The sequence below is a fragment of the Theropithecus gelada genome, chromosome 11 (genome assembly GCF_003255815.1).
Source record: "Theropithecus gelada isolate Dixy chromosome 11, Tgel_1.0, whole genome shotgun sequence".
Lineage (NCBI taxonomy): Eukaryota > Metazoa > Chordata > Mammalia > Primates > Cercopithecidae > Theropithecus > Theropithecus gelada.
In genome coordinates, this window is record NC_037679.1 from 38,722,243 (window position 1) to 38,838,882 (window position 116,640).

At 38.0% G+C, this 116,640-nt stretch overlaps 1 protein-coding gene across 1 annotated transcript; it reads right to left on the minus strand.

Moving 5' to 3' along the window:
* Nucleotides 1-8,302: 8,302 nt before the first annotated feature.
* PAWR (pro-apoptotic WT1 regulator) lies at nt 8,303-97,288 on the minus strand. Its single transcript, XM_025400854.1, has 7 exons — nt 97,071-97,288; nt 95,912-96,574; nt 44,329-44,460; nt 35,915-35,949; nt 16,883-17,030; nt 14,409-14,513; nt 8,303-9,522 (listed from the first exon to the last, which is right to left on the minus strand). The coding sequence occupies exons 2-7, from the start codon at nt 96,425-96,427 to the stop codon at nt 9,436-9,438; spliced, it is 1,023 nt and encodes a 340-aa protein (XP_025256639.1). The 5' UTR covers nt 96,428-96,574; nt 97,071-97,288; the 3' UTR covers nt 8,303-9,435.
* Nucleotides 97,289-116,640: the final 19,352 nt, after the last annotated feature.

A 116,640-nucleotide genomic window follows, 5' to 3' on the forward strand; every position in this document is an offset into this window, starting at 1 on the left:
GATGGTTATCAGGTTTTAATTGTCTGCAAAAGAAGGTAACTCTTAATTCCAAGTCCTGGAAAGGAAATATACAAGATGAGATTGGAACCTCTTATGACAGAAAACAAGGAAGTTATTGATAACCAAAATGATACAGGAACCAACTTACAGAGGCTTCCACTGGCCAAAGATGAGACAATTTGGACATAAAAAGTAATTACTGCAATGGAGGAAAGCTCATGAAATAAAAAACTCATTACTTACCTTTGGAGGTTACTAAGGCTATAGCCCATTATTATAAAATTGGTAAAGAATCAGTATGATTTTATCTTTCTTGTATTTTAGGGAAACCAAGCAGTTGATGAGAAGTTTCTCTAAAGAACTCCAACTACTCATGTAAATGAATCACAGAATTGGAAAACTATCAATTTGCAATACCTAAACATATAACAGATGTGAGCAATAATCATCAATGTTTGCTAAAATTATTACACAAAAGGTTGATGGGGAGTTTTCAAACAGAGCAGATTCAGATAACATTCAGATGCTTATCTTAATCTGCTTATCAATCTTAACATCATTAAAAATGAGACAACCAGACATTATGTGTCCTCTGATGTAATTCAGTTGGAAGCACTCACCACTTATTGAATCTAATAAAGGTTCTACATCTAACAATTAGCAGAAAATAGAGGTTGATAGAGGGATACATTAATACCACAGATACAGTGACATTCAGAATGTGGGAAATTCTGTAGAGCAAATGATCTAACTTCTTCAATTTGAAAAATGGTCTAAGAATGGCGAAGAAGGAATAATTTATAGGTCAAAAAAGACGCGAAAGACACACTAATAAAATGCAATAGGTGACCCTCATTTGAATTCTTAACCAACACTGAAAGGACAACTTTAGAGGCATCTGGAGGAAATCTGAATACAAAGTATTAGATGATGTGACAGTCATAAGAAAAATGGACCTCTCAGATCTCCAACTTTAGGGTGGGTAATTGACTGGCAGTTCCAGTCACTGTGGTCTGAATCCACCATGGTATTCAGCTGAGGGCACACGTCCTACTGGCTGCTCCGTGCCAACAAATGAGCATTGCAGGATTACAATGGCACGCCCATTACTACAAGATGTGAGACTGCTCAGTAGTGGGCACATTTGGTTTGAGGACTCCCAAACAGCCTTGTTAAAACTTTTTTAGAACTACTGCTGTAGTTTGGTTTGACCTCCTCCGAATCTCATGTTGAAATTTTATTCCCAACATTGGAGATAGGGCCTAGTGGCAGGTGTCTCGGTCATGGTTGCAGATGCTTCATAAAGAGCTTGGTGCCATGCTCAAGGTAATGAGTTCTCACTCTATAGTTCATGAGAGCTGGTTGTTTAAGTGCTAAGGCCTCCTTTTCTCACTCTCTTCCATCCTCTCTTGCCATGTGACACGGTGGCTCCCTTCCTCTTCTACTGTGAGTGGAAGCGGCCTGAAGCCCTCACTCAAGTGTTGGTTGGGGTCAAATAATTTGTATTTCTAACAGGTTTCTAAGTGAAGTCAATGCTACTAGTGTCAGAAACACACTTTAAGAACCACTGGCAAAACATTTAATAAGACAATTCCATGATAAAAGTATATCATAGCATAAAACCACAAAACTGTGCAAAGACTAGTTTTATGATACAATGTCATCTTACCAATCTGTACACTCCACAAGTTTTTAAAAATTAACATATAAAGCACCTAACACAGCCCTGCACATACGGCTACTGAATTACTAATGTTATTATGCTATAAGTTATGGTTAAAGTTGTGCTCAAATTGTTACCTGAGACACTTTGCTTCATTGAAACTATATTGATTTTTGGCCAGGCGCGGTGGCTCACGCCTGTAATCCCAGCACTTTCGGAGGCCGAGGCAGGCGGATTGCCAGGTCAGGAGATCGAGACCATTCTGGCTAACACTGTGAAACGCCGTCTCTACTAAAAATACAAAAAATTAGCCGGGTGTGGTGGCGGGCGCCTGTAGTCCCAGCTACTTGGGAGGCTGAGGCAGGAGAATGGCGTGAACCCCAGAGGCGGAGCTTGCAGTGAGCCGAGATCATGCCACTGTACTCCAGCCTGAGTGATACTGTGAGACTCTGTCTCAAAAAATAAAAAAAACTATATTGATTTTTATTTTTTATTTGAGTCTCGACCTCCCAGGCTCAAGCAATCCTTCCCCCTCAGCCTACCAAGCAGCAGGGACTACAGGTGCATGCCATCTTGCCCAGCTCATTTATTTTTTTGTACAGATGGTATAACCCTGTGTTATCCCGTTGGCATTACAGGCATGAGCCACTGCACCTAGCCAGGTATATTGGTTTTAAAAGGGTTACAAGAAACAAGATGCACTTTTAGGCCTCCTATAATCCTGCATTTCTAAAGTATCCATTTATTCATCTCATTAAAATTTTCACTGATTTAAACAACAGTTAATATGAACAGATCGACATAATTTTACTTTAAATTAATGTTGTTTATTGTCCTAAGCCATCCATACACAAAACGTTTAAAGTGTTATGGAAGGCTAACAGTTTTTCAGCTTTTCTTAATACTATCAGATGAATGTATTCTTACCAAACATGATTTACACATTTTTCAAATGTGGATTTCTTAGGCCTTTGACTGACAGCTTTAGGCTTTTGCACTACACAAAGAAAAATACACCTTTCTATTCATTTCTTAATAATGTGTTTCCATAAAGCTAAAATGTCCACTGATGACATCATATACGTTTGGTTAATCACAGCAAATAGTTCACATTTTAAAGGAATGCCGATATTTGGATAGAAGCCTCTAACAATGTAAATATTGCAAATTTCAAGTTCCATAATATGTCTAAACAGGGATAGCAACTGATTATATGTGGATTAACAATAGTGAATAACTGAGCACATTTTAACGTGAACAACATACACAGCAGTCAAAACTTACTGTTTTTCCTATGTGTAAAGTAAAAATTCAATCTATCTTTAACTGGCTCACATTGTTTTCATGTTGTTCAACTATTTGAAACAAAGAGCTTTTTCCTTTCTTTAAAAGGATTTTGATTCAGTCATTAACAGATTTTTTAAAGTGACAGTAAAATTATGCATTTGGTCCAGGATTAAGAGGGAAGTTTTACTTGCTAGTTTCCTTTTTATCTGGTTAGACATCAGAATAAAATGAATGGACTGTAAAGGCTCTTATAACCAGTCTCTCTCTTTAATATGAAGGTCCACTATTACATAATTCTTTACAAGGCTTGACCAGGAATGAAATGTAACCTCTTTTAAAAATGAAGAAAAACTGAAAGAATAAGATTAAGCAAATATGTGGGTAGTTTACAGCTGCTGATAGAACTGTGTGCACACGTGCATGCATGCATAAACACAAAGTGAATCTAGAAGGGAAAAAAACAGAGCTTGATGAAGTCTAAGATGAAAGGTTCCAGTTTCATTTGATTATGAGACCTTGGAAAAATTTACTGGCTTGCTAGTGAAATACGTTCTTACACACGGACTTGAAGCGTTTATCTAAATAGACTGACTCAAGGATGCTTTTTCTCGTTAGACTTGTATGACATTACTGAGATTAATTTAGAGTTCTAGAAGTAGAGAAGACTGATTAGCTTGTGCCTGTGTATCTGTGTATGAAGAATAACAAATTAAGACAAAAGGTTATGTAAACCATTTACTAAAAAAGTCTAAATTTTTATATTTCTAGGCCCTACTTATCTTTTACAAACTTTGAAGGACCTGAAATTCTTTGGACACCATCAGATTTAGTTTATAATAGTTACGATTTTGAATTAAGAAATTATTCACGTAGTTTTAAAACACAATAGAATTTTCAGTCAGGCTGAACTTTTGTGCACTTCCTCATTTATTCGAGAAACCCCACCATTAATGTATTTAGACCTTAACATGATGGCTTTGAGTCTTAAATCATTGTCCACCTAAAATAATACACCAAATAAAGATTTTAAAAGTGCTGCATATGGTTTCTGTAAGAGGTATATAAGTTAATTAGATTACCAGAATTACCCTTTAGCTTCAAAAGTAAAACTCATGGTCAGGATTTTACTGATAGTATAGGAAGAAAAAAAAACCACTGCTGAAAAATAAATGAAAAAATTTTTATTGAGTATTACTTTATACAGGCAAATTAAAAGTGAATCTATATTAAGCTGACTATTCCACAATAAAAACCTATGCAATGGGAATAATCAAAGCTGTCTACACAATACTAATGTGTTCAATAAATTATCCAGATGTTTTTCTGCAAATATTTGGATTACCTGATTAGCTGATTCTTCAACAAAAGTTAAATTTTAGCTTTAATATGGTAGCAGCAGAATGCTACTTAAATTTAGAAGAAAAACATAAGAATAAAAACCCTGAATAGCATAGCCAAATCTTCCAAGAAATAAGTTCACCAAAAAAGTAACATACACCTATTTGGTATCCAGAGGAGGAAACAAAACAAAACACAGGCACTTAATCAACATTCACCAAGTGATCATCACTAACATTCTATTATTACCAGAGCAACTGTCAATATGTGAACTGTAGATCAGAACAGACTTACATATCTAAAAACAAACCAGTAATCAATAATATATACAGAAATACTAACTTGAAGTCACATTTAAATACCATCAAGTTTGGTGTATCTGATATAGACTGAATTCATTTCATCACTGCTATAAATTCCTTAAAAGTGTTCTTTTCCTAATGTAACATTATCTTTAAAAAATGGCAAGATATTTCCCAATATGCATCAGTTCTTTCACTCCACCATTCAGTAAATGTTGCAGCACATTAAACAGAACCTGTTAACTAGATCTAAAAACAATGGCTGCATAATTAACACAAAGAAGTACTTTTGAGTAAACTATTCAGATTAGACAGGCTAATGCTAACTAAGACTGCATTTTCTGCTACTGACATGCACTATATAGATCATACACTAAGATGGAAGGTTGGTCCATGTCCATTTATTTAAAGATTCTGTAACACCTATAATAGTATTTAATACAGCTCCCACAAACAATATTCCTCTCACATAGATGTAGTTATTTTTAGTGGGGATAAGGATATGACACATGCTACGAGATTCTAGCTAAGAAAATAAAAACAATATGGGCTCAGGTTTTCTTAGCAAGTTTTTGAACTGGGAAACAACCAACTTCCATATATCCAGGAGAAACTTAGCATGGGGCAAGGTGCCTTAGTTGATGTGCCTGATAAGCAAACTGTTAGTTGTCTCTTAGTATTATGTTTTCAGCTTAATGTAACAACAAAAGAAAGGTGTCACACTACTTCTCAGATAGTAACAATTGCAATCTTAGATTGCAATTGGGATTACAATTACAATCCCATGGGATATCCTTTATTAATGACAGCACAGTTCCAATGCAAAAGTCAAGCTTTATGGTTACATATCAGGATAGGTTCAGACCCAATATGACCATGTTTAGCACTAACTTTTAACATGTTAAAGTTCTGATTCCTGAATGTTTTTCTCACTTAATATATTCCCTCCAATGACAAGTTGTTGTGTTTGGCTTCTTATGCTGAAAATATATGCCTGAATCCTATAACAAGTTATTAACAGTATCATGAATAGTTATTAAATAAATGCCAGCACTGCATGGAACTTACTGTCACCAACTCAGAACCATAAAACTACACACATATGCACAAAAAAAAAAATCCCAAAGAGACCTATCATTGTACATATGAATACTGTCCAGGGTATCAGATCAATTATCAAATCCAAGGTCTCTGCTGTTTTGTCTTACGGTGTTGAATATATGAATGCTTCTCTATTACACTGACTTTTTTGTATTATTTTCAAGAAATTATTAACTGGATTAAAAATCTTACACTTTTATTTCTAATTATAAAATCCAGATTAATCCAGAAAACACAAACCACATGTAACCGAGGTAGGTTTTTCACCTTAAGAATACATTGATTCTACCACAATTTAAAATTTTAAACATTGAAGAAAAAAAAAAAAGACTACATTGCTCCATATACCTGCCTCTGGTACTTAATTTTCTGCATTTGAAACTACTTGAACAAGTGTGACAGTGCTAATCTACTATATTTAGTAAATCCCTTAGTACCTACAAATATACACCCAAAAGCCCTTTCCCCCTTCTCTAATGGTAACTGTTGTATAATAAAATTGCCAACAACTCTAGAAAGATGAAATAAAGATTACTGTAGCAATCTTCAATTAATTCATTTCAGAAATCAAGGAAGCAAGTCATGTTCATTTTAAATATGACAAACTTACTATTTTGAAAATGAGCTCATAAACACATTAGAACTTTGAATGTGCTTTATTATGCCACAAATTCCCAGATTTAAGAAATAGTATTTCTGAACAGGAATAATAATTTCACAAATACTATCACTTTATTGACAATAGACAAGTCTTTTAGGGTAGTGCACATGTACTTAACATCTACCTTCTAACAATCTCAACACTTCTTATAAATTTTCAGGGGAAACTGCAGCAGATCCTACTTTATTTTTCAATGGTTAGTGTAAAACTCTATATGTAAAATAAATACGTATTTTAAGGAGATGGGAGAAGGACTGCATGTGAAATGCTTTGCCTAAGTTGTAAGGCTCCTGTCTTTACACTATCATTATGTTAACAAGGCCAAAATAAATCACTGCTAGAAATGTTCCCCCCAAAATTCTTAAAACAGCTCAGTCTTTAAAAGTATTTAATAATTTTTTTTTCTTTTGTGAGACAAAGTTTCACTCTTGTTGCCCAGGCTGGAGTGCAATGGTGCAATCTCAGCTCACCAAAACCTCCGCCTCCTGGGTTTTCAAGCGATTCTCCTGCCGCAGCCTCCCAAGTAGCCGGGACTACAGGCATGCGCCACCATGCCCGGCTAATTTTGTATTTTTAGTAGAGTCAGGGTTTCTCCATGTTGGTCAAGCTGGTCTCGAACTCCCAACCTCTGGTGATCCGCCCACCTCGGCCTCCCAAAGTGCTGGGATTACAGGCGTGAGCCATTGCGCCCAGCCTAATTGATATAATTTTTTAAAGTGAAATTAAGTGTTCCTTTATTTACATATGAATTAAATGGAAAATACAAAGTAATTTTTTTAATAAAACCCCACATACTAATATATTTTAAGGTTGGATACTAACAGCATTTTCACAAGATCCAAAGTGTGGATGAGGAACTAGGAAATAAGGACATGTGTGGCACATAACTAAGGGTAACTAAAGAAAGGTGAGTACCTCACAACCAAAAGCAGCTAACTATGCCTGGCATACCACCCTGTCATGTGGGCAGCAGATCACTGTTCCCATGCTGGGAAAGAGTCTCCAAGAAGGGAAGCCCTTATGCAGTAATTCTGCAACTATATTAAATTTGGTAATCTAACATTAAACTTTTTCGTGAGCAGTGAATACACACATGGTCATATAAAAACCGCCCTGGAGACCAGGTTAATTATTAAATAAACTAAAAGGGGAGAAATGCTGGTAGATAAAATTATGTCAATTCCAGGGTTTTCAATGGAATAAAGAAACAGCAGCAGCTGCTTCAAAACTAGGCTATGATCAGAAACCTCAGATGATAACCTTTAAAAATTCTGGAGCCCAGAGTCTAAAGCTAAACCTACATAGGAGCTACAGCCAGGGAGTTCTTTCTTTAAGTTCCTCAAGTGAGTCTGATGATCGGCCAAGCTCAAAACTTCTGAATTGGGGAAGGGAGAAAGCCAACCTAGGTAAATGTAGAGACTTTTAGAATTCAACATTTGGGCCAGGCGCGGTGGCTCACGCCTGTGATCCCAGCACTTGGGGAGGCCAAGGCGGGCAGATCACAAGGTCAGGAGATCGAGATCATCCTGGCTAACACGGTAAAACCCCGTCTCTACTAAAAATAGAGAAATTAGCCGGGCGTGATGACGGGTGCCTGTAGTCGCAGTGACTCGGGAGGCTGAGGCAGGAGAATGGCATGAACCCAGGAGGCGGAGCTTGCAGTTAGCCAAGATCACGCCACTATACTCCAGCCTGGGCAACAGAGTGAGACTCCGTTTCCCAAAAAAAAAAAAAATTCAACATTTGATACTTATCATTTACTCCACATTTTCCCCCAGCTGTCTCACCTTCTCTATTTTTCTAACAGTGAATAATAAAAGGGCTTGGCAAGTGAAGGAGAAAGTCAGTAGAGTACCCAAAATGGATTTGACTATATTCAAACCACTTTCACATATTAACTAGATAAAAGGATATCATACTGCTATTTGAAATTCAATCATCAAGCAAAAATGTCATAATGTCATTGTATTTTAAGGGAAGGAGGGGTTCTTAACATGAAAATGTAATACAAAAACAATTCTAATAATAATATTTAATACAAGAGAAAATTTGTATAATTCTTTAGAAGTAATTCTGTTTTTAAAATTTCAATGCTAGGAAGAAAATTCCTTAAAATTGAAATAGGGGAATATTCTCTCATATGAAAAAACTGTATTTTAGTACTATTTCTGCTTACATATTGTTTTGTATAAATGTTTTAAGTATGAATAACATTTTGGTTTTTATTTTAGTGTGCATGCTAATATAATAAAAATATGGATTTTTTTCTCCTACACTGACTTTGTACACTTTCCAGGCCTGAAGAACAAACAACTTTTAAAATATCCTATGTTCACTTGCAAACCTTAGAACAATAAAAAAAAAAGTAGTACCTACATAAGAAATTTTACATTAAAATTAAAATTGTATGTTTTTCAGGAGTTAAAGTGATTCAATTTTTCAATATTCAAACACAAAATAGTAAATTTTTTCATTATAGCACAATTCAAGTATTCTCTTAAATTTATATTTAATCGACTAGAACATGACAGTGACTTTGTAAGAGCTTTCCTTTTAAAAGGATACTGTTACACAAAAGTATGACTCTATTACTCTAAATGCTTAGAATAAGTGGAAAGAAATGACAGTAGACAAAAACCTTTATGAGTGAGTCATCAACACATAAAAGGTTGCACACATCAGTAATAAGGCATGTGTAGGTAATATCCCAAAAGTATTTAAACTCATGTAAACAAAGACTATGTATATTCCTAAGGGAGAAAAGGTACTACCAAAGATGAAATATATTCAAATGGCTGTGACTTTAAACCATGTATTAGTTGAATACCACACAAAACCAAAAAGGTATTACCTATCATTTAATAACTGAAAGGTATTACTTATTTGTGAGATAAAAGGTTGATGCTTTTTTTAAAACCAATAATGAAAAAGAAGTATTTTGAAAACAAACATCCATTTTCTAGAAATAAATATACATGCTTAGTTATTTTAATGTATTGCAGCATAGGAATATTGTGCTAGCATTGACCATAACATTCAATCAGTAGTTTAAAATATTTTTTCCTCATTGAGTCTTGAATCTTCTACCTGGTCAGCTGACCAACAACTTTCAAAAGAGTTTTATTTTCCTGCTTTAGCTGTTCATTTTCATCTTCTATGTCATCTAGGTCCTTAAGAAAAAAAAAAAAAGATACTTTAAAAATACTTCAAAATATTTGATGAGAGATGAAAACACTTAATATACATTCAAAAATAATTCATACAACCAATTAATTTTGAAATGAGGGTAAGCTCTGAAAACAACTTTAGATGTAATATGTCCCACCAAAAATGAGCATCCATTACTTAAATCTTCATTCTTATAACAAGTCTATAGGCCAACTCTTAAAGATCTTTCAGTTTTTCTAAGGAAGCCAGAAGTCAGAACTTTAAAATTGTGAATCTTCCAATTTTCAATCATCATAAATAAGTTAGTGTTTTAGCTAAACTCCACTTCCCTTCCCTAAAACTGAGGCAAAAAAAAAAAACTATCCATGCAAGCCATATGTGGTATTGAGCCCTAGGTTGCAACTTTGTATCAAATGAGGCATCAAAAGGTGCAGGTACAAGTTCTAGATGCACTCCTATCACTTTGTCTGATCTTTAAAGGTGTACAATGGGGATAACACTCTGGGGAGGCGACAAAACTGAGGCCTACAAAAAAGGGGATCTGGAGTATAGAGAGTTGATCTGGATCAATTTATATGTTGGACTTTTCTACGACATTTTGAAGCAAAGGTTTTAGCACTAAAAATAATTCAAAGCCACTAAATTAAGTATTCGCTCTCCAGCTTTAAAAGCATATGATCCACCTCTTTTTTCCCTATACTAATCCTTGTCCCAAATACACAACCATCTGGTTAAAAAAAATTCACCATAAGTTTTAGTTACAAGAAATGTTATTTCAAGACAGACCCTTTACTGTTAAAAAAGCAGACATTTTTAGATTTATTCTTGCAGTTTAAAGTTTGATGTAATCAATTTGAATCACTGCTATATAGTATAAAAGCTTTCTAATACATTTAATATATTGCCTTTGGATAATTAGGTAAATTATTTTAAAATTTACAAGATCAGAATTTGCATTTATTTACAAACTAAATGAATAATGTTGGGAAACATTTGTTTAAACAATAAAAAATATGGGATTTCTAAAATTACCACAGTTGAAATCTACCTAAAATTTAGAATTAAATGATAAAACATATTCATGTACCATTATTAGATTATAAACTCTATGAAGGCAGGGGTTTTATTATTCTTAAGGCCCACAGTGCCTAAAACAGTTCAAACCCATTAAAGGCATCAAAAATATTTGTAGAAACAGGTTGGGTGTGGTGGCTCACACCTGTAATCCCAGCACTTTGGGAGGCTGAGGCAGGCGGATCTCTTGAGGTCAGGAGTTCAAGACCAGCCTGGCCAACATGCTGAAACCCCGTCTCTACTAAAAATACAAAAAATAGCTGGGTGTGGTGGCTCATGCCTGTAATTGGAGCTACTCAGGAGGCTGAGGCAGAAGAATCACCTGAACCCAGGAGGCGGAGGTTGCAGTGAGCCAAGATTATGCCACTGCACTCCGGCCTAAGCAACAGAATAATGTAATCAAAAAAAAAAAAAAAAACCCCAAAAAAACACACCTTTTCCTGTCTGCCTATACACCCCAAAGAAAATAAATCCTTCTATCAAAAAGACATATGCATGTGTATGTTCACTGCTGTGCCATTCACAACATCAAAGACATGGAATCAACCCAAGTGTGGTACATATATGTCATGGCATACTATAAAGCAAAAATAATAATAATAAATATTTGCGGAAACAGATAACCTACAGAATCAGAGAAGATACTCACAAACTATGCATCCGACAAAGGTCTAATATCCAGAATCAACAAGGAACTTAAATCAACAAGCAAAACACTATACAATCCCATTAAAAAGGGGCAAAGGACATAACAGACACTTCTTAAAAGAAGACATATGGCATGGTGTATGTAATCCCTCACACCTGTAATCCCAGCACTTTGGGAGGCTGAGTCGAGCAGATCACTTGAGGTCAGACCAGCCAGGCCAACACATGGTGAAACCCCATCTCCACTAAAAATACAAAAATTAGATGGCCGTGGTGGCACATGCTTGTAATCCCAGCTACTTGGGAGGCTAAGGCAGGAGGATCGCTTGAACTCAGGAGGCAGAGGTTGCAGTGAGCTGAGATTACTCCACTGCACTCCAGCCTGGGTGATAGAGGAAGACTCTGTCTCAAAAAACAAAAACAAAACAAAAACACAAAACAAAAAGACATACAAGCGGCCAAGAAACATGAAAAAATACTCAGTATCACTAACCAGAAAAATGCAAGTCAAAATCACGAGATACCAACTCACAGCAGTTGTGACGGTTAATATGAAGTGTCAACTTGATTAGCCAGTCAAAAATTGCTGTTAGTAAAAAGTTAAAAGACAACAGATGCTGGTGAGGCTGCAGAGAAAAGAGAATGCTTATACACCGTGGTGGGAATATAAATTAGTGCAGCCACCGTAACAAGCAGTTTGGAGATTTTTCAAAGAACTTAAAACAGAACTATCACTAGACCCAGCAATCCCATTACTGTCTATATACCAAAAGAAAATAAATCTTTCTATCAAAAAGACATATGAATGTGTATGTTCACTGCTGCACCATTCACAATATCAAAGATATGTAATCAACCCAAGTGTCCATCAATGGTAGATTAAATGAAGAAAATGTGGTACATATATGTCATGGCATAGTATAAAGCCACAAAAAATAATGAAATCATGTCCTCTGCAGCAACATGGATAGAGGTGGAGGCCAGAATCCTAAGCAAATTAACTCAAAAACAGGAAACCAAACACTGCATGTTCTCACTTGTAAGCGGGAGCTTACAAGTGAGAGCTTACACTAAGCACACATGGATACAAATATGGGAACAATAGACACTGTGGACTACTAAAGGGCAGAGGAAGGTGGCATAGGTTAAAAAAAGTTACCTGTCAGGTATTATGCTCACTACCAGGGTGATGGGATCTGTATTCCAAACCTCATAATCACACAATACTCCCATGTAACAAATCTGCACATGTACCCCCTGTATCTAAAATACAAAGTAAACATTTTTTTTTTAATTTAACATTTTTAAATTTTTTAAATTTAGAATTTCTTAGATCAAATTCTAACACCAATATAGGAGTACTTGTATTTTGAGATGGGAGTCTCGCACTTTTGTCCAGGCTGGAGTGCAGTGGTGTGTCTTGGTTCACTGCAAGCTCTGCCTCTCGGGTTCACGCCATTCTTCTGCCTCAGCCTCCCGAGTAGCTGGGACTAGAGGCGCCCATCACCACGCCCGGCTAATTTTCTGTATTTTCAGTGGAGACGGGATTTCACCGTGTTAGCCAGGATGCTCTTGATCTCCTGACCTCGTGATCCGCCCACCTCAGCCTTCCAAAGTGCTGTGATTACAGGCGTGAGCCACCATGCCCAGCCATAGGAGTACTTGTATTGGAACCAAAGATGAAAAGCAGTCCACAAAAAGTAGAAAGACTTAAAATACCTGAAGTCAAATACTGGCTCAGCTGATTACTCTATATGACTTTGAGCAAGTTAAATTCTGAGTTCCACTGTCCTCATATACAACCTATAGTTAATGCCTCAGAGCTTTATTAGAACAAGTCGGCATATGATGAAGCCTCTCTCTTTTTTCTCCTTTCATGGTTGGAGTTGAGACTGGATAGTGGATTTGCTACAGTTTTCCCGGAAGCAGACTTATTCTTTCCTCAATCTTAGCCAAAAGCCTTCTAAAAGGCAAAATTATGGAGTCTCTTCTCATCACTGTTACCTAATAAGCAACTACAACTGCTTCTAGCAAATAAATTCTGGGGCTGAAAACAAAAAGGAGAGTTAGCTACAAAGAATATAGGGCTAAGGCTAAACCTAAAGTTGGGGATGCATTAAGTACAACTGGAGAAAAAAAGTGAAGATACACAGACATCTGGAATTTCTTATAGTGATAAAGTGCCAATTTCAGGGCCAGGCACAGTGGTTCACGCCTGTAATCCCAACACTTTGGGAGGCCGAAGAAGGCAGATCACTTGAGGTCAGGAGTTCGAGACCAGCCTGGCCAACATGGTGAAACCCCATCTCTCCTAAAAATACAAAAATTAGCCAGGAGTGGTGGCACGTGCCTGTAGTCCCAGCTACTCGGGAGGCTGAAGCAGGAGAATCACTTGAACCCGGGAGGTGGGGGCTACAGTGAGCTGAGATCGCACCACTGAACTCCAGCCTGGGCAACAGAGAGAGACTCCATCTCAAAATAAATAAATAAATAAATAACAACAATAACAATAATAATAATAAAGAGTACCAATTTTACTTTTTCTTTTTGTGGCGGGGGGACAGAGTCTTACTCTTGTTACCCAGGCTGGAGTGCGGTGGCACAATCTTGGCTCACGGCAACCTCCGCCTCCCAGGATCAAGCGATACTCCTGCCTCAACCTTCTGAGTAGTTGAGATTACAGGTGCCCAACACCATGCCCAGCTAATTTTTCATATTTTTAGTAGAGTTGGGGTTTCACCATGTTGACCAGGCTGGTCTCGAACTCCTGGCCTCAGGAGATCTGCCCTCCTCGGCCTCCCAAAGTGCTGAGATTACAGGTGTGAGCCACCGCGCCTGGCCTATTTTAGTTATTTCTTGAGGCAACTCTCTGCCAGTGCTCTTATGTATGGTGGTGACAAAGCACCTGTCACCTCCAGACTTTAACAAAACACAGAACAAATCCATAAATCAGTCTACCTCCGAAAGAATAAAATTAAGTGAGCTAAACTGGTAACTGCCCAAAGGAAATCAGTTTTTGGAAGAAAATGATACTTCTTACTAATTATTATTTCACTAACAAAAGAACAAAGTGAATAATGCAATTAATAATTTCTTCATATTTATATATTTTCATCAAATTGAAAAAAAAAAACCCTCTAAACCTGAAATATGGTGAAATACTTACTCTATTTAATAAATCAATTTCTTCTTTGAGTTTTCCAATCATTTCCTCTTTATCTTGCATCAGTCTCACAAGTCTTAGGTTTTCTTGTCTTTCTCGTACTACTTCCTGGTAGACACAATTTAAAAAACAGTAATTAGGAAGTAATTGGTTATTTATAATATTCCTAAATGGCATATATCTGCCAAGTTTGGTAAAATATCTTACATACATGAAGATTTCCAATGAATTCCTTAAAATATTTGGTGAAGGAACAAAGATCCCACCACAAAAGGAGAATGAGGGGAATATAGGAGCTGTTAGGATGCTCCTGAGTAAAGCTATGTTTATACAAGTCTTTAACAAAACTAATGTAATAGACTCAATGATTTAACTTCATGTGAGTGTGTATGTATGTGTGACAGTGTTTCGCTCTTGTCACCTAGGCTGGAGTGCAATGGCACTATCTCGGCTCACTGCAACCTCTACCTCCTGGGTTCAAGCAATTCTCCTGCCTCAGCCTCCCAAGTAGCTGGAATTACAGGTGCACGCCACCATGCCTGGGTAATTTTCATGTTTTTAGTAGAGATGGGGTTTTGCCATGTTGGCCAGGCTGGTCTTGAAATCCTGACCTCAAGTGATCTGCCTGCCTCAGCCTCCCAAAATGCTGGGATTACAGGCGTGAGGCACCGTGCCCGACCTGTGATTTAACTTCTTTAGCTTATCACCACTGTAAGTTATGAACTACCTTATTCTTTAATGGGTATCTTGTTTGAAATAATTCAAAATTAATTTTTATTAAAAATACAAGGTTTAAGAAAAGGAGATGGCCCAATAGAAATTCTAAACAGAAAAACAATTATCCTAGTTTTACTTCTGGCTCTGCCAGTTAACTGATAATGGATAAAAAGAAGGAACTAGGCCGGGCGCGGTGGCTCAAGCCTGTAATCCCAGCACTTTGGGAGGCCGAGAGGGGCGGATCATGAGGTCAGGAGATCGAGACCATCCTGGCTAACACGGTGAAACCCCGTCTCTACTAAAAAATACAAAAAATTAGCCGGGCGAGGTGGCAGGCGCCTGTAGTCCCAGCTACTCGGGAGGCTGTGGCAGGAGAATGGCGTAAACCCGGGAGGCAGAGCTTGCAGTGAGCTGAGATCCGGCCACTGCACTCCAGCCTGGGCGACAGAGCGAGACTCCGTCTCAAAAAAAAAAAAAAAAAAAGAAGGAACTAAAGTAGATTACTGACTTTTAATATTTTTTTCTTTAAACAATGCAATACCTTTTGCAAAGAAATCTTATTTAGAATCCAAGGCATTGGACTTGCTCAGCCACCTTGGGGGCAAAAGGGAAGCAGAGCTCAAAAGGCCTTGCCCAGAACTTGGCTTCTTTCCTACTAAACCTCCTAGAGAGCAATCAACCATTCATATCCCTTAGCTGCTGCCAACTACTAGCAATTCAATCCAAACTCTTGTGGAACTCATGGGCAACTCCCTTCAAAACTAGTAGATTGCATATTACTGAAGTTTTTAATTTAAAATTATGAAATAATAGGCTGGGCAGAGTGGCTCCCACCTGTAATTCCAGCACTTTAGGAAGCTGAGGCGGATGTATCACCTGAGGTTAGGAATTCAAGACCAGCCTTACCAACATGGTGAAACTCTGTCTCTACTAAAAATACAAAAAAAAAATTAGCCGGGCATGGTGGTGCATGCCTGTAATCCCAGCTACTTGGGAGGCTGAGGCAGAAGAATCGCTTGAACCTAGGAAGTGGAGGTTGCAGTGAGCCAAGACTGCGCCATTGTACTCCAGCCTGGGCGACAAGAGCGAAACTCTGTCTCAAAAATAAATAGATAAATAAAAATAAATAAAATTATGAAATAACAATTCCAAGAAGAAACTGCTGTTAAAGCTTAGAAATGTGACCTCAAAATAATCATAAATGTTATAAAATAGAAACAAGTTTTAAAAATGAAATTTCTTTATATAACATATAAATGAGATCTTTAATAATATAGAGAATAATCTCAAGTAAAACAAAACACATTGTCAACAATTACAAAAGTATTCAACACCATTGCTAATTTTAGGGGTTGAATGTCAGTGGCACAAACCTGAGACCCTACAGTTAATAAATTTATGCCAATAGTCATCTGACTTGTACAGAAAGACACTTTTAAACAGGCATATTCTTACACAAAATTGTTTCAAACATCAAAGATGGACCTAATTCAGATTTACTCCTGTAATTTCTGAAGTGAGAAATGAAAATCTATTCAGACAATATAATAAATACACAGTAGTATATATTTGCCAGCTCAGGCTTCTAACCACTTCAAAAACAAAGACTTTTAATACATTAAAGGTAACACTTGGCAGAATAGAAGCGCACATATTAAATATTAAGGAATATTATTTCCTTTCTCGCTCAGCTGCTATGAAACAAAAGAATTCTAATGGTATATTAATTTTATCAATCTTAACTAACTTATAATCCATACCTTTTCAAGATCTTCAATTTTCTTTTCCAGTGTGCTACTTGAAACCAGATTACCTGAAACATTTGCATCCCTGTTGTATCTAGGGAACCCACTTCTATCTGTTCGAGAATATCTACTTGAGACATCTTCTTCAGAGACACTGGTTGTGCTGTGGAAATATAAACATTTTATTAAGATCCCTAGTATTCAGTAAGAAAAACACCAAGAATATTTTCTATTCAGCTTAAAAAATTAACATTCCCCAAGGACATATGGCTATAGTAGCAACTTATTTGTAACTGTAGAAGTTAATCACTATTCCAACACAATGAAAAAGTGTAAAAGTAGCATTAATTCTTTCAACCATTATCTACTGAGTAGGTATTAAGTAATGACTGAGTAGGTGTTAAGTAATGAACACTGTTCTGGATACTGAAGATGTAACAGCGAACACAAACGTGGACTCTGCCCTTGATAGAGCTTTTGGTTAAAAGGGAATATAACTAATAATAAATAAAGCAACATGATCAGTAAAACAAGGTCAGTGATGGATATTATGAGAACTATGATAGGACAGATCTCCCAGATTTTTTTGAGATGGGGTCTCACTCTTGTCACCCAGACTAGAGTGCAGTGGTGCAATCACAGCTCACCACAGCTTTGACTTCCTGGGCTCAAGCGATCCTCCCATCTCAGCTTCCTGAGTAGCTGGGACTACAGGTATGTGGCCACCACACCAGGTAAATTATTTTGTATTTTTTTTCCAGAGACGGGGTTTCACCATGTTGCCCAGACTGGTCTCAAACTCTTGGCCTCAAGCAATCCACCCACCTTGGCCTCCCAAAGTGCTAGGATTACAGGAGTGAGCACTGCGCCTGGCCTAGATCTCCCAGACTATCTGTGTTGAAAAACCACTTTCCTTCTTCAAAATTCCAATCTTTCATGGACCAACACTTTTAAAAAGTAAAATTAAAATGAACTGCTGGAAAAGTAAAAGTTAAAAAGGTCGTAAGTCCAAATGTTTCATTAGATTCAGATCCACAAAATTATAAATAGAAAAAAAGAAAAGAATTACATAAAGTGCAAATTCTCCACTGTAAGTATGCATACAGGCAATTAATACAGAAAATTGCTACCACACTGATAATTTTGTCATGCTATAATTTTAATTTAATCAAAAGTTGTAAGTAAAACAGCGATTCCTTAAACACCAATTCATGCCCTCTGAACAGCTCATAGTCAGTATTTAAAGTTTTTAATGTAACAAATGAGTTTGCTTCTTGTTTGCCGTATTATTACTCCATTAAAAATTACCCCCAAACTTACACACATTTCTTATCTCAAAGTTCCCATTGGTCAGGAATTTAGAAGCAGCTTAGGTGGGTGATTATGATTCAGGGCTTCTCATGAGCTTTTAATCAAGATGTTGGTTGGGACTTCAGTCATCTGAAGGCTTAACTGGGCTGGAGAATCTGCTTCTAAGCTCACTCACATGACTGATGACAACGGCCTCAGTTCCTCACTATGTTGGCCTCTCCACTGGCCTGTTCACCACATGGCAGCTGGCTTCCAGAGACAAAGTGACAGAACAACTGAGACAGAAGCTGCAGTGTCTGTCATAACGCAACCTCAAAAGGGACATACTATCACACTGACCTTATTCTATTGTTCACACATATCAACCTGGTATATTGTGTGAGAGGATTATACACGGTGCAAACATTAGGAGGTAGGGTTCACTGGAGGCTATCGTGAAAGCCAGTTACCACATTTGTTAATTAATCTATGTTGGACTGATGGCAATGCTACTCAACAAGGGATAATGTATATCTAAACTACTTCTGTGTTTTAATAGCACTCAGAGAAAACAGTCTCAAATGACAGAAATTGGAGTGATTTTAATGCAATTTCAACAAGCTTGGACATTCATTTTTAAAAACTTTTGTCTCAAATGCAGAAAATTTGCTTTTCAAAATTTGTTTTCAATCCTTTACTGACTTGTATCCATTTCCAATAATTTATCCAGCAAATTTACAGTTAAATCTAAAGTGACTTCTGGTTTTAAAAAATTGATTCCTCATCTATGAATTTCTTACCCATGGATTTTCTTGTGATAGAAAATAAAAGTGTCCTATCAAATGTCTAAGGTATTTGATTGTAACTTTTTCAAATGTGCAATATCAAGATCACCATCTACTTTACTGATAGTTGTTACTATATTGTTGTACCATTTATAACAAGCTAAGGTAACTTTCTCCTCAAATATCCAAATTTCATTTTTGTCATCTGATCTTATCTGCCATTGAAAAGCCTTCTGGGCTCACTGCAACCTCCACTTCCTGGGTTCACGCCATTCTCCCGCCTCAGCCTCCCGAGTAGCTGGGACTACCGGCACCCGCCACCATGCCCGGCTAATTTTTTGTATCTTTTAGTAGAGACACGGTTTCACCCTGTTAGCCAGGATGGTCTCGATCTCCTGACCTTGTGATCTGCCTGCCTCAGCCTCCCAAAGTGCTGAGATTACAGGCATGAGCCACTGCGTCCGGCCTAATTTTTCTATTTTTAGTAGAGACAAGGTTTCACCATGTTGGCCAGGCTGGCCTTGAGCTCCTGACCTCGTGATCCACCTGCCCCGGCCTCCCAAAGTGCAGGGATTACAGCATGAGCCACTGAGCCCGGCTGACTGAAATTCCTTCTTTGCATGGAAAGCTAAGATCACTTAAAAAATAAACAAAGAATGAGGCTATCAGACAATAAGTCTAACTCACATATTTGAAAAGCTGGGGACCAAACTGGTTTCTTATCTTGCAAAAACACCAAGAGTTCATCCCAAAGTTCGAATACTCTTGACTGAAAAGGTTGCTTTGAAGACCAATGTACACCCTAGCATCTGATAACAGTTGATCAGCTAACTCCCAAACTACAGTATCTAATTTTTTAGAAACCTCAAATTTAATGAATTAGTGTTTAATAATTCACACTTTTAGTGAACTATACTGTGAATTCAGCTGATATAGCAAGAACATCATTTAGTTCAGCTGACAAAGCAAGACTTTCTCAATGAAAGAAGCAGGACACCGATTTACATTCTGGTACAAGCTTCAGCATGTTTTTCTTATCACTGTGCCTGCATAATTAGAAGATACTCCTACAAAAGTAAAGCAAAACTCCAAACCACATTTGCTGATACTGTAACCCTTTGCAAGTGTTATATAGTTTAGAGCAAGCTGTATTTGTCAGCAATGAAGGTGAAAAAGAAATCGTTACTTCCTATGTTAGCAAAACCAATGTGTTCATCAAATTGTAACAAAAATTCCTTTGCTATCCTTATTTGTCTGAGAGTTAGTTTTCCATATCACCATCCTGTCCCTAAATACATCAAGCTATGGTGTTGCTGGAAAGTGGTACGGGAACTATCTTCTTTACTACAGATTCATCCAGCATTTCCAAGCAAACATATTTTGTCTTGTCATTTGTATGCTTTTTTTTTTTAATACTAGCAACCTCAAGTGAGACTATCAGAAACCCCAAAAATACTAATGATTACATGTGAAATCCTGAACATCTGCTCCAGTCATCTTTGTAATATTCTTTCAAATAATGAACTTGGTTTTGAACATATTTGATGAATTGGTTTTGAACATGTCATGCCTACAACTGTCATGCCTACAACTACCAATTAAATTTTGATCATTTTATATTGTTTAAATAGCCAGTGTACCTCTAAACAATCCACTTTGGTTTTAGCACTTTGCCCATCAATTATGGCTAAAAACTAAACATAAGACACACAGTACTTTCCAAGAAAACTAGTACAAATTCTTTTGATTTGTATCTCTTTGAAATTACTTCCATCATCATCATCATTTGGTTTACTACTGCTATCGCATTCAAAAAAGTGTATCTTTGTCAATAAAGTCCAGTAAAGCTTGTGTTGTCATCAGTAAATCAGACTTATAAATAATATAAATTTTGCTTCCAGGATTTAACTACTACTTGTAAAAGATAAAATTCAAAAGAATGAAAAAGAGTTTTACATTTTTTAATTACTATATATTTTTTAATTATTTATGGGACAAGAATAATTAAAATTAATGAGATTTTAAAAATAAATGCTTTGTTTTTTGGCAGGTGGTGCGGGGGGATACAGGGTCTTGCACCGTCACCCAGGCTGATGTACAGAGGTGTCATCATGGCTCACTGCAGCCTTGAAACTTCAAAACTCCTGGGCTCAAGTGATCCTTCCATCTTAGCCTCCCAAGTAGCTGGGACTACAGGCATATGCCACCATACCTGGCTAATTTTTTTTTTTGTAGAGACGTGTCTTACTATGTTGACCAGGCTGGTCTCAAACTTGTGGCTTCAAGCTATCCTCCTGCCTTGGTTTTGGGATTATAGGCATGAGCCAGCCACATTTTATTTAATTCTTATACATTTTAGGGTTACAAATGACTAACTTCAAAATGTCACACATTGTAACAGTCCTGCTGTGCTTGATTAGCATGCAACCCACCACTGCACTTGAACAACTCTATATCCTGTTCACAGAGTAATCCACTGATCATGCACTTGGATGTGATGATGACAAGTCAAAATGCAATTCAAGTTGTGAAATGCTTATTCTCAAGTTCTTTTCTTGTCTTAGATTGATAACAAACAGTTCAAGGACTACACTTTGGGTACCACTATGTTAAGAGAAGGCTGAAACTTAAAAAGGAGGAGAAAAATGTGCAAAAACCTAGAAACTGTAGCCCATTTGAGAAGCAGAGAACTCCAATATGGCTAAAGCATGGAGTGTAAACTTAAGAGTAATAATAAATATGAGGGTGAAAAAACAAGCAGGAAACCTGAATTTTTTTTTTTTTTTTTTTTTTTTTTTGGAGAGACAGGTTCTCACTCTGTGGCCCAGGCTGAAGTGCAGTGGACAATCATAGCTCACTGTAAACTCAAATTCCTGGGCTCAAGTAATCTTCCCACCTCAGCCTCTGGAGTAGCTGCATGTGCGACCATGCCCGCTAATTTATCTTAATTTTTTTTTTAGAAGTTAGGTCTTGCTATGTTGCCCAGACTGGTCCTGAAGTCCTGGCCTCAAGCAATCTTCCTGCCTTGGCCACCCAAAGTGCTTGGAGTAGAAGTCTGAGCTACCACGCCTGGCCCTGAAAGTTATTTTATGGAAGAATTTAAACCAAGGGTCTCCAAATATTATTCACAATTACATACCCATGTTGGTATGTATGTTTATTTATCTACCATTTTTATAGGATTTACAGTATGACAATATAAAATAATCATCTGCATCCCAAAAATACGGCATAAGAAAAAGACTAAAATTTGTTTTATTTATGGTACAAAAATTTGTTCTCACAAATATTTTAAATTAAAAATTGAATATGCTTCATCATTTCTGAAGATCTTAACACCATGTGATAATAGAGATTCAAAGATCTAGTTCTAACATCAGTTTGAATATTTGATTTTTAATGGCTATCAAAGCAGAAAGGGATGCCTTACAAAAAAATGAGAATTTTTTTAAAGTTTCACTTAAAACCTCAAAATCAGCATAATTTTTCTTAATTCATGATTTTGTATATCTTAACAGCTGAAAAACAATGTGATCTTATTTGCAGTTAGACACTTGATTTTCTCCATAAATTCCCTAATCCCAGACTTGCACATTTTGTAATAAACTAGATAACTCATAAATCCACATAGATGGACATTCAAATTATAGTACTGGGCAACATGCAGAAAGTGAATAAAGCATGCTTCCCTCAGGACACCTTTAGTACAAAATGACCATCTGACATATAGAGCAAAGAAGGAATGACTAAATAACTATTACACAGTAGTAGCTTTTAAATATTAATGCCTTAGTGTTTTTCAAATAAAAAGGTAAATATGAATAAAAGTTCCAATATTTTCCTCCTGCACCCTAGCAGATTATCTTGTATATCACCCTGATTCAGATTCCATTTAAAGGTAACGGTAAGCCATTAAAGCAGGGAAAGTTACAGTATCATTTTTATAAAATATATTGGAGATGAGCTAAACGGAGAGAGAGAGGCCAATGTGGAGGCTATTGTAATCACCTATGTAAAAAATGATGGTATCCTAGATTGGTGTGATGGCAATGAGATACTCAGAAGATAAACTCAACAAGGCTTGGTGAATGAATGGATATGGGCGAGATAGGGGAAAAAAATGTGTGTCAGAAATAATGTCCAGGCTACTGACTTGAGCAAAAGTAGATGTTGATGTCAACTACTGAAATCCATCAGGTTTCACAAGCTTACTTTTGAAAATGCTTAGTTTAGTACGCTTCTGAGATAGATATCTAACGGCAGATATTTAATAGCTGTTGATTATATAGGTATGGAGCTAACGATCTGGAGTCTTCAGCATTATGTATAGATAGTAACTGAAGTCATTGGAGTGAATGAAATTTCTACCACAAGTACACAAAACCAAAAGAGAATAAAGTCTAAGATTAACAGCTGAGTAGGCTTAGCATAGTGGCTCACACCTGTGATCTCAGCACTTTGTGGGGCCAAGGAAGGAGGACTATTTGTGGGGCCAAGGCAGGATGACTGTTTGTGGGGCCAAGGCAGGACTGTTTGCGGGGCCAAGGCAGGACGACTGTTTATGCCCAGGAGTTCAAGACCAGTCTGGACAACATAATGAGACCCTATCTCTACAAAACCAAAAATAAAAAATTAGTCAGGCATGGGGGCATGTTCCTGGAGTCCCGAGCACTTGGGACTTGGGAGGCTGAGGTAGGAGGATTGCTTGAGCCCAAGAGGTTGAGGCTGCAGTAAGCAATTACACCACTGCACTCAGCCTGGGTGTCATGGTGAGACCCTGTAAAAAGAAACAAAAACAAAAAAAATCAAGTAATACCAATACATAAAGAAGAGGTACAGGAAAGAAAGAACTACAAATAAGAACGGGTAATACCAGCAAAGTGGTAAAAAGAAAATCAACAGAGGCAGGTATCACTAAAGCCATACCATATTATCAAAGAAGACCATTAGAAGCATTTTAAAGGACCTGTTTTACACAAAAAAAGAAGTCCAACTTTCTGCATCCATCCATGACCTTTTAAGTAGGAACTATAATGCTGACAGCTACAAACAAAGCATCCAGAAACATGGATGTCCATTAGTAGTCATGTATTTGCTTGATGAACAAGTTTAAAACAATATTTCAAAAATGTTTAATTTATTAACAATTTTTAAAACCTTCCATCTTAGGCTTGTCAATACATAAACGGCATCATTATGCAATTTTTTTTTTCAGACAGAGTTTCACTCCTCTTGCCCAGGCTGGAGTGCAATGCCACTATCTCGGCTCACTGCAACCTCCACCTGCAGTCAAGCAATTCTCCTGCCTCCACCTCCCCAGTAGCTGGGATTACAGGCACCCGCCACCATACCCGGTGAGTTTTTGGTATTTTTAGTAGAGATGGAGTTTCCCCATGTTGACCAGGCTGGTTTCCAACTCCTGACCTCAGGTGATCCGCCCACCTCAGCCTCCCAAAGTGCTGGGATTACAGGCATGAGCCACCACACCTGGCCTTCATTATGCAAATGCAAGGAATAGTGAAAAACAAGATCAGTGCTTCATTCCCAATATGTATTATGTTTTTAGGAAATACTGTCATAATTGTGAAGATTTGTGTTGCTTGATCTTATTGCCAAATTTAGCTGTTTAACCTATGTTAAAGGCCAGATATGCACAGTGCAAAATACTCAGATTAAAAGGCTGCTTCATTAACTCCAAAAAGTTTTTAACATTCTGTTTATGAATGTTAACATAAATCTCTAATATAATCCAAAAAGAATCCTCCCTCCACTCTTAGCTACAAAGACATGAACTATAATGCTCAGAAAAGGGAAAAGAAACGGTATCATCAAAAATAAATGCCACCCCTTACTGGAAGTTTTCCCCCTCTGGGAATTTTTGCATCTTATGTAGAAACACCAGGGGGTGTTGTGTTGGGGGAAATTATGCTATTACTCTAAAACTATCATGAGAATGAGATTGGCAGCATTAAGAGATTACAGCTAGAGGAATTTTCCACTAAAATAGACATTATAAAGCTTTAGCAATGAGAAGAAATACAAGACTCAAGGGTAAATCCTACTTTTAGAATAAGTATCAAATATTTAGAAGTACAGGATATATTCTGAAATTCCTAAATAACCAGCAACTACATGACTGGCTTCCATCCTTTTAGTGTCTTTCACTGCCCTATTCTCTTCACCCTCTGCCACTCTCACTCTTCAAAACAGCTCCTTGCTCTGTTTATCTCTCTTCTTCCTTCAAATACAAACATACACATAAGCACATATGCCAACAACTAAAAATAAAAATCAAGTCTCATTAAACTCTCATAACTCTTTATTAAAATTGACACATATTTATTATAGAAAACAGAAAATACAAATGAGAGTAATTCCACTAACCCAGAGATAATGTCCATTAACATTTTATAACATATTAGCAAATGTTTAGCCTTCTGGATTAGATTCCTTTTAAAAATCTTAGGAAAAATATTTATCTTCTCCCAGAAAAATAAACAATATCTTCTTTTACACAGAATTTTAGCAGTTTATCATATGAATAGTTCTCAGATAATACTTAATGATACTTTGTTTTGTATCATACTTTTTTGTACTATGCTCTCTCCTCCATTTTACATAAACAGGTAATAATTTTCTTATATTTTTCTATAGCATCATTTTAATGGCTGCATTATAACTCTACAGCAATATATTATAGTTTTTAATCTATCTCATTATTAAAAATTTAAGTTGTTTCAGTTAGGGAATATCATACATACTCATTTCTGGTATATTAAATATAGTGAATTATCCTAAAGAGATCAAATACATGTGGCTGCTCAAATTTCACCACCTGAGAGCTAGACAAGTCCAGAAAACACTCTCCAAATATAGTTTATTATATACAGTAGAAACAGCTAAAATTATACATTCCTTATTATCATTGACTTAACATAGGTGTCCTAAACAGCCAAGCATAGTACTCTGCGCCTTTGAACTATTCAATAAATATCTGACATATAATGTGTATATATATATATTTTAAAAGCCTTCAACTAAGCAATACGAAAAATTTCTGTGTACTAAGAATAAGGGTCACACAAAAACTTGTACATGAATGTTCACAGCCTATTGTCTATTATATGTATATTTCGTATTAGTCAAAAAGTGTAAAGACTCTAACATGTCCATTATGTTAATCCAAATGGTAAAACATAATATAGTACATCCATGCAAACTACAATATGGAATCATCTTGAAAAAATTATGCTTAGTAAATGATGAGACACAAAAACCCACATACTTGGCCAGGTGCAGTGGCTCATGCCTATAATCCCAGCACTTTGGGAGGCCCAGGAAGGCAGATCACTTGAGACCAGGAGTTCAAGATCAGCCTGGCCAACATGGCAAAACCCTATTCTACTAAAAATACAAAAATTGGCTGGGTGGGGTGGTGCCTACCTGTAGTCCCAGACAATTGGGAGGCTGAGGCACAAGAATCACTTAAACCCGCAAGGCGGTGGGTTGCAGTGAGCCAAGATCACACTACTGCACTCCAGCCTGGGTGACACAGCAAGACTCTGTCTCAAAAAAAACCAAAAAACCAAAAAAACAAGAAAGCCATATACTGTATGATTCCATTTATCTGAAATATTCAATATACACAAATCTATAAGGATAGAAAACATACTACTGGTTGCTGGGGGATGGGGCAGAGGAAGAATGGGTATGGAGTTTCCTTCATGGTAGAACAAATTTTGGAACTAGACAGCAGTAATGGTTGTGAACACTGTGAATGTCCTAAATATACTGAACTGTACACCTTAAAAGGGTGAATTTTATGGCATTTGAATTACATCTCAATGAAAACAGGGAACAGTATGATCAGTTAAGTGATGAATTTCCAAATAAATGCACAAAATGCACTTAAAATGACACCAAATATTATTACATGGTTTATTTTTCATTATAATGAAGAAACTCTAGATGTTGTTAGACTTCCTAATTCAGAACAAGTTATTTTCTGACTTTGTACTATAGCTAAAACAAAGTAAAGATCTGAGTGGATCTGTGAAACCTAGAGCCATATATCCAGAAGTTACTTTTTGGGAAAAAATAAATGAAACGCTATCTTAAAAAGAAAAAAAATCTAGTTACTGGTACCATCCAGTCACTTGGAATTTAAATAAGCTAATCAAACTACCACACTGTACCTATTTCCTACCCATGCTAGGCAAATTAACATTACTACCATGAGGTAATGCAACATATGCTGACACAATCTGCAAATTACCTGTTTAATCTCATACAAGTCATTACACTTCACTGTGCCTCAGTTTACTCATTTGTAAAATAAGAATAATAAAAGCATCTCCCTAGGACTATCAAGGAATTAGCTGAATGGAAAGTACTTTGAATAGTACCTGGTACACAGTAATATTATATAAATATTAATAATACTTATGACCTAGAACCATCAGTCCACAAAATGTACAAGAATCCCCAATTTATTTTAAATAATCATTTTATGACTTTCATGTACTGTTTCCAAATCTATTAACTAGAAAGGTCAATGCTATTGCATGTCTGACAGCATTGGGTAAAATACAGAACATATTCTAATATAGAAATAATAGATTTTGCCAGGCGCAGTGGCTCACACCTGTAATCCTAGCACTTTGGGAGGCTGAGGCAGATGGATCACTTGAGGTCAGGAGTTTGAGACCAGCCTGGTCAACACAGTAAAACCCCATCTCTACTAAAAATACAAAAATTAGCCAGGCTTGGTGGCACGTGCCTATAATAGTAGCTACTCGAGGGGCTAAGACAGGAGAATTGCACCACTGCACTCCAGTCTGAGTGACAGGGAGGGAGGGAAGGGAGGGAAGGGAGGGAAGGGAGGGAGGGCAGGGAGGGAAGGGAGGGAGGGAGGATGGAAGGAAGGAAGGAAGGAAGGAAGGAAGGAAGGAAGGAAGGAAGGAAGGAAGGAAGGAAGGAAGGGAAGGAAGGAAGGAAGGAAGGGGAAAGAAAGAAAGGAAAGAAGAAAGGAAAGAAAGGAAAAAAAGAAGGAAAGGAAAGGAAAGGAAGAAAGGAAAAAGAAGGAAAGGAAAGGAAGGGAGAAAAAGGAAAGAAAAGAAAAAAGAAAAGAAAAAAGGAAAGAAAGAAAGAGAAAGAGAGAGAGAAAGAGAGAAAGAGAGAAAGAGAAAAGATCTTAAAAGGAATAGATTTCTTTAGAAAGGGCCATATATAGCCCAAGAAGACTCGCTTTCTTCAACTACTGAGAGATTCATTTGGTCGTCTTTAGTTTGGATTTCTCACCTTTAAAGAATCTGGCTGATTTCTGGCCAGGTGCACTGGCTCACACCTGTAATTCCAGCACTTTGGGAGGCCAAGGCAGGCAGACCTCTTTAGCCCAGGAGTTCAGGACCAGCCTGAGCAACACAGAAAAACCCCGTCTCTACAAAAAATTTTAAAATTAGCAATTTAATTTTTAATTTTTAAAAATTTAAAAATTAGGGTGTGGTGGCACATGCCTGTAGTTCACAGCCACAAGGCTGGAGGATCACCTAAGCCTGGGAATTGACGGCTGCAGTGAGCCATGATTGCACTACTGCATTCCAGCCTGGGCACTGGAGTGAGACCTTGTCTCAAAAACAAAAACAAAAAAGAATCTGGCAGATTTTTCTGGTTTTGACCCTTGACCAACAAACCAAGGAAGTTTGTGTCTACTTGGTGGTTCTCAAAACAAGAACTACTGGTTAAAACGATGATCATGGTGAAACCCTGTCTCTACTAAAAACACAAAATTAGCCAGGTATGGTGGCACATGCCTGTAATCTCAGCTACCCAGGAGGCTGAGGCAGGAGAATCACTTGAACTCAGGAGGCGGAGGTTGCAGTGAGCCAAGATTGCACCATTGCACTCCAGCCTGGGCGACAAGAGCGAAACTGACTCAAAAAAAAGAAAAAAAAAAAATCATTAAGTTCCATTTAGGAAAAAAAGTTAACATTGTTGTGTTGCAACATCTTAAATCTTGAATGAAAACTATGTCTAAATCAATTATTCATCTCTAAACGAACAGGTTCTAATCGGTTTCTTATGAAAGAGCTTGAGAATGAAGTTGAGAACTAAAGGTCTTAACTGGCTATCCCCAACCTTTTTGGCAACAGGGAGCAGTTTCATAGAAGACAATTTTTCCATGGACCAGGGGGATGGCAGGGAGGATGGTTTTGGGATGAAACTGTTCCACCTCAGATCATCAGGCATTAGATTCTCATAAAGGAGCATGTAACCTAGATCCCTCGCATGAGCAGTTCACAATAGAGTACGTGATCCTATGAGAATCTAATGCTGTTGCCAATCTGGCAAGAGGCAAAGCTCAGGCAGTAATGCTCACCTACTGCTCACCTCCTGCTGTGTGGACTGGTTCCTAACAGGCCACAGACAGGTAAGCAGTCCACACCCCGAGGGGTGGGGACCCCTGGCTTAAAGTATTTCACAGTGTCTCAAATTAAATGCATTTATGTTATGTAGAAGTCTTACTTAAACAACAGCAAAGATTTAGTTTATGGAATCATCTACACGGAGTTAGTTCTGCTATAATACAACATAAGTGTTTCTAAAATCACTGTGTTATGCAAAAATCACTCAATAAAAACATGAGGAGCCAGGCATGGTGGCTCACACCTGTAATCCCAGCACTTTGGGAGGCTGAGGTGGGTGAATCACTTGAGGTCAGGAGTTTGAGACTAGCCTGGCCAACATGGCAAAAACCCATCTCTACTAAAAATACAAAAATTAGCCAGCCATGGTGGCAGATGCCTATAATCCCAGCTACTTGGGAGGCTGTGGCAGGAGAATCACGTGAGCTCAGGAGGCAAAGGTTGCTTGAGCCCAGGAGGTAGAGGTTGCAATGAGCCAAGATCATGCCACTGCACTCCAGCCTGGGTGACAGAGTGAGACTCCACCTCAAAAAAAAAAAAAAAAAAAAAAAAAGGGTGGGGGGAATTATACAGAAAATGGGGTTGGCGGACAATGTTCTAAAACTTCATCAGTGACACATTATAAAAGATAGTAGCCTAATATAAAGTGGTAGTACAGTTTTACAGGTTAAACAGCTAAGAAATACATAAATACGGCATTTTATCTTGAAAAAGCAGTGAAGTTTCCTTATAGAAGCTGGTTGGCAGCAGAAGGGTTGCAGCTTATGGGTTAATATGAAATGTGAGAAAGAAGATATCTGAAATTAGACTGGTAGTTGTAACATCACATGTGGAAGTGATAGGGACAGGAGGCAGGAAAATTCTGGGCAGAAGAGGATGGTACTGGTGAGGGTCCGACCCTCAATCCTTGAACTGTGGCCCAAAATGAGAACATGCATTCCTGTTGTCTTGCTTGAATGTTGCCTTTTCCAAAACCACCCATGGCCTGTTCTGCTCCCCATCCTGTGCCCATAAAAACCTCAGGCTCTGCCACCAGAGAGAGGAGAAGAAGAGAAGAGGAAAAGCCGTTTGACTTCAGAGTAATGGCTTGACAGTGTTGCTCCAGGGAAAGATTATCTTCCCCCTCCATCCCCTTTCCAGCTCCCCTTTCATTGGCAATATAATCCTCAATATTCACCACCCTCCAATTCGTTCATGTGACCTGATTTTTCCTCGACACTGAAGGGTGCAAATGCTAAAGGCTGTCATACTGACCCTATGCTCTTGCTAGCAGAGAGCAACTAACTGCCTCACAAGAAAAGGCAGAGGGCCCACTGAACTGTTTAACACTTAAGCCGTCCATGGACAGAAAAGCTAAAAGAGCACTAACTATAATACTCCTTCTGGGACTTCAGGGGTAGTGGGCATCCCCCTAGATACTGCCATGGAGACAGTACAGAATTCATTCCTGCCAGCGACCAAAAGCACTCACCCCAGCTCTTGCACCTGCTCACCTGTGCTCCCCACTCCCACAAGGAGTAGAATGCAGTGGGTTTGAGTGAGTGGAATTTGCCCCTGCCCCACCAAAGCGCCTGGTTAGGTCCAGTACCTGTGCACTCCAGTTCCTGCCTGCAAAGGGGCCAGGGAAACTTTCCTGCTTCAGAAGCAAAGCTGTAGCTCATACTGAGGTACCTGGTAGATGTTTGCCAAGAATGCCTGAGAGACTTTTGTGTATTCAGTTGAGCTGGGTAAGGTTTTCAGCATTTACCTAGCATTTCTGGTGAACAAAACTGTGCATAAGCAAAGGTGAAATTTGAGGTAGGGTCAAATTGTTCCCTAATGTACCAATTAGGACCAATTTGCATTTCCAAAGCAAGCACTATAACAGAATTGACTTTGCAAGAAAATTCTGACCCCGAAGAAAAAGAATCCAAATAAAGTAGACAGAATATTTGGATATTTATCCAAATAAAGTAGACAGAAATTATGGGTCACCACAGCAGTGATAGTGAGGATTTCTGATATATTTATGCTCTACTTCATTTAAAAGGCAGAAATCACTCAGTCGATACTAGCCATTATTTAGAAAACTAAAAGGTGAAGATACTCATGTTACATTAGGTGAGGAGTAAACCAGAATGTAAAAGTGTACATCCATTATGCTCACGGTTACACATACAAAAAGCCTAAAAAAACAAACTGGAAGTAAAAAGTAAAAGCAATGTTAACAGTGCTTGACTTAGATTTTGGTAAGATTTTCTAATCCTAACTTTCTTTATTTCTTAAATCTTCTAGTGGGTATGCATTACTTTTTAAATGGAGAAAACAATGTTTAAGTTGTATAATGTTTCTATCTTGATCATATGCAGTAGTTGCAAAAAGTATTAAGGAAAGAAAAGTCCTGACGAAGTTACATGAATTATAAAACTATAATAATACTGTGAAACACTGCAGATATGAAATAGGGCTTAACATCAAAATTTTGGCTAAGACAAGGTTAATATTTTCTGACATTCATATCTTGATGTGTCTATGCTCTTTATAAAAACAAAAACTAGTAGTATTTCCTCTTTCTGCTCAGATGGAATGTGGTAAAATAGTTCACTGAAGTAAACAAAGCCTTTTTCCTCATCTGTGAAAGACATGCCTGCCCTGGCTGTCACCTGATGAGGCTAACTATCAGGTAATGTATGTGAAAGTGCTTTAAAAACTACTAAACCTATTAAGGTTACTTGGAGGGGAGGGGGTAGGTAGAGAAGTGCTGAGAAGCACTTATTACTTTGCATAAATGTTGCTTAATGAAATAATACTGAATTAAGCATATTTGTGAAAACAAGAGCCAGTTAATAACTAACTGAATGGTAAAACACTGTTTGTCTTGTTTCCCCTGTTGTTTGTTTTATTTAGAGTTGGGATCTCACTGTCTCCCAAGCTGGAGTGAGGTGGCACCAATCATGGAAGACTCTGGGGCTCAAGTGAGCTTCCCATCTCACACCTCAGCCTCCACTGCGGCTAGGACTACAAGTGCTTACTACAAGCACCCAACTAATTTTTTTCTTTTTCTTTCTACTTTTTTAAGAGATGTTGTCTTGCTATGTTGCCCAAGCTGGTCTCAAATTTCTGGCCCTCAAGTAATCCTCCACCTTAGCCTTCTGAGTTGCTGGGATTACAGGCATGAGCCACTACACTAACTTCACCTGTTATTTATGAATAGTAAGTTGCATACCCTGGCTAATCCTGCCCTTTATAAGTCCTTAAGACTGTCTTGCCTTTTCTTTTCTTTTTTAAAAGTTTTTAACCAATGCACTATAAATTTACTTTCCAAATAAAAATTTTGTTAAGAAAATTACACATTGAGGCTAGGCACAGTGGCTCATGCCTCTAATCTGAGTACTCTGGGAGGCAGAGTTGGGAGGATCACTTGAGTTTGAGATCACCCTGGGAAACACGGAGAGATCCTGTCTCTACCAAAAATTAAAAAAAAAAAAAAAAGAAAAGAAAAGAAAAAGAAAATTACACATTGAAAAAAAAAAACCCACAAATTCATAACACCAATCCACCTTTACTAAATCTTGAGTTTCAGAAATTACATAACCCTCACCTCCAAATAGTTCCCTACAGTTAAACACATTTTTATAAGGAAAACCGGGAATATGTAAGACACATTCTACGTAAGTCAATTCAAGTTTAAAAAACAGCATAATTAGACTGAGCATGTAACAGACTCAAGGCTAAAAGTGTACATTCTTATTTGTGAGAAAAATTAAGTATTTAATTCATAACTTATAAGAGCATACACTCAAATGAATCTTCTGGGTGTTTGAACCTTCTAATGACTGTAAGAGTTATTTCTAGTTATATAAAATTTATATATATATTTATATATAAATCTTATATCTATTTATATGTAAATCTTACATATTATATATGTATTTTATATAAGTATACATATATAATTTACATATTATATATAATTTCTCATGTTATTTAGTTTACTGAAAATATTTTCTATTTTCAGTTATATATATAAAAACTAAGCTACTAGGTTTACTGGAAATATTTTCTTACATGAGATGCCAAATTTCTTTTACTCTATTCTCCCTTTTTTTCATTGCCATTAGTCAGCAGACACCTTCACTAAGAAACATCTATTCTCTAGTCATTGCTATAACTTGCTGACAGATTAATGAAAATAACGAACTGTTGATATAAAATGTAACACACTTCTACTAGATAAGAGATAATTTCATATATAGACTCTAGGTTTTGTGGCTTTTTAAGTTTTTGTGTTTTGTTTTGTTTTTTCTTTTTAGATGGCATTGAAATGGGAGCTCCAAACCAATAAAAAATGATGGGAAGTTTTAAGATATTTACAACAGTATTAAACAGGGGCAAATCTTTGAAAGCTGAAAAGTAACGAACCACATGCTCTAGGCTATGAGAATACAAGTATGAAAAAAACAAACACATGGACATGTCACAATAGTCTCAAAAGTTTCACAAAAATTTATACAAGAATAAGTTTGCCTTCTGATTTAACACAATGACATGTAAATAAAGCTTTTGATAGGATTTATAAAATTATTCCCCTCTTGATTCGAATTAAAGAACACAAATTTGAAAAGTGTCATTCGTAATTTAAGACTATTGTTTGATAAGAACTAAATGTATAAGATCAATACAACAAACTTGTTAAGTTGCCACAGTTTATCTTTAGTCTCCAACCAAAAACTAATGCTTAAAAATTTTTGGTTTGAGAATGTGGTATGGGAACAGGCCACACATCAAGGCTATTTCATAATTATTTCTGGAAAAAGAAAAAGGATTTTTTTTCCAGTTTAAACTATTAATGGTAAACAAAAGGGCCGGGGTGCGGTGGCTTACGCCTGTAATCCCAGCACTTTGGGAGGCCGAGGTGGGCAGATCACAAGGTCAGGAGATAGAGACCATCCTGGATAACACGGTGAAATCCCTTCTCTACTAAAAATACAAAAAATTAGCCAGGCGTGGTGGCGGGCACCTGTAGTCCCAGCTACTCAGAAGGCTGAGGCAGGAGAATGGCGTGCACCCAGGAGGCAGAGCTTGCAGTGAGCCAAGATTGTGCCACTGCACTCCAGCCTGGGCAACAGAGCGAGACTCCGTCTCAAAAAAAAAAAAAAAAAAGGCAAACAAAAACAGGTTTTATTATACCTACATCAAAATTACCCAGAAATGAAAATAAAAGCAGTAACAGTAGTAAACGTACTGATTGTTTTCCCATGTGCCAGAAACTATTTCAGATTTACTTACTCTTGCTGATTATCTTGACCTTCTCATCTCTTTCTGTTGCTAATAAATACTGTAGCCCATGACAAAAATTAAATTTTATTTTTATATAACAGTGTAAAAATAGAGTATTGGTTAACGAATGTTTTATTTATAGCCTAATTATTTTAAACTCCAACATACAAATAGATGAAAATAAGGGTTTTACATGTATAAATCTAGGCAGGTAGTCTTACATAGTTAATAAAAATATGGGCTCTAGAGTCAGGTTGCCAGAATTCAAATCGATTTTACTGTTGACTAGGTTTTTAACCCCAGAAAAATTATTCTACTTATTTAACCTCATGTCTCTCATCTATAAAATGGAAATAAATATTATTCCTGCCTTATAAGATAATCATGAGAATTGAAAGAACTCTATGTAAAGCACTTTGGACACAGTAAGTACTCAATAAGATTTATCATTCTAGGATTATTAGCACAAGTATGACCACATGCTTCTGCAACATTTATGGACTCAACAGGGAAGAAGGAAGTGAATATCCTAGACACCTCCACTTGTACCCAATTCTGATTTTCTTCCTATACATAAACACGCACAAACACATTCTCTGGTAGAAGTGTTACTCATTGTGTACAGGTGGTGCAATGCGATCTGTGTCCTCCCAAAATTCGTATGTTGAAGCCATAACCTTCAATGAGATGGAGCCCTTGGGACATAATTGGGTTTAAATGAGGTCACGAGGATGAGACCCTCATGATGGGATTAGTTCCTTTATTAAGAAGGGACCTCAGAAAGCTTACTTTCCCTCTTCCTCCCTTTCTCTTTCTCTTTCTCTCTGCCGTGTGAGGACACAGTGAGAAAGTGGCTACCTATAAGGCAGGAAGAGAGTCCTCACCAGAACCTGACAATGGTGGACATGCAGCCTCCAGAAATATGAGAAAATAAATTTCTGTTGTTTAAGCCATCAGTCTATGGTATTTTGTTATGGCACTCCGAGCTAACTAATACAGATGGGTCTACTTGTATTTTCAATATTTAAATACATGAGAAATAACAATTCAAGGCATTTATTTTGCAAAGTTCATCAACATTTATTTTTCAAAGACTGCGGCATGTCAGAGTAAGCCATGGTCAGGCAGACATTATACTCCTGCTTACAATGTAATTTATTTTTAAGAGCACAATAGTAAGTAAGGTTCGTTACTTTTCAAAGAGCTACTTTAAACAGTTCTAGTTAAGTCAATGTCAGACAGATATTACATTCATGCCTACAATATGTTTAAGTCATAAGGATTCTTACCTTTTATATCTGCCTGAAACTGTTCTAGGTGGCTCCTGTAAAGTAAAAATAATTACGTATCAGTTTGAGTATGTATGTACACAATTACTGATTATATAAAATAGTTGATAGAGAATATCTAAATTTTCTTCTGAGACGGAGTCTTGCTCTGTCACCCAGGCTAGAGGGCAGTGGCGCGATCCCGGCTCACTGCAAGCTCCGCCTCCCAGGTTCATGCCATTCTCCTGCCTCAGCCTCCCGAGTACCTAGGACTACAGGTGCCCGCCACCACGTCAGGCTAATTTTTTGTATTTTTTTAATAGAGACGGGGTTTCACCGTGTTTGCCAGGATGGTCTCGATCTCCTGACCTCGTGATCCACCTGCCTCGGCCTCCCAAAGTGTTGAGATTACAGGCATGAGCCACCGCACCCGGCCGAGAATATCTTAATTTTTAAAAGACCAACTTGAGGCAATTACTGGTTTAAAAAATTCACATATTGCCGCTCAGACAAAACAGGAGTCTACATCTGATTTTTCAGTCCAAATCAATCACTTTTTTAAAATGATAAAGAATAAAGATGTTTTTAATAAAAATGATGTTTTTAAAGCTCAGAAAATGGACAAGGCTGGGGGCATCATTCATCACCCAGTCAGCTTAAATCCCTTTGAAAGTCAAGGGGCATTAAAAAGTACCACTATTATATTCTTTTTTTTTTTTTTTTTTTTTTTTTTTGTGAGACGGAGTTTCACTCTTGTTGCCCAGGCTGGAGTGCAATGGTGCAATCTTGGCTCACTGCAACCTCCGCCTTCCGGGTTCAAGCGATTCTCCTGCCTCAGTCTCCTGAGTAGCTGGGATTACAGGCATATGCCACCATGTCCAGCTAGTTTTGTATTTTTAGTAGAGACGGGGTTTCTCCATGTTGGTCAGGTTGGTCTCCAACTCCTGACCTCAGGTGATCCACCCACCTCAGCCTCCCAAAGTGCTGGGATTACAAGTGTGAGCCACCTTGCCCGGCCTTACAGTCTTTATATATCTCCCTTTGTCTTTTTTATGCCATCATTTTTTCTAAAACTTACAACTCACCATATGCATATAATAATCAGTTCCTATTTTTAAAGACTATATATACAGCTAAAAATGAAAAGTGAAAAAGTACATTTTAATATTGTGCTGATTCTAAGCTACTAAAAAAAAGATTGCTGAAAGTTAACATTAACCATTGGGGTAGAAAAATTGTTACCTTGCAAATAACTAGGCAGTCATTTCTCTGTTCAATCTTTTGATAGTCTAGGTTCTCCAAACTAGGTTCTGCAGTTTCACTTTAATGAAACAGGTCAAAATGAAATGATGTCTTTAAAAATTGTTAACTTTTTTCCTAATTAATCATTAAGTTGCCAAGAGAAATCCTACAATTAAAGAAGTTCTCATCCAGTTAAAGCAAAAGAATACCTCTATAAGATAACCAGTTCGACAGTAAAAGAGTAAATACTGACTGCATGATGCAATAAAAGACTAGCAATGTGGGGAACCAGTACAGCAAACGGTATGATTAAGAGGAAGGATCAGATCAAATTTCCAAGCAGACAGGCTACTCAGCAGCTAGGAGACTATGGGTTTACCTCTATCAGTGTCTACTTATCTCTAAAATGGAATAACAGTGCCTATTTTATTGGGTTGTTGTGGAGATAAAATGACATAAAGTGAGTAAAATTAGCACAGTCCCTTCCAAATAGGCTTTCAATTTCAATTTGATAGCTAAAACCAACATAAAACTAACTGGGATAAGGAAAAATCTTAATTGAATTTTCTGCATGGAATTTGAGTAAGTCTATCTTAATTATTCCAAGTCAATAAATTCCCATTACAGAAGCCTATATTACTTAGTTTAATATAATTTTTGTCCCAATTTTTCATGTATATATCTTATACTCTAAGTAAAATGTAAGTGTCTGGCAGACAGGGACCCTCCACCAGCAATTCCTTTCTTTCTCCCCCAAAACCCCAGTTCGCCTAGTATGCAATAAATATATACTGACAACTTAGGGAAATAACTTCCTTGGTAATCTACAGTTACAAAAAAGTACCACTTGGGAAATAATCAGCAGCAGGAAATAACCAGGTGACAAGATACTCGAGTGACTACGTACATGGGTTTGACCCCATAAACAGGCTTAGGGCTGGGGAAGTCATGCCTTCACAGTTGATACAAAGACACTTTAACCATCCCTGAGCATCAGTTATTCTTACAGCAGGACAACAACAAAACCTGGCAAGCAGACTTTAAAGAGTTTCTTATCTGCCTGTCATTAAGCAGATACCCACTAATCTGTACTTTTGATTAAGCAGATACCCACTAATCTGTAATTTTGTACCAAACACGTAAAACAGATCCCCTATTTATTTAGATGGCTATTTAAATAAAGTAGAAAGAAATATTAAGCTTATGTATACTCACTCAAAGTATACCTTATTAAATGTGAGTGATAATGATTCATACAGAAGTTTTTCCAGCTGGGCGCAGTGGCTCATACCTGTAATCCTAGCACTTTGGGAGGCCGAGGGGAGTGGATCACTTGAGCCCAGAAGGTCAAAACCAGCCTAGGCAACATGGCGAAACTCTGTCTCTACATAAAATACAAAAATTAGCTGGGTGAAGTGGCATGCACCTGTAGTCCCAGCTACTCGGGAGGCTGAAGTGGGTGGACTGCTTGAACTCAGGAGGCACAGGTGGCAGTGAGCTGAGATCACACTACTATATTCCAGCCTGTGCAACAGAGCAAGACCACGTCTCAAAAAAAAAAAAGTTTTTCCGCCGGGCGCGGTGGCTCAAGCCTGTAATCCCAGCACTTTGGGAGGCTGAGACGGGCGGATCACAAGGTCAGGAGATCAAGACCATCCTGGCTAACACGGTGAAACCCCGTCTCTACTAAAAAAATACAAAAAAAAAAAAACTAGCCGGGCGAGGTGGCGGGCGCCTGTGGTCCCAGCTACTCCGGAGGCTGAGGCAGGAGAATGGCGTAAACCCGGGAGGCGGAGCTTGCAGTGAGCTGAGATCCGGCCACTGCACTCCAGCCTGGGCGACAGAGCCAGACTCAGTCTCAAAAAAAAAAAAAAAAAAAAAAGTTTTTCCCCTGCTAGTTTCACAAACAGTATTTGGATTAACATTTTACAAACAGCTTCTTTTATTAAATTCCCTGATATTACCCTATATGAACTAAACTAAGGCATATGATGTCTGTCTACACATGCATGAGAACAAATGCCAGAATCGCCAAAATAAAGTTCTGAAACAACACATATCATTTCTCTCACATCTCTCTCATTTGGGTTATATTTGAAATATCTCAGAACATGCCACATCAGCTTGATTGCCCAGACTGCCTTTTACTGAAATGGAGTCAGCAAAATTGCTAAATGAGAACAACCCTTACTAGATTTATTCATGTGTGGGTTACTGGTATATCAACTGAAATGGTACGAATAACTTGACAACAAACACTAATTTTTTTTTTTTTTTTGAGATGGAGTCTCGCTCAGTCGCCTAGGCTGGAGTGCAGTGGCGTGATCTCGGCTCACTGCAAGTTCCACCTTCTGGGTTCATGCCATTCTCCTGCCTCAGCCTCCTGAGTAGCTGGGACTACAGGCGCCTGCCACCACGCCTGGCTAATTTTTTGTATTTTTAGTAGATACGGGGTTTCACCATTCACAGGATGGTCTCAATCTCCTGACCTTGTGCTCCGCCCACCTCAGCCTCCCAAAGTGCTGGGATTACAGGCGTGAGCCACCACGCCCAGGTCAACAAACACTATTTCTGAGGCTTGAAACAGACATTTTCTGTAATATGGTAAAACTCAGAGTAATAGATATGTAGAGTAGAATTTTAACAAAAACAGAAATGTAAAATGGAGGGCATTTTCAGCAACTCTAAATTGCTGTGGCATTATAGTAATTTCACACTTTGATCCAATTATAAATGACTTAAAAGTCAGTATCAGACAAGTTTTGAGTTAAGTATGCTAACCAGAAGTCATGTAAAAATATCAGATTTCTACATGTATCTACAGTTGTTTGGGTTTTTTTTTTAAAAAAAAACACTCAGTCACTTAAAACATACCTCAGTAAGTAAGTTTTACACAGTATTTTCCACACTGCTAGCTTGATGCAGTTGATAAAATTAGAACTTCCACATACTAGGTTGGTGCAAAAGTAACTGCGGTTTTGTCATTACAGTCATTCCATACTCAAGTCTGAGATATACAAATAATCAAAATTTAAGCTATACTTATTTCTGGTATATGGCTAGTATTTCAATAGTTAAGATTTTGAAGCACACAGACGACACAAGTTTATTCCTTATTGGTGGATTTGAATATGGTCTTTTATTAGAGATTATACATTTTGAAGCTAAATGTTATTTTATAATGATTCTTGTAATCAAAGTATAAACTTTAGGCAGGGCGTAGTGGCTCAAGCCTATAATCCCAGCACTTTGGGAGGCCAATGCAGGCAGATCACCTAAGGTCTGGAATTGAAAACCAGCCTGGCCAACATGGTGAAACCCTGTCTCTACTAAAAATACAACAATTAGCCGGGCGTGGAGGTAAGTGCCTGTAATCACAGCTACTTGGGAGGCTGAGACAGGAGAATCACTTGAACCAAGGAGGCAGAGGTTGCAGTGAGCCGATATCGTGCCACTGCACTCCAGACTCCATCTCAAAAAACAACAACAAAAAAAACTTTTAAAAGTAAAATGTTTCCCACACTGGATAGATTATATCAGTATGATTAGAGACTGGGAGGGGCGGTAGCCTTCTCATGCATGTTAAAAATGGGCAATTAAAGGTGGAGTTTAAAGTGATTTCTATATCCTGGCCAAAAAAAGAAAACTGGGCATATCTTAAATTAGAAATGTTAGAGAGAGAAAAAAAATTAACCTATATGGTGCAGTGAAAGAATCCCTTATAATTTTTTTAGCTTTATTTTTAATTGACAAATAATAATTATATATATGTATAAGGTTCAAAGTGATATTTTTATTTCAATACATGTATATATTTTGGAAGGATCAAATTACAGTAATTAGCATGTCCGTCTGATATATTTTCGATGTCCCCTCCAAATCTCATGTTGAAATATAATCTCCAGTGTTGGAGGTGGGGCCTGTTGGAAGGTGACTGGATCATGGGACTGGATTTCTCATGAATGGTTTAGCACCAATGAGATCTGGCTAAGAGTATGGGACCTGCCCCCTCTCTCTCTTGCTCCTGCTCCTATCATGTGATGTGCCTGCTTCCACTTTGCCTTCAGTCATGAGTAGCTCCCTGAGGGCCTCATGAGAAGCTGAGAAGACGTTGGTGCCATGCTTGTACAGCCTGTAGAACCTGTGAGGCAATTAAACCTCTTTTTCTTATAAATTACCCAATCTCAGGCATCTCTTTATAGCAATGCAAAGAACGGCCTATACAGATGACTTCAAATACTCATCACTTCTTTTTTTTTATTTTCTTTTTTTGAGACACAGTCTCTCTCTGTCACCCAGGCTGGAGTGCAGTGGTGTGATCTCAGCTCACTGCAACCTCCGCCTCCAAGGTTCAAGTAATTCTTGTGCCTCAGTCTCTTGAGTAGCTGGGATTACAGGTGAACACCACCATGCTCAGCTAATTGTTGTATTTTTAGTAGAGACGGGGTTTTGCCATGTTGGCCAGGTTGGTCTTGAACTTCTGGCATCAAGTGATCCACCCACTTCGGCCTCCCAGAATGCTGGGATTACAGGCATGAGCCATTGCACCAGGCCCTTATCACTTCTTTCTGGTGAGAACATTTAAAATACTCAGCTATTTTGAAATATACATTATTATGAACTATAATCACCTTGCTGTGCAATAAAACAAATTATTCCTCCTATCTAACTGTAACTTTGCACCCACTGGCCAATGTTTCTCCTTTCTCCATCTACCTTAGCCTCTGGTAATCACCATTCTACTCTCTACTTCTATGAGTTTGACTGTTTTGGATTCCACATATAAGTGAGATCACTGCGACAAAATGGATGAAGGCAGCGGACATTATGTTCACTGAAGTCCCTAATAATTTTAAAAAGGAAAATGCTTAACATTCTTACATGTTAGAACAAAATTCCACACAAATATAAATGTTACCTTAGATGTCTTAACTATATTTCTGTAGCCACAAAAATTTCTAGGCAAAGAAACAACTACATAATTTTTGGTACTTTAATAATTACTACTCCATACTAAATAGGGACAAAAAATGAAGAAATACAGTAGTCCTTTTCCCTTTATCCAAGTTTTCACTTTCTACAGTTTCAGTTACCCATGGTCAACCCATGGGCATTAATAAAATTAAATTTTTAATACTGTATTATTTAATATTTTAATTAATAAATTTAAATTATTATTTAAATTATAACTTAATTAAAATATTAAATGCAAAACTCAAAAAATAAAAAATTCATAAACTTTAAACTGTGAGTTGTCCTGACTAGCATGATGAAACTTGGTGCTGTCCTGCTCCATCTTGCCCAGGGCCTAATCGCTTTGTAAAACGTATCCACAGTGTCTATGCTCCCTACCTATTAGTCATTTGGGAGCCACCCTGGCTATCAGACTAACTGTTGTGGTATCCCAGTGACTGTGTTCAATTAACTTTTCTTTTATTTAGTAATTGTCCCAAAGTACAAGAGTAGTGATGCTAGCAATTCTGATATGCCAAAGAGAAGCTATAAAGTGCTTCCCTTAAATGAAAAGGTAAAAATTCTCAACTTAATAATGAAAGAAAGAAAAATCATACGCTGAAGTTGCTAAGATTTATGATAAGAACAAATCTTCTATCCATGAAATAAAAGGAAGGAAAAACAAATCTGTGCATAGTATAAATAGCGTTCAGTACTATCTATATTTCAGGCATCCATTGGAGGTCTTGGAAGAGAACTCCCTTTGATAAGGGGAGACTGCTATACTAGTATCACTGAAACTGCTTGTAAAAAGTACAACTGTTAAGACTGGTACTGGTCTTAAAAGTTTCAAAGACTATGTAATTAGATCTCCCAAAAATCCTTAAGTCTGTTATACAACTGATCTTAAATATACTTGTTCTGAAATAATCTTCCCTGCAATGGGATGGTTTCTATTACTAAAGGGAAGGGGAAAGATCTATGTAGAACTGAGAAAATGTTGGCAAAGCACAAACTATTTTGTGTGAATTTAAATAAAACACTCTGCTTTATTCAAGCTTATAATGATCAATAAGGAAATCCCCATGAACAGAGTCTGCAGTGGCAGATCAGAACTTCCAACGTATAAACAAGTATAAAAGCATAGGTGAAATAATCAGACAAATACGAGCCCAGATGAATACAGCAAAGTAATACTGATGTTATTCAAATAATCCAGCGACAAAGCCACAGCCCTTAGTAAAATTATGGCATAACATGCTAACTGACCCTCAGAACTAACTTAAAATATCTATATTGGCATGTATAATTTAGTATGATATACTGCTGAAGATGACTGCAGAATAAAATTTCTCTAATGTATAACTGATAAAATGAAAAATAATCATTTTTTGATTATTAATCAAATTAATGAAGATTTTAAAAGGAAAAACTCATCCTTCCCCTTCCTTTCCTGAACAATTAAGTCCTAAAGCCATTAGGCAGGGCAGAGCAACGTGAGGAAACACAATGGCTCAGATCAGGGTATCAGAATACGAGAATCTGCCAGAAAGAAGAGCTGCCTGGCATAGAGAATTCAAGTCCGAGCAAACTAAGGAGACTGCCCACATAGCAGAGCTCACTCACTCTGACCTAAGATATCAGAGCCGGAGCAGAATGAGAAAGATTTCTACAAAGCAGGGAAGGGAAGCCCTCATTCGTGAGGCAAGGTCATAAAGGGAGTCTCATAAAGGGGTAGCCAGAGTCCCAGGTGGAATGTGAAGTTTACCTTCTCAAGAGGGTGGTTCAGAAAAGGGTGGTAAGAGCTCTAGCACAGTTAAAAATATCTACCATCTCAGAGGCAGCCTGGCATGGGGTATTCTGTGCCAGAGCCCAGGCAAGATGAAGTGAATGTCCACATGGAGTGGCAGTCTGGCCTGGAGTTGCCAAAACCTAATCAAGTTGAGGAAGAGTCCCCATGGAGGAGCAATCCGACAAGAGTTCTCCGAGTCTCAGCAGGAGTAAAGAGAGGCCCTACAGAACAGCCTGTCAAAGGATGCCCAAGCCAGAAAAGGGTGAAGAGAGTGTTCATGCTTAAGGTGAGCCCAACATGTGATGTCAGAACCCGCTTGTGATAAGGAAGGCATAAGTAGGAGGAAAGAAAGCAAAGGGAGATATGTTACTACATACAACTCAAGAGGCATATTTGAAAAATTGCCATTAAAATATATAGTGACTTCCTGGTATTTTTAAATACTCACCTGTAGCAGATAGGAACTGCCTGGATCTAGTAAGTTTACAGCTTCATTCTGCATAGTGTTCTGCTGTGTAATTGCATCTTCTCGTTTTCGCTCTTTCTGCCCTGCTTCATCATCTTCGTACTCATCTAAGCACTGAAAGAAAAAAGTTTCCATTTTATTTCTACTATCAATAGACTGTTTTGATAGTACGTGAAAATACATTTTTATAGCATTAAAGAAATATTTGTGCATTCAGAAATTAGTTTGCACAATAAAAGTTTTTCTTTCAGCAATATGTACATTTAATTCCTATAAATTATCTGCTTAAAACTTATAGTTCCATAACCACACTACTGCCAACAAATCTCTTCCCTGAACTTCAACCACCAGTGACAGGATTTTCTTAAAGAAAGGTTCATTCATTCTTTTTCATTCATTCAATAAGTAAACTACGTCTACCTTAAGGCATTCTGCAGAAGGTAACAAAGGATACACTAAAGAAATGGCATTTATAATCTAGTAGAAAAGATAATACATATATAGATAGATAACTTAGGATAAAGGCCCGTTTTCTAGCTTTATATTCTATGAGCATATAAAGGAAGAGTATTTTTACCTGGAGAGTTAGAAAAGACTATAAAAAACCTTGTAATTTAAAGAATGGTTACAATTTAAATGGTTTTTAATGGAATTGCAGATATATATAAAAAAGAATTACACGTAACAGCATATTGAAAAAGCTTACAAGAGAGGGTTGCTAAAAAACAGAATCAACACCAGAAATTATCTAACTCTACACTTTCTACATAAAAAAAAAAAAAAGAAAAGAAACAAATCTCTATCCATTATACACACTATGGGCTGAGTTATCCGCTCCTTGCAACTGAATACATTCCTAACCAATACACTGCCCTAAAGGCTTCTGTGTGAGAACCCACGACCCCTCTCCAACAAACAAACAACAAAAAGAAAACCTCTCTGTAGAGACACCAAGGAACTGACCACAGCAAAGTGTAACAGTATGGCAGTGAAGACAATAGCAATCAGACCAAAAAAAAAAAAAAAAAAGGCTATGCAGAGAGAAGACAACACTGAAGCTACTGTGCAAACCAAGAAGGTACACTGGAATATTTGGAGATAGGAGGAACATATTGAAAGGGGTACCAAGCTTGATAAAGACAAGGTCTACAATGGAGGACACTGAAGAAAGCATCTGTCTGAGATGGAGTCTTACAACATTAGGATGATACAGAGAAGAAGTCTGAGGACAGAAATGGAAAGGGCAAATGAAAGGAGCAAGCAGGTTGAGATTCAGAGTTCTCCTGAAATTCAACAGACTGCTTATACGGTGTCACCTGGCCCTTGTCATATCAACCTGCCAAGAGTGGGGCTTGGGGAAACAACACAAAAAAATTATGATACTGCAGCTACTGTTATTGCTATGAGTCTAAACAGTTCTTGACTCTAACTAACCCAGGAGACTAGTAGTGTCTTTTGCCAGAATACACAAGCTAACATGTTAGCCAGCAAGCGGGGTATGATCTCAAAGCCATCAGTTTTTGACAGAGGTGAGGATTCGAAAGGCACAGAGGGAACATAAATCATAGATAACCCAAGAAGTTTAGACTTTTCATTCCATAGCTTGGAATGATATTACAATGCTACACAATTCCTTGGGATAAGAGCAAAATGATCAAAATTCTTTTTGGGAAGAACCTGAGTATAGCAATGCAGAGAACAGGAACAGGAATAAAAGTGAAAAGACTAGTTAAGTGACTAGTTAAATGACATAGGCAATTTTTTTCCCATGAAAAATGATATATCCTAAGTGGAAACAGAGTCAGTGAAAGAAATCTGGTATGGGACACCAAAGTGTTAAGAAATTAGTCTTCATTAGAAAAAAAATCTCTCTTAGACTTTCAAAAACCTTCTCAAATCACTAGACAATATCTTGTTTAATGACAACATACCAGCAAAATTTAAAAGTAAAATCAGACTCAAAGCATTGATGTCCACTATCAACATAACTGTTATCATTATTCTGAAAGTGCTAGTTGATAAAATTAGGTAAGAAGAATAGACAATTTTAACATCAGAAAGGAGGCAAAATTACCATCATTTTAGAGGAAATGATATTGTAAACAACAAAAACATTTTAGAATTATGAGTTAAGATTTTTTTTTCAGTAAATAAGCAAAAAATTTCCTAAAGTAACATCAATAGCCAGTTAAAAAATTTTTAGTAACAACCATAAATAAACTAAAAAACAGTATGTGTATGAAGAAAGCTGTAAGACTTCACTGAGGAATACAAATTAAAACCTACACTTAAATTAAGAAAAACCTAGTATTGTGAAGGTGTCAATAGTCTCTTAACTCATAAATTAAAATTCCAATCAAAATCATGAAGAAATTTATTTGGAAAGTAGGGGTGCATCATCCAGAAGAAAAAATACGTATCAAAAAATTTACTTTTTTAAAAAAGAGGTATGAAACCAAACACTTTAGTTAACGCTAAAATGTATAAAAATACCTCATAGAGGTCCTAGAACAGAAATAATAAAATAGCATAAAAGGCATTTTAAATCAAGGTGTTCCTTAAAAAAGGGGGGAGGTCATTTAATGAATAGTAGGAGAAGCAAAAGTATGAAATCTGGAAAAGAATAAAGAATGGTCTCATCTAGTCTTCTATTCTGTGAAAGAAATCATCACTAATTCTCCAGCACATGGACTCAAAAATCTCTCACCATAGGCTCCAACTTGATTAGCTTAAAGTTGGAATTCTTAAATTATCATAGATTAATATAAACAGAAAGCAAAAGTTGAGGCAGGTAGCCATGAACTCCCAGAGCACTGGGATGCTATTTTATTTATCTTTGTTTTCATTTTCTGAGACCCAGCCCCACAACACTAACTTTCCCTCCTCTTGTCCCCTCAACAATCTAGACTCCCTTACCAGCACATTAAAAGAAAAAAGAAAGGAAAAAACAAAATACTCAGTAAATGTTTCATAAAAGAATGAATGAGTTACCAAGATGAGACAAATCATCTTGGAGATAAACTGGGAGGTGAACTGTGATACCCGAAGTTAAAATTCTGAATACTCTTTCCCATAGCAACACTATTATCCACTGAACTGGGAACCTATTCATCACACATAGTAGTCCTATGGATACAGTATGTATCTAACATTCCAGGCAGCTTTTAGTATAGGGATTACTTGATGAATCACAACTTCCCTCCAAAATTCTGCTAGCAACCAGTACAGTTCTTTTAATGACAAGTATCCTACAAATTCTTAAGCAATCTTTTCTAACTGGAATAAATACATCTGGAGGAAGAAGTTGGTGGAAATCATGAGAAATAAGAGAATTCCTGTATCTGCCATACTTAAGAGCAGAAGTGGATTCTCCTCATTCCTTTCTTCAGCTGCACAATAATTTTATTAAGTAGACATACCTACCATATTTTAATCAGAGCTTTATGGATGAACATAATACAGCTCATATTGGAGGCTAGAGTTTCAACATAAGAATTTGAGAGAGACAAAACTTAGTCCATTAATAATATAATAGCTGATCTTATTGGAACCAAAAATAAAACACTTGGAACCTGGAATGCAAAACATCGTTTCTGTTACAGCAAGCTACTGTTGAGGTAACAGTCTTCAATACAAAGTCATTTTTACATTAGGATCAACAACTCAAAAAACAAAACCATACCAGCTCTTCATGAGACTAAAGTTAATTACTATAATAGAAATTTTTTTTTAATTGTTTAACAAGGCTTAAGACAGTGTCCTTATTTTTGGTTCCTGCTACATTCTTACATACCAATCAATTCATATTTTGTATTACAAAGGCAACTCTTGCTTTCAGGTAATTTTTGCACACTATTTTCTATACTATGTGACAAGAACCACTGTTTATCTTTGACTCACTAGTGCCTTCAATGTGTGTGGCAATGTGAGTAGCTACTTAAATATCAGAGGGAGGAAAGAAAAGAAGAAGGAAACTAAGTTAGATACTTATCAATTTATATAGTACCCTTAACTTTTATTTGCTTTAGTTTGGCACCCTGCCGATTATATGAATCAAAATACTTAATATTCAAAGAAGTAATGAAAATACACATAACAAATTTAAGGTACAACACAAACTTCTTATCACAGAGTATGAAAGTAGAAACCAAGAAAATCTTCATCGTCCAGGTATCCCCTGCCGTGAATGAGCATTTAAATGCTAATTGAAAGTACAAAGACAGCACTTGAAAGACATTTCAAAGCCTATATAAAATTGCCAAAATGTCCACTAGTAGAGTTTTTGAAACTAGCTAATTCTGATGTTTCAACAAGAAATTTTTACAAAAATTCCTCCCCCACCAAAAGCACAGCATTTACATACGAAACCTACTCTAAATCCTAGATAATCAGAAATCATCCACTGAACAGTCAGCTCATTTGGAGTTTATTTATATTTGTGGCTCTAATCTACAAAGGGAAAAGTAAAAGCAGAGTAAGCTAGAGCTATGTGAAAAGTGATACTCAAACATTTACCTGCTATTTTTCAGCTGTCAGAGAATACCAAAATTTTACATAGCAAAAATAAAACAATACGTAAATGTTTGGTTAGAATGTTAACAATATAAAAAATATTTCACTGACATTTGACTAAATAATTACTACGTGAACAAACATGAATTTTGGTCTACTATGTGTCATGCTGCTCTATAAATTCACACAAGTTAGTATGAAGCAAATGGTAAGACAATAACACTATTGATTCAGATGTGTCAAATCAAACATTAACATACAACAGTTGTGTAGAAGGGAAAACATTCCTTCAGTATAAATGTGCTTATTATGTGGTTCCTCTTCTTTGTAACTGAAATTTTAGATTTGTTTAAATTGCCAAAACCCCGTATCATTGGGTTTTGCTTTAAAGGACCCAGAGTTCTTGATTTCATCTCATAAGGACAGACCAAAACTTTTATCAGAAAGAGAGAAAACAAAATGTCTACATAAAACAAGTTAATTTTGTCTCAGTTTTGACATTTACTGAAAAATGCTCTTGTGCAGCGTAAGCCTTTTAAAGAATGATAATCATATGCCTTTCTCATTACATAGTTTGGATCAAATTATATGCCTAACAATTACAACCATGAAGTATTCATTTACATACCTCCCTTCAATGTTCAAAACACGTTACTGTTGACCCAGTCACCTAAGTGGAAGATTTAATTAGGACACTAGAAGACAAACATTCCATTTCTCTCTACCTCAGTTGCTTTCCTATTCCCTTTATGAAATAATCGGTACATAAGGAGTGCTGTGCTTCAGAAAGTTTTCAATAAAAACTTTTGTAATTAATTCTCTTTTTCAAAAAAATCTGTGGGCAAAGATAGAAAGCTTTGTGCTTTTTTGTTAGCAAAAACATTTTCACATAAGGTAAAACTAAAAATCCAAGGTAAAGAAAACACAACTTTACTTGAAGTCTAAACTGAAACTAGGCTTTAAAATTCCCTTAGATTCTAAACAGGTTTGCACTTACTTGTCCTAACCTAACCCTAAGATGGTTTCCAAACAACACACCAAAGTTCAGTGAACTCAGACACCTCAGACACTTCAAATTTCTGAGGGAAACAAAGTAATTTTAGGTAATCTGTAGAATACTGCATGAACCACTAACTCAACAGTCCACAGTTTCAAAATTAGATCCTATTACCCTTTCCATAGCATCACAGGTTTACAAAACTGAGTCTCTGTAATGTAAAAAAGAAGAATCATGCTCCCTCCACCCCCACCACAAAGAAAAAAAAAAAAAAATCAATGTGGAACAGGCAATGAGGGTAGAGCTTGTAATCGGATTCCAAGTTTTAAGAAGTTGTACAGTGTCCAAGAGATGCACACATCCCATTAGAAATTTTGATTACTTAAGAATGAAATAAAAATATTTCCTCCAATAATCCATATATTATTTATTCAAATGGCTACTAAGTTGTTAGGACATAAATACTTACATCGTTTGGACCAAACTACTAAGAAAATAAAACTATTTGATATTTCTTTAGATCCAAGGACACCAATAAAAGATTACTGGCCCACTAAGAATGTGATGAACGGAGAAAGCTTGGGAACCTTTGCAGCATATGGGTAGAAACTGAAATGATACTGGACCTGTCACTAAACTTAGTGAAGCATTAACTGACTAGCTTATATTATTACCCAAAGGCCATTAGTGCTGTGTAAGGGCTAGTATACTCTATTTACAAATATCTGAGGGCTAATTAACTGAAATCCAGCTGTGGCCTAAGGAGTCCAGTTTCTCTGCAGCTCGCTCCAGGAAGAAATGCTCCTCTGTTCTCATCTGGGCCTGCACAAAGTCATCTTCCTTTATCAGTACTTAGGAAAAACATCCATGTTATAGGTCTAAAACTTGTAAACAAATGAACAGATCTTGGTAACGTTAACCTATCAATAACAACATTATTAATATTATACGGAACTTTTCCAAAAATACTTTCAGAGCTATTAGCTCCTAACTATAGTGTTTCACTGTATAATCTGAAGGCCCATTGGGTCAGCTCACTGTGATTTGATTACAGCAATTTAAAGAAGCAACAGCTTTTGGTAGATAATGCCCAGGATTCACAATTAAGAACATGTGTTTTAGAATCAGGTTTTGTCACCACGTAACTTTAGGCGTGTCCCTCCGTATCCTGAGCTTCATTATCTTCAACCATTTTTAAAAGAATTATTTTTATATTAATACAGGTACAGTCTCCCTTGTCTGAAATACTTGAGACCAGAAGTGTTTCAGATTTCGGTTTTTTTCAGAGTTTGGAATATTTGCATTATATTGATTGAGTAACCCTAATCCAAAAATCCAAATTCAATGAGAAGCTCCTAAAGGCAAGGGGAAGGGATGGGGAAAAGCTGGAGAAATGATGAAAGTCTTCAGGAAGTTAGTGAATCTTAAATTCAGTTGATTAAGAAAAAGCTGTAGTAGCAGTACCAAGGACACTCCTCCTCTGCATGCCACCTCAGTCAGGCAACTATCGCATACCCATGGAGACAGTTTATTCTCTGTAGATAATGAACTAAAGACATGTCTGACTCTGAGACATCAGTAATAGTCAAGAGTGGAGGTAAGGAACAAACCATTTGAGAAATAAGGAGTGAAAGTCTACATACAAAATGCTGGCATTTCCAGTCCCCTTCCCCGACATGCATCTACAAATATTAAAATGAAAAAAGTGTAATAATAATTTGCGTATATTCATATTTATCAGATTTACTGTATACAACAAATCTTTATAATAGTTCCTGTCCACCAAAAACCCATATCTCACTATAGAGAAAAAGATTTACCTGTGGTCAAGCTTTATATAGAAAGAGAAAAAAGGAGAAAGAGAATTATATTCAGAGGTTAAATGATCTTTAAGAGATGCCTGAAGCAGTAAATAGACAATTTAATACAATTAGGTAGTATACAAACAAAATGGTTTATGTAGTTACTTTAATATACATTAAAAAATATATATATAGCTAGTATATAGAGCCGGTAATTTCACAGACATTATTGCTTAGGCAAGGCAAAGTTTGTAAACTATCAAATAAATATTAACATAGGCATTTTGGCCAGGCGCAGTGGCTCACACCTGTAATCCCAGCACTTTGGGAGGCGAGGTGGGAGGATCACAAAGTCAAGAGATCAAGACCATCCTGGTCAACATGGTGAAACCCTATCTTTACTTAAAATACAAAAATTAGCTGGGCGTGGTGGCATGTGCCTGTAGTCTCAGTTACTCGGGAGGCTGAGGCAGAAGAATCACTTGAAACCAGGAGGCAGAGGTTACAGTGAGCCGAGATCGCGCCACTGAACTCCAGTCTGGTGACAGTCTGGTGTTTCAAAAAAACATAAGAAAAGAAATGGCAGTAGTATGTGAATGTCTAAACTTTCAGGCACACTACTGCAGAGATAATTACTAAATTTGGTGGTAAAGTTAAGGTCAGATAAACTATAATTCCTTTAAATGCGATTCTAGAAACTTTAAAAAATTGATACAAATGTTATTGTATACAAAGTTTAACTTTTTGAAATTGGGATGCAAGTTTTTTGGGATTTACACTGACATAAGATAGGTTGACCAGAGATATGCTTTTTCAGGGAAATTTTCCCAAGATAGGAGTTAACATCAGGTAAAATTAATTACTGCAGTTATTGCAAGTTTAAAGTTCTAAAAACTGTTAACAGACAAGATGTAGAAAAAAGAAAGCAATTAGATAAAGACAGAAAGGAGGATAACTAGCAGCTATACTGACAGAATCACCATTTCATTTGTCATGCTAGGCACAGAGTTAGGTCATCAAAATAGGTAGTCTTTATGCATATCTGCCTTTTACAGATTAAAAATATAAGATTCAAGTTAGATAATTTACTTGTAGCACCAGTTCTGGGGGAGGGAAAGTTGAAGATGAAAACAAGTATAACACAAAGGCAAAAATCCCTTTGATAACCAACTAAGTATCAAAATTAAATTCCCAATATAGTTTTCTAACACAGCAGTCCCCAATCTTTTTGGTACCAGGCACTGGTGCTGTGGAAGACAAGACAGAGGCAGGGGGATGATTTCAGGATGAAACTGTTCCACCTCAGATCATCAGCCATTAGATTCTCATAAAGAGCATGCAACCTCTCTCTCTCACATACACAGTTCCCGATAAGGTTCACACTCCTCTGAGAATCTTAATGCCCCTGCTGATATGACAGGAGGCAGAGCTCAGGCAGTAATGTTCACTTGCTTGCCAGCGGCTCACCTCCTGCTGTGTGGTCTGGTTTGTAACAGGCCAAGGACCAGGGAATAGTGACCCCTGTTCTAACATTCCTAACCTCAAAATCTTTATAAAATCCATAAAGTAAATAAAATGACTAAAGATGAGTGCAGACTAGTAGGTTAAGAGATGGTCAATGAATTAGAGATTTGGTGCATTTAGCATTCTAAGAAGGTACTGTGCCCAGAAATTTGATAAGACAGATTCATAATGTTCCTCTTATTCTAGCTAAAGACTTAATTACATTGCTGGTTCAGTAAATGAAGAGTCATACCCAAAACTTAAGTGGCCACATTTCCACTTTTAAATTAAAGTCAGAAGTTATTGAGCAACCCAAAAAACAGTAACACACACACATTTGGATATATGCTTTAAACTTCTATAATCAGGCCGGGCGCGGTGGCTCAAGCCTGTAATCCCAGCACTTTGGGAGGCCCAGACGGGCGGATCACGAGGTCAGGAAATCGAGACCATCCTGGCTAACCCGGTGAAACCCCATCTCTACTAAAAAAATACAAAAAAAACTAGCCGGGCGAGGTGGTGGGCCCCTGTAGTCCCAGCTACTCGGGAGGCTGAGGCAGGAGAATGGCGTAAACCCGGGAGGCGGAGCTTGCAGTGAGCTGAGATCCGGCCACTGCACTCTAGTCTGGGCGACAGAGCGAGACTCCATCTCAAAAAACAAAAAACAAAAAAAAAACTTCTGTAATCTGTATAATTTGCATAAAAGGGACTATGTGCAGTAGCACACACCAGTAATCCTAACACTTTGGGAGGCCAAGGCAGGAAGATTGCTTGAGCAAAAGAGTTCAAGACCAACCCAGGCAACACAATGAGACACTGTCTCTACAAAATCAAAAAAAAAAAAAAATTAGTTGGGCAGGTTGGCACATGTCTGTAGTCCCAGCTACTAGGGAGGCGGAGGTGGGAGGGTCACTTGAGCCTAGGAAGTCGAGGCTGCAATGAGCCATGACTATGCCTTTGCACTCCATCCTGGGCAACAGGATGGCTCTAACAGGAGCTAGACAGTGTCTCAAAAAAAAAAACAAAAACAAAACAAAAACACACACACACCTAAACAGTCGTTTAGCAAATAAACTTAACTTCTCTAAGCTTTTAGAAATCCTCCTACACTTGGGATATCATAAAAAGTAGTAATTTTGTGAAACTGTAGGGAGACTCTGCTATTCATGCTTTTAAAATGTGCTTTTAATTTATCTGACTACTAAAGGCTATAATAATGTCACTTGGAAAACAGAAAGCTGAGTGAGCATCTGAGGGTAAAAAGGAATGTTTTCACAGACTCAGTTGGTAAATACCACTGGTTCTAGCTAAACACTGTGATTCCTTAACTGGAAGCCAATCAAGATCTTAATTTTAAAAGTCTCCTTGTTACATAGGGCAATGGGCAGCCATATTATCTCAATTACTCTTTCACATAAAACTCAAGGATTGAATTAACACTTTGAAGCATCATAAACATCCTTTCCTTTTCACCATATTTCTGAGTCCATATGAAGAGGTCATATTTAACTGAAATAGTCAACAGGCTCAGATGTTAGTCTACTTTGGGTACTATAAAAGGCAGCTTTTTCTTTATGTTAAGGACATTTATATTATATATAATATACAATAGGTCAATATATACAAAAACATATGTCAAGGATACATATAACATATCATACATGTATGTTAGGATATTTATTATAGCACTGTCATATTAAAAAGTTGGAGAGTCTAAATACCCATCAATAAGGAAATAGAGCTAGTCTCAGTGGCTCATGCTATAATCCCAGCACCTTGAGAGGCCAACGCAGAAGGATTGCCTGAAGCCAGGAGTACAAGACAAGCCCGGGCAACATAGCAAAACACTATCTCTACAAAATATTTTTAAAAATATAGCCAGGCATAGTGGTGTGTACTTGTAGTCCCAACTACTTGGGAGGCTGAGGTGAGAGGATGGTTTGAGCCCAGGAGTTCGAGGCTGCAGTGAGCTATGATTGCACCAAGGGACTCCAGCCTGGTGACAGGGTGAGATCTAGTATCAAATAAATAAATAAATAAATAAACAAGGAAATAGTTAAATCAGCAGTCCTCAACCTTTTTGACAACAGGGACTGGTTTCATGGAAGACAATTTTCCATGGACCGGGCTGTAGCAGGGGGAAGGTTTTGGGATGAAACTGTTTTACTTCAGATCATCAGTCATTAGTTAGATTCTCACAAAGAGCATGCAACCTAGATCCCTCACATGCACAGTTCATAATAGAGTTTGTACTCCTATGAGAATCTAATGCCACTGCTGATCTGATAGGAGGCAGAGCTCAGGCCGTAAAACTTGCCAGCCACTTACCTCCTGCTATGCCGCCTAGTACTTGTCTGCAGCCCAGGATTTGAGAACCCCTGAGTTAAATTTGCATACCCATAAAATGATGTAGTGTGCAACCATTTAAAACAATGAGGTCAGATCTATAATGTACTGGTTACTTCACAATTAAAGTATATTTAGAGCATTTCATTTAATGACACATTTTAAGCAAATTTTGCTAGAATTCTTGTAATATCTGCTGAGTTGCAAAGGAAGGCTACACGCTACATTGACGCTGTACCTTGTTATCAACAAGTTATTAAATTTTTGGTTTTTTGTTCTCAACGGGTACATGCTCAAAAGTTGGACCTTCAGACTCATCTGTATATTGCCAAAGGACTGCACATGAGGATTCATATTCCATATAAACATCTCAGTATATTGGGCAAAACTTACTAAAATACATCAAAGGATCTTTGATCTACTAAACCAGGAGTTGGCAAACGTTTTCTCTGTAAAGAACAGATAGTAAATACTCTAGGCTTTGTGGACCATAAGGTCTCTGTTGTTGTAGACCAAAATCTATCCGTCACAATGTATGAACAGGTGTGGCTGTGCTCCAGTAAGACTTTACTTCTCAAGTCCAACAGAGCTTAAAGGTGTTTAAAAAAAAAAAAAAAAAAAGAAGTACTTACAAAGATAGGCAGTGGGCTGGACTTGGCCTACAACCACTAATTTGCTGACCCCTGTGCTAAAATCAAGGTGCTGCTAATGTAGTCAATCTTCTTTTTAACAGTACCCTACATGCACGCCATTATCCTTCAAAGACAGATCTTTATACTGCATGCTTTCATTTTGATTTTTCAAATGTTCAATTTGCAAATTACAATACAAGTGCTTTAAGGGAATAATATATTGTGGGACTCAATACAGAATTTCAATGGCAAAGCAATTTTTCATAGTATTAAAGCACAGAAGTGCAATTAGGGCCAGTATAATGGGAATAAATAATTCTACACAAACACATTCTATAGTAATAAACCTGCAATCAAGAAATCCACGTGCATGCTGGAGTAAATGGCCTTGAACAGAAAGAATTAGTATCTAGGAAATGCATAATCACATAAATAAAAATTTCTAAAATAAAGCAAAAGGTTACATTTCTAAACTTTAAAATATTTTTCTTTCTTCACACTTGAATTTTTATTCTAAGTGACTGAACAAAAAAAAGTACACCATCAAGATGAAAAGGCAATTCAGAAAAGAAATACAAACACCTAGCAAGTAAGTGTAAATATATGCAATCTCCAAAAAAAGTAAATTATAACCAGAAGAAAGAATTGGTAAAAAAAATTAGGGTGCATAATTTGCATTTGAAACTTTTCCCTTACAAGCCTGAATCCTCAACCAGATTTTCATCTTCCGTATCTCAGCTCAGACTCTCCAAATATAGCTGCCCCATCAGGTATTTCAGTTTAGATCTGGCCAGATGATAAGGCTATTCCCCTATCTAGTCTGGGCCACAAAAGATTCAAATGACATTAAGAAAATTCAAAGAAGATGAGCCAGGAATGGTAGCTCATGCCTGTAATTATATGGAGGCAGAGTGGGGAGGATTGCTCAAGCCTGGGAGTTCAAAGTCTTCCTGGGCTCACAAAAAAATGGCGGGGGGCAGGTGGGAATTTCGATGCTTAAATTCCTTGTCCCTTCTGTAGTGGATTTCTAAACCGTTTGTAAGCCAATAGAAGACAACGGCACAATCAGTATTTTAAATCTATGCCATGAAAGAACAAGAAGCAAGCCAGTGTCTACCAACCTACTAATGAATGAAGTGTTAGATATACATAATGGAATATTATTCAGCCTTAAAAAGGAAATTCTGACACATGCTGTAACGCAGATGCACCTCTGAAGACATTATGCTAGAGGAAATAAGCCAGTCACAAGACGACAGATATGTATGATCTCCCTTCTAAAAAGTACCTAGATTAGTCAAATTAATATAGACAAAGTATAATGGTTGTTGGCCAGAGGGGGGTGGGAAATTAGGAGTTATTGTTTAATAGATATGTAGTTTCAGTTTGGAAAGATGAAAAAGTTCTGGAGACGGATAATGGTGATGGTTACAAAACAATGTAAATATACTTAATGCCACTGAACTCTACACTTAAAATGGTTAAATGGTAAGTTTTATATATGTATATGTTACCGCATTAATAAAAAAGAAAAGATGAAAGCAATTAAATTTGCAACTGCAATGACCCTAAAAACCTTTCAACAGCATTAGTGGAATTTAAATACTTAATTTATTAAGTACTACAAAGATACTCATTGGCTAAATATATCCTGCAATACAGACCACAATCTGATAGATGTGAGGATGTGAGCAGATTAAAGAAAAGAAAGGCTTTCAAAACAAATTACTTTAAAGCTTTTATGTGAAGAAGCTTCAGATTTGTAATTCTGAAGGGAATGTGCCTTTTCAAAAGCTCTTTGGAAAAAGTTTAATCATAAAAGACGATGAAAATATGGAGCGTCATGAATTTATTTCATTTTCCAACCTCTATATTAAACTGCTCCTAAAATGCATTTTAAAAGAATGCATATTCTTCAGCAAATCTTTTCATCAATCACCATGTGAAAACCTTTGGCAGGGACACTGTGCATTCCTGGGAGGATTTAAATTAATTTGTGAGGGACTGAAACCTGGCTTATAAGCAAAGAATTGGATTTAGGATTTGACAAAGAGTTCTTTTCTGAATTTAAAATGTTGTATCATGAGTTCACATTTATGTTCTGCATCACCAGTAAAGTGACGAAATAATACAGAACTTCAAGTATTTATGGTCATAGCTTTATCTGTCTACAACAACAAAGTATTTGAAATCACATTTCTACTTTGAGTAAAAAAAACCCAACAAACTAAATTAAATATTCCAACTGTAAGAAATCCTGTTTCTTTCTTTTTTCTTTATTTTTTTTTGAGACAGAGTCTCACTGTTGTTGCCCAGGCTGGAGTGCAATGGCACAATCTCAGCTCACTGCAACCTCCACCTCCCAGGTTCCAGCAATTCTCCTGCCTCAGCCTTCCGAGTAGCTGAGATTACACCACCACACTCAGCTAATTTTTGTATTTTTAGTAGAGATACGGTTTCACCATGTTAGCCAAGCTGGTCTCGAACTCCCAACCTCAGGTGATCTGCCCACCTCGGCCACCCAAACTGATGGGATTACAGGCGTGAGCCACCGCACCTGGCCTCAGTGCTTATTTTTTAAGAATTGACCTCCTCATTTTATTTGTATTTCAAATTCAAATTCTTTAAAAAAAAAAAATTAACTATTTTAACTGTAGACAACAGGAAATCATTTAATTCTGCAAGTTTTAGTTGAGGCCTAAGAACTCAAACTGATTTATAGTATCCTTATTTGTACTGAAGTAAATCACAGAAAAATCAAGCCCAGTTGGAGGTACTACTGTGTCTGAATGATATAAAATCTTCCTATAATAGCCAAATTGTCAGATCAGTTTACAGTCATAAAACATGTTAAAACAGCTGCTGTAAACATGAGAGAGGAAGATAAAAAGGTTAACAAAAATGAAGTGATGGTCCTTAAGAGACAGGGAAAAACCAATTAGTTTTAGGTTTGGTTGTATCAAATGATTAAATTTTAAATGACTGCATTTAAGATTTAAGTACAATACTATTCAAAGCACCAGTCAAGTGTGGGGGAGTTACAGGAGACATGGACTTGTCAATCTAATGGTTATAGTGACTAAAAATAGTAACAATGAGGCAGTACATGTGATCAATAAATTTTAAAAGGGAGAGGGATGTGTTTCCATATGAATACAAAGCTTTGCAAAATTTCTAACACACTGATTCAAAAGATAGCTTTTTCTTTGCCCCCTGTCCAAAAGCAATGCAATGCTCCTTCCCATAAATCAAACAACCAAAGCTCTGGGAGAGCTGGCTTCCCTTCTTAACATGGGAAGCTGTTCATAAAGCCTAGTTCTGGTAGAGCTTTACCACCTGTATTAGTCCATTTTCACACTCCTACAAAGAACTGCCCAGTTTATAATAGCTGGGTAATTATAAGTAAGAGGTGTAATTGACTCACAGCTCCACAAGGCTGAGGAGTCCTCAGGAAACTTACAATCATGGTGAAAGGTGAAGCAGGCACCTTCTGCAAAAGGTGGCAGGAGACTACATTTATAAAACCATCAGATCTCATGAGAATTCACTATCACAAGAACAACATGGAGGAGACCGCCCCCATAATCCTATCACTTCCCTTCCTCTAAACAAGGGGATTACAATTCAAAGTGAGATTTGGGTGGGGACACAGAGCCACACCGTATCACCACCCCATGGGAGAGGGAGTTACCACTTGGGTACTGGGGATTGCCAGCAGTTAAATGCCCTTTATTCTTTATTCTGTTCAATAGTAATCAAGGAATGAATTCTTTCAGCTTGCTAAGATGCCAGGTACTGCTGTGGTACTTAAAGGAAAAGTTAAGGAAATAAAAGAAAGAATAAATTTGCTTAAGTGTAGCATCTCTATTAGTTTTCTAATGCACTGCCTGGAGGCTTGTTAAGAATGGAATGTCAGGCCTTGAAACAAATCCCAGTCACTTTAAACAAAATCTGCATTGTAACAAGAGCCTCAGGTGATTCGTATGCACGTTAAAGTCTGAGGCGTCTATAGTGACCACAGCTGCCAACCTGACAGCCCCAATTAGCTCCAGGCCTCCACTCTGCAAACATTTAGGCTTTACAATAAATGTATGAAAGCAGCTCAAAATCTAAATATGAAATGACAATTTCTCAAATTCCAGACTAAAAAGAGAGAGGACTTAAAACTAAAACATAGGTTCTTATTCCTGGCTCTCCTTAGAATTCCTTAGGCACTAGCTTTACCAAAATATTGGTGCCCAGGACCTATCTACACCAAAGGATTAAATACTGGGCATCAGTTCCCCAGGTGATTTTAACATGTAGCTAAAAAGGATAACCAATAAATTTACAGCATGCCTTCTCAACCTTTAAATGCAGATTCAGATTTCAGGAAGTCTCTATAGAGGCCTCAGATACTGCATTTCCAACAATATTCTGAAATGGAGCAACTCAGCCTCTGCCCTTGCGGTCCATAAATTTAGAAACAGGTTATCAAAAAGACTTCAAAAGCTTTTGCCCTCAGAGCATCTTTCTCTATAGTCAAGTATGATTACTGCCTCCAATTCAGAATATTAACATATGTGTCATAAACTGTTTTAGACAAAGTCAATACAAAAATTAATATGACATAAAATTCCTACCCTTGTGGAGCATACAGTGTAAAATATGTGAGACAAATAAGCAATTAAAATAGAGTGCTGATAGAAGGTATCTAACCCAGATCTGGGATCAAGAAAGATTTCTGGAGTGATAGAGATAAGCAAATGTGGGATACAACTCCTTCAGGCAAAGGGCAGTACATCTCGAGACCTGAAGATGAGGGAAAGTATATCACATCCGAGGTATCAAGGTATCCTTCCAAGAATATGAAGGATAGAATATTTGAGAGGTGAGACAGAAGGGGCAGAGGGAGCAAAGGCCAAAACATGAAGAATGCTATATACCACCTTAAATATATTTTGGACTTTTCCTAAAGAAAACAGAAAATTGTATGAATAGATTTGTGTTTTGAAAGCTAGCTCTAACTGTAGGATAAAGAACAGACTAGAGGCAGATAAATTAGGATCTACTACAGTGATTCAACTGCTTGATATTGGTAGCCTAAAATAGTATGATAGTAATGAGAATGAGAAAGAAGTAGATGAATCTGAGCAATATCTAGAACTAAAATTGACAACATATGGTGAATGAACGCATAACATGGGGGTGAGGTGGGGAAATATGGAAGACACATGTCAATTCAGAACATTCGTGGCAACAACTTGGAAAAACATTCGTGAGATAGTGCTACTACTCACAAGTTAGGAATACAAGAACAAGAAGGTTTAGCAGGAGAAAATTACGATGTTTTAGAAAAAAGCAGAAAATGTCCAATAGGCAGACTAGCACACAGGTATCAAGCTCAAGAGGAAAATATGGACTGGAAATATAGATTAGTAAATTCAATAATGACATCCAGTTCTGGCCAAGTTGGAATAACTGGGACCAGATTTACCACCATCCCTGAAATAACAACAAAAAATAGATCAAATATACAAAACAATAGTTTTCAGAGACTGAACATAAGGTGGCACAAAACAATGACCCTGAGAGACAGAAAACAAACCAGGTGAGCTCTACAATTACTGCAGCTTAGTGAGGGAGAATCTGGGCAGAGACCAGCACTCTCCCTGAATTGAAAAGATGGAAATGGGAGTCCAGAAATGCCAAGGTAGCTAGTTTTCAGGTCAGAGTTCTGAAGAGGAAAAAAATCTCAAGAGGAAAAAAACAGCAGAGATCTCTCTGTCATCTAAGTATTGAACAGTATATTATGCACATGAAGAAATACTCCAAAGCTGGGGAGAGTCATCTGAAAGGTTAAAGGAATAAACCTAAACAAAGCCAACAGAGGCAACATGAATGAATCTCAAAATAAGTGCGTTCAGTGAAGTCAGATTTTACGGAAAAAAGAGTCCATAATGTATGCTTCTATTTATATAAAATTCTAGAAAATGCAAAGTACTCTATTGTGACAGAAAGCAGATCAGCAGTTGCCTTGAGCTGGGGAAAGGATTACAAAGGAACACGGGTAAACTTGTGGGGGTGATGGATTGTTCATTCAATACTTTGACTGTGGTGGTTTCATGTGCCAAAACTTGTTGAATTCTACACTGCAAAAAAATGCAGTTTACTGTATGTCACCTATACTTTAAAAAAAAACCTATCAGGATATACATAGAGTAACTAAGTTAAGGGGGTGGGTTGAGATTGCTGAGAAATCCTATATAGATTCTGAAGGCGGACTCAAATAGGACCATAAAGAGTACCAACATTTAAGGAAGTAATAAAACAAAGAGATTATGAAGGAATGTCCAAATAATTGGAGGAGAAACCTGAGGAGTATGGCATCACCGAAGCAAAGGGGGAAAATTTTTTCTCTCAGGGAGATAATATGAAAGATCCACAATGTCAAACAAGATAAGGCCTTAAAACGTCTAACGTGCATATGACAGAAAGACTATGAGGTGGGAATCATGGTGCAGGGAGAAAGAGCACCAAGGCAGTCTCATATCCAAAAATTTGTGTCACTTTACCTAGAAAGACTAAGAAATCTAGAGGAATTTTTATTTCAGATTTGATAGTTAAGAAAAACACATGAATCCTAGATGCCAACAAATTTTTGCATCTGGCATTGGCACCCTCCTAGTATGTTATATTCAATATAAACAATAATTAATTGTTCTTAAAGAGTCTTTAAAAGAAATTAAGCCAGAATCAAGCTAAGAGTTATTAATGCATACAACTCATTAAGGATAAGAAAAAGTTCAACTTAGAGGTCTATGGTCCCATCTGAATTTAATAAGAAACTAAATACTTGAAATTCTTCCAGTTTTTCTTTTTTAGTGAGTAATAGGGTTATTTGTGTTCCTCTTATCGGACAACCAAGCAGAGAAACAAGATTTTTTTGCCTTTTGTTTGAATAAAACCTTATGTTTACATACAGATGCACATCACCAGTACACATAAGAATTTAATCAGTAAATTAAATGTAGTGAACAATCTCAAAAACAAATGTAGATTTATGTTATATCACACTAAAATTCCTAGAGAATATTCATCCTTCAAAATAAATAATACAATAAAATAGCTGTTTAACTGTTTAAGTTTACAGATTCAGTTGGAATGAATCTGTAAGGCTGGAGTGCAGTGGCACGATCTCAGCTCACTGCAACCTCCACCTCCCAAATTCAAGCGATTCTCCTGCCTCAGTCTCCTGAGTAGCTGGGATTACAGGCACCTGCCATCACGCCCAGCTAATTTTTGTATTTTTAGTAGTGATGGGGTTTCACGATGTTGGCCAGGCTGGTCTTGAACTCGTGAAATCCTCACCTCAAGTGATCCACCCGCCTCAGCCTCCCAAAGTGCTGGGATTACAGTCATGGGCCACTGCTCCTGGCCTTTTAGCACACTTTAAAAAAAAAATATGGCCGGGCACAGTGGCTCACGCCTGTTATCCCAGCACTTTGGGAGGCTGAGGCAGGCGGATCACAAAGTCAGGAGATCGAGACCACCTGGCTAACACGGTGAAACTCCGTCTCTACTGTAAGTACAAAAAAAAATGAGCCAGGTGTGATGGCAGGCGCCTGTAGTCCCAGCTACTTGGGAGGCTGAGGCAGAAGAATCGCCTGATCCCAGGAGGCAGAGGTTGCAGTGAGCCAAGGTGGTGCCACTGCACTCCAGCCTGGGTGACAGAGCGAGACTCAGACTCAAAAAAAAAAAAAAAAATCTAAACTCAAGCTAAAAAAAGAAATCCCTATAATGTATTTCAGCAAGGGCATTTTAGACATTGGGAAAGGTGAGTAAATACAGAAGTTCAAATCTAACCATATACTTTCACATAAATAAGCTTTATTTGTTCTTGTCCTTAAAAACACTGCCTCTGTCCTCTTCAAGTTAGCAGCCAATTCCCCATTTGTACAGAAGTAATATATGATTAGAGAAAGCCCATTAGTCTACATATTGTCTACACCAAGCAACGCCTAACTAAGGCTAAAGTGTTAAAAAATTTTTTCCATGGCAAATCCCATTTTACAACTATGCACATTTCTATCTACAATTATTCAGATTTATTGTATTCTTATACAACTAAAGAGGAAAATAAACTATAGTAGATTGAGAGTTCACATTAATTAAAAATCCTATCAATGATAAAAACAGAACATCAACCAAGTTTTTAAAAATTATTTTGTGATATTTGGAAAACATTTTGTCTGTTGCTCATCCTTGTTAATTTTTTTTCTTTTCTGATATTTAAAGGAAATATTTGGATTTAAAAGACTACAGACTCCCCAAAAGTAGTTTTTGTCCAAAAGAAGGGAGATTAAAGGGGGTGGGGAAGGAAGTAAAGACATGGAAAAAAAGATTCACTCTTCTTAAGCAACTATTATATCAGACAATTATATTAGACAAGGTTGCAGGAAAAATAGTAAGAAGAAAATGCTGAGAACAATACACTCTGTTACTATGGTTAGTGCCCAGGCCCATATTAACAGTTTTGCCGATAAAACTAGCCATTAAAAAGCAGTGAGCAAACATACCACAGACATTATGGGTTATAAATGTTATTAATAGTACTTGGAGCTTTGCAATCAGCTACAGTGAATTGTCTAGTCTCTCACAAATTTATCCCAGTCAGGAGTAGCCACGGAAAATGAAATGAGGGAAACAGGTTAACAGCACAGATAAAATTATTTTTCCTAGGGCAACCTTCATAGTGGCACTGACAGGAATCTCCTCCTTCCCCGATAAACTGAAAATGTCATGAGGCAGAGAATGAAAGGAATTAAGTATCCCAGGACAATTCAAGATGACAAATAGAAACAAACAGAAGTGCTAAGAGGTTACACTGAGAGAAGTCCCAGCACTCTGGGAGGCCGAGATGGGCAGATCACGAGGTCAGGAGATCGAGACCATCCTGGCTAACACGGTGAAACCCCGTCTCTAGTAAAAAATACAAAAAAAAAAAAAAAAACAACTAGCTGGGCGTGGTGGTGGGCGCCTGTAGCCCCAGCTACTCGGGAGGCTGAGGCAGGAGGATGGCGGGAACCCGGGAGGCGGAGCTTGCACTGAGCTGAGATCCGGCCACTGCAGTCCAGCCTGGGCGACAAAGTGAGACTCCGTCTCAAAAAAAAAAAAAGAAGCCTTCCGAATGATGTTATGCACTAAAGTTTGAGAACCACTGCCATAGACAGACTGACTAGGTTCACATCATTACCTCTAAAGACCTCTTCCCTAAAATCCAGACTTGATATATCTAGCAAGATGGCTAAAACACATTTCATTGTACTTTATTTTTTCTTTTTCTTTTTTTTTTTTTTGAGACAGAGTCTTGCTCTGTTGCCCAGGCTGGAATGCAGTGGCACAATCTTGGCTCACTGCAACCTCTGCCTTCCAGGTTCAAGCGATTCTCCTGCCTCAGCCTCCCGAGTAGCTGGGACTACAGGTGTACGCCACCACGCCCGGCTAATTTTTGTAATTTTACTAGAGACGGGGTTTCACCATATTGGTCAAGATGGTCTCAAATTCGTGAACTCAGCTGATCCACCTGTCTCACCTATCAAAGTGCTGGGATTATAGGAGAGAGCCATTGCGGCCAGCCATTATATTTTTTTAAAAGTATGTAATCATACAGACTACGGAATATAAAGATTAAATCCATATAGCTAAGGGAAAAATCTGTCCTTAAGAATGTACAATTTTGGCTGGGTGTGATGGCTCACGCCTGCAATCCCAGCACTTTGGGAGGCCGAGGTGGGTGCATCACTTGAGGTCAGGAGTTCAAGTCCAGCCTGGCCAACAAGGCTAAACTCCATCTCTAATACAAAAATTAGCCTGTAAAATCCCAGCTTCTGAGGAGGCTGAGGCAAGGGAATTGCTTGAACCCAGGAGGCAGAGGTTGCAGTAAGCTAAGATAGCGCCACTGCACTCCAGCCTGGGCAAAGAAGCGAGACTCTTATCTCAAAAACAACAACAACAAAAAAAAAAACTTACATTTTAATAAACTTTTGGCCATATTTCTAAAATCTGTCCTTAAAAACTTAAATTTTAAACTTTTAGCTTATAAACAAAAGATTTCAAATCCATTATGCCATTAACAACCTTGAAAGAAAAAAATCTCTGGGGATATCCACACATATTTCTTGGTAAAAACAGAAAATATCTCTGGAAGGATACTTAAGAAATAACAACAATGGCTGTCTGCACCACTTGAAATTTTATCATGGACTGTCACTCTTTTCTTAAGAAATCAATTTATTACATTTGAGATAATGTTTTAAGCCATAAGAAGATAATTTTCTTACACAAAAAGTTGATGTTAGTAACATTTTACACTTTAAAAAAACTATTAAAACTAGGAAATCTTCAAAGTTTGATTCATTTTAAAGACATTATTACATATATTAGACCGAAGCCCTCTCCCTACACCATGTTCCCCTTATCCTCACAAACACTTATTTCAATAAGCATCTATGAAAAGTCTAAGTGTCATCAGTAAACGGTAATACAATCAGCTGGGGCCATACACTAAGCAGAGGAGACTACAGAGTTCAGGGAATTATAATACAGATAGTGTTACAGCTGCTTAATCATATTCAGAAAGTAAAATGGAAAAGTAACAGAAAGTAAAGATAAATAAAAACATCTCAAACAATAACTTAAATGTTGCCACTTTAATAAATGATAAAAAAGATTTTCATGCCAAAAGATAATATTTTCAAAAAGCTCTATTTCAACTTGGAATTCAGGACATATTACCTAAATGACAGAAAAATCTCAGTCAATAAGCATAGCGGCATTTAGCCAAGCACAGTGGCACGTGCCTGTGGTTGCAGCTACATCAGAGGCTGAGACCAGGAGGATAACTTGAGCCCACAAGTTCAAGGCCAGCATGGGCAACACACTGGGACGTCTCTCAAAAAAAAAAAAAAAAAAAAAGCATACTAATGCTTAAAAGATACAGAACTTTAAGGACAGGAAACAGTAATATAAATCATTTGTAGTTCACATTTGACACAACAGTTTTTACCGATAACATCTTGTTTAATCCTCACAACCACCCTGGGAATAGGCTTTGATGTATTCTAACAACAAAATAATCAAGGATCAGAACTGCTCAGAACCATCCAGCTCCAGAAAAGCCCAGTCTTTTAGTTCTTTGCCTGTGACTTTCTACTGCATTTACCATATGAGGAAATCTAGATATCCTGCAATTATTAATCTCTTGCTTCCATTCACATTCTAGTTCTAGACCCTTCAATAATGGTCCACACTGCCAAGCTGCCCTAGAATTCAGTTCAGCTCACTTCCTTCTACAAGGCAAAAGTATCACTCACACATAAAGACAAAAAAGCAGGAGCCCAGCTCTTTATGGATTCCAGACTAAGAAATGCACAAAGGTTTAAATCAAATCACATAAAGCCCATTACACAAAGGCTTGAATGAAATCACATAAAGCCTATCTACTTTTTCTTAGATTTCTACGGGTTACTAAGTACTCTTAGCACTTGGCATGTGAAGATGGAGTAAGGAAACATCAAGAAAATGCTGTTTTTAAAGTGTTAATTATTAACTACAAGGAAATAATTAAAATGATTCTATGGTGACATGTCATTAAAAATAAAAATAGCTATCCTTTGAGAATGAGAACCTCTTACATGGCAGATATTTTGAGTAAATGCTTTTAATTTATTTAATTCTAAGCCTAAAGATAGGCAGCTGAATCTCCATTATACTAATGAAAGCCTGTCCACTTACCTAACTTTACATAACAAATAACTATCTTACTCCAAAATTCATCAACTTCATTTTTGTGTAATGAGAAAACAATGAGTGGATAAGGTGTTTAGTAGCATAAGGTTTGCTCCCTTGGTGTGGCCAAAGAACCCCAGTCACTTACTCCATATTCTAAGGTTTTGTACATGGGATATGGAGATTTTTGTTGGTGCTTTGCTTCTTTCTCCTATCTTGTCTATGGTTTTAAGTGTTGATGCACACGTTTTAGAACTATTTCTTTATCTTCTCTGTCCTTTAGGAATACACCTGATAGAAATGGGTGCCACTTTTGACTTATAGTTTATACCTTAATCAGAATTACCTGGGAAGATTTTTTAAATGTAGATTCATCAGTCCTGTCATATATTCATTAAAGTTGTCTTCATGATTCTTAAGCAAATAAAGTTTAAAAACTTTATTTATTTTACACTGTGGGAGGCCAAGGCAGGAGGATCGCTTGAGCCTAGGAGCTCAAGACTAACCTGGGCAACATGGCAAAACCCCAGCTCTACTAAAAAATACAAAAAATTAGCTGGACGTGATGGTGCACACCTGTAGTCCCAGCTACTCAGGAGGCTGAGGTGGGAGGATCACTTGAGCACAAGAGGTGGAGATTGCAGTGAGCTATGATCTGCAACACTATACTCCAGCGTGGGCAATCGAGTGAGACCCTGTCTCAAATGAAACCAAAAAAAAAAAAAACCCTATTTATTTTAAATAGCACAGTATGAACTTCTGACACAAACTTTTAAGAGAAATAAACGAAAAGTTTTATTACATGTAGTGATTTACTAACATACCAGTTAATTGAAAAATAAGATTAACCAGGCTATGTGTTTACAATATAATTAACAAAAATAAATCCAACTACAAAGTATATGCCAAAGGTACATTTTAGGAAAAGTACTGAGTGTTGGCAAATATGAAACTGCCAATGTGCCAATGGGATAAATGGGATATAATAAAATAGTCCATCTTACATTCTAAACAGAAATTTGCCCATTAAAAATAACTAGTCATAGTGAGAAATGTGGGACTATTTATCACTATTCATAAAGGATTATTTTCTTAAGAGTGTACAAAGTAAATCTCCTTGAGACAGTCAATGGAGGCCACCACCTCAAGGGTTGGTACTGCAACTAGACCCCAACTATTTTTTTAAGTGAATTTTCATTACTCAAAAAGATCTGGAAATAAATGACGATGATCGGAGTAATCTCTTCTTTCACTCCACCTCTGCAAAACCCTCCCTTGATTAAAAAAAATTATACGGTAAATTAACACTCATTTATTTACTATCTTACTTCGAGTCTTCTCTAATTTTCAGAACTTTAGGATCACGCCATGCTTCCAGATCATTAATTACCAAAAACTTTAATACCAAGTTTTTACACTAAACCTATATTTACTGGAACATGCCCTGAAAGGGCATTTTTGTTTATGTTTTTAAACCCATGCCATTATCTTGTTTGGGGCCACACATTGTTTTTTAGAAAGTCAGTGTTTCAAAAGGTAGTATTAAAAATAAGGTCCTAAATGTGCTATCGAATTATTTTAAGGACAAAATAGACTCTTTTTTTTGGGGGGGGGTAGGAAAGAGAAAGATGAGGTCTTGCTATGTTGGCCATGCTGGCCTTTAACTCCTGGACTCAAGGGATCCTCCTGCCTCAGCTTCCCAAGTACCTGGGACTACAGATAAGCGTCATCATGTCTGGCTTTTTTCTTTTTTTTTTTTTTTTAAGTTCCAAGGCCTATACTTGAACAACAACAACAAAAAAGAACAAAAAAGGATAGTGATTATGGTGTTAAGTATAGTTAATACACATCTACTATTTATGTAAACCGAAACTGTAGTGAACATTCAGTCACTGCATTCATCATTTACAAGTAGACAACACCTCTTCAATTTCCAACTTGGAAGGAGGAGCAGCAATTCACTAAACCATTTCCCGAAAGTCAATGGTAGTTATATTTTAAGGTTCAACTGTGAGGTTTACTGTGTACCTCCAATAATATGAAAAAACAGATTATAACAATGAAACTATTTAATTTCCGAGATATGCTTCCATAGAATGATGGTACTACTCAGAAGATGCCCCCCAAAATCTGATTTTTAAGGAATAATTTTATAGAGACAAAAATTATTTCAATTATTTATTTATTTATTTATTTAGAGAAAGAGTCTTGCTTTGTCACCCAGGCTGGAGTGCAGAGGCCCGATCTCGGCTCACTGCAACCTCCGTCTCCCAGGTTCAAGCGATTCTCCTGCCTCAGCTTCCCAAGCAGCTGGGATTTCAGGCATGTACCACCATGCCCAGCTAATTTCTGTATTTTTAGTAGAGACGGGGTTTCATTATGTTGGTCAGGCTAGTCTCAAACTCCTGACCTCGTGATTCGCCCACCTCAGCCTCCCAAAGTGCTGGGATTATAGGCATGAGCCACCACGCCCAGCCTCAATTTATTTTTCTTGTAGTCTACAAATACGTAACTAAAACAGATATCTTCAAACCATAACTATGCTATTAAGTTCCAATCTCTAAAACAATTTTTATCAGGTCCAAAAACAACAAGAGATTAAGTCTAACTAGAAAAGATTTATTTTGCTGACAGATTATTCTATTTGGTCCAGCTTCCTTCCATCCTTCAACTCACGTCCTTCCCACTTCTAACCCACATTAAATAACTATTTAAACTGCCAAATATTTTAAGATGTATAGATAGTTGGCTCAATAAACTTGTCTCGACATATTTCTATTGTATCATAAAAATTCTGTAAGACAATTAAAATAAAAATTGTTACACAGAGGAAAACTGACTTCACATTTCATCTCAAGTATATACAAGTCAGGAATTAAGATGACCTTCCCTTTTCATTTGTGTTTAAGAACAAGAACTGAAATTTCATTATGCTTAATTAACCTATTGCTTACACTACTCTGATACACATCTCTTCTCTCCAGACTTCATTCCATTCCAAGTCTTAGTTTCTGGGTTGTATCATTTATGACAGCTTACAACTCCCTGTCTTGCCTCAAGAGCACTCAAGATTTTGAAGCAATTCTGGAAGCAAATCAGTTGAGTTTTATAAAATCAAACTGCAGCAAAACTCAATATCCCATAACAGAGCCTGATTTTTCTCTTCCATGGAGTTAATACTAATATATCTCACAATAAATAAGCATTTTAAACTAATTGCAGACATTGTCTTGTTAATCTTTACATTTTCTTAAGGAAACAGGTAAAAGTATCATCAGATAACTGGAAAGCTTCCAATCCTTTCTAGACTCTTCAAGCAAGTTTCTTAAAGAGATTATATAGTGTTATTTGATATAGTACCAAAATAAGCAACCTGTAAGATACAAACTACAACTTAATAATTTAAGAAGGCAATTGTATTAGTGGAGTCCTTCCTCCACTTGTAGTGGAGGCGGTTTCAATTAGCACAAAGGGGGCTTAAAAGTAGTCCTCTTGTCTTTCTCACACAGTAAAGCTTCTGTCTCCTTAAAGGAAAAAAATTAGGCATCTAGGCTATCTTATTTGTACAAATTTTATCTCAAGGTAACCAAACAGTTGATGAAAGGAAATTTCTCTATATAAAATATTCCAAGTAATAAATTACAAAAGAATGAATTAGAATATCACTATTTTGCAACCAATAATAAAACAGATCTAGGCCAGCAGTAAGCATAGTCCAAGCACCCCTGTGAGTCCCCAAGACCATTTCTGAGGATCTGCAAGGTCAAACTCTTTTTAGAATGCTAAAATCTTACTGCCTTTTCCCTCTCCTCATTCTCCCATAAGTGTATACAAAATTTCCAAAGGTTACATGATAGGTAATATTACAACCAACTGAAGGATGAAGCGGATAGGAGAAACAGGATGTCTTCTTTTCAGCTAGACAATAAAGAGATTTACAAAAATGTAACACAGTGGACCAATTTTCTAAATTTTTATTTGGAAAATAGTTCTTACAAAAATGTTCTTTATATAAATATGCAACGGGCTTTTTTTTCCAATTAATAATAGGTATTTCCAAAATTTCTTGGTTTTAATTTCTAATAAAGTAAATGCCCATACAGTGATATTTACACAAACAAAACCCCTCTAGGATACTCAATAATTTTTAAGAATGTAACGGGATTATTAAGGCTGAAAAGTTCGGTGTGAAAGAAAATAAATCTTGGGTCCCCAAAATCACTAAGCTAAAGGGAAAAGTTAAGCTGGGAACTGCTTGGGGCAAACCTGCCTCTGATCTAGAAGCCCCTTCCCCTCTTCAAGTTGTCCCACCTTTCCAGATGGAACCAATGTACATCTTACATGATGTCTCATGTCTCCCTAGATGTACAAAACCAAACTGTGCCCGACCACCCTGGGCACATGTTGTCAGGACCTCCGGAGGTTGTGTCACAGGCACATCCTTAACCTTGGCAAAATAAATTTTCTAAATTGACTGACACCTGTCTCAGATATTAATATTTTGAGTTGGCCGGGCGCGGTGGCTCAAGCCTGTAATCCCAGCACTTTGGGAGGCCGAGACGGGCGGATCACAAGGTCAGGAGATCGAGACCATCCTGGCTAACACGGCGAAACCCCGTCTCTACTAAAAAAAAAAGAAAAAATTAGCCAGGCGAGGTGGCGGCGCCTGTGGTCCCAGCTACTCGGGAGGCTGAGGCAGGAGAATAGCGTGAACCCGGGAGGCGGAGCTTGCAGTGAGCTGAGATCTGGCCACTGCACTCCAGCCTGGGCGACAGAGCGAGACTCCGTCTCAAAAAAAAAAAAAAAAAAAAAAATATTTTGAGTTGACAGCTGATCTACGTAATTTACCAGTGATTGCTGACATAGAAAAAGAACTGATCAGACTTTTATTCCTCATGATGGAAGTACAAAATACCACATATAATGTATCCTCGTCAAAATAATAATAATGATGAATGGATCTGATCAAACCACTAGTTTAAATCTATATTTTATCAAATTATAGGAAATAGTTTACAGGATTACATTAAACAAGACCACGGGTTGGATTCAGCAAAATCCAGACTGTGAGAAACACTATAGGACAAACAACAAGCTTTATTCAACAGATAAACTGTGAAAAAATAATACAGGAAGAATGTAAAGATTACAAATTAAGAGACACTGCAAGCAATTATAATGTATAGATCTTATTTGGACAAAATATAAAAGACATATATGAGATGTCCATGAAAATTTGGGCACTGACTGGACATTTGATATTAATGAATTATTATTTACATGTAATAGTGGAATGTAGCTATCTTTAAAAATGAAGAGTCCTTATCTTTTATAAATTCATACTATCTACAAATGAAATGATATCTAGTATTGCCTCAAAACAATAATTGGGGGAAATCAATAAAGTAAGATGAGCCACAAATTAATAATAACTGAAGCTAGTTAACATGTTCACACATAGAGTTGATAATACTATCTTGTTTCCTTTTGTTCATTTGATTTTTTGTTGTTGTTTTTTTTGTTGTTGTTGTTTTTGAGACGGAGTTTCGCTCTTGTTGCCCAGGCTGAAGTGCAATGGCGCGATCTCGGCTCTACCACAACCTCTGCCTCCCGGGTTCAAGCAATTCTCCTGCCTCAGCCTCCTGAGTACCTGGGACTACAGGCCTGTGCCACCACGCCCAGCTAATTTTGTATTTTTAGTAGAGACGGGGTTTCTCCACGGTGGTCAGGCTAGTCTAGAACCCCTAACCTCAGGTGATCTGCCTGCCTCAGCCTCCCAAAGTGCTGGCCTCTTTTGATTTTTCTATAGTAAAAGTGGGTGGGTTTTTTTTGTTTTTGTTTTTAATGGTTCAAGTTAGGAGAAAATGTATTTCCTTAGGTAAGCTGAATCATTTACTCTTACGCCTAAGGGTATTAATAGTATTTCCTCCCACAAAAACTACCTTATGAAGTGGTGTTTCTGCTTCACAAGATAGCCCTGAAGTAGTTTGTCTTTGGCCTTCTATTATCTTACTTCTGAACTCTGTACCTCTAAAATACTAGAAACAAAAACTGGTTAAGTAAGGAAAGTTATAGAGCAGTGGTTCCTAACCTTTTTTGGCAACAGGGACCGGTTTCAAAGGACACAATTTTTCCATGGACCAGGGGGGTAATGGGGAGGATGGTTTCTTGATGAAACTGTTCCACCTCAGATCATCAGACATTAGTTAGATTCTCATAAGGAGTGCACAACCTAGATCCCTCACATACGCAGTTCACAAGAGGGTTCGTGTTTCTATGAGAATCTAAGGGTGCCGCTGATCTGTCAGGAGGCAGAGCTCAGGCAGTAATGCAAGCGATAAGGAATGGCTGTAAATACAGACGAAGCTTTGCTTGCTTACCCACCGCTCACCTCCTGCTGTATGGCCTGGTTCCTAACAGGTCATGGACCAGTATGGGTCTACAGCCCAGGGGTTGGGGACCCCTGTATAGAGAATACAAACATAAGGAGAGGAATCCAGACAACAAGTTGGGGAATTCCTACTGGAAGGAAATACTCTCATCCCAATCAAATACAAACATATTTACACACATGCACTTCCAACTGTGTGCTGTTATGAAGGAACAGTTCAAAACAAAGCTAGGGAAAGAAGAATGGAGTACATTTTTAAATAATTTCACTTATCTTTTTCTATTCAGATACATCAAAGACTTTAGTCTTCACATTTTGGTTTGAATGACTTCAGTCTTGGTGATATTAAAAAAAGAGCCCTAAAAGTTACTGACATGAACTATGCAGAAGATTCCCCATACAGTGGAGATTATGTAAAGATTAGGGATATAAGATCAACAATATTAAATTGAGGGTTTCTTGTACAACGATGTTAATAGAACTTAAACAGTAATTTGCAAAATAGATTTAAGAATCAGAAAGGCCTCAGAACTTTCCCTGCATGGTAGGGAATAAGCCATATTATAGAGTAGAGCCATATCTGTTCTCAGGACTATGCAAATTTCAAAATACACTGTTCTATCTTTTCAACTTGCCATATTATCTTGTATCTTGATTATTGGTTTGGGACATATGATTTTCATATCTGCAGACCTTAAATAACTAAGAAACATATTTTTAAAAACTCCTAATAACCATCTTAAATTATACATACTTCATTTTCAAATCCTCCAACGAAAGCTAACATTTAGATAATCTAACCTTAGTTGAGTAATTCTCAAGTGTTCTTTAAAAAGAAAAATCAAATAATACCTGCACAAAAATATTCCAAAATATACTGAAACTGTTAAATAAGTTATTTACATAATGAATAAACAGTCATTCTTTTGTTTGTTGGGTTTGTTTGTTTTTTTAAGATAGTCTCTTGCTCTGTCACCCAGGCTGGAGTACAGCGGCACAATCTTGGCTTACTGCAACCTCCGCCTCCCAGTTCAAACATGCTATAGGCGTGCACCACGGTACTGGACTAATTTTTGTATTTTCAGTAGAGATGGGGTTTTGCCATGCTGCCCAGGCTGGTCTCGAACTCCTGAGCTCAAGCAATCCACCCTCCTCCACCTCCCAAAGTACTGAAATTACAGACGTGAACAACTACACTTGGCCTTTTTTGTTCTTAAATGGGTTACTTTTCCAAGAAAAATGTAAATATTTTTAACCTATGGACATACAAAATGCTAAAGATAGGTGGATCTTTGAAACAGGGAAAAAAAATTAAGTTGTTAATCGCACTATATTCATTCGTTGCACCACAGCATGTTTCTATTGTTTTTTCCCCATTTTAAAAAGCCACGTAAATAGTTTTAATAATGACAAAAAGTTTTAAGCAACTAACTGGTAGTACATAAGCAAAGTCCAAGAGAAAAATTCAAGGGAAGTTACTAAATTATAGAAAAGGTTGGTTGGTTGGTTGAATTATATTCTCAAAGATTATGGAATTAGGTAATGAAAGCTTAAAAAACCAAATTATCAAATCTGTTACTGAAACCAAAATAAAATCAAAAGAGTAATATATTTCACCAGGAGGATGTCCATCTTACGTGTCACTATTATACATCATTTTTTCTTGGGAAAAATAATGCAATGAGTAATAATAAAAATACTTCATAGAAAATCATTAGGTTTCAAAATGCCAAAATATCTCATTCAACTCATTCTGAAAATTCCATCTGACATTAAAAAAAATTTTCCTGAGACAGCAAATGTTACAAAGGGAGTAATTTACAAAATATCAAGGTAATAGCAATGACTGTAACTGAACCTTTCTTATAACTACACAAAATTATCGGCAGATACTCTATAGTATCAAATATTAAAACTTCAGTTCACAATTAAAAAAAGGCTATCACAAACTGAACTTCAAATTTTAAGTGTACTTCAAGATTTTGTGATTTTAAAGCAAAAACCTTAGGAGAAAACACAATTTATAAATGAAATAATTTCCATATCAGAATATGTTTGCCACTTTCTTTTTTAGGGTTTTTTTTTTCCCATTATTTCCCTAGTTGACAGAACCACCTTCTTAATCCTACATGTCAAGCACTGAGCTAAGTATTAAGGATACTAAAGTAGACTGTCAAGGAAAACCTAGCTTAAAAAGGAAAAACATTAGCCAGGCACAGTAGCATGAACTTCTAGTCCCAGCCGCGCTGGAGGCTAAGGCAGGAGGACTGCTTAAGCCCAGGAGTTCAAGTCTAGCCTGGGCAAAAAGCAAGACCTTAGAACAAAAAAGAAAAAGGGTGGGGGGAACACTACATTCAAATACTAATTTTAAATTCCACTACAGCCTAAAGTTGGTGTTGTTTTAAACTCTAATTCAACAAAATGGAAAGTACTAAGTACTAGACAACATAATTGGAATATCTTTTCTCTAATCAATTTACCACCTAAAATATTCCACCAATTTCAAGATTAAATCCCTTCAACTAGGAGAATCATGTGGCTAGATTTCCTCAAAACAGGAAAGGTTTTAATCAATATTCTATACTAGAAACATAACGCTTATGTATAGTTAGCGTAGAAGTGGCTTCTCTAAATTCAAATATATGGCTATAGCTTTTTGTAGATATTCATCAAACTGAGGTCATTCCCATCTATTCCGTTTACCAAGAAGTTTTACTGTGAATGGGTATTGGATCTTGTCAAATACTTTTTCTCCACCTATTAATATGAGATTTTTCTTCTTTAGCTTGTTGATGTGATTGATTACATTAATAGATTTTCAAATGCTGAACCAGCTTTGCATACCTGGGATAAACTGTACTCGGTCATGGTGTATGCTTTTTTTTATGGGGTAAGTTTTTTATCATGCTAATTGTTCAGTTTGCTTGATACAAGGGATATAAAGACAAATAGTTCATATAATTTTTGAGGATAATTAAATAAGCTTATACATGTAATGAACTTAGAACAATGCCTAGCATATACTCAAAATGTTAAGATTATTTATAAAGAGGCTCAATCATAATTTCTATAAAAAGGCTACAGCCAGGCACAGTTGTGCACCTGTAATCCTAGTTACTTGGGAGGCTGAGGCAAGAGGATGACTTGAGCCCAGGAGCTCAAAGCCAGCGTGGGCAACATAGCAAGACCCTACCTCTAAAAATAAAAATATTAAAAAGCTATAGTTCTGCACGACATTCTTTTACTGCACGAATAGCAGTGTAAAGTATTGTTAGTTAATGGCATCAGCATCCACCCAATTGCTCTAAAGTAAAACCTAATTATTATTTTGATTGCTCTGCTTCTCACAGAAAGTGCTGTCAGCTCTATCTATAAAACATATTCCATATGCAATCTCTTCTCTCCATGGCCCCTACCTCCCACCTGGTCACTCTCCCCTGTATTGCTGTAGTCGTCTGCCCTCTCTCTCCTTCCCACAAACAGAGCCCCTTCTTTACCTACAACCTAAACTGATCTTTCTGAAACAAAAATTAGATCAAGTACTTCCTCTGCTTCAACCAACAAGCAGCTCCCAACTGCATTTAAACTCCAAACTCTACCATGACCTGGTCTCTCTCTCTTCTCACCTACCCAACTTTTGCTCTAAGCTGAGTACTTGAAGTTTCCTGCCTCAAAGCCTCTGTTATGTCTGTTCCCTCTACCTGTAACATTTTGTTTTGTTTTGTTTTGTTTCTCCTCACAATCTCTTCCGATTCTCCTACCTAGAACATTTTTAATACCCCAGTTCCTTGCCCTGATTTTTACCTAACTGGCTCCTTCCAAAGTTTGGAACTAAATACCTAGCTCCATAGAGGCTTTCCTTGCCAACCCTAAAGTGCTACCACCACTCTGCAGCCTCTACTTTGTAGCCTATCTCCCTGTTTTATCCTCTCCAAGGTACTTATCACCAAGTTTATTGTGTGCATTAGATCACACTCATACTCCTCAACGAGAATCAGTTTTATTAACTTGAATGTATCACCAAAAAGAAATGATTTTAATACTTTTTTCTGTATTTCAAACATATACAGCAGTAGAGAAAATAAAATGAATCCTAATTTGTCCATTACGGCAATTTCAGCAAGTATCGATTTCATTTATACTTCTATTACTTTCCCACCACCACCTGTCTTATATTATTTGGATGTAAATCCCAGGCATTTCTTCTCTAAATATACCAATATATATCTCTAAAACAATTCTTCTACAGCACACACTACAACATTATCAAAACTAAAATAACGAACAATGATTACCTAATATTATCAAATATCAAGTTAGATGTCAAATTTCTCATTTACCACAACCATTATTAAGTGAGTCAAATTAATCATATTTCTGTCAGTCTCTACCAATACAAAGAAAGAGAAGGAAACCAAGGCTGGAGAAGGAAGAAGTGATTTGTTCTTCAAGTTTGCTTCCTGTTCCTGTCAGTTTCACCTGAGCCTGACTTATTCACTATAGCAGCATTCACTCAAGTAGCAACAGCTGAAAGCAGCCTTATTGTGCCCCTCAGTGACTCCGTTACCAGCCAGTTGGAGGCCTCTCCTCAAAGAGCTGAGTCTGAGCTCCTCTTTCAAACTCAGTAACCCAGTATCAGCCAAACAGCACCACCTTCTCAGAGGTCTGAGATTTGTGAGAACTTAAAGAGCTAAAAATAGGTAATATACTTTATGGTAGCATTTTTTATTCCTCATATAAGCACTTCACAAGGTTAAATTCTTCTACTTAGAATGTAATCCCATTCACAACAACCACAAAAAGAATAAAACACCCAGGAATAAGCTAACCAGGGAGGTGAAAGATTTCTACAATGAGAATTACAAAACACTGCTGCAAGAAATCAGAGATGACACAAACTAATGGAAAAACATCCCATGCTCATGGATAGGAAGAATCAGTATTGTTAAGATGGCCACCCTACCCAAAGCAATTTACAAATTCAATGCTATTCCTAACAAGCTATCAGTGATACTATTTGCAGAATTAGAAAAAAAATTCTAAAATTCATCTGGAAACAAAAAAGAGCCCAAATAGCCAATACAATGCTAAGCAAAAAGAACAAAGCTGGAGGCATCACACTACCGGACTTCACTATACTACAAGGCTACAGTAACTAAAAGAGCATGGTACTGGTATAAAAACAAACACATGGACCAATGGAACATGTCAGAGAACTCCAGAAATAAAGCTGCACACCTACAACCATCTGACCTTTGACAAAGCCAACAATAGTAAGCAAAGGAGAAAGGACTCCCTATTCAATAAATAGTGCTGAGATAACTGGCTAGCCATATGCATAAGATTGACATTGGACCACTTCTTTTCAACAGATTAAAAAAAAAAAAAAAATCAACTCAAATGGACTAAAGGCTTAAATGTAAAACCTGCAACTATGAAAACCCTAGAAGAAAATCTAGGAAATATCTGAACATCAGCCTTGGCAAAGATTTCATGATGAAGACTCCAAAAGCAATTGAAACAAAAACAAAAATTGACAAGTGTGACTTAATCAAACTAAAGAGCTTCTGCACAGCAAAATAAAGTATCAATAAAGTAAAAAGACAATCTACAGAACGGGAGAAAATATTTGCAAATTATGCATCCAACAAAAGTCTAATGTCCAGAATCTACAGGGACCTTAAGCAAATCAATAAGCAAAAAAAAAAAAAAAAAGAAAAAAGAAAAAAAATGACCCCAATAAAAAGTGGGCAAAGGACATGAACAGGAACAGATATTTCTCAAAACATGACATACTCGTAGCAACAAACATATGAGAAAAATGCTCGATATGACTAATTATTTGAGAAATGTAAATTAAAACCACAATAAGATACCATCTCATACCAGTCAGAATGGCTACTGTTAAAAAGTCAAAAATCCACAGATGTTGGTGAGGTTGCAGATAAAAGGGAACACTTAAACACTGCTGGTGATAATTTAAATTAGTTCAGCCACTGTGGAAAGCAGTTTGGAGATTTCTCAATGAACTTAAAACACAACTACCGTCCAGACCCAGCAATCCCATTACTGGGTATACACCCAAAGGATTAGAAATCATTCTACCACAGGGCCAGGCACAGTGGTTCACGACCGTAATCCCAGCACTTTGGAGGCCAAGGTGGGTGGATCGCTTGGGCTCAGGAGTTCAAGACCAGCCTGGGCAACATGGCAAAACCCTGTCTCTACTAAAAATACAAAAAATTTTAGCTGGGTGTGGTGGCGCACTTGTGTTCGCAGCTACTAGGGAGGCTGAGGTGGGAGGATTGCTTGAGCCTGAAAAGTGGAGGTTGCAGTAAGCTAGGATCATGCCACTGCACTCCAATGTGGTGACAGAGCAAGACCCTGTCTCTCATATATAAAATAAATATAAATATATAAAATAAATCATTCTACCACGAATACACATGTTCACTGCAGCACTATTCACAATAGTAAAGACAAGGATTCAACCTAGATCCCCATTAACAATTGATTGGATAAAGAAAATGTGGTAAACACCATGGAATCCTACACAGCCATAAAAAAGAATAAAGTCATGTCCTTTGTAGCAATATAGATGGAGCTGGAGGCCATTATCCTAAGCAAATTAACGCAGGAACAGAAAACCAAATACTGCATGTTTTCAATTATAAGTCAGAGCTAAATATTAAGTATACATGGATGCAAAGAAGGAAACAATAATCACTGGGCCTACTTAACAGTGGAGGGTGGGAGAAGGGTAAGGATATTATGGGTACTATGCTGATTACCTAGGTGACAAAATCATGTGTACACCAAACCCCCCTGACATGAAATTACCCATGCAGCTAACCTGCAAATGTACCCCCTGAATCTAAAATAAAAGTTGGGAAGAAAAAATAATAATAATAACAAGCTTAATATATTTGTTTTGCTCAGGCTAGTATTTAAAAGGTGACACTGACTCCACTGTGAAACTGGAAGCACTGGGGAAAAAATGACCCTGATCCCATTAAGCAGTTGGAAACAGAGGAAAAAAAAAATTAAGAATTTTATTTTTGGCAAGTGCAAAGTTAGCAACTAATTTCTCAAATCAGAAATATGAACTTCCCAATGCTTTGCTTTCCTCACCTGTAAAAGAGAAATAATAACAATAATAGCAGCGAGCCGTCTAGAGCTGTTCTAAAGATTTAATGAACTAATACATGTGAAGGACTTAGAATAGTACCAGGCTTAAAAAGCACACAACTGTAATCTCACATTAATATGGCCTGCTTATTCAAAAATGCAAATATCTTTCTTCACCCATAATTAATAAAATATTCTAAAAGCCAGCCTGTAGTATAAGCAATTTCTGATTTAATCAGTCTTTCAAATTATCATGTGACTCAAGATAATAATAAGCTCCCCTATGTACTCCAACTGAAGACACTAATAGTCAATTAAATAGTCATAAAACTGAAAACGTATTAATAAACTGTATTCTCTACTATAGTGTTCTATGATTTCAAACACAGTATCTCCCCAACTAGAGCATGGCAACAACCTCCCAACTAATCTCCTTACCTCTATTCTCTCCTTCTTCTAATCTGCTTTGTACCACAGCGCAATAGTTGATCTTACTAAAATTTTGCTCTCACAATATGAACATATCCTGCTCAAGTTCTCCTGTAGCCGGACACATCAAACCAAAAACCTTCGGGCTTGTTTTTAAGATCTTTCACTATTCTGCTCCCTCAATTTCACCTACTATTTCCTAATATAAGCCCTCTACCCCAATGAGGTTACTAATTCTCACCTTTGTACTACTGCCCACTCTGTTTTCACAGTGTGAAATAGAACTCTCCTCTTCACCTGTCCATTTCTTATCAGTCCTTCAAGATTCAGTTCAAGGCCGGGCGCAGTGGCTCACGTCTGTAATTCCAGCACTTTGGGAGGCCAAGGTGGGCAGACCACGAGGTCAGGAGATCGAGACCATCCTGACTAACACAGTGAAACCCCGCCTCTATTAAAAATATTAAAAAATTAGCCAGGCGTGGTGGCGGGCACCTGTAGTCCCAGCTACTTGGGAGGCTGAGGCAGGAGAATGGCGTGAACCCAGGAGGTGGAGCTTGCAGTGAGCCCAGATCGTGCCACTGCACTCCAGCCTGGGCGACAGAGCAAGACTCCATCTCAAAAAAATAAAAAATTTAAAACAAAAGATTCAGTTCAAATCTCACATTCCCTCCAGAAAATTACCTGGACCATTCAATCCTCCAGGAATCTCTCAAATATCTGTACCAAGAGTATGACCTAACATTTAACATTTTATTCTACTCATTTTTTAATGTTCAAGAATTGTCCTATATAATCTTGTTTTTCTGGGTTACATTATAAAGTACTCAAGGACAAAAATTAGTTTGTCCAAATCCTAGCAGTGCTGGTAACAGAAAAACTATATTAACTCAAGCGTTCAAAAGGCCTAGTACAGTGTCTTAACATGTACTAACAAGGTAGTAAATGTATGCTAGCTATACCAGAACATCCAAATTAGAGAATATTCTGTAGACATTAGGAATAACACATCTATGATGTTTGTAAAGATACTGATAACAAAAATGTTGTAACATTATCTGTAGAATGATTAAATTTCTGGATATATAAATACAATTATTTTGTGTGTGGCTTCAAAGAATTGTATTCCAAAAATATAAAGTACTAGTTATCACTGGATAGTCAGAATCACTATCCAATAAAAATGTTATGAAACAAAAATGTTTATGAAACAACAAAAAAAGTAATAATTAACATTTCTCCTTTTAAAAAAAAGCTTAAAATGAAATAATACAACAATGTCAAGTTTAAAGGCAGGTTATAAGAATGTACATAGAATATAATCCCAATGCATAAAAATAAAAATGGAAGAAAATTCGTTAAATTTATAAATAATATTCTACAACTGATTTTTGTAGAAATCAAATCCTATATTTGCTATTTTATTTCAAATTTTCTGAACACTATTCCTAAAACATGGTTTGGAGATGCTCTTTGGTTCCTCTAAGATACTACTGGGAAAGAAGGAAGTATGGAGGGAGAAAACACTTGTAGAAGTTAAACAAGTAATATATAGGGAAAAATTCAAAGGCAATTCCCATCCTTAAGCACTTGTACTCCTACCATTTGTATTACAGAATGAACTAGAAGAATCAGAATGCAATAAACTGGTTTTATATTAAAGTGCAGGGCAAAGTACAAACTCAGGGATAACGTTAAGCTATAAACTTCTCCATTACACTAGACTCAAACTCTAGCAATTTAGTATCACTGGAGTTCCCCACCTCCACTGCATCTGCCCTCCACCCCCACTCATTCTCAAATTTATTCATTACATAATTATTTTTGTCATCAAAAGAAATCATTTGGTACAACTTTGTTTAGATCCTATCCTCTAGTTTCTTTTTAATGTATATGGAAATTTTTATTTATTCTACTGTGTTATCTTTACAGTATTTTGCATTGTTTACTACTCTTGAATATCTGTCTCCAAACAAGAAAATCGTTTTAATGATTTCAAATTAGGCAGACAAAACTGTTTTATTTCCAAACCCTGTGAGAGTTATTGTATAAACAGATATGGACAGAGGAAGGAAGTACCCAGTCAACAATACTGAACAGCAGAATAAAGTCTGAATTCTTTGGCATGGCATTAAAATTCAACACAACTGGTCCATATCAATCCTCTTTAACTGTTCTCCATTCGCTCCCCACCATGAATTTTCTGAACATCACCATTTCCTCTGTTAGAGCATATCCTGCTTATTTCCAACAATGATAACCAATGTGTGGGCACTGGCACCCAAACAGACCTGCAGTCAAAGCCAAGTTCTGCCAGAATGGCTTTTGGGCAAGTCCTAACTTCTTTGAAGCTCAACTTCCTCATCTTGTAAAATGATAAATATAAAAAACCTACCTCATGAGTTAATGTGAAGATTAGATGTAACCCATGGTAAGCCCTCTGTGCAGTATTGGACATACAGCAGGCATGCAATATAAAGTTATTATTTCTATTACTTCCCAGTTCTGTGCCTTTGCACGTGCTATTTGCTCTACCTGAAATGTTACCCTGTTCCCCTCTTCACTTGGAGAATCTTTCTTACCAACTAAGACCTAAAGCATAATGCCACCTCATCTTATGTAAAGCCTTTATTGAGTTCCTTAATTAATGGCTCCCTTTAGGGGTTTTTTTTTGGGGGGGGCGAGCAGGGTGGTGGTTAGAGACAAGGTCTCACGCTGTCACCCAGGCTGAAGTGCAGTGGCATTATTATAGCTAACAGCAGCCTAAAATTCCTGGGCTCAAGCGATCCTCCTGCCTAAGTCTCCCAAAGTGCTGAGATTACAGGTGAAAGCCACTGTGCCCGGCCCATGGCCCCCTTTTCTGTGCTAGTAGTACTTTGTTCTTTTCTCCATCATAGTAGTCGTTATTATACTAAACTATAATTATTTATCTTTTTCCCTGAAATATTAGAAGTTCCTTAAAGTCTGTTTGTAAAGCCAGGTGCGGTGGCTCATGCCTGTAATCCCAGCACTTTGGGAGGCCGAGGCGGGCGGATCATAAGGTCAGGAAATCGAGACCATCCTGGCTAACATGGTGAAACCCTGTCTCTACTAAAAATTTAAAAAATTAGCCGGGCGTGGTGGCAGGCGCCTGTGGTCCCAGCTACTTGGGAGGCTGAGGCAGGAGAATAGCGTGAATCCGGGAGGCGGAGCTTGCAGTGAGCTGAGATTGCGCCACTGCACTCCTGCCTGGGCTGCAGAGTGAGACTCCATCTCAAAAAAAAAAAGAAGAAGAAAAAAAAAAAAGACTGGTGAATATCTTCTATCACATAGCACTGAGCCTGGGGCACACAATAGGCATTCAAATGTTTCTGAAGAAACCAACTTATAAAAGAATCTATAAAAAATGCTGCAGCATATGAGAGGAGTGACAAGGGCAAATGCTACAGAGAGGACAAATGGAATGAAAGAAGCTATCACATTTGGCAATTAAGAGGTCACAAGTTTGGTGACACTGGTATAAAAAAGGTCACAGGCAACCTTAGAGAGATGAATTTCAACACAGTAGTAAGAAATGAGCAGTCAGCAGATGAAAACGTTGCCTTTAAGAAACTGACCAATTATGGGGAAAAAACAGTAAGCTAAAGTAAAGCAAAATTAAGGGAGCATTTCTGCATAACAAGATGAACCAGGAGGTAAAGACTGAGTATTTAAGTAAGAGGTAATAAAATAAAATCTCTGATACAGATGTAGTATTAGCCTGGTGGGGCCAGGAGCAGTGGGGGATATGCTAGACTTAGCTAGAGGAAAAAGGTTGAGGTTGAAATGCAACTTAAGTTTTGAGTTAAAAGCTTTCTGGAAAGACTAAATTAATGTTTTGTTTTTTGTAATGGGCTAGATAATCTCTAAAGATTTTTCCAGCTCAAAACATTCAGTTCTGTAATTTTCTTGTTGTTTTTTGTTTGGAGATGGAGTCTTGCTCTGTCGCCCAGGCTGGAGTGCCCTGGCGTGATCTCAGCTCACTGTAAGCTCCGCCTCCCGGGTTTAGGCCATTCTCCTGCCTCAGCCTCCTGAGTAGCTGGGACTAGAGGCACCCGCCACCTCGCCCGGCTAGTTTTTTTTGTATTTTTTAGTAGAGACCAGGTTTCACCATGTTAGCCAGGATGGTCTCGGCCTCCCAAAGTGCTGGGATTACAGGCTTGAGCCACCGCGCCTGGCCCAGTTATATAATTTTTAATGCCAATGAAATGTCTCTGAAATCTATCCTTCCTTTCCTTTTCTAACACTATTTCCCTAGCAGTCATTATTAGTATACTCTTAAATGAGTACTCCCATTTCTCTGCTTCCTATACCTTTCCTCTATGTCATTACTTGGATTGATCTTTCCAAGCCATTGTTTTCTATGTTTTCACAACATTTTACGTATTTTAGATAGATTGATGGGGATACAGATATCTATGTATGGGTAGACATATAATGCACTGTAACATTTGTTCAGAAAAACATGGATTTGTCCCAATGCCACTGATATGAACGTACGTTAGGGAAAAGTTGAGAATAACACTAATTTTGCATTTGCTTATGTTCAAATGCAAGAAATGCTCAGCAGGCACAGTTAACTACAACCCAGTCACATAGAAATATATGCATACACGCCTCAAACATCTGCCAGTTACCTCTGTTCACTGCATACGTTATGAGCTACACCCATCCACATCTGGTGTAACACTCTCGCTCCAATTTCAGATAACCTTCCTCCTACCGTAATTCACAAGCTGGAATCCTTCTAACACATAGTTTTTAAAAAGTTTAGGTATTTTTCAAAGTAAAGTGTCATATTTGTTGTAGTATTTATGTATTTATTAAGCATTTAACATGTGTGAAACTGCTAGTTTTTATTAGGCTTCTATCTTTTTAAATGCCATTGACAAAGTTTTTGAGTGTTAAGCCCCAAATTCTGTTTTCACATACGCCCTACAGTTTTTACTGTGCAATTCTGCATACCATGATAAGTTTCAGGAACTTATTTGAGCTACAGCATACGTATATTTATAATTACTGCAGCTCTAACCACCAATTTCCCTGTGAAATCAAAGGTTATAGAGGTTTAAAAAAAGAAAAAACCTCTGGTCATCCTTCACAATTATCTAAAGGATTTATACCTGTGAGGCTCAAGGGCACAAACACTTTTCTTGAGCAATGTTTCAGGAAATACAATATATGAAAAGAAAAAAATAGGCCAGGTGGAGTGGCTCACACCTGTAATCCCAACACTTTGGGAGGCCAAGGCGAGAGGAGCACTTGCGTGTAGAAGTTCAAGACCAGCCTGTAGAGACCCCATCTCTACAAAAGAATTTAAAAAATTAGTCAGACGTGGTGGTGCAAGCCTGTAGTGCCAGCTACTCAGGAGGCTCATGTGGGAGGATCTCTTGAACTCAGGAGGTTGAGTCTGCATTGAGCCATGATCGTGCCACTGCACTGAGCCTGGGTGACAGAGACCCCGTCTCGGGGAAAAAAAAAAGAAAGAAAGAAAAGAAATAGCTATTTATCTAAGACTATTTATGGGCTAACCAAAAAGCCACATAATAAGGTAGATAAGCAGTAAGGTCCTTTCCCAATGAAGTAACGGTTAAGTATTGTAATATCAAACAGCACAAAACACATGCATCCAACTGGACATGGTGGCTCATGCCTGTACTCTCAGCTGCTTGGTTGGCTGAGGCAAGAGGATCGCTTGGGCCCAGGAGTTTGAAGCTGAGTGATCACACCATAGTACTGCAGCTTGGGGAACAAGCTAGATCTCTGTCTCTAAAAAACATGTAACAACAAATCCACATCTACCCCTATTTTTGAAGTTATAGAATAACATTATAAAAATACTCATGATGAGCAGTTAAGTACACACACAAATCGATAATGTGGTTCCATTTCTCAAGCAGATTCACAGAAATAAGAGTAGAAACACAAATATTAATACGTATAAGATAATAGGTTTTTCCACCTTTTCTTGGATTTATTTCCATAAGGGAACTACAGTGAACACATCGCCTTTTTAACACATTACTTCTACCAGCAGAAAAAAATTAGGATTATATAAATTTGACTTACATCAACTTTTGTTTACATTATAGGATATGGAGAAGTATTTCAAGAATTTGAAACCTAAAAGTAACTTCTTTGATTATTTCAGCTAATGTAATTGTACTTTTCATTTCTATTCTTCAAGCACCATCTTCTGAATGTTAACTCTGTTCTGAGATTTATATTCTTTTTAAATATAACTAAACATATTCTGGAAAAAACTCCAAAAATAATAGAAAATCAATTGATACTTTATGTAACCTGCAAATTCTAAAATATTAAGTAATTTGCTTACATGACCACAGATAAGCTTAGTCTAAAAGATGTCTTTTTAAGTTAATTTTATCTGTTTCAGTTCTATATTTCAAGCTGTATATTATTATGTTTATTTATCCTATTCTCTTAGTCCCCCTAGAGTTTTGTTTTGTTTGGATTTTTCCCAGCCACAGTCTCACTTTGTCACCCAGGCTGTAGTGTAGTTGAGCAGTCAGAGCTCACTGCAGCCTCGACCTACTGGGCTCAATTGATTCTCCCACCTTAGCTTCTCAAAGTGCTACAATTAGAGGTGTGAGCTAGGGCGCCTGGTCCCATAGAATTTACTATGAAAGCCTGAAAACAAAGTTTCAGCTGCCACAGAATTGTAATCTACAATATAACTTCTCTCCTATCTGTTCATTTCTGCAAAACCTAACAAAATATTAATTTTCAGAATACAACTACCCTATTTCCTCAACTACCTAAAATAAATAAGGCTATCATTGAAAAATACACTGTGACCCACAAAATTTTGCTGGACAAGATCTCCAAAAACTACCACAGAATAAACATTTACTAGTCAACTGACATGCTAAGATTTGAACTTGCTGGAGCTCTTTCTACCTTTGAAGTGTGTGATTTTGCTGCTTTCAGAAATTAAATATTCCTGCAATTTTGTTCAGCCATGGTGCCCAGTGTATTTTTACATAGCTAAGGAGAATGTAATAGATGGCTGAGGCTCAATTCTATACATGCAGGTATATGGCTATAACACAATAGCCTAAGATCTAAACAGAAAGTTGACTCAGCAGTTAACCAAATATGTTTAAAATCAATTGCCAGTCAAGGATGCTTATAGGTCTACCTGTAAGATTTGTAATCAATGGGGAAAAATTTTGTACTTGATAATAGTTTGATAAGATGGCAAACACAATGCTTTAAAAGTTTGAGTTGCTAATTATCAAATACATTTATAAATGCAATTATATGCTTTCACTTAAAGATACATAAAAATTAAAAACGAGTGAAAGTAAAGTCCTAATTACACATTAACTATCTGAGGTGTTTCTGTAGTCTAGACTTGTCTAAATTCTAGAAAAGAGGCAAAGCAGACACAGCATTTTGCACTAAGTATGTGACATTACATAAATGTTCAAAGTACTTTGAATTTCCAAGTAGCTCAACCTTCTGTTAAAATATGCACAGTTTTTAACTGGAAGAAAAAAATGAGAATATTTAACAACCTCATAGGAAATTAACCTATACAGTAACTACAAGTTGTGATTTGGGCATTTTTATAACATTTTCACAAACATCATTTTATTTAATTCATGCAACAATCCTGTTAAGATAATCAGTATTCATTTCATTTGCCGGATCAGTAAACTACTACAGGGTATTTAAGATAGTTCTTCCCAAACTTTAGTGTTAAACTCAAGTTTAACTCAAGTTAAAATGCAGACTCGCAGATAAAATCCCTAACCCGGACTGGGGTGGATCCCAGAAATCTGCATTTTAAATAAACAGCACAAGTGATACTGGTAGAGATGATCCCCCCAGACACATCTTTTAGGACACTGATTCTAGTACTATAGCTAAAACGGTAAGCGTGGAAACTTCTTTTTTTTTTTTTACTCTGAATCAGTGTTCCCAAATGTTTAGATGACAGAGCTTTGCAGATCTCCATGAAAGATATGTAAAAATTTAAGTAAATTGAAAGTATTACACTCAGTTAAATTGTTAGGTTTTTGCAAAAGTAATCCAATTGCAAAATTAATCCAATTATTAGGTTGGTGCCATTACTTTCAATGGCAAAAACCGCAATTACTTTTGCACCAACCTAATAAATACCTATTATACTAAATTCCACTGCAAACAAATGGTAGTGGGTGCCTAAGTTTAAGAAACTTAAAATTGAGGAGCTCCTACAATAATTTCATTTTCTCTGTAAAATGTGGGAAAGGCTGATATTAAATTATTTTAAGTTAATGACTTCTCATAATTTGAATAACCTATCACTTTACTGAAAGGAAAGCTAAAACTTAGGGACCAGAGGTTCTAAGAACATAATGAAAAATAAAGATGAAAATATAAAAGCACTTAAGAGTACACCGTGTGAATACTAAAAAAACCATTGAACTGTATGTACACTTTAAAAGGGTAAATTTTATTGTATGTGAATTATATCTCAATTTTACAAAAAAGGAAAAAAGCACTGAGAAAATGTCAAACTCTAATATTTGCCAATAATTTTATACTTGTAAAACATTATATCAACCTTGCTATTAAATGGCGTAATTATTTTCTGGCACACATCATAGGTGCTAAAAAAAAATGCGGAAATAATAATAAATAGTATAAATAGGCTGGGTGCAGTGGCTCCTACCTGTAATCCAAGCACTTTGGGAGGCTGAAGCGGGTAGATCACTTGAAGCCAGAAGTTTGAGACCAGCCTGGCCAACATGGCGAAACCCCATCTCTACTAAAAATACAAAAATTAGTTGGGCATAGTGGTGCATACCTGAAGTCCCAGCTACTTGGGAGGTTGAGGCAGGAGAGTTGCTTGAACCTGCGAGGTGGAGGTTGCAGTGAGCTGAGATCACACCACATGCCACTGTACTCCAGCCTGGGCAACAGAGCAAGACTCCATCTCAAAAAAGCGGAAGGAGGGAAGGAGGGAAGGAAGGAAACAGTATAAACAGGCCACTAGCTGGATAACGATTTTAAATAAGAATTTTAATGCCAGTGTCTATATATTCATTTGTTCTCAAAATTTTCCATTAAAGTCTCACTTCACCCATCTTCTATAAAAATAGGACTATTTTCAAATTCTATAGTCATATACTAACAATTTAACACTAAAATACTCTTTGTATTTCTTAAACTAGGTATACAGTATGTAATACACTGAAGTGCAGTAAGATGGTTTATTATGCACAAGACTGTGAGTGCAGACTATCTCTAATCTACTTCTCACTACATATATGACCTGAAGTAAGTAACATACCCTCTCTTCCCCATTTTCCCATAGGGCTGTGGTGAGAATTAAATGCACTAATGTATATCAAGTGCTTAGAAAGGTGCATGGCACTTAATAAGCACATCATAAATGTCAACTACTTTAATTATGTAATTATTATTTTTATGAGAAATGGCATCCCAGCTCAGACAACTCAGTACAAATCCTGATAATATTAAAATTTCAATTTACTTTACAAGTGAGCTCAAACATTTAGGAAAGCTGGGCTAATATCAGCCCAGGTTTTACACTAAGCAGTCTGTGTTTACACTATATGTACCCCATTCACAAATCAAATTTTCTCCAACTCTGAGTCATTATTAGTTTCTCTCCTGACTCATCACATAGAAAGGTAGACAGTCTGGAGCATAATGGGAATAACAAAAGGCATTTCTTAATCCACCTGGATTTATAAAGTTTACTAAGTGGAACTTGTCCTATATTCAATACACATACTAAATAATTATGACCTAACCTGTGTTCACTTAAAAGTGCTTTCTATATGTTAAATGCTCCTTTATCTTCCCTTTCACCAACACAAGTTCAAACTATGGAGTAGGTGTTATGATCCCATTTTGATAGAAAAACAATTTATCACTTAAGTAAAATCAAAGATTCACATTTTCTGACCACTAGCCAAAAATAAATTTACATTTTGCCAAGAGCCTGGTGTTCAAAATTTTGCCACACTATAGGTTAGAGGGTCAGAAGCAATCTCTGAGTACACAAATTTGACCTGAAATTCTATTCAATTCCATACCTTTACTGTTTTCCTCATTCAAATATTTGAATTAATTCAGATAACCTTTAAAAAAAAGTTTTATAAAAGTCTAGGGAAATATGCTCAGTAATGAAAGGTAGGTTAATGTTTAAAAACTCTCCTTTTCCTAGATATATACATACACACAAAATACACAAAAACATTTAAAATATTGCTCTATCACTTACTTTCTATGTGATCTTGAATCATTTAAGCTCTAAGTCTTCATTTTCTCCTCTAGAAATGGGGATAAACAGTGTAACTACCACATGAGACTGCTTGAACTTCAGTACATAAAGCACTTTAGGCAACCACTGAAGTTAAACCACTTTAGCCAACCACTATTTTAAAACAGAAGTTTTAAATACTGTATATGTTAACTTTTACACTTAAACCAAAACTTCAGTGCCACCTCTACCTATTCAAAGATTCTATTTTCTATGGCAACCATCTCCATTAACCCATTCACACAACCCTACTCAATGGCAGTAACTTCACAAACACCCTGAAAACAAGTATATAACTGTCTAGGAAGCTTTCTTCAACTGTCACTCCTACTCCCTGGGTTAGGTACCTTGCTCAGGCACTAAGCTGTACTTACTACTCTACTTTTCACATTTCCTTATATTACCTGAGAGCACCTCGTGGGCAAGGCTTATGTCCTATTCATTTCTATACCCAGACTGCAGCCCAACAGTTCTTACTACTGACTCACATTTGAATCAAATGGGGAACTTTTAAAAATATTAATGCCTGGGATCCATCCCAGACCCATTCAATTATTACAGGGTAGGGTGAAGGGACAAAGAGGGCAAGGAATTGAATTAGCATGAGCAAACTTTTTAAAGATCCTAACATACTATCAATGTGCTGCTCAAGTTAAGAACCACTGCATGATGATACTTAATATACTATACAAACAATTATGTATACATGTACATATGTGAGAATATAAGTAAAAATATACAGGTACTGAAAAGTTTAAGACTCAGGTCAAGATTCTCATCCTCAATACCTTCTCCCAGCCCAATCATCCCCTCCCTTTAAACACACACTATTTCCAATAAATAGTTACATGTTTCATTAAGATGACTTTCAAACTGTTAACTCAGTACTTAAATTTTTTCATGTAATTATGCCTTATCCTTCTTCCTAGATTATAGCCTTGCTCCTTGAGAATATACACTGCCGTATTCTTGTTTTCTCCACTGAAGGATAGTGTCTTTAACAGGTATGTAATAAACAGTTGACTGATCTGATAAACACACATAAAAATTATTGGCAAGAAGTATGCCATGTCCAAATTACCCAATTCGGGTGAATTACTACCAAAAAATAGAAAATGTAAAAATTTAGAAAAAAGGATTTTTTTTAATCTCTTATTAAATTTTATCTCATTAAAGAAGCTCTGGGTATTTCAACTTTAGCCACCACATCTAGTAACTACCCAGTTTCCTACCTCCCAAACAGCTAGTTTCAGTTTTTGACCTGGTTCCTTGCCTATAACTATCTTCTAGTCAATTCTGGTATCTTTAGCTGCTGTCAGGTACCTTTATAACAGTATTATATACACACTATATAACTTGTAAAATGAGGTAATGAAAGTCATGTATCACACAGAAGTTTCCTAAGTACTTCCTTGAAGGAACTTAATGTTTATCCACCATTAAAACAAGATCTCTACATACGAACTACATGTTAATCTACTAATACAAACTTGGTTGGGAATCATGTCTGAAAATAAGAGTCTTATGCGACATTAGATAAAATAAACACTACTGTTGAATATAGAGAGATTGATCATTTTCATCTTTTTACATATTTTCATACCGAAAAATTTGCAAAATATGTATGGCTTTTTAAAATAGGGGTGTTAAATTAAATATTACACAAGAAACTCCACGGCAACTGGTATTCTCAATGTTGAAACTACTAGGAGAAATGGCACACAATTCTAAAAAAGCAACAATATAAAGACATGGAAATGGCTCAGCTTTAAAGTTTTGCATCATCTATTTTACCACTATTAAAATCATCTGAAATACATAAGTTGTTTTGAAAAATATGAAAATATGAGGAGGAGGCACTCAAGAAGTATGTCTGTTAATTAGATACTGTGGTAAAACATTACTGTTTTGTTGGGTCCTGCAGCTTGAAACGGATAGAGCCATAGTTACCACTAAAAGAAAGCAGTCCTCAATTCCCTATTCAATAAAAAAGGTTCAAATTCCACAGACAAAAAAAGGTACCGTTGGTTTGTTTGTTTTTAAGGAAGATTAAATTTAGGAGTTGCCAACACCCAAACGAAAAACATTCCAGAGTATTAGACTCCATTGTAGTGGGGAGTCATCTACATTCTCAGCACTATGTTCTCTTACTCAAAGCAGGGATATTAACAAAAGATGTTTCTTAGGATCTCACAAGATACACTCTACTTACTTCCCCTAGGAAACATTATGCTTGTTTAAAAAAAAAAAAAAAAAAGTACTTGAAAAATAATTTTAGCACATGCAGCCAGAAAAAAGTCAAGTTTAACATCTGCCAAGATATTTCCCGAAATAAGACCCCTGTTAGATAAACAATCAAGAAAAGATTGAAAATGACAAATTCTTTTATTTGGACCATCAGCTACTTCTAAAAATCAAGTTGAGGAATGTAGCTTTTCCAAAGCCTTGTCTTCAATTTCCCCTTAATCTTCACATTTTTAACTAAAAAAAAAAAAAAAAAAAAACCTGGAAATTTGATTACCACTCTTATGAATTCCTTCTAAAGCAATTTAATGAATAACAGACCTTTTGTGCAAGTAGCAAACCGCAGAGGACAGTTTTGCTGGCTGATAAAAATCTCTGAAACGCTCATATAAATCAATCCTACAAAGACACACTATGATTTTCCAGGTATGGAAATCATAATACTAAAAATTTAGGTATATTTAATATACACTCTAACTTATTGCAAATGCTTTTACTTAAACCACAATTAAAGTTAGTAAATTCGAAATAGTTATTTACTGGGTGACAAAATTGAGTAAAATTAGAAAGCCAGAAGAAGAAAACGTGAAAGCTAAAGAGTCAATGACAAAAAGATGCATGTATTTTAGGTGAAACAAGGTGTTGAACCACTTCCTCAAATCCATGAGCTACTATCAAAGTAACCAAAACTTGTTTGAGATTGTTTTGTCTTGTTTCTGGTTGAGGGAGGTGTGATTATACACTTAGTAAAAATGTTTTACCAGTCACTCTAATGGAAGATGCTGCTACCTGCAGCAACGTTTTGAAAATACTCAAAACTGCAAACAACCCGAAACAAACAAAAAACCCTACCACGTATGTGTTTCAGACACAGTACTCAAAAAGAGATCGTCTGAGCGAACAGAATTGTGGGTTATTAAAGCATCCCTGTTGTCGTAAATATCACTCAGAAAAAAACTGTGTGTGTGTTTAGGAGCACAACTTATAAACATTTGATTTATATATAAAACAGTGAATGTATTCATTCGGATATACTCATCTTAAGTTCACTGGAAGATAAATCTGTCTCGGATATTGCTAAGGCCACATTTTCTTTACAGGTGCTATTAAACATTGGTAAGAAAGGAGAAATAAACTGGTAACTTCACATGGGCGCGTGGGACCCTAGAGAATGTCGTCACCACCATTAATCAATTTTTCTAACTGATCAAGCACAAGCAGCCAAGTCCAGGTGGGCAAGTCCTGGAGCCACAAGTTGTCTTTCTACCACGGTAAAAAAGGATCCTGGATCTGAGACCTGGCCAGGAAGCCTGAAAAGCACGTGTCCTACTCTTGAGTTTGGGGAACTTCCCAGGAGGCATTTGTTCAGAGTAAAACTCCATCACCCCCTGCCTGCCTAACTCGGTGAATGGACAAGTACCAGCCAGAGGAGGCAAACTATGGGCCCCGGGTGGCTCCCAGGAGGAAGACACCGGGAAGAAGCTGCCGGCTCACCTCTGCAGCAGGGATGTTGACCACGCCGGTGGAGCGCCGCTTCTCCCGCAGCTTCCTCTTCTCGATCTGCCCCTTGCCTTTCCTGGCACTGGGGCCCGAGCTTTTGCCCTTCTCCGGGACGCCGTCCTGCTCCTCCTCGTCACGCCGGGGCGGCGGTGCAGCCGAGGCAGAGGCGGCTGGGGGCTCGTCCTCCGACCGCCGCGGGCCGGGGGCCGCCCGGGTCAGCATGGCGGAGCCTACCGCGCAGTTCACGCCCCCGGGGCCGGGGACGGCAGGTGCGGCCGGCGCGCCGCCCGGGAGGTTGTTGTTGAGCTCGTTGGCAGCGGCGGCCGCCGAGGTGCCCAGAGCCCCCGCGGGGGGCTTCCCAGCGGCGTCGCTGCTGCCCCCTCCCGCGGCGGCCGGGCCCGGGGGGTTCTGCTTGGCGCGCATCTTCTCGCGTTTAGCCTTCCACTCCTCCAGGAAGTCTGTGGTGCTGCCGCCGAGGCCGCTGCTGGTCCGGTAGCCACCGGTCGCCATATTCCCAGAGGGGCTGGCTGGGCTCTCACCTCAGGCCGCCCACCAGGGCTCCGGCCGCTGCCTCCTTTTCCTTCCTGCGGCCCCGAGGATGCCAGGGGACGACCTCCAGGAGCGGGACGGCGGCCGCTCCCCCAGCAGCCGGCGGGGCTGAGGGGAAAGACAAAAGGGGGCGGGTAAGGGAAGCGTAAGATCCCCGCCCGACCCGAAGGTCTGGCCCCGGGCTGCGCCCCTCGGAGACCCAGAGCGCGCCCACTAGTCCCTACCGGCGAGCAGCAGCCGGCAACCCACCCTGCGAAGTTTCTCCCACGCACCTACAGCGCGGACCCCGACGATCACCGCCCCCTCGAAGGGAGGAGAGAGGACTGACCCCACCCCCTAGTCGGCCCGCCCGCCAGCCCCGTCCCCACCAGGGTCCGCGCCCGCGGCGGCCGAGGTACTACGGCCAGACCCGCCACCTGTCGGCCCGTCGTATCGCTTGCTCCGCGCTCTGGCCACCGCCGGTCTGAGGTCCCCGCCAGCTACACTCCCACTCCCAAGGCGAAGCGCGGAGTTCCTAGTCGGTTCGAAGAGGAGGCGGGGACCCAGCTGTCCCGCGGAGTGGGGAAAGGGCCGGGTGTGAGCGAGCGGCGGGGCAGCCCCTTACTTCGGAGGAGCTTGTAGAGGACGAGGCGTGTGGCTGGGATCGGGCACCCAGGTGTGCCGAAGCTGGCGCGCGCTCTTCCGCCGCGCGGAAAGTGCCGCGGCAAACTCGCGGTGCGGAGCTCCAGGCAGTCCCAGGACAGGAGGGAGGGAGAAGAGAGAGGGAGGGAGGGAGCGAGGGGCGGGAAGGGAGCCGAGTGGCGCCGAAGCACGAGCGGAAAAGGCCGAGGCGACGCTTGAGGGGCGCGGCGCGCAGTGGGAAGGGTCGTGGCCGCTGACGCCCCGCCCCCGGCGCTCAGGTGCGCGGCGTCGCGTCCCGCCCGCCGCTGCAGCCCGCCCCGCGCCCGTCGTCCTCTACTCCGCACCAGTCGCCGACCACACCGCGCCCGCCGCGCTCCGCCCGCGGCCGGCGGGTTGGACCGCACATTCCTGGGCTAGCAGCCTCGCGGCGTCCGGCCTCCCGGCGCCTCCGACTCCGGGGCGGGAACGGCACTCCACGCCCTTCGCCTTGCTTGTCTTCTCCGCCTCTCTTTTCTCCCACCACTCTTCCTTTTAAGTACAAGACCGAATTATTTGAGAAAAAGTCTGGAACGCTGCTGGCTAAGGGGAAAAGTGCGATAACTTGTGATGATTCAGGGAATGACTAGACAGGATGGGAAAATACCCACGTGTCTCTTTTCCTAGTTGCTGCTCCCTTTTCATATGTACTAGGGCAGCGGGCAGAAGAATAGAAAGAACTGAAGCAAACCCAGCACCCTCATTCTAAGAAAACTGCGGTGTCCTGCTGAAAAGGGTTGGCTAAGAGGAAGGACTTACAAGTATCTTAGGGTTGCGGGAGAAAAAACTCAGTTCGACAGTTTATTACATTGGCGATTCCAGTCTCGGAGTTTTCCGCTTAACCCTGTCTCTGCATCTCCTCTTTACAGGGAATGAATTTAGCAGCAAAGCTCCCTACCAAATAACGCTACACTGATGCTAATTTGAGATGAGCTGGGGCAGTGATTGTCTCTATTTTTTCATTATTAACATGCCAGAGGCTTATCCTCAGATGCAAGTCATCTAAAATTTCTGGATCAGAGCGGGGTGGGCTGCCATTGACGCACCTGAGAAGACTGACCTTTCTATATCCAAGTAATGTCAGGGCACATCATTGTGGGAGGCTACAAATACCAGGTCTCCATTTTGTGAAAAAGTAGGAGAGCCCTAAGTCACTCTTACCTAACATAAACCTTTGTTCCTACTTAATATTCGTGTTTTGCCCAGGTAGCACGTGGTGAGTGAGCAATCAGTTTTTGCCTGCCACAGAACTGGGAACAGAAGAAAGTGATTCATATGCTCTGTATTTCTCGGGGAAAGACAGTTTTGGTCTTTGGTCTGGCTGTTGTGGGAAACGTATGGAGAGAGCTCTGGAAAAATCCTTAGAAAATTAAAGGCTTTTCTTGGGAATAGATCTAAAAGGCTGAGCGGCTGTTTAAGCTAGTACCAACCCCAGTGTGCCACCTGAAATTTATGAATTACGTATTCATTAGTTTGTTTTCTGAGTTTTAAGGAGAGTAAGGGAGGCTGGGACATTAAACGTATTCACATTAATATGCTTTGTAACTTACCAGAGGTCTTTTCTCTTGGAAGGGCTGCAGGATATAGTGGAAAGGGTATAGTTAGCTAACTGAGGGATTTTGGGACATGTTTACATTACCTGGTACTAAGCTTTCTGTACTATAAAATCAGCAAGAATTACTTTTTTTTTTTTTTTTTTTTTGGAGACGGAGTCTCGCTCTGTCGCCAGACTGGAGTGCGGTGGCGGGATCTCGGCTCCCTGCAACCTCCGCCTCCTGGGTTCAAGCGATTCTCCTGCTCTCAGCCTCCAAATTACATTATATTTAAGCTGTCCTAAGAATTGACACTGCACATAAAATGTGCTTGATTCGAGGAAGGCACTCAGTAAACATAGTCCCTTCTAGGGACTTAACAGTCCTTGGTCTCTAAGAAGTGTATGAGAGAAGAGGAAATTAAAACAGATGGGGTATTGAATATACAATATCAACCTAAAAACGATAGACTTTGAATGAGCTAGGATAACACGCCACATAAATTTCTCACTGCATGGCTTAAACCAGTTCTCTTAGTCTTAATAGGTTCTGAGTCAGGAATTTTGGCTGCTACTGACTTGTGTGACTTTGGGCAAGTTGCTTAACTTTTGTGCCTCTATTTACTTACATATAAAATGGGGATAATAATACTTCCTACATTGTGAGAGTGTTGTGAAAGTGCCTGCAGTCCTCAGATAAAAGGTGGTATGTGAGTACCAGAGTAATTATTAGTCTATGAAGTGCCCTAGGAACCATGGATGAAAGAGATTATTGAGGTACAAAGCTCTGTGTTTTGTTATTATTATCATTTATTGTACCTTTTGTCTTTACCATTCTCAATATTCCCGAAGATATATTTCACAGCCAGACTGCTTCCAACATTGCACTGAGGTATTTAGCTGGGTCAGTCCTAAATTGCAAGATGTTTGCATACCATCAATCTTTATATATAGCGTTCTGATGAAATAATCCTCAAAGACTTGGAGCTTGGTTTCTCAACCTCAGCACTATTGACATTTGGGGCTGGATAATTCTTTGCTGCCCTGCCCGTTGTAGGTTGTTTAGCAGCATCGTTGGCTTCTGCCTGTTAGATACCGATAAGAAACCCCCACCTGTAATGTGACATTGCCACATAGTCCCTGGGATAAAATTCTTCCCCAGTTGAGCACCTCTGAGTTAGCCTAAAATAACCGATTTTTAGCATCTCACTTGCCCTTAATAATATAATGAAATATGATGATAATGCTGACAAAACGTTCATTTTAATATGTCAGAGTGAAACCTATTGTAGATGCTAGTCTTAAATGATTTTGAGGAAGTGTATTATTATATGTATGATAGCTAGTATATTGGTAAGTAGACATTTTGCCTTCAATGCAGATATTTCTGGAACATATGCAATTCATCCTCTAACATCAAAATATTATATGTGCATAGTATAAAAAAATTACATACTTTAGTTCTATAAGGATTGTAACAAAAAACAGCAATCTGCTCTCTACCTTATCCACTCTGAAAACCCTACCCAAAACTTTGAACTTTGTAACTGTTTCCATTAAGAGATCTTCATATTTATTTTTTATGTGCATATCTGCTATTGCATATCTTGATTTTTCCATTTTTAGATATAGAAGAAGATTTAGCTCTAATACACTAATAACACATATACTTTTCATATTCCTACACTCCCACTATATATCATGATTTTTATTGAATAAACGTTCAATGTTTATAGTATTATGACTATACAAATACTGTTCATAGCTGAGTCATGTGGTATACTATGATTGCATTTCTTTTTTTTACAACTGTTTTTCCTTGTTACACAACTATACTTTTTGTCTGTACCATTTTTCTGCAGTTAAAACTTGGCTTTTTTTTTTTTAATCATCGGCTTATTTTTTTATATACCAGTCATGAGTATATACTCAAATTTTCCTCCTTTCAATGAAGTTAATCACATTGGGTAAGCTATCAGTTCTATTCTCTTTTTTATTTTTTTGGAAACATCTCTTCTGGAGCCCTCCATCCCCTGCTTTAATCTGGATTGATTTTGTTTGTTTGGAGATGGAGTCTCACTCTGTTGGCGAGGCTGTAGTGCAGTGGCGCAGTCTTGGCTCACTGCAACCTCCGCCTCCCGGGTTCAAGCAATTCTCCTGCCTCAGCCTACCGCGTAGCTGGGACTACAGGCGCATGCCGCCGCACCCAGCTCATTTTTGTATTTTAGTAGAGATGGGGTTTCACCACGTTGCCCAAGCTGGTCTCGAACTTCTGAGCTCAGGCAACCCGCCTGCTTTGGCGTCCCAAAGTGCTGGGATTACAGGCGTGAGCCACTGCGCCTGGCCTAATCTGGATTGATTTTAAGGCTCATTGCTCGTGGTCATCCTGGGATTATGCTCCTCTAACATCTTGAGAATCATTTTCTCTACAGACTTCTTGTTTCCTGAATTGCATACTTTTCTCTTTTTGTTTCTCCCCTTCATTTTAGTAGAGTATATCCTCAGTATATTCTGAAGATAATGTAACTCATTCTTAGAGACCTTGCATGTTGGAAAATGTTTTAAATTTATCTTCACACTTTATTAATAGTTTGGTGGAGCATAGGACTCTAGGTTAGAAATCATTTTCCTTCATAATTTTGAAGGCATCGCTTTATTATCATCTAGTTTCCAGAGTTGCTGTTTGGAAGACCAATGGCATTCTGACTGCCTTGTATTTTCTGTCTCAAATTTTTGGATCTTCTTACTTAGATCCTCTGAAATATCTTGAAAATATGCTCTGATTTGGTCTTTTATCATTATTACATTACGCACTCAGTGGACCCTTTTAATCAGCTATCTGCCCTCCAGTTGGGAAATTTTCTTATCCTCTTTCTTTTTCTTTGACATGGAGTCTTGCTCTGATGCCCAGGCTGGAGTGCAGTGGCCCGATCTAGGCTCACAGCAACCTTTGCCTTTCGGGTTCAAGCGATTCTCCTGCCTCAGCCTCCTGAGTAGCTGGGATTACAGGCGCACATGCCCGGTTTTAGTAGAGACGGAGTTTCACCATGTTGGTCAGGCTGGTCTTGAACTCCTGACATCATGATCCACCCGCCTCAGCCTCTCAAAGTGCAGGGATTACAGGCGTGAGCCAGTGCACCTGGCCTATTCTCTTTCTTTGATAAGACTTTCCTTCTACTTCCTCTGTTCCCGCCTTCTGGAAATCCTGTTAAGTAGGTGTTGGAATGCTAGAAGTTCTGTAACGAATTTTTTTTATCTTTTCTCTTTTATTTTTCATTTCCTTGGCACATTATTCTACTTTTAGTGAAATTTCCTTCACTTTATATGCCAATTCTTCTACAGAATTTTCTGTTTCTGACACTATTTCTAGTATCTCTTTCTTGTTCTCTAAATATTCTTTCTGTAGCATCTTGTTCTTATTGACACATATTAAGCATTTTTTTTCTCTCTAAGCAAATTGCTTACTTTTTTTGTTTTAATCTTCATCTTTCATGTTAGAGCACTTCCTAATCAGTCTGCTGTTTATTCATATTTAAGACTGAAGCACTGCAAAGCTGATTGAAAGCTCTTCTGTGAAAAGGAAGACCTTGTTGGACTGATGGACCTCATTTAGGGAGCCGGTGTTTGGCCCCAAACTTTTTCTGGAGGTGTGTATCAAATTCAGCATCCATGGAGCTTCTCTTTTGGCCCAATAATTTTCCTTGAGTAAAACTATTTCTGCTTGTGTTGTCAGTTGCCAATTTTTTCAGGTGCCAAGTAGGAAAAGAAGACTGGAGGAGTCTCATTACTCAATATGCAGGTTTTCACTTAATCCCTATACTTAGTATATCTGACGTACCCAATTTCAGTGCATTTGTAATTCAACATCTGTACAATGTGAAAACTTCCAGTCCTCTGCCAGGATCAGGAGAAATAGCCTCCTTGCTACTGAGCCCTGCAGAAGGGATTGAGAATCTAACTGTTCCTTGTGTAGATTTTCAACTAATCCTTCTGTTTTCATCCCCATCCTTCACTCTGTTTCAGAGGTATATGCTGCTGCCTCCAATTTCTGAACCTTCAGGGCTCTGCAGGACAAAAAGAGATTACTTGTTATTGGCTTTGTCTCTTGCAGGTTGTTAGAATTTACCTTCTCTGCTCTGCTAAGGTCTGTCTGCTTTCTATCTTTCATCTTCCAAAATTTTGTTTTTACTGTTCATCCTCTTTGTTGTTACTGGTTTATCATTTTACTTTGGTTTTAGTGAAGTTACTTGAGGAAGTAAAGATAAACATGTGTATTCAACCTGTTATATTTAATAGGAAGTCCAATTCATCCGTTTTGCAGATTTCCAGATACTTTGCAATCTACTCCATAAGTCCACATCAGCAGAGACCTCTACATCTTATTTCTGTCCTCAGTGAGTTACATCATAAGCCATATTGATTGATACTATAAGAAACTCTAAAAATTTGTTTTATTTTCTATAGGCTGTTTTTGAAGGTGTGGCCCATTACATTACATATGTTCCTGTTATTAAAAACTTAGGAAAAATTTTCTGAAATCCGTATTAAGAATAGATGTGGTTCTCTTTTGCAATTGTTTTTTTAACCATATAGTAAAACTATTTTTCATATAGTTAATGAATATTCTCTTTTCAATTGCCTATAGGTAATCTTAGACCAGATTTTTGGCCTATCCAGGGAAGACCTAGATTTTATGGTTCCTGAAGCTTACATAATTTGGTGGACTTTCTATAAGAAAAATAATCCATAAGAAAATAAATATTTAGAATAAGTGAGAATTTTTTTTAATTACAAATTTTAACAAATTGAAAAATGCCATAAATATCACAAAAATCCAGGAAAAAACCCTATTCTTTTACTCTCTGACATATTTCTATGCCATTTTGTATGCATTTTATTATTTATTTTATTATTTATTGATGCATAAAGTACATGTCTTTACATGCAGATGTATCCACTGTTTGTAGTACAAGTATATAGGTTTATGCATCACAAACACAAGAACTCTTATAAATTGTACATCAAAAAAACTACTTCAAAAAAGAAAATAATGGCCGGGCACAGTGGCTCACGCCTGTAATCCCAGCACTTTGGGAGGCTGAGACAAGTGGATCACGAGGTCAGGAGATCGAGACCATCCTGGCTAACACTGTGAAACCCCGTCTCTACTAAAAATACAAAAAATTAGCCGGGCTAATTTTTTAATTAGTGGTGGCGGGCACCTGTAATCCCAGCTACTCAGGAGGCTGAGGCAGGAGAATGGCGTGAACCTGGGAGGCGCAGCTTGCAGTGAGCCGAGATCACGCCACGGCACTCCAGCCTGGGTGACAGAGCGAGACTCCATCTTGGAAAAAAAAAAAAAAGAAAATAATGTATTGGCTATCCATAATTTTATACTCAGCATTATATCATACATTCCTGATAGCAAAGAATATGTGTTCCTGATAGGAAAGTATATCAAATGCCAATGGAAACCTAATTCTCTGCTTATTTTACATGTCTCATGATTGGAAGAATTTCCCACAGACTGGCTTTAGTGCCATCAGACTATACAACTCTCTGCAAGGAGCAACTCATTGTTTCTATTGTCAACCTACTTCCAAGTCACTCTTGCTCACTGAGGACTTTAACTCCTAGCTGACCTTCTTTCTCCCCACTCCTCTTTATGTCCAGTTCTCAGTGATAACATCTACAAAGATAGTTTATCCAGTCTCCTGGCATCTCAGATACTTGACCTCCTCACTCCAAATAAGATTTTTCCTCTTTACCACCTCTTCAGCTGGTTATCTCTTGACTTTGTCATCATCAGTAAGTACATCTTCAAAATCTCAGTTCTGAATATTCCATTTTTCAACTACTACCACCTAACTCTTCAGCACACTTCCTGTCATACCCCCACTCCAACCATTTTTTGATCTATTGATCCTACTTTTCATTATCCTTCCTTTCCATATCCCAACTTCCTTACTCAGCTTTAGTTCTAAAGTTTATAATTATTAGCCTCTTCTGTGTATACCTGCTCAGCTGAAGAAGGATAGCTAAAAACACTATGGAATGCTTTCTAACCCTACTTTAATGCATCTCCACAGTCTTAACTAGGTAGTCCATACTGTCTGGCAATCCTACTAAGCTTGCTCTCCTGTACTCCAGAATGACTAGTTTATATCAGCCTTTTAAGCCTCCAATACCTCCTTATACCAACCTCACTCTCAGTTGATGAGCTTGCCTTCACCCTTCACTGACTATAAAATAGCACCACTCAGAGTAGGGCTTATTTTCCCAAGACAGCTTTACCCATCTTCCTGCATCTAGATCTACTCTCTGCCTTCTTAATTAAATGAAATTAGCTGCTTCTCTTAAAGGCTGTCCTGCCATCTGTGTCTTCCCCTTCTGAGGGCTTTGCTTCTACAATTATTCTCTCATGCATAGTCAATTTCTTCTCTGTTAAATCACTCCCTTCAGCATACAAATGAGCTCTAGTAATTCCCTCTGTATTAGTTTTCTCTTTATTGTCGTAACAAATTTCCACAGACTTAGCATCTTTAAAAGAAAAAACCCACCTTTATCATCTTACAGTTCTGTAGGATAGAAGTGCTACCTGGATCTCACTAGGCTAAAACCAAGAAGCTAGCAAGGCTGCATTCCCTTGTGGAAGCTCTTGAGAACAATCCATGCTCTTGCCCTTTCCAGCCTCTAGAGGCCACCCACATTCCTGGCTGGTGGTCCTCTTCTCTCAAAGTAAATAATGGTGCATCTCTCTGCCTTTCTTCCATAGACACATATCCCTAGGATTCTCTTTTTTGCCTCTATGTTCTACTTAGAGGCAAAGATCATTGGGACCACCTGGAATAATCCAAGATAATCTCCTTATTTTAAGGTCAGGTGACTAGCAACCATAATTCTATCTTCAACCTTAATTTCCCTTTGCCATGTAGCTTAATACATTCAGAAGTTCCAGAGATTAAGGTCTGGAAGTTGTTGGAGGCCATTATCTACCTAATGTGCCCCCTTAAAGAAATAAATTTCCCTTGACTCCAGAATCTAATCTGATCAATGTTATAATTCACTGTCAAAATTCTTGGAAGGGTTATCTTTCTTCACTGTTGGTATTTCCACCCTTACCATTCTTTCTATAATAATTTCCAAATGGTCATTAATCCTCACCACTCCACTTATTATTCACCACTCCTGTCAAAATTATCGATAAACTTCATATCTTTTTTTATCCTACCTAACCTTTATTATTCAGCACAAATGACTCCCTCATTTTTAAAATCCTCCTTCTTATAACTTCTTTAAAAATCACCAAAAAAGTTTTCTTTTGTCCTCTAACTTCATTGGATGTTCCTTCTCAGCCTCCTTTACCCACTCCTCCCCGTCTGTTTAATCTGTGAAAACTAAGGTCTTCTCAGTAGTTAATCACTAGCCCTCTTTTCTTCTCATGCAACACTTTATCCCTAGGTGATTCCATGGAATACCATCACTTTAGGAGTCACTCTCATATCCCATTTGCCAATTTGACATCTGTATTAGTCAGGGTTTTCTAGAGGGACAGAACTCATAGGATAGATGTATATATGATGGGGAGTTTATTAAGGAATATTGACTTGCAAGACCACAAGGTGAAGTCCCACAATAGGCCATCTGCAAGCTAAGGTGCAAGGAAGGCAGTCTGAGTCCCAAAACCTCAAAAGTAGGGAAGCCAACAGTGCAGCCTTCAGTCTGTAGCCAGAGGCTCAAGAGCCCCTGGAAAACCACTGGTGTAAGTCCAAGAGTCCAAAAGCTGAAGAACTTGGAGTCCAATGTTAGAGGGCAGGAAGCATCCAGGATGTGAGAGAGATAAAGGATGGAAGACCCGAAAAGTCTGCTCTTCCATCTTGTCCTGCTTGCTCTATTCTAGCAGCAGCTGATTAGATGGTGCCCACCCAGCTCAAGATGCGGCCTGCCTCTCCCAGTCCACTGACTCAAATGTTAATGTCCTTTGGCAGCACCATCACAGACATACCCAGGAGCAACACTTTGCATCCTTCAATCCAGTCAAGTCGAAATTCCATATTAACCATCAAAACATCTTCATATGGATGTCTTCTCAAAATGAACGTGACCAAAAAAAAACTTCCATCCATTTCTCCATCCGCCCCCACCTTATTACTCTCTCATTTCTTTCCCATCTTGGTAAATGGTCTCACCATCCATCCAAGTGTTCAAGCAAAAACCTACAAGACTTCTTTGATTCATCTCTTCCTTACCCCATAAATCCAATTCACCATTCTGTCAGCTCCCATTCCAAAATGTATTCAATCCTCACAACAACCAGAATGTTCTCAAAATGTAATCAGACCACATGACTCCCTTGTTCTCAGCCCTCTATGACTCCCTATTTCACTTAAAGTCCAAATTCCTTACATTGACCTTTAAGACCCTGTATGATCTGATTCCTGCTTTCACCTTTAACGTTGATTCTGATGACTCTCCCCCTTTTCATTAAACTCAGCTTTTTGTCTGTTCCCAAAGTATTCAAAGCTCATTCCTGCCTTGGTGCTCCTGCACTGCTTAGAAGCATTTGCCCCCAGATCTAGCTATACCTATCACTGAGGTCTCAGTTCAACTGTCACCTCCCAAAAAAAAGCCTTCCCTGATCACCCAATCTAAAACCCAATTCTCCACCCTAAACCTCAATCATTATTGTATTGCCATTTTATAGAATTTATAATACTAGTCACCACTAGAAATTATTCATATATATTTATTGGTAACCTGTCCCACTCTAGAATATAAACATACTGAGACAGACATCTTGCCTACTGCCTTCACAGCTGTGTTCCCAGCACCAGTAACTCCCGATAAACATTAGGCATTCAACTTACTCTGAGTTCTATGGATAGATTTAGAAAGGTCTACAAATCAAGTAAGGAAAAAAAGCTTAGTTTCCCCTTCAGTGCTTCCTATTTGTTTTAAATTTGTCTGAATACAAAGAAAATTATTTGTATTGTCAATTTATGACTTAATGGACTACTAATAGATACGGAGGCTGAGAAGGAGCATACAATTTTGATATCATGTTATCTGTCTGTTGTTAGGAATTTACCATATGCTGCCCTTAAAATAATGAGCATCTACCTTTGTTTACATCAAGCCTAGCTTAAGTTGGAAAATATCAAAGAAAAGAAGGTTCTACAAAGGCAGGTAGGATTATGGTGGTCCAAAGCAGTTTACATTGACTTCAGGCAATTCTAAGTTACATGACCTTGGGCAAATTATCTAATTTCTCTGCCACAATCTTTACCTCACAGATGATTGGGGGTATTAAATGAAATGTATCCTTTGAGTTTTTTTTTAAAGAAACAGGGTTTTGCTCTGTTACCCAGGCTGGAGTGCAGTAGCATGGTCATCGCCCACTGAGGTCTCAAACTCCTGGGCTAAAGCAGTCCTCCTGCCTCAGCCTCCCAGGTAGCTGGGACCACAGGTGCATACTACCATGCCCAGATAATTTGTATTTTTATTTATTTTTGTGTGTGTGTGGAGACAGGGTCCAGCTGTGCTGCCCAGTCTGGTCTCAAATTCCTGGCTTCAAGTGATCCTCCTGCCTCAGCTTCCCTTATTTGACTTTTGACATAACCACTAAACATACTAAGACAAGCCATAGCATTTTTAATACAGAAAGATTCTTGCCAACAAAATCAGATTTCAACAAAGCTAAAATATCATATTCCACCTTGTAAGTATACAGCCAAAGAAAATAAGAGTTCCTTATGATACCAGAAAAAGGGGAAATGTCTTAAGGCATCAAAGCCAAGATTGAACAATTTGACTACTTTTTTTTTTTTTTTTTGAGACAGAGTCTTGCTCTATCACCCAGGCTGGAGTGCAGTGGTGTGATCTTGGCTCACTACAACCTCCACCTCCCGAGTTCAAGCGATTCTCCTACCTCAGCCTGCTGACTACCTGGGACTACAGGTGTGCACCACCACGCCCAGCTAATTTTTGTATTTTTAGTAGAGATGGTTTCACCATATTAGCCAGGCTGGTCCTCAACTCCTGACCTCAAGTGATCCACCCGCCATGACCTCCCAAAGTGCTTGGATTACAGGCGTGAGCCACTGCACCCGGCCTTGACTACATTTTTAAAAGTGAAAATAGGCAGGGCAGTGGTGGCTCACGCCTATAATCCCAGCACTTTGGGAGGCTGAGGTAGGACAATTGTTGAGGCAAGGAGTTCAAGACCAGCTTGGTCAGCATAGCAAGACCCTGTTTCTACAAAAAAAAGAAAAAAAGAAAACGAAATTAGGTGGTGGTGTGCGCCTGTAGTTCCAGCTTCTCAGAGGATTGCTCAAGCCTAGGAGTTTGAGGGTACAATGAGCCAAGATCCCACCACTGCACTCAAACCTGGGTGACACAACGAGACCTTGACTTAAAAAAAAAAAAAAAAGACAACAAACAAAGTAAAAAGACAAGTCACATGTTGAAAGTACAAATTTGCCTGGCATATAATATAAAGAGTATGATTAATATTGAAAGAACTGTAACAAATCATTGAGGAAAAAAGCAGCCATGTTTTTAAAATGGTCTAATCACACTTGTAATCCCAGTGACTCTAGTGGCTGAGGCAGAACTGCTTGAGACCAGGAGTTTGAGACCAGCCTGGGCAACATAACAAGACCTCATTCCCCAAAATAAAAATTTTAGAAGTTAGTTGGGTAGTGTAGTGCATGCCTGTAGTCCCAGCTACTTGGGACGCTGAGGCAGGACGATCGTTTGAGCCTGGGAGTTGAAGTCTGCAGTGATGAGCTATGATTGCACCACTGCACTGACTCTTAAAAAAAAAAAAAAAAGTTGGCCTAAGAATATGAATAGTCCATTCATAGGAGAGGAAACTGAATGGCAGATAAATACAGGAAAATATAAACAAAAAATGCCAAAATAAAACAAAAAGTACCCTTTTATACCTATTGTATTGTCAAAAGTTAATGCCACGTGATGGTAGGCAAATGAAGGGAAAACTCAGCACTGAGTATAAATTGATCCAACTATTTTGGAAAACTTTTGGCAGTACTTAAGTTGAAGATGTAATTTTCCAACAATTCAGCAACTGCATACTTAGTCGTCTACCCTAGAGAAATCCTGATATATACACAAGGACACATGGACATAAATATTTATTGTGGCCAGGCACAGTGGCTCATGCTTGTAATCCTAGCACTTCAGGAGCCCAAAGCAGGAGAATTGCTTGAGCCTAGGAGTTCAAGACTAGCCTGGGCATCATGGCAAAACCCCATCTCTACAAAAAGATAAAAAATTAGGCAGGCATGGTGGTGCACCCCTGTAGTCCCAGCCTCTCGGGAGGCTGAAGCAGGAGGATCACTTGAGCCTGGGAGGTGGAGGTTGCCATGAACCGTGATCGTGCCACTGCACTCCAGCCTGGGTGAAAGAGTGAAACTCCATCTCAAAAAAAAAAAAAAGTAGCATGAATTTTCAACTTTTAGTTTTAGAATGGATATATACAGTTTTTAAAAATATAATAGAACATGTTATAGCATCTCAGAAACATGTTTAAAAACTAGTTTCAAGTACATATGGAAAGTATGATACCATTCATACAAATTTCTAAAACGTGCAAACAATATGTATATTGTTGACAGATACATATTTTTGTAATAAAACACAAGCACACAAAATTCAGTTTATTAGTTGCTTCTTAGGACAGATGGAGAGAAAAAGCTATAGGAGCTGTAATGTTTCTATTGTTTATAATGTTTCATTTCTTTAAAAAAAAGCTCTAAGATAAATGTAAAATGTTAACATTTGTTCAATTTGAGTAGGGCGAGTACATAAACTTATATTATCTTTGCACTTTTGTGTGTTTTAAACTTATATTATCTTCTGTACTTTTGTACGTTTGAAATATAGGATTCAAAGTAACGTTTAGAAGAAAATACCTGGCCAGGCGCGGTGGCTCATGCCTGTAATTCCAGCACTTTGGGAGGCTGAGGCAGGCAGATCACCTGAAGTCAGGAGTTCAAGACCAGCCTGGCCAATGTGGTGAAACCCCATCTGTACTAAAAATGCAAAAATTAGCTGGGCATGGTGGCGGGCACCTGTAGTCCCAGCTACTCGGGAGGCTGAGGCAGGAGAATCGCTTGAAGCCGTGTGGCGGAGGTTGCAGTGAGCCGAGATCGTGCGCCACTGCACTTGAGCCTGGGTGACAGAGTGAGACTCTGTCTCAAATAAATAAATAAATAAATAAATAATAACAGAAAATACATGGACTTACATTAATCGTTTCATAAGAAAACATTGTATTTTAAAAGACTGCAACTTTAACTTGTCCCAACTTGTCTTGGGGCAAACTTAAAATGTTAGTATTTTTCTAACAAGCAAAAAAAAAAAAAAAACCCACACAAAATTGGAGAAAATTTAATGAAACTACATACCCTGGAAATATTTGAATTGGTTTGTGGCTTGGGGCAAAAGAAGAAAACTGAAGCCATGCCAATTTTAAAGGCATAACCTCCTTTTGAATCACTGATCTTTCTTCTAATATTTGGAAACAGATCCCTAAACTGGCTCCTAAACTGCTTTACTTCAACAGTCATACAGCTGGGCAAAACTGCGATGCCTCTCATTTTAACCAGCTCTTCATTGTCATCTTTTATTTGTGCACTGGTGCCACTGAAGAAGTATTCCAATTGTTCTGATTTCCTTTTGGGAACTTGACAAGCCACTGCCATTTCCTTTCTTCCTTCCTTTCTTTCTTCCTTCCTTCCTTCCTTCCTTCCTTCCTTCCTTCCTTCCTTCCTTCCTTCCTTCCTTCCCTCCCTCCTTTCCCTTCCCTCCCTCCCTCCTTTTTCTTTCTTTCCTTCCTTCTTTCTTTCTCTCTCTCTCTCCTTCCTTCCTTCCTTCCTTCCTTCCTTCCTTCCTTCCTTCCTTCCTTCCTTCCTTCCTTCCTTCCTTCCTTCCCTCCCTCCTTTCCCTTCCCTCCCTCCCTCCTTTTTCTTTCTTTCCTTCCTTCTTTCTTTCTCTCTCTCTCTCCTTCCTTCCTTCCTTCCTTCCTTCCTTCCTTCCTTCCTTCCTTCCCTCCCTCCCTCCCTCCCTCTCTCCTTTCTTCCTTCCTTCCTTCCTTCCCTTCTTTTCTTTCTCTCTTTCTTTCTTTCAACGGAGTCTTGCTCTTGTAGCCCAGGCTGGAGTGCAATGGCACAATCTCGGCTCACTGCAACCTCCGCCTCCTGGGTTTAAGCAATTCTCCTGCCTCAGCCTCCAGAATAGCTGGGATTACAGGTGCTTGCCACCATGCCCGGCTAATTTTTATATTTTTAGTAGAGACGGCGTTTTGCCATGTTGGCCAGGGTGGTCTCAAACTCCTGACCTCGTGAGATGCCTACCTTGGCCTCCCAAAGGACTGGGATCAGAGGCGTGAGTCACTGCGCCTGGCCGCCACTGCCATTTTCAAAATGGTGAAAACATGTCTTTGTCAAGGAAGATTTTGTAGATGGAATGTTTTGGTTCTCTGGACACAGATTGAGCACCTGAGAGTCTCAGTAACACACCTGGTTTGGCTGCTTTGCTGAAGACACTCCATACATTGTGACTTGTTGCTCTTACCATCAACAGAAATTGGGCTGTGCAAGCAATTTTGAAAGAAGTCTTGTCTACTGCTGTGAAAGTCATCAACTTTATCAGAGCCCAGTCCTGACCCCAGCCTTTTCAAGAAATTTTGTCTAGAAAAAAGATCAAAGTAGAAAACTCTTCTCTATTGCACATAGTTTACTGACTTTCCAAGAAACAAATGGTAAAGTATGTAACTGAACTTCATGGGGGCAGAGGGAAAGGAGGTACCTGATCAGAACAGTTTAGGAGTTCTTTCATGGTTTTGTTACATCATATGTTTTTGGTCATGAGACTCAGATACATTTTTTGATTCAAGATCTTAAAGCATTATGTATGCTGCTAAAAGAACCAAGTCTTAGAGCTCAGCCATCGTTTCTTTAGTTACTACCTAATGGAGATGGGTTTTAAACTTCCCAGTATGGAGGAAGGACTTTCTATTGTCTGTAGCCCATTGAGAAAGTCTTATTCATTTCTCTACAAGCAGATGTCTTCAACACCTGAAACACCACAGAATTCTTTTGAATGTTACTTGTACTCAGATGATTCATATTTAATGAGTACCTCACCAAAGACGTCTCCATTGATTTACAGTGGTTATGATGAGATATGAATTCAATTCAGTCTTGGAGTTTTGACCTATATGAGTCAATGTGTTCAGTACTTCTTGCCATGCAAACAAAAAAACAACTGGATGACACAGATGATGTAACATCTAGATTTTAATCTAAAACATAGATTCAAATCAGAAGCAATTTTTCACTGGAATTCACTATTGAGCAAAGTAAAGGCTGCCTTTAATTGACACACTTTAATTTAAATTACTGAAGATAATATTTTGCATAAAATAAATTATAGCAGTAATTTTTTGATTACTACAAGCAGGACACTATGCAAATCACTGCATATGTAGTGTATTAGTTCATTCTTACATTGCTATAAAGAAATACCTGAGGCTGGGTAATTTACAAAGAAAAAATGTTTCATTGGCTCATGGTTTTGCAAGCTGTACAGGAAGCATGGTGCCAGCATATGCTGGGCTTCTGGTGGGGGCCTCAGGGAGCTCTTACTCATGGCAAAAGATGACAGAGATCCAGCATGTCACATGGTGAGAGTGGAAGCAAGAGAGAGAAGGGGGAGGACCCAGACTCTTAACTGGATCTCACATGATTTAACTGAGCAAGAACTCACCTATGACCAGGGAAAGATGCTAAGCCATTCATGAGGGATCCTACCCCAAGATCCGATCCTCTCCCACCAGGCTCCACCTCCAACATTGCGAATCACCTTTCAACATGATATTTAGAGAGGACCAACATCCAAACCATATCCATGTTTAACCCTGTAACAGTCCTATGAGAGGAGCATTATTAGTATTACTTTTTTTGGACTGATCAGAGCAGTGAGACATAGAGAGATTAAGTAACGTGTCCTGTGTTACACGGCTAGCACATGATAAAGCCAAATATTTCAGCACATTTGTGTGATTCCAGAGCCCATCTTTATACATAAAAGGAATCAATTTTCAGGGGAATAAAATACACCAAATGCAAACACCACCGTTTCTGTACAGTTTTCTCTAAAAGATTTGCTTTGATTTCAACAGAATTTCAGGGCTTCATAATCAGTAAAAGACAGAATCGCTCATCTACACAAACCACATAATTTGGGCTCCTTAAGGAGTCTTTCTTTTTTTCTCTTCCCTCTTTTTGCATCACAGTGTCTGGAGTACAGCAGGTGCTCTATGTCTAAATATTTGTCAAATGGCATACAATCAGGATGACTGTCCTGAGGTGGCCCCAGAAACAAGCTCACTGTCTCCTAGGGCTGTACTTGGGATGTGAGAGCAGTTTGTGGTGGGGAAGTATTCCTTGGTGTATGTACCATAGCTGGTGTTTGACCCTCAGTCTTACAGCTTCGGAACTTTTGATTTTATCCATTTGAAGAGCCTATTATTGATGGTTCAGGGACACAGTCACATTAATATTGACAATTTGCCTGATATATAAGAGCCAAATAACTAATCGATCTAGAATGAAAAACATGAAGGTCAGAAACACAGGATTATTAAAGTTGTCATGATCAGCATGTGTTCTCTAAGAAGGCAGACCTACATGGGAATGAAAGCATAACTGGAGTTTACCTGGTAAATATGAAGAATGAACAAGAGGGGTTGATTAGAGGATTCCAGTGTTTACTGGACTCAGCTAAGAGAGCCTAAGGCATCCATCTCCACAAATAAGGAGAGCCCTGCCAAAGTGCATAGAGCAGAATGGCTGTCCCCAGGACCTTTGCCATCCAATTGTTTGCTAAGGAGCCCAGCTAACGCTGCTACAATGAACACATTCATTCTTTGTATATGCTAATTATTTTAGTCTGGTTATGGTCATGTTTTATTGGTCAGATCTCTTTCAGGTGAATTTGCATCTCTCTGTAAAATCCATTTTTTGAACTTTTCAAAGTTCAATTCTTCCAAGGCAATTTTATTGGTGGATGTTCTACTATAATTTTAGTGTACTAATGACTAATATTTTTGAAGGTCACTCAAAAGAGGTCTAGTCCCTTTATCTTCCATTGAAAATTGCTTCTAATTTTAAAGTCAATATGTAAACCACATGAAGAAAATAATCACAGTCCTTCACTCAATAAACATTTTGGGGGCCTACTTACTGTGTGCCAGGCTTGCTCTAAACAAGTTACTATTCTAGGCGATGAAATACAAAGATGAATGATAGCTCCACCTTCAAGGAGCTTGCAGGTGTGTGAACACATATGTAAACAAAAACAGGATCATGAAAGAATATCTATACAAAAAAGACTTGTAAACAAAATGATATTCAGTTCTAAACAGAAATATGAACAAATTACTGTGGGAAGCACAGAATGAAAAAAGAGATGGCTTCACCAAGAATAAACAGATTTTTCAAATAGACAAGATAGGGAAATACTTCTGACAGATGAAACCATTTATGCAAGCGCACAAAGATGTAAAGTGCCTACAAGGAATGGGGAAGGTGGTGCCCTGGAAGGCCAGAATGGGGACAAAGATGGGTTGGAGGAGACACAGGCACAAGGATGAGACTAAATTCTTCAGGGCCAGAGGCACAGGAAACCTTCCCTACCTCCCTGGAATACTCAGCTCTCCTTACTTGCCTCCTGTACCTCTGGCTATTAATTTTCTGTCTTTTTCAGAAGTTTCTGTTTTCCTCAGTTCATTCTTTAAATCAGCAATTTTAAAAAAATAGTTTTTGAATGCATAATGCATGTGGCACAATATTCAAAAGCTATAGGGGCAAAGTGGAAAAAATCCTACTCCTGACTGCTAGCCACGCAGTTCTGCTCTCCTGCTCCCTGAGACAATCACTGGACCAGCGTCCTGCATATCCTCCCCAAAAGTCTCTACATAGGCAAGCATATACATGTATGCATGTATGTGTGTGTGTGCATAGGTGTGTATGTATGTAATTTTTCATATATAATTTTTCACATGGAGAATAGAATATTCATATACCTTTTTTTTTTTTTTTTTTTTTTTTGAGATGGAGTCTCGCTCTGTCGCCCAGGCTGGAGTGCAGTGGCCGGATCTCAGCTCACTGCAAGCTCTGCCTCCCGGGTTTACGCCATTCTCCTGCCTCAGCCTCTGAGTAGCTGGGATTACAGGCGCCCGCCACCTCGCCCGGCTAGTTTTTTTGTATTTTTTAGTAGAGACGGGGTTTCACCGTGTTAGCCAGGATGGTCTCGATCTCCTGACCTTGTGATCCACCCGTCTCGGCCTCCCAAAGTGCTGGGATTACAGGCTTGAGCCACTGCGCCTGGCCTATTAGTATATCTTGAATTCTTCACTCTAAAATAGATTTTGAAGATCTTTCCATATTGATTCATTATTTTATTCATTTCTTTGACAAGTATTTACTCAATGGCTACCATGTGCCAGGCACTCATGTAGTCAAGATACAGTAGAGGACAAAATAGGCTAAATCTCTGCCTTATGGAACTGACATTCTAGTAGAAAAAGTGCAGGAAAAACAGTCAAAAACTGAATAAGCAATGAAATATATATAATAAGCCAGCTGGTGATAAGAGCTGTGCAGAAGGCTGGGCACGGTGGCTCAAGCCTGTAATCCCAGCACTTTGGGAGGCTGAGACGGGCGGATCACGAGGTCAGGAGATGAGACCATCCTGGCTAACACGGTGAAACCCTGTCCCTACTAAAAAATACAAAAAACTAGCCGGGCGAGGTGGCTGGCGCCTGTAGTCCCAGCTACTCGGGAGGCTGAGGCAGGAGAATGGCGTAAACCCGGGAAGCGGAGCTTGCAGTGAGCTGAGATCCGGCCACTGCACTCCAGCCTGGGCTACAGAGCGAGACTCCGTCTCAAAAAAAAAA

Excerpts from the sequence above, each read along its gene's own strand:
- PAWR (XM_025400854.1), bottom strand. The coding sequence starts at position 96,427 with ATGGCGACCGGTGGCTACCGGACCAGCAGCGGCCTCGGCGGCAGCACC. Across the intron at positions 14,514-16,882 it reads AAATTGAAGATCTTGAAAAG|GAAGTAGTACGAGAAAGACA; the intron begins GTATGGATTATA and ends TGTGTCTACCAG. Across the intron at positions 9,523-14,408 it reads AAATTGATTTATTAAATAGA|GACCTAGATGACATAGAAGA; the intron begins GTAAGTATTTCA and ends TTTTTTCTTAAG.